Source organism: Bacillus rossius, chromosome 13 (assembly GCF_032445375.1).
Source record: "Bacillus rossius redtenbacheri isolate Brsri chromosome 13, Brsri_v3, whole genome shotgun sequence".
Taxonomy (NCBI): domain Eukaryota; kingdom Metazoa; phylum Arthropoda; class Insecta; order Phasmatodea; family Bacillidae; genus Bacillus; species Bacillus rossius.
The window spans coordinates 20,987,314-21,093,776 of record NC_086340.1 but is presented as its reverse complement, the minus strand read 5'-3'; the positions used below and the strand labels follow the sequence as shown (position 1 = coordinate 21,093,776).

The 106,463-nt window shown below is 36.8% G+C and overlaps 5 protein-coding genes across 5 annotated transcripts; 3 read left to right on the top strand and 2 right to left on the bottom strand.

Annotated features, from left to right (window-relative positions):
- Positions 1–20,775: 20,775 nt before the first annotated feature.
- On the top strand, positions 20,776–27,279 carry LOC134538034 (sodium channel protein Nach-like). The gene is made up of 5 exons (XM_063379008.1): positions 20,776–20,851; positions 24,920–24,973; positions 25,077–25,179; positions 25,539–25,639; positions 26,902–27,279. The coding sequence occupies exons 1-5, from the start codon at positions 20,782–20,784 to the stop codon at positions 27,027–27,029; spliced, it is 456 nt and encodes a 151-aa protein (XP_063235078.1). The 5' UTR covers positions 20,776–20,781; the 3' UTR covers positions 27,030–27,279.
- A 4,805-nt stretch (positions 27,280–32,084) lies between these two features.
- LOC134538339 (uncharacterized) lies at positions 32,085–35,280 on the bottom strand. The gene is made up of 2 exons (XM_063379575.1): positions 34,870–35,280; positions 32,085–34,677 (listed from the first exon to the last, which is right to left on the bottom strand). The coding sequence occupies exons 1-2, from the start codon at positions 35,104–35,106 to the stop codon at positions 34,207–34,209; spliced, it is 708 nt and encodes a 235-aa protein (XP_063235645.1). The 5' UTR covers positions 35,107–35,280; the 3' UTR covers positions 32,085–34,206.
- A 104-nt stretch (positions 35,281–35,384) lies between these two features.
- LOC134538338 (tubulin--tyrosine ligase-like protein 12) lies at positions 35,385–37,691 on the bottom strand. The gene has a single exon (XM_063379574.1). It carries the CDS (start codon positions 37,579–37,581, stop codon positions 35,725–35,727), a length of 1,857 nt encoding a protein of 618 aa, XP_063235644.1. The 5' UTR covers positions 37,582–37,691; the 3' UTR covers positions 35,385–35,724.
- Positions 37,692–38,728: 1,037 nt separating this feature from the next.
- On the top strand, positions 38,729–61,382 carry LOC134538337 (zinc finger protein ZPR1). The gene is made up of 7 exons (XM_063379573.1): positions 38,729–39,000; positions 43,616–43,868; positions 44,867–45,024; positions 46,668–46,929; positions 54,355–54,515; positions 56,174–56,437; positions 61,183–61,382. The coding sequence occupies exons 1-7, from the start codon at positions 38,896–38,898 to the stop codon at positions 61,300–61,302; spliced, it is 1,323 nt and encodes a 440-aa protein (XP_063235643.1). The 5' UTR covers positions 38,729–38,895; the 3' UTR covers positions 61,303–61,382.
- A 6,246-nt stretch (positions 61,383–67,628) lies between these two features.
- LOC134538336 (PWWP domain-containing protein 2A-like) lies at positions 67,629–93,990 on the top strand. The gene is made up of 4 exons (XM_063379572.1): positions 67,629–67,814; positions 72,788–74,117; positions 77,320–77,454; positions 88,956–93,990. The coding sequence occupies exons 1-4, from the start codon at positions 67,663–67,665 to the stop codon at positions 89,055–89,057; spliced, it is 1,719 nt and encodes a 572-aa protein (XP_063235642.1). The 5' UTR covers positions 67,629–67,662; the 3' UTR covers positions 89,058–93,990.
- Positions 93,991–106,463: the final 12,473 nt, after the last annotated feature.

Sequence of the window (106,463 nt, the reverse complement as noted above, 5' to 3'; positions counted from 1 at the left end):
GTTGGCTGTTGACTGGAAGAAGGAAGATGAAGATGGCGCAATGTCAGGCTGCCTTTCGCTCCGAGAGCCAGCATTTCGAGCCGGTTTACTGGCTCGACTGCCCACTTCTGTTTTAACTGTGGCTGCCTGGGCAGCTGTGTAATGGCTGACGAGTGAAGTCGCCCGCCCCTGGGGGCGCATGCGCCCCTGGTTAATAATAACCCAGGAGCTCCCAACTTTAAATGCGGGCCGCAAGGCCCAAGCACCCAACTCCAGCATGGTTGATTTTTCAGCCCCTCCAACTCTTCTTACCTGTACCCTTCTTCCCTCTGGTTGCTTGCTTAATGCATGATATTTGATCCCCGCATGAACCGGCCCAGGGTTTTCCCTGTGTCTATGCAGGTTTTACCTGGGTCGCATTAGCTAGTTTTTAAGCTAGGCGACCAATGGGGCGTCAGTCATGGCGCCAATCGCAGCCATGGCTGGCCAGTAAACCCCAATAAGCACACGATGCACGCGCCCTTCTCCCGCATGGTTCAAAACCCGCATGGTAGAGTGTATAGGCTTCGGCCTGAGACACACTTAGGTCCTCCCCTAACATGGACCCTCCCCTACACACTTAGAATTAACTTAGGCTAGGAAAAAAAAAATATCGGAACGGGGCCTGAACCACCGGCGATGTTTCCAGAGGCGGCCATGAAGACGGTGAAGACGGTGAAGAACAAGCAGCGCCGGCCGGCGGCCGTCGCCCCGGCTGAGCTCGAGCCGCCCGCCGCGTGCGAGCCGCAGCACTCGGCCTCGGCGGCGCGCGGCGGGCCGTGGCTGGGCTACGTCATCGCCGTGTTCAAGAGCATCACGGTGCAGGGCGTGGTGCACTTCACCTACTCCCGGAGACACGTCGCGGAGCAGTGAGCGTCCCTCCGCCCTGACCCCCGACCCCTCTCCGGCGGAGGGGCGGCTTTCCTCCGACACATAACCTCAAACATGTTTGAATTCACGTCGCAACACCAACGTTTATTTTGACGCGACAACGTCTAATAAATCGATGAACGCCGGCTGCACGCACGAAAAAAGTGTCCCGTTACGCTCATTGTACGCTTGCGCCGCATCTTATCTCTCTTCCACTCGATTGGAACAACCGTCGATTTGACATTTTTTGCGAGGCACATTAAACTTGAAACACTCCCATTCGTTTCCACTACTTTTCCTATCATCGTCCTATATCCCCAACAGAATAACAGCAGATTGGAAGAAGTTAAATAGCAAACATGTATAAAAGTTATAGTTAAAATAATCTCTTCGTTGAAGTAATAAACATATGTGAATTAATGAGTGCAAATGAAAGTAAATTTATCAATTAAATTGTAGATTTCATTTCACTCCTTCTTTGAATGCATACGAAATAGTGATAGTTCAATAAAAATGATTCAATTTTATTCATAAATGTATGCAATCATTTCATCAATGTTTTGTTATGACGTTGTCACGTTAAACTATCGTCCGTAAACCGACTTTACAGACAACCAATTTTTTTTGGTCCTAGTTATTTCAAATGTTCTAATTTTAATCTAATTTTATAATTAAATAATGTATCACAGTGCTGGATTGATTTTTTTTAACTTGCGATGCTATTTTTTGCATCAAAATATTTTTAAAAATTTATGAATATAACTCTCAATAATATTCGTTACATAATAATATGTTCTATGATTGTTTTTAAAGTTATGGTAACATAATTTATTTGTTACACGTACGACATTCATATTAACATTAGTTTAGTTACGAGGTGTGTTAAAAAAAAAGTAACGGGAATTCTGTAATTTTCAGGGGTTGTATTATACCGATTCACGTGATTTTTTTCCACTCTTGTATTGGTAAACATTTCTGAGGTGTATATGTACATCTCTTTTTTGGTTTAGCCATATTGTAAGTTTAGGTTGTTGTCGGGTGTCAAAAAAGTTACAAATGTTTTGCTACCATCAGCGATTTGTTATTTTATTTTATTTTTATTTGTGAAAGTGGATGCGAGAACGTGCATTGAAATGTTGTTATAAAGCTGGAATAGAAATGTAGCAATGTTTTAGAAACCCTCAGGTTCAGACGAAGGCTTAGGCAAGTCCGAGACGCAAACGCAGGTAGCTGGACGCCTGATTGGCGACTTCCCGCTGTACACCGGCGTTGTGCGGGTAACCCGCACTTGCTGGCGCGTCACCTGCGTTGGCTTCTCGGACTGGCTGAGCCCTCGTCTGAAGCCGAGTGTTCGTATTTGGAGGGCGGGGGGGGGGGGGGGGGGGGGAGGAAATCTTAGGGTAGGTGGTATGAGATACGACACCGCAGTGATTCCCGTGAAACACCTCATGCGCGGCTCAATGAGATGCACGGCAGAGAGGTACACAGGTAAGTCGAGGGTGGCTGGCCATGATCGGGATCCCTCGGTCTTCTCTCTTCTCTTTTCAACCACTTCCCGCTGTTTCTGATGCATAATGGTACGTCTAGGAGGCGCCATAGCTGAAGTAATCCGGTTAAATCCACCATAACCATTGATGGGGGACTTATCATTAATTATATCTATATATTTGACTTCCTTAAGAGGACCACGAATTCGAAATAACGCAACCACTTCCGTCTTAATCTGTACACGTGCTGACGAGTTGCGAGCAAACGAAAGCCTTGTAAGCGTCAATTTCCAGCCCAAACTGCGACGTGTGCCACGCGGCACTGGCGCCATCTAGCTGCATTGAGTCACAGGCCGTGAGTAGTGGCTACTTCGCTCTACTCAACGATATATTAAATGAATAGCTCTTGGCACGTAGTCACAGAGCTGCAGTCATCACCGAGGCGACATGTTTTCGTTGCATGCGGTTTTAGCAAGTGCCCCTATCCCCTAATACTTTTCACGTCAAAAACAATATTGAACGTCAGACAGGTGCTACGGCGCGAGGGTGACTGGCCCAAGACAGTCACAGGGGTCGAGCGGCCGCCCTCCGAAGCGCAGTCGGGTTCACGCCAGCATCTGGTGCGAGGGGCTCTGGGTTCGAGTCCACGGTGATGCATGGCTGGAGATTCGCATCGTCTAAATTTAAAGTTAAAAAAAATTAAAAAAAATAAACCAATGAACTGTCGTGAACAGACTGTCAAACCATAATTGGTGAAGAAAATTACCTACGTGCTAATTATTTTGTAAATAATTTAAAATAAAAAAAAATTAATAAAAGGATTGCATGCTTCCCGCCAAGACGATATGAGCTCGATTCCCAGAGCGCGGTAGTAAGTATGGTTTTTTTTTTCCCACTGTCGGGAAACTTGGCGGACGTTGCTGTGACCTGTGTGTTTTCTCGGCGTACTCCTGTTTAACCCCAACTCATTCCTACAGTGGTTCAACCTTATATCAGCATCATTAATCATTAATTAAAGATGTTCTTGATGATCCATTTCGGCGCCATCGTAGAACCAGAGATTATAAAACGAATCAGATTGAAAATCAACTGCAATATGGCGATTCCTGAGCGTAATTAGTGGAGGGTGAACCTGAAAACTTTATTTGGCAACAGTATGGAGCCACTCCCCAATGAGATCTCTTTGTACGAGAGTGGTTGACCGTCGAAGTCCCTGACCGTTGGATTGGTCGTAATGGTCGAGACGACATAGCTCTTTCTTCGCTGGCCTCCACGTTCACCTGACATAACGCCATGCGATATTTTTTTTCCTTCGGGGCTTTATAAAAGATCGTGTCTACGTTCCGCCGCTACCTAATGATTTGCCATAGTTGAGACACAGAATTGAAGAGGCTATTGCTTCCATTGCTCTAAACGTGTTAACCAAAGTGTGGGCAGAATTGGACTTCAGGTTGGATGTATGCCGTATAATAATTAAAGGTGCACATATTGAATGAAAATTTGTAAGAAAAACTAGGTCTGTGTAATGAAGCGCCCCCGTTAAAAGCGAAATTACTGGGGGGGGGGGGGGGGGGGGGGGGGGAAATACACGAATACGAAACTCTGACACGAAATTTAACGTAGCCTATAATTCTTTAAAACAGTGCCGATCGTGATAAATATATAAATTAAGCAAGTTTTGTTTTCAACTACATTTATTGACGCGAATCACACGTTATTTCCGTACCCGCAGTTAGAATTCATTGCCGGAGCCGTTATGTCGACTATCGAACCATTCGTTTTGCATATATAAATTTTAAACTGCGTAATGAAACGTATCTAATAAAAGCGAAAACGACTTTTAAATATACTAAACTCCGGCTTTGGGCCTGATTTTCGAATGGGAACTGTATTAAAATACTGCCCAAGTTGTTTAAGTTACAAGTTTCCATCTGGCTTCGTGAGTTTCTGGTTCGCGCCACCGCTCACAGATGGCTCCGGTGGTCTGTCCGCAGCTTCATGTGGCTGGCGACGCTGCTGCTGTGCCTGTTCTGCACCGTGTCGCTGTGCAACGAGACCTGGCGCCGCTTCAAGGACAACCCCACCGTCATCTCGCTGGAGCGGGACGCCATGTCCTGGAACGTGTCCTACCCGGCCGTCTACTTCTGCCCCGCCAGCAAGCACGGCGACGAGGAGCTCGACAAGCTCGTCGCCAAGTGAGCTGCTTCGGATTGAAAAAACGGAACGCGCCCCGTTTACAGTTCATCGTTGACAGGGGCGCAACAACAGGGAGGGGGGCAAGGGTATTTTCCCCCCCCCCCTCTGTAACCTTGAAGTGGGGGCAAACGGGGGCAAAAAAAGTGATGTGTAATCAATTTTCAGATAATAAAACCGCTTAAATAGCACCATTTTCCACCTTGAAATACAAATTTTCCCGGGGGAGGACCCCTGCTTTAATAGGGGGGATCAATGATTCTTTATAAAAAGATATATTGCCCCCCCTCCCTTTGGAAATTTAGTTCTTGCGCCCCTGATCGTTGAAGTGAAACCTCTTTGGTCGCCACGAGAGTACAAAGTTCAAAGACCCGAATTTTAATGCAATGTTCCCGCGAAACATTGTTTGTGAAAACTTATTTGGGCGCCACGAGAGTACAAGTTCAAAGACCCGAATTTTAATTCAACATTCCCGTGAAACAGTGTTTGTGAAACTTCTTTGGGCGCCATGAGAGTACAAGTTCAAAGACCCGAATTTTAATGTAACGTTCCAGTGAAATATTGTTTGTGAAACTTCTTTGGGCGCCATGAGAGTACAAGTTCAAAACCCTAATTTTAATGCAACATTCCCGTTAAACATTGTTTGTGAAAATTTTTTGGGCGTCATGAAAGTACAAGTTCAAAGGCCCGAATTTTAATGCAACGTTTCCGTGAAACATTGTTTGTGAAACTTCTTTGGGCGCCATGAGAGTACAAGTTCAAAGACCCGAATTTTAATGCAACGTTCCCGTGAAACATTGTTGTGTAACGTTTCTGACGTGAAAATGTACTTTGCCAAAGAGATATAAAGAGAGCATTATGGTATATACGTTTTCGTTTTTTTTTTGTTATGATTCGTCCCACACACAAAGAAAAAAAATAGAACCGAGAGAAATAGATGAACGAAAATATGTCAGAATATATGCGCATGCGCTTGTTTCAGAAAATAGATATAGGTATCCTATAGAGTCAGCTATGAATGCCTTGAATTCTATATTTGCTACCAGCGCGCTCGCGTTACTCCTTGTTCAACCAGCAGCGTAGAGAGCACTGTTGAGACAATCCCTGCTTTTTCCCTCATAGATAGAGCTACCTGATTTGAATTTAATATTTCGTTCAGAGATTCGGTGTTTTACAAAAGGCAAAATTGTTTGAAGAAACAGTAACACCCACTGTTTTTATTTATGGAGTTTGTGTTTAAACTGTGAGTAATATTTATTGTGAATTAGCCATTATTGATTGATCAGTAATTGTTGATATAATGAGCAGTTATTTTGAAGTAGGTAATAAATTTGTTGATTTAGGTTTATTTATTTTTATTTTAATCAAATTTATAATAAAGAAAGGTAAGGATTGTTAAATACTTGAAAAAGAATTGAAAGCCAAAAAACCCTGAGTTTTTTTTTTTTTTTAGAAAATTGTCTTTTTACTCTGTGTGTGTGTTTATTTGTGTGTGTGTTATTTGTTTGTGTGTTTCTGTGTGTGTTTGTTTGTGTGCGTGTGTTTGTGTGTGTTTGTGAGTATCTGTGTGTGTGTGTGTTTGTGCTTGCGCATTTGTGTGCGTGTTTTTTGAAGCTCTGCGCGCCCCGTGTGTGTGTCCAGGTAAGCCTATTGTTATTATAATCGATGAAGTGCTTTTATATGAGAAAGGGGCATTGACGGATTATATGAATGCTGGAAACGGGAGTAAACCGAAAAAATTTCCCCGGTTCAAGGCAACTTCAGCCAAATTTTCCCACATGCAAAAATACTTGGCTCAAATCCAATTTAATTTGAATTCAGAAAAAAATTGTATTAGAATATGCTTAACAAGAAATAACTCCTTTTTAACGCAAAGCAAAAATTTATCAACCCAAATACTATGGATGTGTATCCTTTAGCTCTCGGTATACGGCGTTTGGTAGGAAATAATTGGCACGGAAGTCACATGGAACGGAAATGTGTAACCACGGTGCTGTCATCTGTGGCGGATGGCGCGAACCAAAGTTCACAAAGCCAAAGGGAAACTTTATAGTATTAACTGATCGATGAATTACAAAAAAAAAAAAAAAAAAGATGGGTAGTATTTTAATAAAATTTATAGTCAAAAATTAGGCCCAAAGCCGGAGTTCAGTATATTTAAAGTCGTTTTTCGCATTTATTAGAGACGTTTCATTACATAGTTTAAAATCTCTATCTGCAAAACGAATGATTCGATAGTCGACGTAGCAGCTCCGGCAATAAATTCTATAACTGCGGGTGCGGAAATAACGTGTGATTCGTGTCAATAAATGTATAAAACACAAATTGCGTATGTATATATATTTATCACGATCAGTACTGTTTTTTAAAGAATTCTACGATAAATTTCGTTTCAGAGTTTCGTATTGTAAGTGTATTTGCAACATGATACCGCATGAATTTGCTTGTTAACGAGGTTAGTTGTTACATCACTGGCGAGTACTGAAAGATTATCTCAGGTGTTTTTTTTTTTGACGTGACAACGTGTAATAAATCGATTAACGCCGGCTGCACGACGAAAAAGTGTCCCGTTACGCTCATTGTACGCTTGCGCCGCATATCTCTCTTCCACTCGATTGGAACAACCATCGATTTGACTTTTTTCGAGGCACATTAAACTTGAAACACTCCCATTCGTTATCCTACTTTTCCTATCATCGTCCTATATCCTTAACAGAATAACACAGATTGGCAGAAGTTAAATAGCAAACATGTATAAAAGTTATAGTTAAAATAATCTGTTCGTTAAAGAAATAAACATATTTGAATTAATGAGCGCAAATAAAAGTAAATTTATCAATTAAATTGTAGATTTAATTTCACTCCTTCTTTGTATCCATACAAAAAAAATTCAATAAAAATGATTCAATTTTATTCATAAAAGTATGCAATCATTTCATCAATGTTTTGTTATGACGTTGTCGCGCTAAACTAGCGTCCGTAAACCGACTTTACAGACAACCAATTTTTTTAAGGATCTTCCTAGCCAAGCTTTCGGAAGCAATGTTGTCCGTGTGTTCCAGCTTGAGCGCGCAGACACGGGTGGCGCCCGACACTCTGAGGTCGTACTTGAAAGCTCTGGCAAACTTGACGTACGACAACATGCACGCGATGAAAGAATTCGAGAACATCCCTGGGCTGCCGCAGAAAGGATTGTTGGCTATAGTGGAACAGGTGAGACGAAACTACAATATATATATATATATATATATATATATATATATATATCACACACATATACACCTAATACATAGAGACCTGCAAAATTCGCGGATTCAATGACCTCCAGGATAGACTCTACTACACTCCACACACTCGGGCAAATGTAAACCTGTTCATTGGCTGCTGACTCGTGAGTCGTCTCGACCGAGTGTCTGTGATTCGACACTTCTATGAGTGAGGGTCTCTAATTGGCCCTCATTACTCCAGATTAACAGTGAACCAGTGGCAGAAGCAGCGGTAAGGTATAATTATTTGAATTGTAGCATATATCACGAAATGAATCAGCGAATTTTGCAGGTCTCTGCTAATACACAATTCTGAACCTCAGATGCACAAGACAAAAAAAAAGTAGATTGTCCACGAGATCAGTTAATTGTTTTCTCCCTAGCCTCTCTCTTGATTACTCGGCTGTTTGCTATGACAGAATAAGTATTTAGGGCTCACAATTGGTTTTAGTTTGAGCATAATAATTTTCATTTAGAGTTTTTTTTTTTAAATTTCTGTGGGAGACAATTTTAAGGATATGATATTAAAAGCCTTTACTTCATAAATTAACATGATATTGGAATTTTGGCTTAGTGTTGTAAACCTCAATAGTGTGTAACATAGGGTTCAATTCGTATTAAAGTGCCTTTTAACAACAAAAAATATACAGTGTCTTATGTCTTCCAGGTACAGAAATGCACACCTGTATTTTTTTTTTATTATTTAGAATAATTTTGTTTATTATTGTACAGTAAATTAAGTCCTTGGTCTGAATTGTGAAAAACGCATGTGTACCCGGCAATTCAAATGTGTATTTTATGTTACCAAATCGTAACAGGAAATTAATGTCTATGGGAAGTGTCTTCTCAATACAAGCAGCTACATAACACCATAATCAAGAATGTCTTGTCTATTGGATCTTAATGACCAATAATATTAAAAAGTAATTATGTTATAATTAATTAACACCAATATATCTGAAGAACTATTACGAGTTTAATAGATTTTAATGATTTTTTGGGTGGAGGGGGAAAGTTAAATAAGTTTAGGTTTATTACATTTGACTCGGAAATCTGGTAATAATACACTCTATAAATCCAACAAGCATCAGCCTTCAAAATCTTTCATTATATTGCATTGCGGGGATAAATAATATTCAGATCAATAAAAAAAAGCTTTAGTTGCACTTATTGCGCAGCCACGAGGGAAAGTTACGTGTCTCCAATTTCACATTTTTTGAAAGAAGTGCCCCAGTGGTGATGCCCGTTTCCCCAACATTCGCTTGCAAAGCACCACATGAAGTTTATTCACGAACCCACAACCACATGAAGTAGTTTACAAACACCTTGATAGAACGATAGTGGTAGGCGTATACGTAAATATATTAGTACTGAAAATTGTTTCTGTCAAATCTGAGACAAGTCACGTGACAGGGACTATTGGAGCAGTTTATTTGATTTTTTTAGAGGGGCCTCCCCCCCCCCCCCCCCACACACACACAGGAAAATATGAAACATATACTTTTCCCAAACACTTTTAACCCAACCTGAAACTTAATTCTCGACGATGGTTTTGCTCATTTATGTTAGGATATTTTGATATTATTTCCTGGTAAATTATCCTCGTGTGAGTTTTTTAAATGTATAAGATTAAATTTCCGGCATAATCTCATCATTATACGCGGCAATAATAATTTTTAAAGTTTTTCTAATACGAAATCATGAATTCAAATAGGTAGTGACCGGCACATTAAGTTACAACGTAAAAAAGTATATATATTTCCCATTATTGTCTATATTTGTAACAGAACACTAGACAATCTAAAATAAACATAAATTAAAAGGCGTGGCGTGGGGCCCCGATAGTCGTGGGCGACTGCCCCTGTACGCCCTACCTTGAAGCCGCCTCTGATTGGTGGTCCAGCGAGGAGAACGAGCGCCTGCAGGCTAGGCCGCCTGCCAATTCCATCTTCACGACTCGTTGCCTAGCTTCAAGGCGCACATCGTTAAAGTGTAGGACGTTGGTATCTCTACTATATATATATATATATATATATATATATATATATATATATATATATATATATATATATATATATAAAATCGAATTCATGTTTCGTATCCTTGAAATGCAATCTCACTGGTTGTTATTTTATTTTATTTATTTTTTTTTCGTTTTCCGTGCACTGTGCAAGCAGCAGAGGCTATAGTGAAATGTTCCGTGAGATCCGTCTCCGTTTACGTAATACGTATCCGTTTCCGTGCCATTGTAGAACGGTCCTTACGCGCGGGGGCCCCCTAGCGAATTCTACAGATTTGCGTTCCTGGCTGCTACCATGTAGGAAAACAACCGTTGCTGATATTCTAATTGGCGTAAGTAACGCCACCACAACCTGAAACAGGTTTTAATGATCATAACAGATGCATACGAAGAAATGTTTTTAATTTTTAAATGAAACATCTTTAAAGCCGGTAGGATTAGTACAGAAGATGACGTCATCAGCGCTTAAAGAAAATAACGTGACGCTCAGAGGGCAGTTATAATGACAAAACACGAGTTTGCGTATCGTGTTTTAGACTGCCGAGATGACGTCATTGCTCGCCGTAATGTTTGCGTACTTACATAATTGTATGTTTACACACTTGTGCTCTTGCTCCCTCGTGCACTTGTGTACTTGCGCATCCGCCTACTTGTTCACTCGCATACTTACGTGCTCAATCGCATACTTCCGCACTCGACTCGGATACTAGCTCACACTCTTATAGGCCTACACAAAAATCTGTACACCTACCTGTACGGCTGTATACTCCCACACTAGTTAAAAAAACTTTTAAAAAATATTTATGCGTCCTACAAATGTTCCTTATTTAATGAAACAGACTTTACAGACAACCAATTTTTTTTTAACGATTATGATTTTTCAAGCAATATCTACCCTAATTTAAAATATTTAGACAGTATATCATTATGCATGTAACGAAAATCACCACGATACAGCAATCAATAAAAAATAATTTTTAATAGTTAAAACCAAATATCAATACAAACTAAATTAATTTCTTTCGTAGACCTCAAAACTAAAGAATAGTGATTTTTATTTAATACCACCATGTGCTCTTGGTCAATTAACTATAGAATGCTGTAGTTGCCTTTAAAATACATAAAATCATTTACAAATAAATGAATAATTAAGACTTTTTTAAAAACTTGAAGGTTAAAAAAATTCGAAAAAGTGATTTGTAATATTTTCTGTTATTTCATATAAAATTTATTACTCTTCTAACAGTTCAGATGGAATATGTTTTTACAATGACACTGGTTGTAATTAATGTTTTTATTGTCATAAAAATTTCTAGAAAAATGAGTTTAAATAGTCAGATTGTTTAAAATACATTTTTAATATTAAAAAATAAAATTATTTTTACTAATTTTCTTTTTTTTTCTTCCCTCAGATTCAGTACAAATTTGAACATGGGGACATCTTTGAGAATAAAAATAAATTCCATAAACGTTTGTTTCAAATCATGACGGAGAATGGAATCTGTTACGCACACAATTCCCTGCTGACGCCAATCGTCGCCTTAGGGTAAGTGTTATAACGTTAAGCTTTCAGATTCAGTTGAAACATATTTTTTTTAAACATTTTGTATAAAAGATAATTAATTCAAATACTTCTTGGCTCAGTGGTGGTCCAATTTGGGGGTGGGGGAATGGGGATGAGAAACCCCCCCCCCCCCCTTTTTAAGCCATTAAAACAAACAAATAAAGATGGAGAAAAAATTGATCTACTCCATTCCGCACCTTTCCACTAATGTTAGTTCAATTTGTTTTTCTAAAAATGTATGATTTTACATTTTTAATGCTAATGTACTGTTTATATAATATTTTAACAATAATTGTTTTAAAAATAAGCTCAAAATATTAGCATTTATAGTGACTTTACAAGACGTCGAAAATGAATAAAAACGACGTTTTAGGCCTGCTCTACGTAAACGGAGACGGATCTCACGGAACAGAGATTCAACAATAGCACGCAGACGGAAACGGACCCGGACGGATCAGCTGAGCTCTTCCTTTACGTTGCTCCGAGTGACCAATAGAAGCCGACTACTTGGCTGCGGTGGTAGCCATGTTTGTTTGTGTTCCAAATACGTTAAAATATTGTTTCAAGCAAAATAATATATATTGTTATGTTATTACTTTGTCGTTTATTTTAATTTTAAATGTAAATTCTCTCCGTGATGTGATCTCAAGCATAATATTTTAATTAAATCAATATTTCCTTACCTTGAAAAATACAATCTCGTCGGTTGCAATTTTTTTTTTTTACGTTTACCCTGCATTGTAGAAGCGGCAGACGTGATAGTAAAATGTTCCGGGAAATCCGTCTCCGTTTGCGTGCCATTGTAGAACGGGTCTTCAGAGGATTATTATTTTTCTTAACGTCGGACTCCCTATTTAACTTTGCAGTATTCTATGCCATCCAAAAAAAGCCCCCCCCCCCCCCCGCCCCCCAACAATGTTCGGAGCTAGGTCCGCCAATGCACGCCATGTAATTCCAACGGACGTGGCTTCAAATGAAAACAAACAAATGACTTCGTACGGGCCTTCCCACGCTGCTTGAAGTTTAAAAGGCACCTTCCTTTCCTTCGTTGCGGGTTGTACAGCCACACCAAATCGCCCTCCTGAAATCCCGTTGAGTTAGCATCCAGGTCGTACCTCGTTTTTCATTCGATTCGTCACTAGTCGAAGATTTTTGCTGGCTTCTTCATGTGTAAGTGGCATTCGCTTCTCTAGACGATTCACATAATCAGTGGGGGCTGGTCGGCTTCTTGCGAGGACGACCGAACTTGACGTCACAGGGCATTCGCGACACCTGTCCAAACCAGTGGCGTAGCCAGAATTTGTGTATGGGGAGGGGGGGGGTTAAGAAGCATCCCCCCCCCCCTAATAAAGCGGGGGGTCCGGGGGTCCACCCCCGGAAATTTTGTATTTTAAGGTGTAAAATAGTGCTATTTTAGCAGTTGTCGGTACTTAACTTTAAATATTGTAATGGTAAATATATTATTAATTTTTTAATAAAAAAATTGTTTGAGTGATGAAGTAAGAAAATAATTAAAGATATTTTTATCAATCCAAGTACCTTGTTTACGTCCACTCAAAATCATAAATCATGCTTGAAGCTCGACAGTACAAAAAAAAAAAAGGAATAAAAAGAGTTGGGTTTCGGCAGAACTGATCTATGTATTCCTGGAAACAATTAGCTTTAGCTTGAAGAGTTACATGACACCATGTCGTCTCAAATCTATACACACACAGCGATCCTTACACTTTTGGAAGCCCAGTCAACACCTGCTTATAATTACCGCGCTGGTTAAATACAATAGGTGTAAGATATTTGAAAGCTTGGGACCCGTCACGGCGTCACAGCCTTATAGCTTCTGCTCGCGACAGGGGTAGGGGAAGGGAAGGAGAATCGGTAGAGCTCGCTTACTCTTCCCCTCCAGTGCAGTGGCCGGTGATAGCAGTAAGACACCCAGGCTTTTAGTTAACCTGATTTCAGTTAAGAAAAAATAAATGTGGCTAGGAGGGGGGGCGGGGTTAGAAACACTACCCCCCCCCCCCTGGCTACGCCCTTGATCCAAACACAATACTCGCAGGGGTCTGCCCAGTGGAGTCATGGATGGCAGACCTATATGCCATCAGGAACAACTGGATGTGTTGATCCCAATCCCTTTGATGCTCGGCCACAACCATGACAAGGTGTTCCTCAACTTTGGTCTGAGTGGAGCTCCATTGGAACCACAAATCTGCAAATGAAGTTGTTCACTATTTCATCCGCAATGGTATAGGGGCTTCTTGGTTAGAATGTACTGGAATATACCGGTTACCATTTTTTAGTCTTGGAATATGGTCCAGCGATGTCGATGGCTATCCTCTTAAGAGGCCGTGTCAGTAAATGTTTATTTCCAATATTCTGCTCTGGAAGTTCTCTCTTAACAGTGAGATTAAGTGGCTTATTCAACCGAAGTAACTGTAGCCGCAGCGCGTGATAAAGCTACTATACCCTTATCACAGGATCAGTGGGAAGGTTGACAGCTCCAGCTTCCTCGACGAAAAATGTATCTGGTTCCTCGACAATCTGAGAGGATGACAATCTGACCGGCGGCTCACTAGGAAATTGCGGATGCAGGGATTCAGAATCAAGAAACCTCACATTTACAACTGTAGTATGAGTCGTATCTAAAAATTTTAATATTTTAAACGTATCGGAATACAATTAATCTTCAAACATGTGGTATTTATTCTTTATCTGGATGTAATATTCCGTGAAAAATAAAGTTAGTTGACATTAAAAAGTTTACGAAATTCATAATGTAACGTTTTAAAAGGATAATAACAAATTCATATGCTTAGATATTGCATATGCATTACACACAATCTAAATACAATCTCAATTAAGTCAGACTACCTAATTTTTTACAATACACCATCATACAGTTGAACAGAGGTAGGAGAACCTCTTATCGATGTTGTTTCAAAGAATTTAAATTTACAAATATTACTATTTATCTTATTACGATATGCATCTTTATGAATACGAATTTACAAAAAAAAAATATTGAATTGATTGCATTACACTTTAACATTACACAAGACTAAAACACTAACAAAACTTAATTTTATATATTGCTGTAGCATATTAGAAGACGAAATAACTCACAAGACTAACATTAAGAGGGCTGCGTTACAAATTTACTTTACAGAGGAGAAAATATCCTTTAAAGATATTTCATTACCTCATTGATTACATAATACTGCCGTTGATGTGATCGTAGATATAAAGTATTGTTTATGTAAATATTTAGAAAACGTTATTGCTTATAGATGCTCATTATTTAAATAATAAAGAATCTTTTACTTTTATGTACTGAACAAACAAAATACTTGTGAGTTAATAAGAATAAGCTTAGTTGAGTAACATCTTCAATTTGTATTGAATTCAATGTACATATCGAAAATCATGTACAATGAATGCAACTGATTGAATTAAATAAATATTTGATCTTTTTAAACGGCCATAATGGTGATGTAGATAATTATAGATGCTCACATGCATTTTGAGAGCCCGTATAAAGCCTATTACAATTCTTTAAGTATACATTAAAATGCTTTTAAAATAGACATGTGTAATATAATTAAAACTTGTTCAAGTAAGATCACAAAAAAAATGAAAATCCTTCAACAGTAAGTTATGTTTTATAAGATTTTAACAAAACACACATACCATAAGAGAATATTAATCATGCCACATAATTCAACACGAAATACTCATTCCAGTAGGCGCTACGTAAAAATAACTTCTATTTTTATGCTGATAAATTTGCATTGTTTTATATATATCATTATTTCTAACTTTTAATATTCTCTACACATTAACTGAAATTAATTATTTACAGAGTCTTAGCAAATGTTGGTCTGTACCACATACAGTTCGTACGATATCTCTACGTGAAACACATACAGTTTATTATTAGTAATTTCAATTATATTTCCATGAACATAATTAAATTCGTATAGGGCCTAGGTTGCTCACTGTTAATTGAGTACTTATGAAGTATATTCATTGTGAGTTAACATACATACCAAATGCCATTCTTCCAGTAAAGTTACAAAGAAGACAACAAGATAATATAAGTATGTATGTAGTACAATATTTTAAACCCCTATTAAATGAATAATAACTCAATATATTTTCTGGACTATTAAGTAATAATTTTTATTACTGTTATTTGTAACTTAAATAAAATGACAACTAACAAATTAGTAAAATATATAATTACGTGCGATATAGTGTGACATTTTTACTTGGACGGCAAACGAATATAATAAAATGTCTATGACAATGTTAACTTTACTCATTATTATGGAAAGAAACAAAATGGGCAGATAAGCATATTCTAGGCTGACATTTAAAAATGCTCAATTCAAAATGAACATTAAATGTTTTTCCCGAAATTTTCTTCCCGATGACAAACAAAAAAGTTATATGGTCGCGAATAATACATTCATATGGCGTCACATCAGCGGAATATTCCCTTGGCATAAATGTGTGAAGTCTGTGGCACTTGTGGAGAAGCGAACCTTAGCTCGAACACAAAAACAAATGAACAGCTTTTTTTTTGATGGGATGTGCAATCGGAGACCCCTGGGGTTGTTGAAGAGTGTCAGGTCGGTCGCCAAACCAGATAGTAAAAGCTCAGGGGCTGAGAATAGAAAAGGCCTATCTCCAAATTATTAAGTATAAATGTTGTCATGTAATAGTTAAAGACTTGATTACACCCAGGTTTTTAAACCCATCTTGATCATGAAGACACTGATTGGAAGGTAATGTGCAATACATTTCAATGGCCTTTTCAGTTTTTGCTAAATAATTATAAATATAAGCAAAATTTCACTGTATCTGGACAAATCAAAATATTGATAATATTATTTTTATCACAGAAATAATATATTGACGACAGTCGTCGTACCCTCCCAGATACAGAGGCCGTACCTGGCCACCGACGCGGGCCTGAGGGGGCCTGTTTTCCCCCCCAGTGAACCCCAGTGTGTGCGACGGCCAGGGACGCACCCGCGTGCGCCCTAGCATGCCAACGAGTGTTTTTTCTATGTGACTTTATCTTTTATTTCAGTGTGTATATATTTGTAAACGATTAAGGGATTTGAATGTGTGTAATTAACTTATTTTATTTATTATTCATTGTGCAAGTTCGCTGTGTAATTAATGTCTCGTGTATGTCTTTGTAAATAATTCAATAACTTTTTCTGAAGTGTTTCGCCGTAGTATGTAATTGCAGCCTGGCGCGCCGCGGGACGGAGCTCTCTCCCACGCCGGCCGATTTTCCCCTCCCTCCCCGCCACCCGCGGGCGCCGGCCCGCGGGCGAGCGGGGAGAGGCAGTCGCGTCCTGGTCTCGAGCGGAGACAGACGTGTTCGTTGCTCCGCGAGCCGCGCACGTTGCGCTCGGGATTGAACGTTCGCTCAGTCCGCAGCCGGTCACGGCAGCTGAGCTGCCACCGCGAATCAGCTTAGCATTGTTAACTTACGAGTCATCGGGAGACGTGTCTAGCGGGCAGTTTCTACAACGCGAACGTGGTGCTACGAGTCTCTGAACTTTTCGCCGTCCACGGAACATTACGTAACGGGCCGCGTATGTACAGCGTTCCGTCTTCGGGCCCTTTCTCACTGGGTCAGCCTAGCATTAATAAACTTTACGATTCGCGCCGAAACGTATTTGAGAACCGCCCCGTCATCAGGGAGTCCGTGTCGCCGTGGTAGGGCACTTGTTCCGCGACGGTTCCGCCAGGCTGCGGCAGGACTTTATAAGCGTTAATAAAAGACGGCTCGTGAAATTCGTTAATGCCGTGTTCTGCTTGCGACAACCTACCAACATTCCTCGCAATCACTTCACTCTCCCTCCAGGTCCCGCCTTTCCCGGTCCCGGCCACGTTGGCCTGGACCCACACCTCTCCGACGAGGGCAGTACGGGCATAACAGGACATTTATTTCAACGGGAAAACGGGGACCTGAAGCCGAGGGACGTCAATATGATATAACTAAATTTGAAAAAAGCTGTTATGTTAAATGTATTGTATACTTCCAGTAGGCAAAATTTCCGGCCCCTACCTCTTATAGACTTTGAGAAAAACTGCCTTTTAAAATAACATTGATATAGATAGGAGCACAAATTTGTGACACGGCCTCTTAAAGGGGGCATATACATCGTAGGTCCTCATTTTCCCGTGAATTTTTTGTAGGACGAAGGGCTGAAAAGTTATGTTGTAAATAAGGCAAAATATGCCACACACCCCCCCCCCCCCCCCTTCAAAATTAAGAACTTTAAAGTGAATAGAACAAATGTCGTTGAACATTTTGCCAGCTTTAATTTAGTATAGAATGGTCTTTTCTCTATGACACATAGCTTTAGAGATAAAAGAAAAAAACTTAAGAAAAAAAAGGGACCTTCTACAAGTCCATCTGCCCCCCGCTCAACTCCGAGGCGTGAGGACTTTTAGTATGTTTACCTCCTTACAAGACCAAACAAAGTCCCAAAGTCAAAAATTGTGTACCTTACATTTACCTCTACACCCCCTTTTTGAGCATTCATTTACTGGACTATATATATATATATATATATATATATATATGCTCAAAAAGGGGGTGTAGTGGTAAATGTAAGGTACACAATTTTTGACTTTGGGACTTTGTTTGGTCTTGTAAGGAGGTAAACATACTAAAAGTCCTCACGCCTCGGAGTTGAGCGGGGGGCAGATGGACTTGTAGAAGGTCCCTTTTTTTTCTTAAGTTTTTTTCTTTTATCTCTAAAGCTATGTGTCATAGAGAAAAGACCATTCTATACTAAATTAAAGCTGGCAAAATATATATATATATATATATATGCGGGTTCGTAAAGGGATATCCCAATTAAAGATTTTTATCACACACAGTTTTATTTATTACCATTATTTACATTACTAGCAATCAATCTAAAAATGCCAATTAATCAATATTGTACTTAAAAATGTTGCTTCCGCAGTCACTCGTTTTCACACACCGCACACCTCGCTGGGCCGCACCTCTGGCGCAACTCTCGCCGCAGCACCCCTCGTGGGTCTCCGCCGCGGGACTCCGTCGCCGCACTTCGCCGCCGCCGCCGCCGTCGCACTTCCCTTCGCCGAGATCCCACTCGACGCCTCGCTCGGAACTTCGCTCGGGACTCCGCCGCGCCCGCGACACTATCACCCGGAACTGAACTCTTCGCCCTGGAACCTTCGTCCAGGGACTTCGCCGCTCTATCGCCCGGAAACTCCGCCGCGGGAAAGCTCCCGACTTCACTCTGAACTCACTCACTCCCTTCCCTGGAACCTTCATCCAAGGACTTCGCCGCTCTGCAGCACCCGCGGCACTATCGCCCCGGAAGCTCCGCTGCGGGAAGGCTCCCGCCTGAACTCTCTCTCTCTCTGAACTGACTGCTGAGGCCGACGTCCTCTTTTTATATATCAGCCGCCATTTCTGGAACTCACGAGCGCGGCCGGGGCCAGTCGCGTCATTCCGAGCCGACACGATGGCAGAAATCGCTCGAAACACGTGTCGGCGGCTCGCGTAACTCCGCAGCTGTCAGGTTTCAGTTACGTGTCAAAGGCAGGGCGCCGCGCGGGGATTGATGCGAATGAGGGGGGAAAGCGACAATCCTTGTTATCTTCCAGGTGCGCGCGGCGCATATCAGATTGCGGCAGCCGCCAGCCAGCTCTGCACCTGCACGTGTCCCGGCCTTGCTCACGTTCGTAACAATATATATATATATATATATATATATATATGTGTGTGTGTGTGTGTGTGTGTGTGTGTGTGTGTGTGTTAAGAACTAAAACTGTTCCAGGAAAGTTGACGAGAATATGACTTTCAGCCCACTGACTTACACAGCATCGAAAAGAATGACCGCCATACAAGTTCCGAAAATTAAAACTGATTATGAGGTATGTAACATCTTATTCATAATTACTGAAGTTTAACATCTTATTAAGTGAAAGCCACAATAAGCTAAAAAATAAAAGTAACAATTTTTGCCTACGTTGTGTTGATCTAATTATGTGTATTTTGACAGTTACAAAAGGCAATTAAATAAAACACCTAAAAATAACCTTTATATATAATAAACATAAAGTAAAAATAATTAAAATCAATACAACATTTAAAAAAAAAACAATTTAAATTTAAAATATATAGAACAATAATAAAATAACATTTTTTTTATAATCACAGACTAATGCATAGCAAAAGTAGTGGAAATTGCTCGATTCGGGAGCAAAGAAATCTAAAATAAATAGTCTGTGTCCTGTAACTTGGCTAAAATTTAACAGTTTCTTCTGTCGACAGTAATGTATCGTCAGTATTCGCAAACCAAACATTGCGTGTTGCTTCACGAGTGACACTTTGGCTCACGGGCAGTCAATGGCGGCTTCTGGATGACTTTTCGGGAGGGGCTATCGCACAAAGAAAGGTCGTAATTGCCAAAAAAAAATGAAAGTGGTCAGATATTGGCCTTGGAATATTATTTAAAAATTACAGGTTTCTAATACAGAACCTTAGTAGCTCCAATGCAACTTTTGATGAGATAAAAGTTTAACACATGAAATTAGATATTTAAGTAAACATAAATATACGCTGATCAATAAAATTGGTCTCGGGAGGGGCTATCGCCCCAGCAGCCCTCCCCTTCTGGAGCCGCGCTTGCGGGCAGTACGTACCATGGGCGTCGCAAGGATATATTTTTTGGAGGGGACTGCAATTGATTTAGTTGTTGAGGAATATCCATCCCCTGGAAAAAAAAAGCGGGGGGGTCCCCTGGAAATTTGGGGTATGAAGGTGCAAAAAGGTGGTGTTTAGGCATTTTTTCTTTCCTAAATATTCTAATTATAATTGGTTGCAATATATAATTTATTTTTTTATAAAAAATATTTTCAGAGAACAAATTTTGTAAAAACACAGTGTTCACATTACCACGATTGGACTAAATGCACCATGCGCAACATATATGGGTTATATCACAGAAATCATATTAATAATATAACTACGAAACTAAACATATTACTGGAGGGGACGAAATTGAAGATTTTTATTATTGGGGGGGGGGGGGGGACGTCCCCCCCCCCCCCCCGGTTGCGAGGAGCGCCGGGCAACCCGGACGTGCGCAGGTGTTCGTGGAGTCCTCGACGGAGCTGCCCGACTGGCTGAGCGTGGGCCGGCGCTACAAGTACGGCTTCGTGGTGTCGCTGGCCATCATCGTGCGCACCATGTACTCGACGACCTCCGTGCGGGAGCTGGACGTGCACCACCGCAGGTGCCGCTTCTTCGACGAGTCCGAGCTCGCCGCCTCGCCCAAGTACTACTCCTACAACCTGTGCATGATGGAGTGCCGCAGGAGCGCGCTGCAGGACTGGTGTCGCTGCTCGCCCTACTTCTACGGGAGACTGGGTGCGTTCCCGACTGCTTCCTTGCTTCACCTTAAGGGGCCCGCCTCGTCAGGTGTGTGTGTGTGTGTGTTAGTGAGGCGGGATGATAAGCGCGACGCTCGATGGTATTTCCAGCGCCGTATCGCCTCTTAAGCGCAAGGCTCTGAACTGACGCGCAGTCTTCTCGTCGTCACAGGATAGCTGTGAAATTCAAGCGGTGACCGTAACATATTGCGGAGAAAGAAAGATAAAGGTGTAATGCAAGTTCCTTAAGTGCTTTTGAAGAATCTGTACCGGTTGTTTTACGCCTGAAAATTACTCTGAAAACATGCGTTTTAGCCATTTTAACTCTTATAAAAATACAGTTTAAAAACTTAATCCGAAATCAAAAGTACTTTTCGGCCCTCAGTGAACTCTTAAATGCTTTTCGTTAACATACCCCACTCGGATATCTTGAGTAGTTTTGAAATCGCGTTGTTGTTTTCCTGAAGCTCTGCGCACCGTGTGTGTGCCCGGGTGGGCGGGGGCCTTAAACACCCACACACACACACTGTCTGTTCGGACATATCAGTTGGGACTGAACAGTTGGAACCGTCGCGTGTGAGCAAGGACGGTAGAGACGGAACTGATGGCCTCCCGTCGAATCGGACCGTGGGCACGAGAGCCCTCAGTCAGAACTGCCGTGTGTGGTACCAGCGTCTCGCCAATCCGAACTAGTTCATCAGCTGGACGTAGTGGCAGACATCTTTGTTTATACTCTTCGGTTGCTTTGCTAATTTTTTTTTGTTTTTCTTTTTTCTAACCGAAAGTGTAACTGCAATTGCAACATCCGAAGTTTCTTCCATGTTCTACGATGGAACGATTCATCCAACAGCCACAACAACCACAAGACTGATCGTGCATGGGGGAGGCTTCAGTTCTGTCCAAACTGTAATTTCGTTCTGTTCGTTACGAGCTGAGCACCTGGACGGATCGTGTGTGCAGAGGGTACCAATTCAATCCAAACTGTCAGTTCGGACTGAGTAGTCTGCTGGACTGATCGTGTTTGGGGGCCTTAAGGCCATGTTACATGCCCGCAAGTCTGGTGTGTGTGTGTCTATATATATAAACATGTTGAAATACTTTTCAGTTTAAATTGAACATCCTCTTAGAGCAAACAGTAATGATTCCTTACAAATTCTGCACATATTTGTAAGCAATTTAAATGATAAGTACCTAAATATCAAAGATCCTAACAGGAAATAAGTGTCGTGTTACTTTTGCTGAGACACTTATAAAAACTTTTTCTGCAAGTTCAGCAACAATTTTTTAATTAATGTAAATGTTTACTTACCTCCAGACCCAAAATCCCAAAATGAGACATAATTATATTGTACATGTTATAACATATATTGTACATGTTATAACATATATTGTACATGTTATAACAAGAAGCAATTGTACAAATTAAGTTGAAGAGATAATACGTACATATATTCGCTATTGAAAACACTTTCTGTAGAAAACATAATTGATTCATTAAATATGTATATGTGAAAGTGAAAACACACAAAAATAGTGTTAATTGAAATCAACTATTTGCCAAAATATGTGAGTGGAATGTTCATGACAGCAGATGAAAAAAGACACACTATCCTTGCAATAGATAACACTTGTAACAAAAACTTTTTTTTGCTCTAATTACATATTTGTAAATAAAATCTCATCATTTTTAAGACAAGCAGTTATTTGTAATTTTTTTTACTATTGTAAAGTACTAGGCCCAAAATAGCATATATTTTTAGCAGCAGGGCCTAATAGGTAATCATTTTTTTTAATTTTATAATATTTAAAACAATTTGAACCGATTTGATGATGTGCCTACTAAGAGAGATATGAATTTTTTTTTTGTCCTCCTATTCCTGTTTTTTCCACCCCTTGCCGTTATGGTGGTCGTATAAAAAATTTATTTGGACAAAAGTTCAAACGTTCAAACAGATGAAATATTTTTCAAATCATAAGAGTTACAATGATTTTTCTGTTTTTTCAAAAAACCTCCATTTCTACTTATTTGGTGGCATTACACCTATATTACTTTTTTATAAATATCTGTTTGGAAGTGATTTTTTTCAAAATCACGGCAGTTATCGTGTCTATAAAAATGTGATATGCATACACACACACACTGTCCCTTGAACCTTAAAAAATATTTTTTGTGACTAATCTTCAAGGTCAGGCACCAGCCTGCTGCCTGAGGGAGAAACACGAGAGGGGTGTTTGGGGGAAGGGGGGTGTTTACATATAGCCCCTCCTACCCCCACCCCCTGAATTTCTAAGCAATCCTAAAAAAAAATCTACCATGCTCACCAACAAAAGGAAAGAATTTGAAAGCAAACAGCAGACAAAGATGTTCTACATCCCCTTCACCCCCCCCACCCCCACCTAAGAATGGAAATTCTGAATATGCTCCTGACAGTAAGCAGTGATCAAGCATCCCTTTTATCTTAATTTAGGCTATATTCGTATTTTGAAGTAACGCTTTTAACACATAACAATGCACTTTTACAGGGTATTTACAAACTATCATATCAATTTTTTTTTGCAGAAATGCAGTGCCAAATCTGTAGAGTTGATAGTTCAGCCCAGGGGCGCAACAACTAAATTTAGAAAGGGGGGGCAATATGCCTTTTTATAAAGAATCATCGATACCCCCTATTGAAGCGGGGGTCCTCCCCCGGGAAAATTTGTATTTCAAGGTGAAAAATGGTGCTATTTAAGCAGTTTTATTATCTAAAAATTGATTACACAGCATTTTCTTTGCCCCCACTACAAGGTTTCAGAGGGGGGGGGGAAATACTCTGCCCCCCCCCCCCCCCCCCCAGTTGTTGCGCCCCTGGTTCAGCCCATTTATAAATACCTCGGGCATTACCCCTCTTATATTTACTTGATAGAGCTAGAGGCAGCGGGAGCGTCAAAATAATAGTGGGCTTCGAACCACTTGGATACAGACTCGGTGCTCCCAAATTTGAATCATGCCAGAGTGCTGGGAACGAACCAATGGCCTTCGCCAAATAAACATGACGCGTCATAGAGATCACAACCACCGTGGACTTTTAAAACCCCTTTCGACACCCATCATGGGAGGGGCGGTAGTCAGTCCAAGAACCTTCCAGTAAATAACAGTACCACCATTAATGACTGCATCATCGGCTTATCAGGGCAAAGTCATCTTACCGACACCACGAATAACATAAGTAGTGGGAACTCTTCGATTTGGGAATACAAAAAAAAAATAGAAGTACAGAAGTAAAGGAGTCATCTCGATTCTTCTTGATGAGCAGAAATTTATGCTTGTGTGACCTTGGTGATTGTCACAGTCAAAATATTTTCTTTCATATTTGTCCTCTCAACAGTACTCACAACCCGGTCTGTCATTTAACAGCGTGAATGTGTTAATCAATCACTTTTTAACTATAAATTTGGTTATATAAAACCTTGGAGGTACTTATTTCTTCCATTTATAATATACATTGTTCTGTTGCAGGGAGAAAATGTGACGACTGATTGAAACATAGATTTTGAATCTTAACTTTATGATTATAGTATTTATTTAGGTTATTAATATATGTATGATTTTATAGATTGGAAATATCAATATGGTTTCCATAATACCAAGTAGAACTTAAAACCGTTTTAAAACGTTTATAATGTTCTGTTTTTGCTGAATACATTTTTGGAATATTTGTTTGTTATATTAAAAATAAATCGAAGGGTTGCTTTTAGTCTCATTTGATGTACTTGAAATTAAAAATCTTACTCTGAAGATAAAGTTCTAGTTAAAGTTGACCTTTAATGTCAAAAGTAAAGTCACCTGTCATTGCTGCCACCTTTGACCATTGCATCCTAGTATCTAGTATCCTGTTGACTATTCTTCCCTGCATTGTCTGCAGTTCCATACATAAACTACCATTTTATTTTTAATAAGCTCGAATTATCATTTGGAGATTAGTGAAGTAAAGGTTTTAAAATTTTGATTCTGTTATTGTGCAAGAAAAACCAAGGAAAACTCTATATTGATGCTTATTACAGTAAATCTCACTTTTTTTTTTAGGTAATATTACTGAATGTGGAGTGAAAGGAATGTTATGCATCGCTAAGCACATTGGTAAGTGAAAAAGTGTTATTATTTGTTAAGTGCTCAATATTGATCATAAATCCTATTTGCAAGATTTCTAATCACCCTGTTCATTTTATATTCATTGTTTAAGATCAGCTGAAAGCAATTGCAGATACAACGTGTAAATGCTACCAGACATGTGATGTAGACAGCTATGGAATTCTAGAAGAAATATCTACAGAAGTTTCTGATGAGTAGGTACAAACTACAAAATTTTACGTAGGTGTAACCTGCTTTGCTTTCACGTAACTCGCTTGTTCATTTAATTATTTTCTTTTACTCTAAGAATAATTTTAAGTCTATCAGAGTGTTCATTAATTTTATTACAGTTTTTGTAACAAAAACCAAAAAAAGTAAAGATTAACAGTAATGTCAGTTTTATGTCAAATAAAATTTACAGAAATACATTTTCCTGTAAAAATATTATTAAGTTTTTAATTCTTGCCGAAGTCACAAGGACATTTGTGTTGCTGGAGAAGTTATATTGGGTGGAAATATATTTCTTGAGAAATATTATTATTTTTGTTTGATATAATTTATTCGTTCACGGCAGGTTTGATTTTTTTGGTGGGACCCGATTCGAATGGACACTGCCCACCTTCCCGAACATCAGGTTGAAAAAAGACGTTTTGTTCTCCTCCACGAATCTTCTGGGTAAGTACACAATTGAATGTGGTATGCATTATTAGTTTCTACTCATTCAAATATTGAAGCTTATTTTACTATGACTGTTTTATAAATATGCTCAAAGAATTAGCAGATGCAACAAAAAAAAAAATTACACATCATTTAGCATACCTACTCATATTTTCGGCTTAATAATACAACTTCATTCCTTTTCTGCTCGTTTATGTAATAAAATGAACTCGTTTCTAAATTTTCTACAATACTATTCGGAGTCAGAACAAATTCTGATGTTATTAATTTTTGATCAAATAATTGTGCCAGCAACCAGTTGTAATATTCTTCAATGATGAAATTAAGTTATTCACAATCTTCTTTATCCAAACAGATACTATCACTATAGTCTACTAAATGACTTCACAAAGCAAAAATTCCTTATGGATGCCCAGATCATTCTCTAAAAATTCTTAATGTTGATGCAGCACTTATGACTCATTCCACAGCGGCTCCCCCTTTAAAAAAAAAAAAAAAAAACGCACACACACACAAAGTGTGGGCCAAAGTATTGCCAGCCGTCAGTGTGGTAAAGACTAGTGCGAGATGTGATCAGAATCAGTGGAAAAAGGAAATAGAGGACAGGATTATGTACCAAGGGGGTGCGGCCAAAGAAGCTGAAAAATATCCTTAGGCACAGGCACAAATTTGTGAGTGCTCTACCCGTTCAAAATATGTTTGACCACGTAGTGCTTAAGCGAGTAATACGCAGATACAAGCATCAGCATCATTACGATGATTGGTGCTTTCGATACAGTTAGTGTATAACCGAAGCCATGCTGAGTCGACTCTGGTTACACCTACTTTTAGGCTCTACAGGTCCGTTTTCAAATACGCATTCCCGTCGAACTATGAAGCCCGGCTTGCAAGACCTTTGGTCCATACTATACACAATATTGAATACTTGAACAGCTACTGACACGAGAAGGGAAAATGAGCAGGATTGGTATCGTGTTAAAAATGAAATTGAACGAAAACCAATTTCTGGGAACACAAAAAACCAAACTCTATTATAAAAAAACCCAAAGTACAAACATACAATTTTGTGTGTGTGTGTGTGTGTGTGTGTGTGTGTGTGTAATCACTTGCTGTAAAATAATAACACTCAACCTTTCTTCTGTTAATTTCCCAATTACTTATTTTAACTAAATTTCAATTTTTTTATTTTTTTGAGTGAGCTTAAATGCAACATAATATTCTTAATTACTTACATTATGTATACTTTATTTTTGTTTCAGAGGCATTTGGAGGCACAGTGAACCTATTCCTTGGAGCTAGCATTCTGAGTGGAATTGAAATCATTTACTATTGCACAATTCATCTCTTCTTTTTTATATTTAAAAAAAAGAACCCTATACATTTCTAGAAACAAGTGTTGTAGACGACATACATATATATGTAAAGAGTTATCGTTTGTTTGTTTTGGAGGTTTTTTTGTTTTTTATACAAATTTACAATTTTACTTTGATCTGGATAAAATTTTCCACACTTGACCTTCAAAAGAAGAGAGGTCACTGTCTACGTGAGCTTTTAAAAAAACCCCGGTCCCTCATTGCATTGTTAATGATTTCTTAATTTCCTGGAAAAAGTTATTTCATTGTTACTGTTATATTTACTTTTGGATCTTAATATTATACTATATATTATATATATAACATACTAAAAGAGGCCTCTTCACAATGTGTAAAATCTGGGTAATGCTGGGTACTACCAATATTATAATATTATATTATATTACCATAATAATTATTATAATATAAATGCGAAAGTGTGTTTGTCTGGCCTTCTTTCACGCAGCAATGAAGCAGCAGAGCAACATGATTTTTTTTCATATAGATAGTTTATGGGCCGGAGAGTGACCTAGACTACATATCATTTTATTATGAAATTCCATCCCTAAGGGAGCGAAAAAGGAGTGAATTCTGTTTTATAATAGAAAATCATGGGAGGTCATAGACACACAGTGAGTTTGAGTCATTTCTCTATGTCCGCCACCAGGTCTGGCCACTTCATATACTTCTCCTTGGCGAAACCCATCCGCTTAGTGAAGCTGCAGCTACTAGCAAACTAATGGCGCTAATAACTGTTTAGTTTAGAACTTTGTAAATAGATAAGAGTTGCCTTGAATTTGTAAACCAATATCTTTTGGTGCGTCCGTCACGTCTTGCCTAGGGGTTACCTGCCTTCCCACAAAATGAAGCTGAAGATTGACTTCCCAGTTTTGTTGATGCATAGTTTTGATGCACCGAGATTGTGCAATCAGTGGGACTTTAAAATCAAAATTCCTGGTTTTTTAAGTTTTTGTCTCACAGACTTGAAACTCTGTGGTGATAATCCTTATGTGTGTGTGTGTGTGTGTGTGTGTGTGTATGTGTGTATGTGTGTATGTATGTATGTATGTATATATATATATATATATATATATATATATATATACACACACACACACACACATGCACACACATGCATACATACTACATACATATATACTTTCCATGGTACAACAAACGTAAACTTACTAGTCTTCATTCATTTTTAACAAATTTACTTTTCAAATATGTAAATATTTACAGTACAGAAGATGAATCACATTTCTGGTGAAATAATAATGGTATTTATTTGGTAGAATTGTTTTTGCAGCAATACGCAAGACCACAATGAGTGATTTTATGTGAGAATATATCTCAAACAAATTGTTATGGTGAAGTTTTTATTTCGATGACTATCACTACTGCTTGCAAATGCACAAGCAACAGTTGACTGTCTCTCTGTAACACCAAGAAGTAACAATTTTTAGAGCAAGATAAAATATGAATTTCTGTCATTAAAAAAAATTTGATTAACCTTTGTGATATGGCTTAGAAATTAAATGCCATCTAAATCATGATAGTGTTTTTTGTGCATTTTAATAGACAGTTAAAAATATATATTCCACAAAAACAATTTTTAAAAATAATACCAGTTGTATCGCAGCTGTTAAAACAAATTAAACATGCACAGAGAAATATGTTAGATTTTTTTAAATTTATTGTTCATGTTTAATATAATATGGTTGATTCAATTAATAGGGACAATATTATATGGTGAATTGCAATAAAACCAAAATAACACAGAAAATATGTCTATACACCATATAACACGACATTCATTAATACACCACAAAACACCGAAATGCTATTAAAATCATTAAACTCATCAGCAATTTCAATCAAAACTTTACTCTAATGACTAATACATAATTTTTTAAATATTAATTTCAATGAAAGTAAATTCATTTAGCAATACATTTGTTCCACAATTTAATTTTAAAAATGGGAAAAGTTTACTTTTCTACCACACTTTTATTAGCTAAATCTGTATGTATGAATGAATGGACTATGTAATAAAATCCATCCATTCAATTTTTACCCACTTTTTGACGTCCAAATTTTTTGAAATTTTGCATACATATAAAGAACCTTTGACAATACGATATTTTGTTAACTTAAGACCTTAAGTGTTAATGGGGAGTTGGGAGGAGGGAATCCAGAGGGTCAAAAAAAACCACTAATTTAGAGCTATGGGTAATAACCAGGCTTTTTCTGTATACATGAGATCGGCGCACGGTGGGAAGTTGCCCCAGGGTCGACTGTTATTATGGGGGAAGGGGAGGGGGAGAGGGGAGGGGGGGTCAAAGACCCAAAATTTCAAAAAATTTTAAAACTCAATGCTTTTTTGATTTAGAGTGTTTCCGATCCAAAAGGTCAGGTTATAGTAGAAAAAAAAACCTAAATTTAAATTTTATTTTTTAATATTTAGTTCATTCAACAATATAAGTGTTTTTTTTTTTTTAGTTTTTTTTTTTTCAACTATAAGTTTATTAATCTTGCAACTGAAACACGTCTGGATGTGATTCTTCATCAATGTTTCGGCATGTATTGCAATCACCATCTTCAGGGTGCCGGCAACTACAGCATGTGCCAAAACATCGCTGAAGAATGAAAGGCATGACTCAAGCTCAGAAGAAAATAGCAGTGAAAGCCTGCAAAACCAAACTAATGTGCATGTGCTCTACTTAGTTTTGTTTTACATGTAAAAAAATTAATTTGGAACTACACTAGCTTTGGACACTCCTTTTACAGAACTTGTAGCATCCACCACACAATATTATTTTCATCTTACAGAGTTTTTATTTACTTATGTTATGATGCTGCATTCTAAACAAAATTGTGGATGACTTGTGCTCGTTCCAGCAAAGGTTCAAACCAGGCTTTTGACAATGTCATGATATAAATCACATCATCACCATCACTTTCCCTCAGCGAATGTTGCAACCACGTATTCTGACAGAAGGGTTTGAGCAGGTTCTTCTGTCATTACATTTAAATCTATTCTGTTCCTCCCCCCTTCAATTACCACAAAACACCTCATTCTTTTCCCGGTGGTGACGAATAATAAAATAGTGACAATTCAGCACTGGTGGAATGAACGGGTGGGGGCAATGGTAGTACCCCGAGATAAAACACTGGCTCAAAGCAACATCTGCCATATTTATCACTGTTAAAAAATCCTTGTTTGAACTCAAAAAGGTAATTGAGCCTTAATCATCTTGTTGGAAGGCAAGCAATGTTCTCTCAAAACACTGTGGTCCCGCAATCTGTAATTTGCTAATTAATCAACAGCTCTTTGACATGACGAAGTTCACAATGACTCTTGAAACAGATGCCACCAAAAGTTATAAAGCAAACTTCTATAATACATAACTCTTCTGGTCAAAGGTTGCTGCAGTTTGGGCGGTAAAAATATATGGAAATATTGCTTGTTGTGAAATTCACCAATTCAATTTATCAGCATTTTCTGTGGCTATATTATTAAGTCAAGTTAATGTATTTAAAAACACATTTTAAAGTAAAATTTAATGCACTAGAACCAGATAATTTTTTAAACAATTTTTTTTATAAATATAAATTATAAACTCTTAACCCTTATCCGGAGACGTGGGGTCTCCGTGACCCCAGCAAAACTTTAACTTTTTGCCATCTATGTGCAGTTCAAGGCACTTGCTTGTGGTACCATCTACCTTTCGCTTGGATATCACATAGTCTCCTCCTGCAGTGTCAGATTTGTTTACGCTTTTTTTTTTTTTTTTTTTTTTTGTCTCAGGCGGGGGCGCCAAACAACCAAGGTTGGAACCTTAATGGGAGAGAAACAGGGGAGTAGCGAAAACAGACCGAAGGAAGAAACAAGATAACCAGGGGTCACAGAATCATAAAATTACGTGATTATGGGAAAGAAAAGCAGAGATCGCCCGAAAAATTTCAGGTGACGAAACTAATAGAGCTTCCGGGAATTTGAGCGGGAACGGAACGCGTAGGACACCCAAATCATGAAAAAAGAAAGAACGGTCCAGAAGAAGGGGACACTCCAGCAATATATGATTTAAATCGGCCGTAGGGGCACCGCACGAACAGGTTGCTGAGGGCAGTATACGAAGCTTAAAGAGGTGGGAGGGAATAGCAGCATGGTGGGTGCGTAGGCGGAAGGAGGTGACATAAACGTTCCTGCCAAACCGACCGAACCTACGCAAGATGTCATCATCTAAATTAGGGTGTAAAGAAGTATAGAGTGAGTCATGGGAAAGTACATAAGAGTGCCAGACATCTTCCCACTCACGATAAATAAGGCGGCGCAACATAGGGAGAAGCGTGACCGGGGAAGTCTGAGTAACCGCCGTACCCTCTTCAGACGCCAATTTCGCCAACTTGTCAGCCATTTCATTCCCAGGTATACCCACGTGACCCGGGATCCATATGAAGGAAACTGGTGAGCCATTTTTGTTTACGCTGTCTGGCGCTAGATATCAGGTCGCAAAGATAACTTGGGGTCGTAGTGGCACCACGTCACCAGTTATGTTTCTATCTCAGAAGTGATAAAAAGGCTTCTAAACGAACTTGTGTACGTGTGGGTGATCCAGATTATGACGAAACTATTTCTAAGTGATTGAAAGATATTTTTAGTGACTTAAGTGATCAAAGTGTGTGTGGAAAAGAAATGTGTGATGTTTGCAGAGCAAACAAATACTCTACTACAGAGTGACTTTTCGTAAAAAATTAATTTTTCCAAACAATGTTCGGCTAATATAATATATTATGTAAAAATGCCATTTTCAAAATATATAAGTATGCATGTGCTTTCTAGTTAGCTAGATTATATATTTTGCTGCATTGGTTATGCAAGGAAAATATTTGGAGAGGAAAAAAGTAATTTCTTTTTTTTTTGAAAATTATCTGTTGTAGATTTTATGAAAAGTTCTTATTATTCATAGAAGTTTTCTAGATTTTGTTTTGTCACTATATCTATATTGAATAGCAAATAAAACTTTTAGGCTACCATCTGCTTATTTTTTTTAAAAAAGCAATTATAACAAATAGGCATTTTTAGATTTATTTGAGCAAGCAACAATGGAAAAAATTGTATTTTATAATTGGTGAATAATTATTTGCTAATTTATTTTTTAATTTAATAAATAAGTATAAAAAAGGCATTAAATAATTTTACATGTAACAAAAATAATTTCTAATCAGTTAACTTCTACAAAACATTTTGGGGTCTGAGGGGCACCACGTCACCAGATATGTCAAATATTTTCACGTCTCCGGCTAAGGGTTAAAAAACAATTTCACATCAAATTTCATAACAAAACTGATGGAAAGACCTAGCTGTACTATTCAAAAAAATAATGAAGACAATTTAAAATTAATGGTCAAATAAATATAAATATATATAATTTATTTTCTCTATGTGTCTGTATGTGTATAGTTTATATATAAATTTTTTGGGTATAAATAATTTTATTTGATTAGTATTCTGCAAAGGTGCAGTTATCAGTTCAGATTTTTATTTCCCATTTTCTATTTACTATCTGCAGTCTTCTGCCAAACATTGGGCAAACAGAGCACAGAAGGCATAACTGTTTACCTGAATTAAGCTATTTTATCACTTTATTAAAATTATTAGCTATGTAACATAAAAAAAAACACACAACAGGGGCCCGTTTCACAAAGCTACAAGTTTGTTTGTAACAAGTAAATCCTGACAAACTTGTAAAAAAAAATGTAAACATGGTGTTTCACAAAACTACAAGTGGACACTTGTGATTACAAGTGAATTTGGACAAGTTACAAGAAAAATACTTGTTGCGGACAAGTGCAGTGCTTGTTACCAACAAGATAATGGCTCAAACTTGTAGGTTACAATTGTTGTGAACAAGTCTTTTTTTACAAGTCTCAGTAGGTAGGTAGACTGCTCTACAAGTGAGTTTAAAACATTAATTTGAAGGGAAAATGTGGTCTAGTTCTTCTGAAGATGAAGAGAATCCACCAAAAAGGAGAAGAATTTTCAGAGAAAGAATAAATGGCAATTTTCAGTCAGTGCATGAATTTAATGAACGGTTTCGGATGAATGCAGTGAAAATGGAACAGTTGCATGAGGACATTGGGCACATATTATTTCACCCCACAAACCGGTCTCAAGCATTACCTTCAAAATTACAGTTATGCATTGGTTTGCATTGGCTAGGCAATGGGGGACAATACCATGTCATTGCAGATGCACATGGAGTGAGCAAGGCAAGTGTGTGTAGATGTGTGAAGAGTGTTGTGAATGCAGTAAATGAAGTAAAATTTTCCATTGTCATAAAGTGGCCTGAGAATGTTCTCAACGTCTCTGCAAAATTCTTTGCTGTGGCGCATTTCCCACAAGTACATAATAGGATGTGTTGATGGCACACTAATTAAAATAGATGCTCCACCTGCCTATGTGTTTGCTTTTGTAGATAGAAATGGTAATCACTCCATAAATTGCATGATAGTTTGTGGTCCAAATATGGAAATCTACTTTGTGAGTGCCAAATGGCCTGGCAGCGTCCATCATGCGAGAGTATTAAGGAACAGTAGCCTGTTCCGAACAATGGAAGGGGGCTGGCGTCCAATCCCAAATGCCATCATCCTTGGTGACTCTGGTTACCCTTTGCTGCAATGGCTTATCACGCCAACCGTAAACTGTGTGCTTGCTGGAAGCTTGGCATTTAACAGAGCACATAAAAAAACAAGACGCATTGTTGAGAATGTGTTTGGAAATCTCAAAGAGAAGTTCCCTTGTCTCAATTATCTTCGACTGTCACCACTTTATGCTGCTAATGTATTTAAGTGTTGTGCAACACTTTGCAACATTTCACGTGAGGGGGAGTACATTGACCTATCAGCAGTCAATCATGAAGAACCTATGGAAAATGAAATTGTTGAAGAGGTTAACCATGCGCCTCCAAATGCAAGACAAAGATTGCAGGAACTACTGAATTACTTCAACCACTAACATTTTGCATGAACATTAATAGAGCTACTGTGGCAGAAAATGAAAAACATTGACACAATGAAGCATGTATTTTAAAAAATTTGTTCTACAGACATTGTTTAAATATCATCAATATCATATAGCCTAAATTAAATGTACTTAGTGCTCTTAAGTAATTTCAGTTTGTACATGCGATGGTTTGTATCATCTACTCAGTCTACCAAATAAGAAACAGACGTTAATGATTCTGTAAACTTAGAGGGAGCAAGATCTAGTTCCTTTTCTAACTTCAAAATTTGCAATGTCTTAAGGTAGTTTTCCTTCTCCAGAAATTCCACCTGCAACATCAGCTTCTTCTTCTTCAGCTGATGCAGTGGCTCTTGTGACAATGGGTCTTGAGAATCATTTCTTTTCTTCTTTGTCCCTTCATTATTTCCTGTAGGTGTACTAACTAATTCACTAACATTCCCTGCATTTTCAACAACTTCAAATGTATATGCTTCAGGCATGACTGTTTCAATGATGTCTTCAACACCTACAGCTTCCCACGTCTCAGTAACACCAAGACTTTGAATGACAGGGCTATCCTTTCCAATAATATCTAAAACTAAGATATCCACTTCAGCGTATTTGCAGTCAGGACCACCTGCTGCTCCAGTCTTCTTTCGGTTATCAACCTTTTTCTGTAAAATAAACAAAATATATAAACATATACTATACATTTTAAAACTAACTCCAAGCAAATTAATGTAAATGATATGCTTTGGTGTTGAGTGCCTTAGAATTAGTAATTATATTTATTATAGCCCATTTGTGTACTATTCGAGAGGTAACTGTAATTTTATGTAAATACACAAATAAATATACACACATACCATTGTTGATTTCTTTAGGTTCTGCCACAATACATCACGAGTGTAAGTCCATTCTTTATCAGCCGCCACCAACCCCAAACTGCCACATTGAGTATGAATTTCTTTCCAGCATGATGTTTTCATTTCCTTTGTTAAGGTACAAGAAAATGGTCCAAACAGTGTCTCCTTCTTATCTCTGATTTCTTGTAGGATAAGAATCTTATTAGCGACTGCAAAATGTTTAGACATTTTTATCATGTGAATGTACTTCTGAATATAGGTTATGTTTATACTTGTTACCGACAACACTTGTTGCGGACAAGTCTAGTTGGTAACAAGAATTGTTACGGACAAGTCTTGTCACCAACAAGTTTTCCAAAGATACAAGAAACACTTGTTGCTGACAACTTGTAGTAATAAGTACTTGTTACACACAATTGTGGCGACAAGACTTGTACATTCGTGAAACGGACAGATGTGACTTAGCGCTCACTCCGCTTTTGCTTTAGTGTAATGTTTAAGAAACGTTATCAACATTTGGAATTTTTAGAATTTTATTTCAATTTTCTGAGAAAAACTCTTACCTGGTACAATTTCCACTTTGATGACATATTTTCTAATGGACCCTGTAAACCAAAATCAATGGTTTTAAAATTTAAAGCCTATTATTTAAATTTAAAAAGTCTCATTCGTAAAAATGCAACAAAGACGATACAGAACATATACTGAGTTACCAAAAGTTATCACGCTTGAAATAAAATTAAATACGTGATAGCAATTACAAATATGATAAATAAAATTTCCACACGAAAAAAAAAAAATCATATGAAACATTAGCACCATAAGGAATATTCTCATCGCAAGTTTAAAAAGCGTTCACAGCTGCAGGAACACGTCGTCTCTGACTTCGTCCAGGAAGAGCAGGGCGAACACGTCGTCGTAGAACCGAGGGTAGTACTGGCACGCCCTCTGGCAGTCAGGCGCCCAGTTCATCTCCAGCAGCTTGGGCTGCACAGCGCGGCGCCCGTCGCCGTCCGCCCGCCACGCCAGCATGACGTCGGCCGCGTACAGGGCGCGGGACAGAGGGCACCGGCCGATGCCGCGCGGGGGCCGCTCGCTTGCCGCCATGTCCAAGACCGCACGCAGCATGGACACTATGTCCCGCTCCACGTCCGACCAAACCAAACCGTGCTGGGCCTCGAACTCGGGCACAAACTCGTCGCATCGCTTGTGGTAGAGCTCTGCCCCTCTCTCGTAGTTCATGACCGTAAAGTGCTTGTCATACACGTCCAGGCCGTCCAAATCGAACGCCGCGTTGGCGAAGCGGAGGTAAAACTTCCTGTGCACGTAGGCGACCACGGGGCACATGCTTTTCAGCAGCACTACGTACCTCACGTCGAACTTAACACCGCCGCATCCCGGGCGGTAGTACAGCACCGGGTCTTCCACGTATTTCTGAGCAATTTTGGGACCGGTAAAGGGTAACCTCACGATGCAGTTTATGTCGTTGGTGATGTGTGTGTCCAGTCCTCGGGCCAAGTTCCAAGGCTTGCAAATCCAATGATTGTCCAGACCTTTAGCTTCCCTGTGTTGGAAATAACTGACGAATTTGGGAAGCTCTGTCTTCAAATTGTACGTAGTCGGAAGCCACAATGGATATGTTTCCAGTGACAGAGAATCACAGCCGGTCCCATTATTAACACGACGACAAACAATGGCCAGTAAGTCTTTAATAGTTATAACATGTTCATACGGAAACTGGTTAACAAACTTAACAATTTTTGACTCGCTTAACTTTTCATAATCACGGAAATGTGTCGTATACCACAAGATATTTGCAGTTTCTTCGTCATCCGTAATTTCAAATCTAGGATCTGAAAGATATTCATTCACCAAAGAGTATTCAGAATAAACTTTTAATTTTTCTGCGCTAGCTGAAGACCTTATGTCTGCACCATCATTCCAACTACTACAAATAGTCTCCTGAATGTGTCCTTCAAGAAAATACTCATCATCTGGTTCTGACTGTGTGAAATCTTCATTAAGAAATAAAGAAGTGATCCATGGAAGCAAACAGGCAGTTCTTACCAATGGATCTCTTTCAGGACCTTCAACAAAATCAATAGTAACTTCACCACCAATTTCGACATTCTTAACTGGAAACAGTATAGAATAAGGAATTTGATCAGGCAGATAAAAAAAAGGAATACATCTAAAGGTCGGTTCATCTGAATGCTGTATCGCTGAACCAAATTCATCCATTATATACCACACCGGGAGCCTTGCACTTTCATCTGTTGGTGACCTAATGGTGTAAGTACGATTGAACCGCCACATTTCTCTCATGACCAACTTAACTGATTCTTCCTCCGTGACACAAGGGCTGATCCCCATGAGGTTCAGCATCCTGTCGAGCAGGCCCGGTATCCGCTCGAGGTGAAGCCGCGCTTCACCACCCCTGTAGGTCCATGCATGGTCAATGAGATATATGTGTGTGGGGTCTTCAACTTGAACTCCACCTGCCGCATTTACGATTACCTTACACGAAGGTCTGCTACCATCGTCTGGTTCTATCTTCATTATATTGAAGGTGTTGCCAGCATCGAAAACTTCATCTGCAACTTTATTACACAATGTTTGCCAAAAATGCTCAGGGACACAAGACGCCTCGAGCTGACTCCTATGCAATGCCAAAAATGTTCCATATACAGACATCCCGTCAATTATCAACATCTTTACTTTCAAAAGAATAAAAATTATCAATAAAAGTTGAAAATCTAGTAGATCGATAACATAACCTACAAAGTATACTTACCCCTTAACTTCAACCATGAACTAGAGTTGAAATTTGAGTAGACTATCTCATTACTTTTGCACAAAAATCATCGTAGAAAAACGATATATCAAAATATTTGGCAAAATAAGCTGCTGCTGTGAGTAAATATAATATTTAATATTTTAATAAATAATATACAAACGGAAATGTACCATCATTAAAATTATAAAATTTGAAAAAGTTTAATTCTTTTATTACTAAAGTCCAACATTTTATAGTACTATGAGTCTTCATTTATATATAAAAAAATAAAAATTGCACAACAGTAACACTTTTACACATATTTATGAAATCACAATTGTTAGTTGATCTTTAAAAATTGTATTGATTAGCATCAAAATAAAAATACAATATAATTAATCATCCAACTGTAAAAAAAATTAATTCATACAGATTTATGCTGGCCCAAGACTAAAATCCTTATTCGTAGCTATCTTATTTTTATAATTCATGTTTTTTTTGTTTTTATCAAATTTAGACACATGCCTTTTACCAAAGGTTCAAACCTGGTGCTCAAACTCAGAACCCCTCGCACCGTAAGCCAGAACTTCTTTTCTATGGCCAGCATGCATAAAAATTTTGGCAAACACTCACCAATGACATAGATTTTATGCTAGAAAATTGTATATACTTAAAAAAAAAAAGTTTATAACTTTATATCAAAATGTACCCCATGTATTCAACATATTATGTACTTTTTGACACATTCGTATAAATTTAGAATAAATTCCTATACGATTTGATAATACTTAAAAAGAAAGTATGTCATTGAAGTAACATAAAATTACATAGTTTAAAAATTTCTTATTTTATCAAAAGTAGTTTACAACGTTTTCTAAGACACAACCTCTTGAGTAAAAATATTTTATACAAGAATGATTTTTTATTTTACTTTTGAAAAATATAGGGATAAAATAATGAAGTGTATAATCAAGTTAATTTATTTTAAAACAATATTATCGAGTGAGCTAGCGAGTATATTTTTTTTCACTAATTCAGTAGTTTATATTTTCCTTGAAAGATAGCAGCACAGACACCTTTTTGCAAAGACGTAGTTACATTCCACGCCACCACATTCACCGAAATGACTGATCTTGCGTAGTTTTTTTACTAGTTTTCCATACTGTCCCTATTCAAATATTGGCTTCTATGCATTAGCGAATGATCACACGGAGACAGGTATGAACTGCTGATATAAAAAGTTTTGAAAAATGGAGACTCGTGGATCCACTGAACCACTATTTACTGACATTAAAGCTGTTGAGGATTGCGAGCCAACTGAAATTGAAAGTCTTTGTGTTAATTGTGGTGATAATGTAAGTATAATTACACCATTTAACTATTTTTGAAGGAAATATATAGTCTTGTGTATATTTGTTCTAATGCAGTAGGTTAGTATTTTTTTTTATGTTAATTTGGTAACTCCCGATTGGGCTGTAACAAAATGGCAAGGAAATATTATATTCCTGTAAATGTATTTGCTTAGATCAAATTAACCATTGATCCGCTCCAAATTTAATCTACTTTTAGTATTTTCAACTTAAAGATTTGTGCATGCACTCTAGTAATCCTGTATAAAAATCCTTGTTATGTCATAAGACTGAGACATTAACGAATGGTAGGTAGCATTTTGTAATTTGCCGGAACTGCCTGGCACTGCCCGATTGTATACCAATTCTGATGAAGTCGCCAAGATGGCGTCACTTATGTCATTACTACCTTTATATGATAAGCGTGGGAATATGTGGGTTTTGGACAGGGAACATTAAACACTATTTTTCACATACTTCCTAATTTTTTGAATATTATGCTTTTCAGTACCTATCACAAACTAGACTGTATTAAACCCCCCCCCCCCCCCCCCCACCTCTCTTGTCTACTTTGTGATATTGATATTTCATTATCAAATAAGTGATTTCTGTAGACATTATTACTTCGTTTAGGGTAAAATTTCAATCCGGATTGAACCTGGAGTGGAGTGAACTCTGAGTGAATGTGTAACGAACATAGACTGACAAAATGTGTTTATGGTAAATATCACAATCCAGATTGAAATGTAAACAAGATCGAAGTTGGAGTCAACATGGACTGAAAATGATGTGGTGCGATCTAACCTTTTTTCTGTCCAGCATTCTTAAAATATGTTTTTCAATCTTTACGTCCAACAATAACTCTACTTCCATCTCTGTCCGCACATTCCTCTGCTCTTTTTTTTTTTTGCCATTTTCACAAATTATGCCTGAAATGCAACGAGACCAATAACAAACAATGCAATATGACGGCGGCTTGCTCGTGCTTGTTTTCTTTTCACTCCAGTCCGTGTTTAAAGTAAAATCTCAATCCGGATTCTTCAGTCCAGTCCACCTCAACAAGTAGAGTGGATTATCTCACTTCACTCCAACTTCAGTCCACAACAAAGTGTTTAAAGTAAAATTTCAATCTAGATTCCTCACTCCACTCCAGGTTCAATCCAGAATGAAATTTTACCCTAAACGAGGTATATAACTTACGGCTGTATCTTAATTCACTTTTCATTTATTACAAAACTTCATGATACTGAAAAATAAAAGTTGCTGGAAAAGTAGTAAATTGTGAGGAATAAAACACTGATATTGCATAATAGAGCAGACTGGGTGGGACTGTATCTTACTTCATGATATCAAAAAAAATCTTCAATTTCAACAAATTAAATAATGGTATCACAAAATAGACCGGACTATGTGGAACTGTAGTCTACTTCATGATACCATGAAAAATTGATTGTGAAAAATCTCAATAAAAAAAATGAAATGTCAGTGTCAAAAACCAAACTAGACTATGTTGAATTTTCTTCTTCATTACAATGGCTAAAATGAAATCCGTTATAAATACTGCGTCTGCATTACTCTGGCCAATACTCACATTTTCCCGTTAATTTCATAAGAATTTAGCTTATTAACATTGTAACCGACCTCTATCACACGATACACTGTTCCTCCAGAATATATTAAAATATTTATTTGTTGCTGACCGAACCTAATCAACCTTTCAAATCTTTTTTCATTACGGAATGAATGCTAACCTAACGTATTAAATTTCTCATTTCACATAACCCTTAGATCAACGTCTTCAACATTCAACATAAACTCTTAATTCTTCCATACACATCCGACTTACCTGTTCTTGGAAGTAATTTTGCCTCCACTTTTTTTATCTTCAAACCAATTCCAATGTAGTTTAATAACAAGTTACATGTATTCGTTGCGATGTTGCCTGTATTTTCCGTAACTTTTCATTTATCAAACAATGAACATTACAATTACATATTACCTACGATCTGTAACTTCCATTAGTACCACTAACTTGTTCCCAAACAAACAACCACACATCCAACATCGTCAACTCCATTGCTACCAAAACATGAAACCCTACTCAATTCCAACCTCATTGGCGTACTCCAATGACGTCATACGTTATTATGAGATGTAATAAGCTTCTGCTCTTGCCGGAAATGTTACATGTTAATGTTACACACTGGGTATAGCTGGCGACGAGCACAACAAATTGCAATACATTTGTCTAGGTCGCATTTAACATTAGGTAATGTGTTCTTCCCCACTCGGCTACTTGGTACTATTATTATGCTAGATAGGTTTGACTGTTGGTTACTATTACTTTCTGTCGATATTTGTAATATATTTGTAATAGTGTATAAGGGCAGGTCAAACAACACAGATATTATTCAGGTTCTGGTAATTATGTGTAACACACAGTAACTGCCATCTAAAGGTATTAGACGGAACTTCCCTAGTCCATTGACTATGGTATGCCCGCTTTTTAATTTGACTGAATTTATACTTTACCAACTGTATTTATAGTATCACTTCAGTTCTTTTATTATTTATGAGATGTGATTTATGTGAGTATTTAGAACTTTTTTTTGCATGATCAAAAATAATAAAAATTCACTGTTTGAGCAGGGAAGATTTGATTATGTTGCAATGGAAACAGTGTGTGGACCTGTTGTGATCAACATGTAATAGCTTGACAGTGTTTTGTTTTTGTGTGAGAACTAAAAAAAATTAAAACAATCTGCCTGAAAGTTGTACCAAACAATTTCCTCAATAAAGACTGCCCAACTAAATACATACTTAATACTCAAATTTAAAACATCTACAAACATTTTTGATGAACCTTTTCAGAATTAATTTTTTGAAGTGTTTTTTGCGAATATTCCAGTCAGGTTGTCTTTTAGCTGAGCGAATCTGAGTTGTAACATCATACAGTTTTTCGTTTGAATTTTTTATGAATTAGTCTTACTTTATGTATCTATTGGAAACAAATACTCAAAAAAATTACATAATTTGAAATTTTGAATTGAAAATCAAATTATTCACTAATTTCAAATATTTTTTGAATACTTGCAGATCCCTACATTCTTTAATTATTTGGTTTAACAAATTTTTATTATGAATATTTTAAGAACTTTTACATTTATATTTTCTTGTGTTAAATGAATTCTATCCTATACTTCCCTACTGTCAAGTTTCTAGAATCCATTCAATATTGAAACATGAATGTAATTAAGCAATTGAAATAATACTTACAAGTAACATTTTTGAATATTTTTTAGAGCATCTAAACTTCATATGTATCAGTAATTTCAAAGAACCATAGGTTCTTTAATTTCATTCATTTATTTATTTTTACACCATCGATACCTGAGGTTGCTCACTGCACAACTTAAAAATTGTGCGGTAAATCAAATAATTTTGTTTGGTGGCATTCTATTCACATCTATAATTTGGTTTTGCCAATTTGAATACATACCTAGCGAGTTAGCCACGTTAAGGTGTCTGTTCTTGCAGGTAGTTAAGACTAAAACGCATAGTTTTTTATTTTATTTGATATTGGAAAACCAGAAAAACATGATTCGTGATAAATGTAAAAAATGACCTCTAATTGAATGAAATGAGATAATATTGTAATATTTTGTCAGACAAGATATATTTCCTGCATGTTTAAAAAAATAAGTGTGCGTGGAGTCAATGCATGACAGAAGTGTGAAACTTCTTGCTTGTCAAATGTAGATAGAGATTAATTATTAGTGATTTTTGATTCAACAAGAGAGAATAATTGAAGATAGTAAAGATGCAGATATGATCGCAAATTAGAAAAAAAATGCCTTTTCCCCCATCCTGTACTCTCGCATCCGTTCACTGGCACCTTTTGGCACCTCTTTTGGAGTTTTATTCCCACGTTGCATTTGATAATACCTCTTATCTGCTTCTGCCTTTTTTATTATTTTTAGGCAGGATATTAAATCACTATCTCCGGCTGAATAAAATGAAAGACATAAATTAAACTTATAAAATATATCTCACAAGTTTATAAGTCCTTATTTCAAATCACAATGTTCACATATTAAAAAAAAATTACACTTATAAAGCCGACCTCTTAAGTATGTACGTCTTTGTGACATTTTCAATCACACTTTTTCCACATGAACATATAAATTGTAGGTCCTTTAGATAAAATAAAATAAATATGGTAGCATCAATCATTAGCAATAAAAATTGAGTGAGTAAACTGAGGAGTAGACAAACACAAGCTGGTTAAGAGAATTCTGTAACACTACTGCTGCATCATTTGTACCTACTTCTCCCCTGCCATCTTCTCTTCCAGCCATTACAACTAGCATATAGCATATAGCATATTCCGCTATGTACCTATCCCGCCTCCTTTTTGCCGGCTTCCCATTCGACCGCTTGTGCATGCATCGGGAGTGGTGTCGCCGCTGACGCACTCTCCTCTACTGGTTTCCCTACCACGCACCTATTTCCCTCATACGATCGGGATTTTTGTAACACTCTAAAATTGTAGCCCTCTCAGCAAAGAAGTTTCACTTCAAAAATCCATAGTAATTATGTCTTGTTTTCTTTTAAATTTCAGGGTATTACAAGGATACTGCTTACGAAAATACCCTTCTACAAAGAAGTTGTCATAATGTCTTTCAGCTGTGAGAAATGTGGGTTCAAAAACAACGAGATGCAAAGCGGTGGGAAGGTGGAAGAGAAAGGCGGTCACATTGTGCTGCGTGTCGCCAGCCCGAGCGACTTGAACAGGCAGGTTGTCAAGTCGGACTTCACTTCGGTCCAGATCCCGGAGCTGGAGTTTGAGATCCCGGCACAGTCTCAGAAAGGAGGTACCTTAGCGATTGAAAACATTTTTCCTGGATTAAGTTCATTGCATATTGTTAATAGGATTCATACCAATTTTTTAAAATTTTATAAGTGTTTTCAAACATATCAACACATTAGCAAGCCAGCTCAGTAGCTCCTGTATGTATTAAGATGACTGGCAGAAGAAGTCAATGTAGATACACTGAAAACTGTTGACTATGTCCACTTCCACTGGTTTAACATTTGAATTTGGGGTGATGTAGTTGGAATTGAAAAAATGTTTAAAATTACTAAAACGAGCTATTAAAACAATAAAAAAAAATGAGAAAACAATCATCTCCCTGTAAACCAAAATTTAAAAATCTTAAAATTTTGACTGTCTTAAATTAATACATACTAAGAACACTTAATCATTTATAAGAGATAAAAATTAAAAAAGAAACACAGATATTCACATGCACCACAACAGAAATGGTAGAAATTTGAGGACAGCAGAACATAACTCCAAGCGATTTGGATATGGTCCTAAATACATGGGCATAAAACTTTACTTCTTATTATCACAGAAATAACAAACACAAATGGTTTACCAGAATAAAAAAAAATAGTAACAATAGTTGTTACATAACATTCTTCCTACTCTTCTTTCATTTTATAGAAAATAGATAAAAAGAACTGTTGATTATTTGACCTGATATTTTATTGAGACTGTTTCATATTTTACATAATGTGCTAAAATTTTCTTCATGAAAACTGTTACCTAAATTATATTTTGCTATTATTATGTATATACTGTATAGTAATTTTAAGAAGTATATTATAATTTTTTTGTTACATAAAAATATAAATTATATAAAATGTATTTAATTCTGAAATAATGTTTGATGTGTAATAAATATTATGTGGAAGTATATCATAAACTTTACATTCTCTGAATTTCTACAATCCTATCACTGTTTTTCTGTGTTACGTGCGGTTCAAAAGTAATTCCAGGGTGACATGAAAATTCCTTGTTTAACAGAAGTTACGACGGTGGAAGGTATAATTGACCGCAGTATTCAGGGACTAGAGCAAGATCAGGTTGTTCGCCGAATACAGAATCCTGAAGTAGCGTGCCAAATCGATACCTTCGTGGAAAAACTTAAAAAATTGAAAGAGCTTCAAACACCTTTTACTCTGGTAAGGATAAATATGTGTTTTAATGCAGTTTCCTGTTAGTAATTCCACTTTTAGTATGCCGACCATCTAGCATAATATATCTGTAAAATAATTGAAAATGACATATTTTATGACCGGTTTTAAGAAATTGCAGTTTTCTTCACAGACACAAAAAAGTTCAGATCTAATTTTATTTCTTGCTTATTATGTACTTTTTGTGATAATCATTTAATGTTGATTAAAGTAGGAAAACAAATTTTTCATAAAATTTTATTGAGTCAGTTTATTCTTTTGCTGGTTCTTGCAAAGTCATTTTTTTTTCTGACCCTCTATAAACCTGCTGTAAAGGTCAGATTCTCAGAAAGAATAATAAATATGCAGTCTACAGCAATATTTATAAACTATAATAGTTATCAAAGTAAAATAAAAATAAGCTTATATATACACAAAGTTTTATCTATGCTTTAATGTTTAACAAATTTGTTAAAAATATTTTCTGATAATGTTGATGTTTGCTACTGTTAATTTAATTTACAGATTCATAATACATTTTGGTTTTGAATTTTTATTGAATAACATCTGTTGCCCCTGTACTTGTGTAAACTGTTGTGTTAAAAGAAACCCTTTTTTTACATGCAAGGAAAGCTTCATTATAATAAAACTATTTGGAAGCATAGTCTTTATAACGATAATTAGAAATATAAATCTTTGTATTACCTTTATTTAACTAAATCTTGAAATAATATATGCGAGCCATTTATTATTAAACATTATGTTCGATCGTAATTTGTACCAAAGTAAAAGCAAGAGAAGAATAACGTAAAGTTTATGTTCTATCGTTTGTCTTGAGTATCAGTTTGTAAAACAATCTGGTTAAAACAGTTCAGCTGTAGAGGACGAGTTTTGAACAGACACAATGTATTTTTTCCTGTAATTGTGAAATAATAAATTTAACCTGCTGGAAAACAGGAAACACTTCACTGAAATGAAAACTGACAGTTAGGCCAGTGCAAAGCTTCGACTAAGCGAACAAATTGAATTAGATTCGACTTCGCCAGGAAATTTTGCTATTTTTTTTTTATTTTTTTATTCGAAGCTTCGGTTGCGATCCCAAGCTTCGCGTCCGATGTGAAGCTTCGTGTTTGTTGCAAAGATTTGAAACTTTTAAAGGCCTAAAGATTCACTGCTGATTGCCGCCGTCTTCCTGATCTGATCTTTAGAACTTTATAAAACCAAACGTGGATGTATACTGTTTCCAAATGAATAAACCTAATTTCTGTAAGTCACGTTTTTTTTTGTTAATAGCCCTTGAAAACCGACACACACCTTGTGCCACACCCTGTACGCAGGGGCGTAGCCAGGGGGGGGGGGGCGTTAGGGGTTCAACCCCCCCCGCCCCCTTAGCACCAAATCTTTAATTAATTTCTTATTCATCACTCAAACAAATTTCATATTAAAATTAATAAAAATTTTACCATTACAATATTTAAATTTAAGCACCGAAAACTGCTAAAATAGCACTATTTTACACCTTAAAATCCAAAATTTTCCCGGGGGGTGGGGGGGGGGGGCATGCTTCTTAACACCCCCCCCTCCCCCCCCCCCCCCTCCATACACAAATCCTGGCTACGCCACTGCCTGTACGTATCTCCCGCGGCCACCAGGTGCTGGATGACGCGAGCGGGAACACCTTCGTGGAGAACCGCGAGGCGCCGCGCCAGGACCCCGCCGTGCAGGTCCGGTCGTTCGCCCGCACCAAGGAGCAGGACCACGCCCTGGGCATCTACAGCGCGGAGGAGCGGGGGCTGCTCGAGCCCTCCGACCCCGGCAGGTTCCCCCTGGAGAGCCTGGAGAGCGAGGTGCTGCAGTTCCGCACCGACTGCCCCGGCTGCGGGGCCCCCTGCGAGACCAACATGAAGTTGACCAGTATCCTTTCTCAGGGTTCCCGGGTTGCACGCCGGCAAGACGTCCCCAACGTTCTCTAGCTGCAATCTTATATCTCGGCAGACGGTGATAATGCAGCCGTGGTCGTGTATTAAATTTTTTTATGTCATTTTGGTTAACCTTTTGTTCACAGTAAGAGAGCAGGTTCCGATACTCTCTGGCGAGTGGTTTCAGTAACATCAGCTATTGTTAGAGACCGGAAAAATTCGCGGGTTCAATGACCTTCAGGATAGACTCCAATATCCACTACACACTCGGGCAAATGCCAACTGTTCATTGGCTGCTGACTTGTGGGTCGTCTCGACTGGGTGGCCTGTGATTCGACACGTCTATGAGTGAGGGTCTCTAATTAGCCCTCAGGACTCCATATTAACAGTGAACCAATGGCAGAAGCAGCTCTAAGGTATAATTATTTGAATTTTAGCATAACACGAAATGAATCGGCGAATTTTTCAGGTCTCTAGCTATTGTTCCTATAATGCTGATAAGGGCAAAAGACTGACCGCTGACGGAAGCTGAGGAAGTTGTGTAACGTCTTCGTTTCTCTGTTTCAAAAGTTTTGATAGGTTCGGATAGTTTTGAAACATTAATTTTTTTACTTTGGTGGAGTAGAATTGTATTAGACATAGTTTATCTCACATATTTAGCATATATTAACATAAACATTACTTTCAAAACTAAACTGAATTTAAATATACCTCGTTATTTTTAATTTAAATACAAACAAAATCAATTATGTGTTTCAAGATTCAAAGTTATATGTAGTATAAATAACTCGCAGAGCATGCCAAAATGACTGGTAGAATAGACAGTAGTTTTCTTCTTATTGTCCTATTATTGCAGAAGATTGATAATGATCCGTCTGTAATCTCAGTGCTCGTCAGCAATTACGTTACGTGTTTAGGGCAAGGATATTGGGAAAGGAATTAGTTATGGCGTATAGTAATGCTGGGATCACAATAGTGCGGTGGCAGCAGCGACACAATGATTTGTAACCGATCATGTTCTATACATCTATGTCGACCAGACACGACAGCCTTTCCAGTTATAAATACTTTCTATTTCCATCACGTTGCTGGTGCAGTGTTACTGAAGTGGGTGTCAGAAATTTTATTTTGAAAGATGGTTAAACTGTTGCATTGGTTAAAGTTTTTTTCACTGAATGTATCTGTGACACCTCTGAAATGTGTTTATGCATGGTGATTTTTTACAATTAAATTTTAAATTTAAATTGAACATAATTCTCTCAAACATATTGATAAAAAAAACCTGCTAGCATTGATGGCTGTCCTATGTTCGGTGTGTATGCAACGGCAAGAAACATTTTTATGCAGTTGTTTGATTTTTGGTTGTTGCGAAGTGAAAACTCTGTGTTAACAATAACTAGACATTTTGCTGTTCGCATCACCATCTTTGCTGTGGGCTGTTGAGATTCCAGCATTTGCCAGGCATGAGCTCGAGAAAACCATGGCAAGCCCAAGTCAGAATGGCTGGATTCGAATTAAAACCCAAGTTCTTCAGATTGAAAGTAGTCCAGTGTCTTAGCACTGTGCCACTTTGCTTCATGTCGTGTTCGTAAGCTGACCTACGGTATTGGTGTAGTTTATATTTTTTACTAGTTAATGCCCGGCATACGTTGCCATGCCTCTTTCAGTTATTTTGTAATTTGTGTGAGGTAGGTACACATATACAAGTCATCTCTCTATCTGTCTCTATAAATCTCACTATATTTCTATTTATATAAAATATCTCTCTATATATCCATGTACACTATATCTATACCTCTCTATGTATCAATGTTTATATCTATTTTAATATACCGTCCTATCTGTATATTATATATCCCACCCTCTGTATATCTTTATACAGTAGAACCCTGTTATAATGTTCCTGCATATAATGTTTTCCTGCTTATAATGTCATATTTTTAAAGTCCCAATATTTCCCCCATAAGGACAATGTATTTATTTCCTGCATATAACGTTCATAAATAGTGTAATTTCCTGCTTATAATGTTTGCTTTCTAACATTCAATAAATGGGGAAAAATGTTTTAAAACCTAATTATTCCAACACTTACAATAAAAAGTTTCCTTTATGTATGTTTATGTTTATGTTTACAATCACTGCCATACAATACATGAAGTTTGTTAAAATACAATTTTATGCAATATACTGAAGGTATACAATGTTCATAGTTACATGTCAGTTGGCACCCTTATTCAACTCTTCTGTTCCTTGCCATTCCAGTGGGTATTCAGATGCATGTACATAGTCCTACGATATTTAAGTTGCCAACCATTGAGCGAGGGCATAACTAAAAGTGTTTTCTATTGCTTACAAATATTTTTTTTCATTCATATGTAGGAATCCCAAAATTAAACATTTTCAGGTGGCGAAGGAGTAGACGTTCTCACTCTTAATGTTGTCATCATGAATCGTGAGACAATTTTACAAAAAATGTGGCAGTGTATCTTTAAAGACAAACAAAATTTAACCAGGGAACAAGACGAAGTTGAAAAATTGTTGGTTTGTTTCAGAAAATTCATGTATCAAGTATACTATCTTTGTTTTTAACATTAAAGTTGTTTACATAGCTTGGTGAGTCCATTGGTACAAACCTCAAACATTGTTAAGTGTTAAATTGAGATTTCCTGCTTATAACGTTTTCCTGCTTATAATGTTTTTTTCTTTTAGTCCCTTGAAAAACATTATAACAGGGTTCTACTGTATATATATTTCTTGTGTGCGTGTGTATGTCACTGAACTCCTCCTAGATGGCTGGACAGATTTTGATGAAATTTTTTGTGTGAGTTCACGGGGATTAGAGGATGGTTTAGAGTCACAATCAGATATTTTATCTCGATTCTGAGTTAAGAAAAAACTAAAAAAACACGCTTTAAAAGCAAAAAAACTAAGCATTGTTGATAATTAGCCTCCATGGCAACGGGCTTTTGCATTGTTGTTGTCTTCTGCGTAACCATGGGAAAGGTTTTTGGTAACGGCAGTGGCATGCCCAAGAGGAGGGGTATGTATAATGAGAAGATACAAAATGTCCATCGTAGAAATACTTACCGCCATATCCATATCTCACAAAAAGTACATTTGGGCAGGACAATGTCTGTCGGGTCCGCTAGAAAGATATATAGAGAGATAGAGATATAAATAGAAAGATAGAGAGAGTTATAGAGATATACATAGAGGGATAGAGAATTAGAGAGATAAAGAGAGATGCTTAGTATACGTTTAAAAAATTACAAAAAAAAAATGATTGAGGCATTGCAATGCATGCCGGGCATTATCTAGTCTCTCTATATATCTATGTATATCTTCCTATCTCAATATTTATCTTTACAAAACAGCAGACACACACATTCATTTATATTTATATACACACACACCTATCTATATTTTTATCCATCTTTTTACCTGTCACAGGTGTGACCTAGGTATATAAAAACACACACGTATTCAAATGCAACATTTTCCAAAATTTCAAAGCAATCAGTGAAGAACTTATGAAGATTTAAGGTTTTTAACGAATGAACATTTACATTTTTATTTATATAGATTTCACTGTGTTAGGTCTTTCAGTCAAAATTATAAAACCTGAATGCACCAAAAACGAAACATTTTTTTCCCTTGCATGCTTGGATCAAAGTATTCGGCCGTGATAAATTTTGTCTTTAATTTTCTGCCCAAACTTTAGTTCTATTATTTTATGGTGACACTCTTTTCGATTTTATTTGTGAGCATTGGGAGAAAAACCTTAGTGAGATTTATAAGCCTGTGCGAATATCAGTTTTTTAGTTCGAATTCGAATACGAATACCAAATTATTCTCGAATACAAATATTGAATTCGAATAATTGGAATGAGAATTGAAATCCCATAAAACATGTTATATCACATCACATTACAATATGATAACAGGTACATATTTACTGATACAACGTATGTAGAATCAAAAAACTGACAGTACTTAAAATTTTAAGGTTCTCCAATTTTATAATTAGTTCGTATTAAAAAGAGTCTTGTCACATCACTACATATTAGCTAATTTAAATTTTTGTGGAGAAACACAAGCTGCTCTACATTTTCGGGGAGTAGACTCTCTCTTCTACACGTCACAATGTTGCCAGCTGTTGAGAAAAGTCTCTCACTGCACACTTGTGTGGCAGGTATAGGCAAGTACTTTCTTGCTACCACAGCTATGTTTCGGAAACAAGTGCGCCCCTTCTCTGACCAGAAACTGAAAGGATTTTTATTCTTTGGGATTAAGGGTGCTGCCAGATATTTGTTTACTTCTCCTTGGATAGTTTCTTCGTAGCTTGCAAGCGTAGACTGAGCTCCTGTTGAAGGTTTCACGTAGGCCCACAGAGATGACTTCTTAATAGGCATTTCACTTGTAGCCTCACTTGTCTCAGTTATAGTTTCAGCTACTGTGTTCAGCTTACACAGCTTACATACCTCCCTGCACAAATTTTCAACCCATATTTTTTTTTTTTTAATTTTCATCCTCAATTAGTGAATCTTTGAACCGTGGATCTACCATCATAGAAAACACATTTACTTCACAATCTTGGTACACCATGTAACGTGATCGTAAGCTAAGTAAGTTCTTGGCAAGAGTTTTTTTTGATGCGCGGGACAGGATAATTGCCTGAGCTGTCTCTACGCGAGGAATTTGGGAAGGGTGGGAAGGGTAGTTATGAAGTGGGGGGGGGGGGGGGGTTTGCCACCTGCGTATTATCCTATTGAAAAATATTTACGTAGCATGTTAGGCTTTTGGAGTCTTTCCTGCGAGTATGCGGCCAGATGTTTTCCACATGGTCTGTACAATTTTCTTTCTCTTCGCCGTCACGTTCGGAACGAAATTACAGTGCCGACAAACCATGTTTCACCCTCTAATCTGAAAACTGTCACCTATAACACCCCGGTTGTGTGGATTTTACAGACACACATTTATCTTTATCAGTATGCTGACAGTTCAAATCTATTTTAAACGACCTGACGACATTCTTCTACATAAAATATGTTAGTTATCGCTCCGAATTACTGTGTTCAAACGGGCTTTACGTGGTCAGATGTAGTGGAATAACTCCACATACATAACTCTAAAACATTACGAAAATCCCGCGAAACTTTTGCCCCCGCCCAACGAGAGAAACCTCCGTGATCCCGAAATGTTTCCCGGTTTCAGTGATCCCGCTCAGCCTTTTTCGTAAATGACTGAATATTCGTTTTTTCGAAGTGTTAGTATTCAAAATTGAATTGAATACGAATAATAAACTATTCGTTTTGATATTCGAAAATTCTAATACAGTAAGTCCTCTATTTACGTCGTACCGATTTACGTCGTTTCGGATTAATGTCGCTAATGTTTGAGTACTCATGTTTCAATTTAAGTTGTCGCCGATTCACAATAACGTTGTTTACAAAGACCGTAAATCTTTATTTTAACCAAAACACCGTATATAATTTGTTTATAATTCTTTGTTTCCTTCGGTAGTTAATTTATGCTATGTAGCGTAAGCTACACGTTCACCGCCTTATCATATCATACATCATGAGGGACGCTTCCTGCTCTCCGCGCGGTGATGCAATACTACCAGCCCACCTGCTCGGCCACCCACGTATCTCGCACGTAGAAGTGTTATCTACTTCCCGCAACGACACAGCATTTTCTCCTACCCCTTTTCGTCCAACTCCTTGGCACTTCAGTCGCTATGATATCATTGAGTTGGCCGGAGTTTTAAACGTGCCGTTGTTAACTTTATCGTGATTAAATGCGTTTGTAGTAGGCCTACAGTATCAGCTCACTGCAATTTATGATTTTTTCTTCATAAGATGTCTTCCAAACGACTAAATTTATCTTCAAACGTAATTTCAAAAAATAAGAACAGAACACATGTTTCATTAGCCGCGAAAATGGAAGTTTTGAGACGTTTCGATTCGGGCGAGAGGGCTGTTGAGATTAGTAAAGTGTTAAGTCTGCCACCTACCACAATTCGTACAATTCGATCAAACGCGGACAAAATTAAGAGTAGTTTACTGAACATGTCATCTGTCAGTGCTACAAAGACGAGTTATACACGTAATAGCGCTATGGAGAAAATGGAGAAGATGCTTGCCGTATGGATTGAAACACAGAACCAGCACAATTGCTCCGTAAATTTCCATAAATTATTCCCGTACGTAAATTGTAAGAATTGCGCCGCGCTATTGTATAACCTCTTTTAGGTGTTTATTACTTCATGTGATTATTTTTAATCAAGGGCTCTCAATGTTTGTCATACTTATAGTACTTTTATTGTATGTATGCATTTCTTTTGACTTTGTTCTTACCAGCCTCCAAAAGAAAACAGTTGTTTTCTCCCGCGAATGACTTAAAGTAAAATCTGTGTAGCGCTAAACCACTTTGTATCCTTACACTTTGAATGCATTATGCGTTTATATTACGTACAGTATGTACTATATATCTGTTTTTATATTTCAATCAATAAAGGTAATAAAGCAGCTGGTTAAATAACCATTCTATAAAGCTGAGAAGTACTAGTCGGACTTGTTTCCCACGCTGTCGGTTGTCATTTGCTGATAAAATTGCCCGTTGTCACGTCTGTATGCCAGCGCTTCCGGCCGACCTTGGGCCGTGGCCGGCCGGTGGCATGAAACATGGCTCATTTTGCGTCGTTTCTATTTACGTCGCGGTTTTCAGGAACGTAACCCCGACGTAAACCGAGGACTTACTGTATTCACACAGGCCTAGAGATTTAAGATTAATGTGATTAAGTTTAGCTTAAAATTTCTTTGTTGACTAAAAAAAGCAGCTAGGTAACTAAGTTAAAGTAAAAAAAAAAGTATAGGTTCTCAAGTAATTATGAACTGGCACTTTAAGAAAGATACACACAGAGAAAAATAAACACTTTTTTTGCATGAATGTGTATTAAATTTTTATCACAAAGAAAATTCTATTAAGTCATATATACAATATACATGCTTGATAATTAACTGGTTTGCTGCGTAGCAGAGTTAGGCTGGCTTGCGCATAATTACTCCAGTCCATACATGCTTGTAACAAAATTTTGTTTGTGAAATAGTCACTGATAGACATTTGCAGTAGGTTTCAGTTGTATATAAATATTAATCCAAAATAACTTTTTGTAATATATATTTAGATCAGGTTTAACATAAAAAATTTTTATATTAGAATAGTTACATGTTTGAATATCTATAAACTAATAGTGTACTGTGTTTGGTCTTAGGCATTTTTTTATTTTTAACCATTCTTTTGAACATGTAAGACTTCTTGCTATAAAAGGTGTCATATTTACAAATGAAGTTATACACAATTATTTGTAAAACTAGACATATAGTAACAAATCACGATCATTCCTGAACTTTTCCAGATATTCCTTATTTTAAGGAAGTAGTGATAATGGCTACCAATTGTGATCTTTGTGGCAACCGTAGTAATGAAGTCAAATCGGGTGGCGGTATTGAGCCGAAAGGTTTGCACATTGAAGTGAAAGTTTCTGGCGTCGAGGATTTCAGCAGAGATGTACTGAAGGTTGGTTGAGATTGCTTTTATCCTCGAAGAGATTTGTATGGCCATTTTTTTTTTGTGCAATGTTTCCATAGCACAAATCTAATATAAAAACCAAAATTTAAAAAAAAAATTATAATTCATGTGTTTTGTTTTATGCTGTAAAGTTGCTTACTTAAGTGTTATGATATATAAACTACTGTGAATTTTTGAAAATTTGTTTCTAAAATATGTGAACAACCTTTGATGAGTGGTTCTTGATTATAAGATGAACCAACCACGGCACACTAAGTGCAGGGGAATATTAAAAGGAATTCTATGCTTACTATGCTACAGAAGTCGTGGTGTATCACCACAACTAAGTACAATCCACAATGGCTCCAAAAAATTATTTTAAGTCCAATTTTCACCTTTAGGTTGTTGCCCCTCCCCCCTCCCCCTAATCGTAGGGCAGCTTTCACAGAGCTCTAATACAATCTAGCCCATGGACGCTTTCAAATGAGGTGTCCTCTTGTCCTGCCACCACCACCACCACCACAACCACCCACCACAACCACCCACCACCACCCACCACAACCACCCACCACCCACCACCACCCACCACCACCCACCACCCACCACCCACCACCCACCACCACCCACCACCACCCACCACCCACCACCCACCACCACCCACCACCACCATCACTACCCACCACCCCCCACCACCACCATCACTCACCACCACCACCCACCCACAACCACCATCCATCTCCACCACCACTCACCACCATCCATCTCCACCACCACTCACCACCATCCATCTCCACCACCACTCACCACCACCCACCACCACCACCCACCACCACCACCACCCACCACCATGGATGGACGGACGGACGGGTGTGTGTGTGTTTGTTTGTGTGTGTGTGTTTGAGTGTTTGTGTGTGTGTTTGTTTGTGTGTGTGTGTTAGTTTGTGTGTGTGTTAGTTTGTGTGTGTGTTTGTTTGTGTGTGTGCGTTTGTTTGTGTGTGTGTTTGTTTGTGTGTGTGTTTTTGTGTGTGTGTTGGTTGGTTGTTGTTGTTGTGTGTGTTAGTTGGTTGGTTGTTGTGGTTGGTTGTTGTGTGTGTGTGTGTGTTGATTGCTTGTTGTGGTTGGTTGTTGTTGTGTGTGTGTGTTGGTTGGTTGTTGTGGTTGGTTGTTGTTGTGTGTGTGTTGGTTGGTTGTTGTGGTTGGTTGTTGTTGTGTGAGTGTTTTTGTGTGTGTGTGTCTTTGTGTGTGTGGTTGGTTGTTGTTGTTGTGTGTGTGTTGGTTGGTTGTTGTTGTTGTGTGTGTGTTGGTTGTTGTTGTTGTGTGTGTGTTGGTTGTTGTTGTGTGTGTGTTGGTTGGTTGTTGTGTGTGTTGGTTGGTTGTTGTGGTTGGTTGTTGTTGTGTGTGTGTGTGTGTTGGTTGGTTGTTGTGGTTGGTTGTTGTTGTTGTGTGTGTGTGTTGGTTTGTTGTTGTGGTTGGTTGTTGTGTGTGTTGGTTTGTTGTTGTGGTTGGTTGTTGTTGTGTGTGTGTTGTTGTTGTGTGTGTGTTGTTGTTGTGTGTGTGTTGTTGTTGTGTGTGTGTGGTGTGTGTGTGGGGGGGGGGATGGATGGATGGAGTCCTGTTGCAAACCGCTGGGCTAGGTGCGTGGCGTTGGCGAGTGCGACTGGTTGCAGTCGGAGACGTGCTCGCTGGGGATCCCGGAGCTGAGCCTGGAGGTGGGCCCGGCCGCCCTGGGGGGTCGCTTCACCACCGTGGAGGGCGTGCTCACGGCCATGAGGGACCAGCTCACTCAGGGAGGGATCATGTTCGGGGACAGCGCCGACCCCGACGCCAGGCAGAAGCTGGACCGCTTCTTGGACCAGTTCGACCGAGCCCTGCGGGGAGACATGCCCGTCACTTTGGTCCTGGACGATCCCGCGGGGAACAGCTACGTCCAGGTCAGTTAGGGGTCGTCCATAAATACGTGATTTTTTTTAGCAAATTTTTAACCCCCCTCCCCCCCAATAAATCACGTGTATTTTTTTGGTACAAAATATTTTTAAAAATTTCAGAATATTATCTTTAAATATAGGTATAATCTAATTTAATTCTGGAAAATTAAGCACAGTGATAAAAATGTCCAGACACACATTAAGGTTGCAGGTTTATTCTCAATAGCATAAAAATAATAAAGGAAAGGCTTATATGTGATTTACGCATGTATTCGGCGCAAAATCACAGTCTTACTGGCGACTGGCAAGCCGAGCCGGGTGGTTCATGTTGCGGCGGGCGGGGATATTGTTGCCTGGCTACAACGAGTCAAGGTCATGCGTCGCTTTTCGGTTTAGTAGAAATCGCGCGAAAAAATAAATACACGTGATATCTCTCTACACCTCCCCTCCCCCCTTGTGATATTTCGTGATTTTTCCCGACCCCCCCCCCCCCCCCTCCTTTTCGAGCCTCACGTGGTTAATGGACGATCCCTTACGTGTCTGAACGCTTCTCAATGAATCTATTCTTCAGCAAGATTTGATTTTTATTTTTTATGCTTGTTGCGTGTCAAAGAAGTGTATTTTTATTATACTACTGAGAAATTTAGTACTCTTATCATTTTAATACTGAGAAGTATAGCCAGGATTTAGGTTAATAAGGGGATAAGCGCACTGATCGCTTCCCCCTTCTAGTTTGGGTACAGTTAAGTCCCCTGTTTCAGAAGATAAACGATGCTGCTGTTTAATGGTGCTACTTGTGTTGTTATGGAAGCGGAGTTGATACCTTGGCAAAAAAAAGAATGGGAGATAAATATTACTGGGAAGTAATTAATTAGGGATGGGACGAATCCACATTTTGGTCGAATCCGAATCCTTGTTCGAATCCTCAGTGTTTGTCATCGAATCTCGAATCCCAGTCCCACACTAAACTTCACCACATGTTATTAAAAAAAATCACTTATTTATTAAAAAAAATCACTTCTTTATTTTAAAAAAATTACATAGGACTATGTATTAAACAAAATCACATGTGTAGTTATAAAATTGTAAAATAAGTGCATAGTGTATACACCTGATATAAAATAGAGACAAATAACCTCAAAAACCACACACATAAGTTTGCATCTGTCTAATTCTCTGTTAAATTAATCCTTCCTATGTTTTCAATAAAATACGTTTGTATAACAGACACCATTTAAAAAAATTACATTTTTTCTGCAATGTTATATTATTGAAGGTTGGAAATGATCGAGTAGTTATGCTAATTGACAAAATGCAGCGTAGTTTATCTTATGTTTGTGCTATTTCCGTTACCTTTATAATACAGTTTAGGTATACAATTCTCTAGAGCTGGGCGAACCTCAGTTCTCTGGTTTCGAACCGAACCGAACTGAATTGAACCATAGCAAAAAAATTTTGAACCAAGCCGAACCGAACCTCATACAGAAATAATTGTTTTGAATTAAAATGAACCGACCACCAGCATTTTGGTCTTTAACTGAATGGTGAGATAGAAAGGTTCTCCAGCCATATGTAAAATTAAAACATTATATAGCTTAGCTTTATTAAAACATTGCAAAACATTTTATAAGTAAAGTTTATGCAATAAATAATGAAGGAAAGAAAACAGTTTAGAGAAAATCATTTTTCATTTAATTTCTTTACATATATATACTTTTAATTCATGAAGAAGTTCCATCTAAATTTCAAAAAGATTATCTTCCTTTTTCAGTGTACACTAACATTCATTAAAAAAAAAAAATAAGATTATAAAGATGACGAACATTCAGCATAAGGCCACATAACATATTTTTGTGGTAGACATAACCTAACATTTTTAAAAAGTAAAACTTTTTAATAGGACATTAAAAAAAAGTCGAATGTGAATTAAGTTACCTATCCACATTACAAAACCCGCTGACTGCAATTGCTGTTTTCTTGGAAGAATGCTGCTCGTCAGAAGAAACTTTAGACATTTTTTGGGGTGGTTCTGGGTCATCATTATCTTTTCTCCATTTGGAAAACTTAAACGACGTAAGTCCTGCTAGTCGCAAATCACCTCAAGAACAATAATATTGTAAACGTAGCGTAAGTCAGTGTGGTTATAAAAATTTGCGTCGGAAAAAAGAAAACATGAGAAATAATTGATGGCTGCCGCAACTACGCTAGTCAACTTAGTACCGTACTGTAAAATTTACTGGACCAGTACTTTTAATACACAAGATTAAATTATTATTTTCAGTACCTGACTGTTATAACCAAAAAGTCCAAAGAAAATAAATACATTTCAGTAATTTAAAATACATAATTTACGTAATCATTTCCTACCGCATTTGTCTTGTGTTAACTTGATCACGTTAGTTTTGCCGAAATACGAGAATTCTCGTACACGCACTATAGTTAAAGGTATAATATACAATACCTTTGGCATTTGTACGATAGTTTATATTACGTAGTACGAGAAATGCATACAAAATTCTCTAAAATAAACAAAAAACAAAGCGCGCCTATATGAAAAAATGCTATGAGAGTTATGCGACGATTAATAATTTTTTTTTTATTATTTTGTCTGCGCTTGAAACTGTTGAGGCGACGATTATGGGATAAAAGTCGGAATATTACAAGTAATGGAATTTTGTTGTGCTGTTTTGTGAATGGTCTCAAATGGGGGTTGGAAAATTATAAAAACGTAATTTTTTTTTAAACGAACGTTGGGTTTTTCGAATATATTTTAAGAGGTTTCGAACCGAACGTAAGGATTCGGTTCGGTTCGAAATTTTCAAACTTCGCCCAGCACTACAATTTTAAATTACTTAAACAATTTTAAACTCTTAAAAACCCACCTCGAATCCCACCTCGGATCCTACGAATCCTCGAATCCATAGGATTCGGTATATTCGACGAATCCAAGATTCGAAAATCCCATCCCTATAATTAATACAAGTATGTAATCATTAATACATACTTGTAATTCATGTGTTAATGTAAAATTATTGATTGTGTCATGTTAAAACTATTGCTGGCTGATAAAATAGTACTGTTATTTTTAAATTTTCTACCTAATAGTATTTGAACCTCCTTGTGATATATGTTTTGTTTGGGTATTTGGTGGCCCTGATTGCAAACGCACAATGCTATTGTGGCAAAGTTTATGTATTCTGTCTCATCCCCCGCATGACTCAAATTCATGTGCACGGAGTAGTCACCAAGTTGTTTGATGCACAAAATAATCTTGGAGGTCTCTTTGCATTAACAGGATGACCACATTCTGTAAAGTCAGGGAAGTGGAAATTGGTCAGGAGAATCAGGGAATTCACTTCAAAACCTGGAAAAGCCATAGAAATTCAACAGTGATAGTAATTTTAGGGGGGGATGTCATTCTTCAGTATGCCATCACTCAGACTTTGCATACTTTTTTTTCCTGGTGGTGTTACAGTGCATAAACATTAACTCTGTAAAATGGTGTTTGACTCGTACAGGTGGAGGCTGGATTGTCTATTTCTTTCAGAAAATTGCTAAAGATGGTAAAGAGGTAAATTATTTTAAAAACTTTGTCAAGGAAAGTTGATTTTGGTAATGAAAAGTCAACGAAAAGTCAAGTAAATTTTTCTACAGATTTGTGTGGACACCCTGATTAAGCAACAAAATCGGATGTAAAATCGTACCTTTAGCTTTTGTGTGTGTTTTTGATAACTAATTAGTTAGCCAAACCTATGGACATGCACTTTGTGTAAACAAAAAAAGGCGTTAAGTGCAAATTTCACACTTCCCCCCATTTCTATATGAGAGATAATATTCTGAAATCATGAAATTTAATACAAATAGAGAATTTGATCAATGTCTGTTCTAAAAAATTACAAATACAGCACAAGCTTTTATACCAGCACCATGTTTTTGGCTGCATAAGGATATTGCGGAAAATTAAAATGTTATGGACTAAAATAATGTGTGTGTTTTTTTTTTTTTTTTTTTCGGGCTCCCTACATTTTGATGGCACTATGGCCTATCTATTATCTCTGTTGGAACAGTTACTGTTTATGGCGTTCACGTTATAGAGTTACTTATTTTGGTTTACCGAACAGTTGAAAAGTCTAAGTGACCTGTTCTAATTGTGAAAATGGACATAGGTGTACAAGTTAATTTTAAATTTCACTTTGCGTGGTGTAAAACAAGTTGATGTTTTCAGCAAACCATCACTTGAAATTTTTTATTTGATAACATTTATTTCATTTTAACATTTTAACACCACTTTGCAGTTTACTCACGGCCTGCTTCCACACATTTTTTAGTGTTAAAATTGATGGATTTTATTTACTTATCACTGATGTTCCTAGCTATACCAATGTTCTGAATCAAATTGTTTTATTAGCATTGTAGACTCAAATGCTAGAGGTACATTTTGCTAAGATAAAATAAATCATTAAGTTTTCAAATAATAATTGCATACAAATTTTGGTTTTTGAAAAAATGTAAAAAAATTTGAAATCACTTGATTAAATTGTTTAATTTTTTTTTTCATTTTTGTTTGTTACAATTTCACTGAAATATCATTTTTCCAAGAATTTCAATCCTCTTAGCTTTATGAAAAGTTTTTATTGTGATTTTTGTGATGTATATATATATATATATATATATATATATATATATATATATATATATATATATATATATATGTATATATATATATATATATATGTGTATTTTTTCCCCAGAGTTTGACTCCTCCGGAACCAGATAACAAGCTTTCGATAAATAAATACGAGCGCACCTACGAAGACAATGAAGAGCTAGGACTGAATGACATGAAGGTTGAAGGTTATGAAGAATCATAATATGTTACGTAAATTATGAAATGTTTATTTTTGTTATACATTTATTGTAAATAAAGTTTTCACACAGATTCCATGTAAAACTTAAATTTTTTTAAATTGAACTAATTCTCTGATATATTACTAGGTGTATTTGAAAAAGGATATTCAGTTTCCTCTGCTACATCAAAAGTTCATTTTGTCCGTTCTTTAATTGTTTCATTTGAAGCATTTTGGAACTTGTTCAATTCAAATCTGGAGTGGGACATAATTTAGTATTTGTCAAGAATTTAAATAAGGAAAAATGTTTTCCGTCGATAACTACGACAGTTAACCAAAACTAGCCATAATTCCTCATAATAAAAAAAAATGTGGTTTATAATAAACACATTCATACTGTAACTTTGATTCTTATAAGTCTGGATGGTGTCTTGAGTACACTTGGAAAACAGTACTTTGCATTGGGGTTAAAAAAAAAAGGCCCAGGAATGGAATGTGCATGTGTTGAAACAGACGCATGGAAACAAAACTAAGCTGACACCAATGCTTAGTTGACGGATCAGCCATGGAAGAAGTCAGTAAGCAGACGTGAAAAATATCCAACTTCTTTTCGTTTGACTCCTGTCTGCTTTCAGCCATACCCACCAAAGGGCAGCTTTTGGTTTGCAATAATTGTGTAGTAGAGCAGTATGAAAATGTCTTATAAATTGGGCAATAAAGTAAACAAACGCCTGCCATTCCACATAGTGCAAAGGTTTAAAAAAAAATTTTTTATCATTGTTTACAACTCTGTTCTTTGTGTACCATGAATGCTAGTCATCATTTTGTTCTGTGTGTTTTTGCACCCGTTCAAACAGTTTACTTTTCGTGGTGTGGGATCATTTTGTATTCCGCTTGCTTTAACTCTACACTCATCTACTTATGAATATTTTAGTCCTCTTCTTTTTCTGCTGTGGCATTGCCCAAAAAAAAAAAAAGTAAATTAATTTATAAAATAAGTTTATAGTGGATTTAGTTGTATAATGTAAGCTTTAAAATGATTATGTTGAGTGCTTATTACTATTAGACAAAATGTATTCAACTTATCGTGACCAACTTCCTATGGCTAGTTAATCAGCCTTACGAAATCGAACATTATAACTTGTGCAGCAATTTTGTTTCCTGTTTACATACCTGAATATAATTTGAAATGATTGAGTACCTGCAGGTAAGTAAGTTACAATGTGTACCCCCTGTAACGCCACTCCTTTACGGACTGGTTTCCTTACTTGCCTTGGTGCATGTTGTCAATCACTTTTGTATTGACATAATACTGACCTGGGCAGTAGTAAAGCCTGGGACCCAGTCCTGTGCTGTGCACCAGGCAGTCAGACCGTGAATGCCGGTGACTCCGCTAGAGTCAGGTGCTAAAGTGGTATTGAGTTTGTGTGTTAAATGTTTTCAGGTTAATTTGGAAAGGAAGACGGACGGCGTGTGCAGGCATCCTCCAAACAAACTGGCAGAGATTTTTTTTTTTAATTCAGGGGTGGGTGTGTGATGTCACTTCCTGTCTTGCGCATGGAGTTGGCATCCCAGGATCAATGACCTAAATCGAGATTGGACCTCTGTCGGGACAGACACACTCCCGTGGAACTCCGGCATTTCTTTTTACAATCACAGATTGTTTAGTGTCAGTAGTTAATTATCGCTTTAGAACCATTTTATTTGAGTTCCACGACATTTTTGAGCATGTGACCTAATCTTGTACTAAAACCTCGTGCCACTTGGCACATTGTCAGGCTGTTCACATGCTCGCCAGACAGTTTGGGCTGACGTGTTGTGACAAGTAGAGGATAACAAATTTTCAGTGTAATTTATTTCCTGGTAATTTTTGGGGAAGATTGGCACAGTGTGCTGTAAACGTAGGGGCTTGCAGCTCGTAGTATTTTCAGTTTCCTGCCACCACTGTTTTCAGCGTGATGGCATTCTCCAGTGGGCAGCGCGGGCAGATTGCGTGTGCGCACACCCCCACCAAGAAGACTGCTCTCTCGCAGGGCTGGCACCGGGCAAGTTGACAAACAACCTCCTTCCATCTTGAAACGTGTGCCATGTCTCTGTTAAGGGCGTATGTCCCGTTCCAGGTCATGATTTTAGATTTATATTAATCACTGATCAACTTTTAGACATTTTCAATCTCTTAACTTTCACGAAATGAAAAATATATATAGTTGCATACTTTTTGCATAATTAGCTGCCAAAGTTACATTTTTAACCTTTTTGGGTTGTACAAATAAGGAAAATTTAATTTATTGCAGAACTGAAACTTTTTAGGATTAACTGCAATGCCACTGGCTACTTCAAGAAATGGTTTGCATTTCTATCACAAAAACTCATTTCATGTTTCTTGGCTGGCAAGATCATAAAAATTTTGAGAATTTTGAAATGTCAGGTAAAATTAATTAATATTTTCTGAAAGAAATGCAAACCATTTCTTGAAGTAGCCAGTGGCATAGCAGTTAATCCTAAAAAGTTTCAGTTCTGCAATAAATTAAATTATCCTTATTTGTACAACCCAAAAAGGTTAAAAATGTAACTTTGGCAGCTAATTATGCAAAAAGTATGCAACTATATATATTTTTCATTTCGTGAAAGTTAAGAGATTGAAAATGTCTAAAAGTTGATCAGTGATTAATATAAATCTAAAATCATGACCTGGAACGGGACATACGCCCTTAAGAGCCAGAGACGTGGCCTCAGGTGGGCGATAGACATTGCACTCTCACATCACAGGACTTGGGGTTCCAGACTCATCTGTACATCCTTATTTGGTTCTCTGTGATCATCCGAAATCACTTCAACCAAATGATGGTGTTGTCCCATTGTGTTTGCAATGGCTGAATAATTCATAACTCTCCATGAACTGAAATGTGCATCTAATTACTTCGTGCTAAGAATGAGACATTACTCCAAAATAGAATAATTAAAATATTGGTTTTTGATACAAAGCTTTATAATGTAACCAATGTTTTAATTAATCCTGTATATATTTTATTGATTAAAATTTAAGCTTTATATAAATTTCGTAATATATGCCAGATCTATCTGGCACCATCTGAACAATGTGTTCCTGCATAAAAACCTGGTTGTGTGCTGCAGGACTGGTGCAGCCCATAGAGAGTATCTGAAGTCAGCTCCCGTAAGTTTTTTTATTGATGTCGTGCCTCCGCTTATGTACTCTCCAAAGCCAACAGTCACTGCTTCTCTGGCAGCCGCACACCGTGCTCACGTGGTAGGGCGAGATTCTGCCTGAACACATTTCGCCTAGCGGGCTCCTGTTGCTACAGACAGAAGAGAGTTGCAGGATTATAAAGATCTCATTTGGTGTGATCATAATCAAGATGCAATTCTCGGCTTCCGATTTATTCTCTCTGTTGGGTTTGCTCTTGAATTATAGCTAGTGTCATCACCTGCTTTCATTACTCCAGTCTTGCACAGTCTCTTCTAGGTACACCCCTTTACATGGGAGCCATCATCTGTTAACAGTGAGCTTGGAAATCCCATTGGGGATGGTTCCATCTCGAGGACATCCAATCATCGAAGCTCTGGTGTTGCTCACTGGTAACACCTACACCCACCCATCTAGTGAACTACTCCATGACTACTAGCAGAAACCACTTTCCCATCATGTCCGAGGATACTTCCTAAAGTACTTATTTGGGATGAGGTGGTTGTTGCTTCTATAATCGTCAGGCCAGTGGTATAGTATCTTGATGGCTCACAAGTATGTGTAGCTCCTGGGTGCCTGAATGACATGCTCACATATTTAGGTTGGGACGAAAGTCTTCCCTGTTGCATCCTCCTGGGTGGGAGGTTTTGTAGTAACCTCGTCGACCACCCTAAATGTGCTCAACTCAAGTTGTTCTCCCCACACTTTTCACAGGTGACTTATGTTTTTCTGTTCAAAATTATCTGCTCCTTAATTATTCTATTGTGTAGCTGGTGAACAGCCTCTTCTTTTCATTGGGTGCAGCCCTGCATCATAAGCAACAAGTAGTGTTTCCCCCTTTCAGTCATGTGTTATCACCATATTGGGCTGTGGATGGAAAGCAATTGTTCCAATTTGTGTCGTCCTTCGCGATTTCTTTCTTGTTCTGTTGACCTCAACAGCGAGTCAACTAGATGATTGTTTTTACTGAAAATATGCCTATAGTCTTGGGATTGAGGGGCTGCAGAAACAATGTCCTCTGTTCCATTGCGGCAAAGTCACAATAATGATTTAGTCTGTTTGTTCATTCCTCGGTTGTCGCCATCTATGGGCGCTTGCTGCACTAACGTCCCATAGAGGTGCCAGGTAGGAGATATGTATAATGTCTTTCAGACGGGGGTCTGTTGCTAAAAGGGGCGGGTTTACTGGCCGAGGTCAAAATAAGGGATAAGACACCTCATTCCCCCTACCCCCTTTTCTTATTGTTCAGCCGACACCTGGGACACGTAAACATCATGCCACGAAACGAGTCTCGTTCTAACGATGAATTAAGTGCGAGAAAACCATAATCACAATTTGGGGCCCCAGAAATCATCCACCAACAATAACATCAATCAGCAGAATGAGGCAGGTCGTCAATTCTGTATTAGTGAGCACCTGTGTCAGAGCTTCTCAGTATTCCATTGACATGTTTTATAATCCATTTAACTGGGATCTATTTCCAAGCACTATTCGCATGGGGCTGCACCGCACATATGCTTTCTGCTAAGCACGTAAGGTGCACTAATGGCTCTCTAAAGTTAACCAATAGAAAGGCTGCGCAATATTATATTTCATAAAATAAACTTGAAACAGTTTTCTAATAACATATATGGAGAACATTCAGAAAAAAAAAAGAAATGACAACATAATCCCAGTTTTACAATCTAGCATATATTGTTGTGCCTCACCTGTTGTTTTGTGAATGGTTGTGTCCCAGGTTTGAACCTCGGTCACTGGCTAGATAGTTTGTTGATTTGAGGGATTGCTGTGGGTCACATGGTCCGGAACAAGGGAGGGGGGGGGGGGGCGTGATGATACGGTTGCTTGTGGAATGACTACTAACTCAGTTCGTAAGACATCTGTTTTATTGCACAAAGGCAACTCTGTACATGGTGTTTGGTGTTGTCAACAGAGATGGCCCTGCTCGTATGGTCCCGGCACACTGTCTGACAATGTTAGTTACGAGTCGCGCGTTGAAGGTGGTATAAGTGATGGTGGCTAGCTCAGTTACGAGAATTTGAGATACAGAACGACATAAATGAAACTGAGAAAATAGGCCCTTGACAAACACACGAATATTACACTTGACAATTACTACATGTGCAATGAAGCAGTTCACACTAGATACAAAAATTACATACTGTCCTGTGGCAGTGACTACACTGTTAAACGAAAGGAGAGATTATTTATATTAAGCTTGAGCGGAGGGGCCCTGTAGGCATGCGTCCCGCACGGACACTAAATGACCCGTCCTAATGTTCACAAATGGAAATTATTGTTAATTAAGCAAGGCACAAATTTAGCCCGTGCGAGTTTCCCTGCGCAGGCGATGCCCAAAAGTCCGGTAATTAATACCTACTGATTGAAGAGGTGTCCACTTGGCGTGACTCTTCGACTACAGTCCTAACTACGAAAATGTTAATGCAACGATGAAACTATTATGTTAAGCAGCTGAGATTTACTTCTAGCCGAATGAAGGTCGGCCACGGAGCGAAATAATAGGTTTAAAAATGAACTTACTATGGCAGCTGAAACGGTGATATCAAAGAGTTCACAGCTCTGTGGTGCGCGAGGGCATCCGATATCTATGCCGGGTGAACAACGACTGAGCTGGCCTCGCGTGTGATTGCTTTTGCGCGTGGAGTGTGCAGAAAACATAAGACATTTCAGGCCATTTCCATGAACGAAAGCACATCATGAATAAAAGTTTTAGAATTGTTGAAATAAGCTGAGATCATAAAAATGTTATAAATAGACTAAATAATTAATTCAGTTACAAGTGATGTACTAATACATAAAATTCGTGTAGAGATGCACACAGACACATCGTGAAACAGCCACACGGGCCACATCGGCCAAGTGGCCGTTCTACTCGTTACACTGAAAGCGTTTGTTGCACTCACTCTGCACTCGCGGGAAAACGATCACATGGGTGGTAATGGACAACAGCGGCCTAAGCGGACGGTGGGAATTTCCTAAAATTTCCGAACACATTGTAAAGAATTGTTATAAATACAATTTTAAATTGTTTTCGTAATTATATTATGTTTGAGATGCCAAGCTTGATATATTACAACAGGTGTCAACGTTATGTCATGTAGGTCTATTTTTACCCTTTGAGTTGGTTACAACTTTACTTTGTGGTTTTGACATCTAATATGGCGGACGAAGTTACAGCCCTAGTAACAAAAATTTTAAAAAATTCAAAAATATCTGTTAATGTTGAGGATGTCCTTCCTGACATTATTGTTGTGTCATACGCCTTTGAAAATAAATTATTTGAAGGAGTTTTGTTGGATTCTACAAAAAAGTAAGTTTTGTTTTTCTAGTACAACGCCCGTTTTCAACAGCAAGGCTGAATAATTCTAATTTTTGCAGTTAATGCGTTATGTTTGTTCTTTAGTGAGTTCTGAACACGTAGTAGAACTTTTTTTTTTCGTTTCAATGTTGTAGTTGCTAAGTTAAATTTATTTATTGATATAACGAGGATATTTTGTTGACGTAATTGTTGGCTACATTAATGCTAAATCTACGCTGGTAGTTAGCTTTACTTCTATAAAGGATCCCACAGAAATTAACATCTTCCAGGGTTGCTTTCATATACTTCAGTTCCGAAATACTATTCGTCAAGCTGCTCATGCCTATCCCTTTACGTCATTAGCAATGCGTCACGTGTCTCAGCCTTGATTTTCTTAAATGTTTGTTTCTTACCGTTGTAAAGAATTTTAGATAATTGTGTATTGTACTCAAGACAATATTTTTTCAATAAATACAAAATATAAAGAATCGCATGCAAGCCTTGAACCAGTGTATAGTTTTTGAGGAAAGGGAGATCTGTTGCGAAATTTCTTGTGGTAAATAAATTGTAGCAAGAGTTGTGGCGAATAGCATTTTAGTTTTGAAGGATTAGAATCAAGGCTCTGCTACGATGAACTGGGCTGGAAATGGGACAGTGCTAACTGCTGCTGCTGTAATGCTGCTGGTGCTGTATTGGTCTCAACATGTTTGCGTTCTACAATTAATGCTGTGTTGACGCTTGGATGTAAAGCATCTGTGGTGATAAATTAAATAAACAGTTCAGCAATTGTGGAAGTTTGAAAGGGAAGTTCAAAGTTCCTTGAGGATTGGAGGGTTGTGAGGGGTGATGACATATTGAACTCTGGGGACGAAGCCCCGAACAATGTAAAACTACACAAACTCATTTGTTGTAAATATTTTTTTATTCATTACATTTTAATGTGCAATTTTAACCTCAATAATTGGGCAGGAAGTTTTACATTGCACTTTCGTACAAGCAGTACAAATCTCATTAGCACACGTTAGAGCCTGTTGCTGCCTCTGCTAGCCCCAAGATGAAAGTTGGCCATCTCGATTGTAGCTGTGCGTCAGGCCGGAGTGAGATGACTAGTCAAATTCTAGAATATAGACAGTGCGTTGAAGCTCAACTAATTTTAATCTTTCTGGTCAACCTATGCTTGCTGTCACCACATAAATAAAAAGTGTAATTTGCTAGAAAGCCAGCACTAAAAAAGGTTTGTAGGTATTTCAAAAGGGTTACTCAATGTTCTTATAATAAATTCTTCTGCCATCTGAAACCCCTTCCTGTGAATGACCACCTGTCCGTTGCTCTGCGATTGGAAAACTAAACGGCACGGACCTTCCTCATGGTAATTCTTTACATGTTGCCACAAAGTGAAAATAATAACTAATATTACTCTTTTGGGATTTGTTTAAACTTTTTTTTTAACTAGCATATTCTTTGTTGGACTTATTTACATGCTTGTGGGTTCATAATTGTAATACGGTGTGTGATTTAGTTAATCAAATAATAATTTGTGGCAAATAATTACCCTGTCAAACTGAAGTGTGAAAAGCATTATATCAGCAAAAAATATTTAGTTACACAGCTAAAACAATACTTATAACACTGTGTAATAATACTGATTTACATAATTAATTAAAATGTGTTCTTGAAAGAACATAATCTTTCTTGCGAATATGGCTCGTGGAACGGTGCACAACAATAATCTTAAACCCCGTTGTGTTGCCCTCTACCCAAATACTGCCTTTCTATATGTCAGCAAGTCGGACTGGCGACAGGCACAGGCGGGTCCCTACCGCCGCCACCCGCCTATCCCTGCAGCATGGCGGGGTTCAACCTGAGCCGCACGCCGCCACGTGGAGCCCGCTCAAGGGAACAAGTTCTCTGCGCCTTCCACTGCCTTTTAGCGTCAGAAACGTTTCACATCAGCGTTTCAGGAAGACGTTGCATTAACATTCGGCCTTGAAATTTTACTCCCATCGCACCCGAAGAAGTTAGGTACACTTAAAAAAAAAATTATAAATGTATTTTTTAAACTTGCAAACTAAACGGGAAAAGTTCTGAAAATTGCTGTCTTTCAAAGCTATGTACATATTATTTTCTTGTAAAAGTATATTTCATTGTATCAATGTATCTCTTTAGTTTGTGTGTTTTGGATACATAAACTGTAAATATTGAAATGATCGTTATGGTATCAACCAAAATCAAGGCTCATCAGAATGTATAAGTAAATAAATAAATAAACAAAAAAATAATCTTGAATTTGGAAGAAATTTGACTAGCAGATTGTGCCATAATTCATTTTTTCATTGTTTTATTAAAAAAAAATTTTTTTTAAAGAGCTGCCATATAATAGAACTTATTTGTTTGCTATGATATTAGCATTCCAGTTAGTTTTTGGATACGTTTGTTCTACAGACAGTATTAAAGTGATTTTTAGTGAATAGTAAAAAAAAATAGAATAGACAAGTTGGTAGATACTTATGACTCAAAATTCATAATGTGCATATTACTTTATTTGAAAGGTTTTCTATGAAGCATTTAAAGCTGGAGACATGATTTTATAGTGCTCAACCAGCAAAATTACTGGTGAGAATTTTAATTGTTTATTTCAATAATTATTATTTTAATGTTTAAACTTTTTTCATCCTTGGCAACTGTTGAAGTAATCTTAGTTTTGCCTTTATAGTTTGATGTAGGTAATATTTATACCAATGCTATCGTTTCTGTTAATTTTGCTGTTGATTGCTACTGTCATAGTTTAAAAAGCATACAATATATACTAAATCATGTTCAGGAAATGCACTATCACAGACGTAATATAGTCTTACAGGAGTACTTTATATTTTAAATAATATTAAATGGTTGGTATTTAATAGTAAACGATTAATTTGGTTTCAGCTCTGATGCAACCAACATCGTTAGCTAAGTTATATGTTTTTTTTTTAATTTACTAACATTTAATGAAGTTTCTTAAAAAACCTTAAAAAATCCTGGAAAAAACCTGAAGTTTGATTTTGCTAATAGAGTTGCCACCCTGATAGCATTGGTTTATCTGTGTAACTGTAATTACTAGCCCTTGAGGTTTTTTAATGTATGTTAACCAAAATAGCACAGAATAAGTGGCCACTGCTAAATAATGACGTGTATTTTATCTTTCCATAAAAATATTAATGTACCACCTATATCAAAAAAGTTGTAAGTTTCTGTCAATTAACTAACATATAGGTGTGTGTTTTAAAAAAAATGCTTATTTTTTGGTATTTGTATGTTGGCTAATGTTTCTAAGCACACGCTAGGAAATAAAATCTCAATATTTCCCTTTCGCTCAAATGCAAAACAAGTTTTTACATGACAAATATAGGTAAATTGTGCATAAACAATGAATGGATGGGTGGATGTATGGATGAATTATGTTTATCATCTCATAGACATCAAGGGCTAGAGACAGTGCGGGGTGATGAGATGAAAATGGAGCAATGAAGGAATGAATTGGTGGGGGAAAGGTGAGTACCACGAGACAACCCACCGGCCTATGGCAATGTTTGACATGTTTCCCACTTGCGATAAATCTGGATTTGACCTCGCCAGAAATGTAACTCAGATCCTCATTCTGAGAGGCAAGTGATCTTTGCTATTCAGCCACTGTTGTCTCATGTTGTACATCTTCCATTTTGCACCATGAACGAACCTTTAGTGTTGTTCGTGAGATTTTAGAAACACAAAATTGTGGCATGTAATGTTAACACCACAGTTAGAAAAGTAACAATAGTGACAATTTTACATTATGACCACCTACAAAATTGTAAGGCAATAGTGTGTTGAGTGAAAAAGTTAAGGTTAATATATTGTTAAAAAATCATATCTCAAATAAAATAATATAAATCCTAGAGGTGTTTTAAAATTGTAATACTGCAAATAGTTTTATTTTTCAACGAATTAAAAATGTTGTATGACATCACATGACTTGGGTAGGTTTACATAATTACTCATAGTAAAGTTTCTTCATGAAAAAACTTTAATATGAAAAATCTTTTATTTTTTATTTGTAATGGAAAGAATGTAATAAATATTCTTTAAATAGCATCTAATTTGTGTGCAGCCATAGCAAAACTTCTGGTAACGTGAAATAAAAAAAAAGTAGTAATCTGCAGTGATTTGTCAATTACCAAACACCCGAGAAATGCATAATAAATAAAATGTTTCTGCTTTATAATTAAGTCATTACTTAAACTAGAACCACATAAAAATTTTAATAATGCCCAAAATAATTACTTTTTCAAAGATAAAAATATTTTCAACAATCAAAAATTACTCATTGTTGACGTCGCTTCCTTCTACATCACCATTTCTCATTAGTATCTGCATTCATAGTGTTTATGGGACAGTAATTTTGATTCATGTGGCCATGTTAGTTTTCAGGAATAAGACTGTCATATTTTAATTTGCATCAATTAAAAAAACACATTTTACAATTTATTTAGTAATCGTCAGTACACTTAAAAAGCTAGTACACTTTTCCTGTGAATTGATGCACTAATTCATTTCAGGGAAATAAAGTGTTATCAAATGAGTGCTTATAAAATAAGGCGGCCATCGGATTCATTAACCAAGTTTCCTTTCTGAACAAACATTGAATTAACCTCCAAATTTATTTTTATCTGTCCGCGATGGTTCTCAAACAATAAATTAACTAAATGTTTATTTTAAGCCTGTTGGTTTCATTCAAAACCATGAGCTTCGCAGCGCCTCGGGGGCAGAAGCTGATGGTTCCGCCTCCTTCCTCCCACCAAGGTGTTGCCAGTGTGGATAAAGCTGAGTCTATGGTGTGCATGTTGTACCATGATGCTAAATGGGGCAGGTGGTATTCAAGGATAGTTACTAGCCAGAATCGTCATACAGCATTAGGTCTCAAAAGTAATGAAACTGGACTGGTACCAAACGTTATTGCTATTTTGCAGGCATCTCCCGTGTGGCATCTACCCACCAAAACAGGGTGAAGATGAGAAGTTCTTCAGCTTGAGCCAGAGGTACACGTATCACCAGGAGAAGTCCGGCGCTCCGACGGCGCCTTTCCACATACGAAGGAACATCCGCCAGAAGGCGCGCCACAAAAACTCGCGACCGACGGTTCGCCTCCGTCCGCGACAAGTGCTGTGCTCCAAGTGCCGCAGCATCTGCAACGAGAACTCTGAGAATGTGGACCACTCGAAGCAGGGGGCACAGGCAACGACCGAGGACGGGCCCAAGAGGAAGCTGAGGTCCCCAGCTCAGAGCCCTCGGTCTCTTTTCTCGGAGAACCACAGCGACAACCAGAACCAACCGGTGCTCAAGTTACCAAGACTGCAACCCGCCGAGATATCGAATGCTCTGAGTGGGAACACGAATAAAATGAAGTTCATGGGTAATTATTGGGTCAGGCGTTCTCCGAGTAAAGAAGCCAAGAGTTTAGAAACTGTAGAAAGTCACGAGTTGTTTTCAGTGTCGGTGGACTCGGGGTCTGAATCGGACTCGCAAGAAGCCAAAAAGTGGCCCGCGGGGGGTAGCTTAAAAAATAGAATGGTTTTGCGAAAGAAGCGTAGTGTTGGTTCGATGGAAGACTTGTGGGACGAACGGGTGTTTGAAGAAAAAAAGAAAAAGGCGTGCAACGGTCGGACTCCGGTAATCAAAATATCGTTCGGTTCTGCGGGGGAGGGAACGGTTCTGAAGATCCCGTCGAAAGCTCACGATTACATTCCGAGCGACAGCGAGGTGGAGGAGACGGCGGAACACAGGCAGAAAACGAAGAACGCGAGTGCGAAAGCGGCGAAAAGAGCGTTGAAGAAAGCCAAGAAGGAGGCCAGGAAGAAGATGCTGGGTGCCTCACCGGTGCGGTCTCTCAGCGGAACGTCGCCGAACTACGAGGTGCTGTACCACCGCAAGCACAAGCACAAGAAGAAGCACAAAGAGGTGCGCAGGCACAGCAAGTGCTGCAGTGCGGGCGAGCGCTACAGTGCCATCAAGGAGCGCTGCCTGAAGCAGAAGCTGTCCATCAACCTGAAGCGCCTGAACGCCAACGCCTACTGCCTGGGCCCGAACGGCTCCAAGAGCCCCGGCAGCTGCTGCAGCAACTCTGACACCTCGGACGACCACGGGGAGGCGGTGCCCGACTTCCCGCCCCCCTCCCGCCCCCTCATGATGCGCGTGTCCGCGCAGGCGGTCGGCTCCTGCCTGACGGGCGACGGCCGCCGCATCGCCGTGGGTGACGTCGTGTGGGGGAAGATACACGGCTTCCCCTGGTGGCCTGGCAAGGTGAGTGCTCGCCCGTCACGTCATCACGACAACGCCTACAAGGGAATCACATCATGTTGCTACGACGATAGGAAACACGTGCTACTGACCTTGCCCTGCTCCACAAGCAGGTTTGCAAATAGTTAGAGATTTACATGGGAAAATTTTCCAACGGAAATATAACCACAAATTATTCGGGAATATTTTCCACTGGAAATATATAACAAATTTTTTTTATTTCATTGCCAAAATAATATACATAATTTAAGATATGTTGATATACTATATGTATTACAATAATTAATTTTTTTTGCAGATTGGTGTGTACTGTTTGAACAACAAGTTTTTGTTCCAACATATTTTTTACATGATTTAAGATAGGTTGACATACTTTATACAATAATTAATTTCTGCAGATTGGTGGGTACTGTTTATATAAAAATTTTTTTTTGCCCTGATCAGTTGATAGAAGACAGTATGGGTTCTACTAACCTCTCAAATGTTATGTGAGCCAGTACATGGTAAAAAGAGAGAAAAAGTATTTTTTATTTGGCCCTATTTATATAAAAAAAAATTTATAAATTTTTTTCTGTGTTTCTGTGAAATTATAAATTGAGAAATGTTATGGTTTTTGCAGAATATTTTCCAACAAATTACTGATACATTTCCTCGTAAATACTTTGCCAGTAGACCATCATCTCTACCAACAGTCATGATTTCAGACATGTTATTTACACTTTTTACATGCCCAAAACGTAAGAGTGGTTAGTAAGGCGAGCAAGCTTTTTAGATAAGCTTGCTTCTATTTTAATAAAATAGATTGTGGGCATTATCAAGGGAGTGCATACCTGCCAACCCTCCCGCTTTAGGCGGGAGACTCCCGATTTTATACTCTTTCTCCCGCCCTCCCGATTTGTCATTAAAATCTCCCGTTTTTTGGTTCTGTTTCTCTTGAAGTTTTTAATGCAATAAATTTATAGATTTAATATGTTTGTACCATTATTCCGTACAATTGTATAGTAACTACGGTTCGTACCATAACGTGTAGTTATTTTAATAGCTTAAATGCCCACAATTGTCTGCTAAAACTCTTGGTTAAGCGTACATCTAAGAAAGAAACGTAGTTATTGACGATAATTATGGGAGCTGTTTTGGTACACGTTCGTCATTGGTGTTTGTTAGCCAACCAGAAAAAGGTTTGTTTTCCAAAATGGCGTGTTTTGTCAACATTGTAAATTGTGTTTTCGGTGGTGTTTTGAAATAAAGACGGACTGGATTAATAATGAGTTTATGATACCACTGTTTACATTCGTGCCTAAATTCGCTTCGGTTTGTTGGTAGGCTATGTGTGAATTGTTTTTTCGTCCCCGAACAAATTCGCCTTTGTTCGCGTCTGTGCTCACAGAATAAGTGTAGAGGTAGCATTATAGTAGTCTTCGAATTTATTCAACGGTGTATTCATAAAAATATAATTTTGTGGAAGCAGTTGCGTGATGAGTATTTTGTACGCGTTTTGTTGTAGGCCTACTCCGCAATAGGGGTTTAATAGAAATGGCCTACAGTGAAGTATCTTGCTGTGTACAAAAAGACATTTAGTGACGAATTTACGTGCATTTTGCAATCGAGGAAAGGTGAACATGCTGCATTTTGTTCTTTGTGTAGTGATTTTTCCGTCAAAATAAACAAAATTTCACCACTACACACTTCCCCCCCCCCCCCCCCCCCTTATTAGTGGCAACAAGCATTGTTTACACTCCACTAAAAAACCTCCCGCTTTTTGACTGGCCAAAGTTGGCAGGTATGGGAGTGTATTGCCACTCTTATCTTACTGTCAAATGAAGACATAAATCCGCTAGGTACTGCAAATCTATTTCATTGCAATCAAGAGTTCTCATCTTAAGTGACTAAAACAAAGACGAGCCAAAGAGTACCATTAAACAGTGTCTGTTAAATTGATTTTTACGTGGATACTTCTTCATTAATTACTCCTTATTGGGTGCTCTTAGTTGCAAGTGCGGAATACAGAATTTTTGCAACCTTAAATGAAATAAATTTACCAATTTTAAGTAGCCTTAATGTATTCAGTTATGGTCTTAATATTTTTCATCATCACAAGTATTGATATGATACAAAAAAAAAATTTCAGTTGTAATTTCACTATCCCGTAAACTTTGAATGAACTTTTTTTTTTTGGTAGTTTTAAAATCTTGACTTTGAGTGTAATTACTCTTTATTGGGTGCTCTTAGTTGCAAGTGCGGAATACAGAATTTTTACAACCTTAAATGAAATAAATTTACCGATTTTAAGTAGGCTTAATGTATGCAGTTATGGTCTTAATATTTTTCATCATCACAAGTATTGATATGATGCAAAAAAAAAATTTCAATTGTAATTTCAAAAACCCGTAGACTTTGAATAAACTTTTTTTCTGGTAGTTTTTAAAATCTTGACCTTGAGTGTAATTACTCTTTATTGGGTGCTCTTAGTTGCAAGTGCGGAATACAGAATTTTTGCAACCTTAAATTAAAATAAATTTACCGATTTTAAGTAGCCTTAATGTATTCAGTTATGGTCTTAATATTTTTCATCATCACAAGTATTGATATGATGCAAAAAAATATATGTTCAGTAGTATCCCGTAAACTTTGAATGAACTTTTTTTCTTCTGGTAGTTTTAAAATCTTGACCTTGAGTGTAATTACTCTTAATTGAGTGCTCTTAGTTGCAAGTGCGGAATACAGAATTTTTACAACCTTAAATTAAAATAAATTTACCGATTTTAAGTAGCCTTAATGCATACAGTTGTGGTCTTAATATTTTTTTATCATCACAAGTATTGATATGATGCAAAAAAAAAAAATTTCAGTTGTAATTTCGCTATCCCGTAAACTTTGAATAAACTTTTTTTGTTTTTGTTGTTTTAAAATCTGGACCTCGAGTGTAATTACTCTTTATTGGGTGCTCTTAGTTGCAAGTGCGGAATACAGAATTTTTGCAACCTTAAATAAAATAAATTTACCTATTTTAAGTAGCCTTAATGCATACAGTTGTGGTCTTAATATTTTTTTATCATCACAAGTATTGATATGATGCAAAAAAAATAAAATTTTCAATTGTAATTTCACTACTATCCCATAAACTTAGAATAAACTTTTTTCTGGTGGTTTTGAAATATTGGCATTGAATGTAGTGTGTTTAGTTGACTGGGATGATGTTGTGCAGGTGTTGAGCGTGAGCGTCTCGCACGCGGACGACGGCTCCCCGCTCGAGCCCCAGGCTCACGTCGCCTGGTACGGTTCGTCCACCTCCTCGCTCATGCCGTGCGACCAGCTCAGTCCGTTCCTGGAGACCTTCAAGGTGAGCCGTGTACTGGCGGTCGACTGTCGGGGCGTCCACACGTCGCGGCAAGTCACGGGGGGACTGAGGGACTGGGTCATACGAGCAGGGGCGTGCCTAGGGGGGGGGGGGGGACGAGCGGGGCCCGGACCCCCCCCCCCCCCCCAGGGCTAAAAATATTTTAATATTAAATTCATAAAATGAAAAAAAATAAATATTTAGTATGATATTAAAATTAATTCAATGACACAAGCATAAATGTTTAATTAAACAGTATTTTTAGATAGCCTAAATCAGGAATATTGAACACGTATTTTTCAAAATTTTCCCGGGGGCCCTAGCCTTCTGCATACCTGCCAACTCACGATTTTGGCGTGAGGCTCACGATTTTAAGGTCCATCTCACGCCCTCACGCCAAAATAGTGTTTCCTCACGATTTTTCGGGGCCCCGAGATTTTTTTAACGACATAATTATATTGCATCAGCAAGGGGGAATATTAGTGGCAACGCAACTGTGAATAAGATGTTAAGGTTGCATTTATTTTGAGGTTCAGCTATGTAAATACTATGATTTATTTGTGTTAACTGTAACAGTATTGTTATATTTGAACCTGTTGCTGATATTTTACACGGCTACGTTTCGCCTCCGGCCGGGCCGTGCCGAGCTCATGCTCTTTGGCTGAGCCGGGCCGTTCTGTTTGCCGCAGCCGAGCCACATACCATGCTCTCGCCGTGTTCGATAGTCGATAGTAAGTGAGTAGTTGGTGTCGAAGTCGAATGTTTATTTTCGTCTTGCGTTGCTCCCTTTGTTGTTTGCAAATGGCGGCGGTGTTTGTGTCTAGAGCAACGTGAACATGTCTGATAGAACTGTTTGTAAAAGTTACAAAACAAGTTTTACGAAAACTTACAGTAACGAGTTTCCATCAATACTCGAATCACGTAAAGGAAGCAATTTCGCATTTTGTAGCGTGTGCCGTGCTGATTTTTCTATATCGCATAGTGGAAGAGGAGACATTGTGAAACATGTCGCTACAAAAAAACACAACGAACACGTGAAGTGTATTGCTTCCAATAAAAAACTAAATTTTGCTGTGAACAGTGATAATAGTGTTACACGAGCAGAATGTTATTTTACATCTTTTTTGGTTGAACATAATTTAGCGCTGTCCTGTAGTGACCATGCAGGGCCGCTTTTTAGAAAGATGTTTCCCGATAGTGACATTGCCAAAAAATACGGCTGTGCGAGGACCAAATCTGCAGCAATATTGGGACAAATGGATCAAAGCTCGCATGAGAAACTTGTATCTGTGTTACGTAATACACCATTTTCCATCGCAACCGATGGTAGTAATGAAAGTGATTGCAAACTTTACCCCATTGTGGTTACTTTCCACAGTAAAGACAAGCTCGAAATTCAAAATAGGCTCTTGGCAGTACCAGTTCTCAAAGGCAACTCAACAGGAGTAAATATTGGTAATCTTTTACTTGATACCTTAAAAGAAAACAACATTCCGTTTTCAAACTGTTTGGCGCTAAGCGCTGACAATGCGCCAGTGATGATGGGACATAAAAGTGGTGTGGCTGCTGTTATGAAAAGTAAAATCGAAAATTTGATTGCCGTTGGTTGTCCATGCCATTTGATAAACTTATGTGCTGAAAAAGCTGCTGCTTGTCTTCCATCTAAAGTGGATGACATTTTGATTGATATATTTTATTACTTGGAAAAGAGTGTAAATAGGAAAGAAAAGCTAAAAGAATTTCAGATGTTGCATGACGTAGACACTAGGAAAGTCCTCAAACATGTCTGTACACGATGGCTTTCGTTAGGAAAATGCTTGACAAGGTTGGTAGAACAATGGCAGCCATTAACTAGTTTTTTTTTGGTAGAATGTCGGCCTGAATTTGCAAATGAAAGCAGGAGCACACTTCAGAGCTACAAAATCCCCAAACTAGTTTCAGAAATAGGTGAATGTTCAATTCCATCTCAACAAGGTAGTCAAAGTAACCTCACAGTTTTATCCAGTGCCACAAACACAGAAAGTAGTAGTAGTACAAACAGTAGCCATGCAGTGTCTTCAAATGATAAAAAAAACATTTCCAAGTTCACTTTTCCCAGTAAAATAGCTTCTAAATGTGACAGTTCAAAGAAGCGCAGTTCTAAAATGGATGTGACCAGCTCAAAGAAAATCAAGTTAACACACAGACCTAAAATGAAAACATCAGTTCCTCAGGTACCAGCAGAAAAATGTAGACCTATGTCATCCCAACTTACTAGAGAAGAGAGGCTATTCATGTTTTTATCAAGTGATTTAAACAAGGCATTTTGCATGTTTCTCTTAAATGTAATCCCTATGTACGACAAGACCAATGTACTACTACAGTCGCAAGAACCTCAGATTCAGAAGCTGAAATCCACACTTTACGACCTGTTGCGAAACTTGATGTCAAAATTTGTGTGTGCTGATGTAGTAAAATCATCTACTTCTCTTTTGGAGATTGATTATCACACTCATGATAATCAAAAAAAGGATGAAGATTTGGTTATTGGTAGTGCGGCATTCAAAATTGTGGGTGGCTTGAGTGTTGAACAGGGCAAATTGTTTTACAGTTCAATTAGACAGTATTATGTGGCTGCATGTGACTACATAGTACACAAATTTCCATTAAAAAGTACATTTCTAGCTCATGCAGAAGTAGCATGCATTGAAAACATAAGCCATGCATCATTTTCTAGTGCAAGATATTTTGTTGATAAATTTCCAAATATTATAATTATGGAAGGACAAGATATAGATGCTGCAATTGATGTTTTGGAGTCACAATTTTCTTCATTTCAAATAGAAGATATTCCTGAGGAAATATTGAAGCAGGAAAGAATTGACTCTAAGTGGTCATTGATTGGACAGATGAAGACTACAGATGGGAGTTTGAAGTATGACAAGTTAGCTCAACTTATGCTAGGTATTTTATCCATTCCTCATAGTAACGCCGAGTGTGAGAGGATCTTCAGCCAGGTAAAGAAGACAAAAACCCAATTCAGATCGTCATTGTCGGAAAAATCGCTTGAAAGTTTGCTAAAAGTGAAATCTGCACAAGAGGGCGTGTGTTACGAACAACTCTTCGACGAAAAATTTTTGAAGGCTGCAAAATCTGCAACCTATAATTTGTTGAAATAAATTTTGAAGCAGAGACCATGTAACATATGTACAGGTATGTCACTTAAATTTAAAGATTCTCATTTGTTGTTTTTTATATCTAACATGTATTTGTGGGCCTGAAAATTTTTATCGAGGACCTCATGATTTTTTTGATTTGAATGTTGGCAGGTATGCTTCTGCCTAAACCCTCCCCCCCCCCCCCCCCCCCCCCCCCTCTCCGCCCAGAGCAAAATCCTGGGCACGCCACTGCACACGAGTAACTGAAAAGTGCAGAAATAAACAGCAACGGTGCTGGAAATCGAGGAACGCGAATTTCAGCACTCTTTTGCCGACTCACGGTTTTTTTATTTACGGCATCACTTCTGTTTGTAGTCATTCCTGACCGGGCTGCAGGCTGGAAGCAGTTGATCATCACAACGATGATGACTTCTGTGTATAGTTGTATGTTAAATATAAATATTTACCAATTATCTACTTAAATTACGTGAAATTATCTCTGTAAAGGTTTTATTTAGATTTCTGAGCTAAAAGTCAGTAAGTTTCTGAGGATAGTATAAAACTTCCGTATTACATTCGCTCAGGTATGTGTGTGCCCTTTGAAAAAATAATTACAGAAAACTTTTATTGAAAGGTCCTGAAAAATTTCCTGAAGTTGGTTCATCAAATATTTGTGGACATCCTGATAATATCCAGGAAAAAAATTAATCTTCAGCTGTGTGTGAGAGAGACGTTGTGTGGGCTACGATACAACAGGCTCCTAAGGTAGATGTACTCAGTCCTGAGAGTGAACAGTCGTTTATTGTATGCTCTCAGCTATCACTTTTTTTTTTTCCCGGCAGTTTAGAGTACTTGCAGCAATTAGTAAAATGCCTAATGGAAAGAATCTCCCATGTATTCACATAGTGATATTATGCATTTGATATAGATTATAAAATCAGGCCTGTTTTGGGTGACTGCAGACCAATCATTATAAAAACTGTGAAAATAAAATTGATCAAAAATATAACATACTATCAAAATCTTCTTTTAGTTGGGTGTGCAAGGCTTTACAAACTTCCATCAATAGCCAATGGAATTTTAAATTTTAAATTTGGAATATGAAATAAATAATAAAGACTGCTGACAAATCTCCTGTGAAATATTAACTTATTCATTGTTTATAACATTGCAATTGAAAAACTGACTGCATACTTAAAAAAAATTTATAAAAAATTTCTTCCGTACATGTCTGATTACATTAATGACTTTAAAGTTTACATATTTGAAGCTAAAAACTGTAAGACAACCATAATCAGATCCTTGACGTTAATGGCACGTCTCAACACTTGTCTCTTGTTTAACAATCATTGGTCCAAGTTTTTGAATTAAATACTTCTTCTGACATTCTTATAAAGTTGAGGTACTTGTGGGCATCTTCAGTAAGAAGTTATTTAATAAAAATTTTACCTGCCCTCTACTTTTTTCTTTTATTTATATACTCCGGAATCCAACAAGATTGCAATCTGCATTTCTTTTGTTTACATTACTTGTTAAATGGAAGAAGAATTGCGGTTGCCACACTTGGCGACATGGTTGCGATGCGTAGTGCATGGACACTCGAAGTGCACAACTCTCTGAGATCTGGAGAGAAAGAGTGGAACAGCTCTCAGGTGGACATGATCTTGCTAGTCGACATTCAGGAGATATGGCTACGATCAGTGTGTCTACTCTCTCATGGACAGACCTAGTTTTGGCAGATGGTTGTCATCAACTTGCAATTTTAGATGCCTGAAACTGTTTTGAGTATCATCTGGAAAGAAAGCTAAGGTATATTTAACCATGAAAGGTAAGTGTAAAAACTTGTGAAACTGAAAGAAAAAAAGACACTCCTGTACAGTCAGGAATGATTATTTAATGCAATGGTGCAATGCATTATATCTGTATTGTTTTTTAATTATAGATTAATACAAAGTATTTGGGAAGAATTAGAAGAAAAAAACTGACAAAATTATTGGTATAGATTAATATATAACTCTATAAGTATAGCAAATGCACTTTAACTTTTAATAACCTCTATATAACTGTTTGTACGCAGTTTTAGTTGCAGTTCTGTTGCAAGATTTTGTCTAAGCCTGTTTGAAAGCATCTACTGCGATAATTACCAAACTATACACTGTCAGTTATTCACATTTATGCTGCCCTGCGCTTAGAAACTGAGAAATCAGATGTCCAAAAACTACTGTTTCCTCAGCTAATAATTTTTCTTTAAATACAAGTTTGACATGGTTAAGAAATGATGTTAGTAAACAATTGGATCATAAAATATTTATTTATTTATTTATTTATTTATTTATAAATTGTGACATGCACACCAACACTCTGAAGAGAGATTACAGGGGTGTGCACGATACAAAAAAACACACACAATACACAAGAGACACCACAGACAAAGGACACAAAACAAAACAAACAAAAAATAATAATAGTAAACAAAAAATATTAATAAATTCAAAAATACAGAAAATTAGTGGATTAAGAATATACAGTTGATTGAATTGGCTGCAAGTGCTACTAAAATAATTTACTAATTGGCTATGCTTGTTACTATTGGGTCTAAACTATTATAATTGCATATTAATCTAAAAATAATATCATTATTTCTCTTGATTGTACACAAAGTAGATGTAAGTCGACTATGATACTGGGGGACTCTTAAACCAGTATTATCTAAGATGTATTTGCAATTGATTTTAGAAGAATAACAATTGGAAATAAAAAGATGGTCAAGGAGGGCATGCCGATCAAAAAGTGATGTTAATTTAGGAGGGGGAAATGATTTTTGAGTAATAAGTTTAATACATTTGTTTTGAATATTTTCAATTTTATCAATATCAGATGAATTAATGTTGTTCCATATTACTGAACAATATTCTAGTTTTGACCTAATAAGTGCTAAGGAAAGAGAAATAATGGAATCTGAATTAGAGGCATAGTAAGTAATATATTTAATTAGGGCAAGTGTTCTTCGAGAACTAGAAATTAAAAAATCTACATGTTGATGAAAAAATAATTTAGAATCAAGAATAATTCCAAGATCTTTTAAAGCAGTCGTTTTTGGAATTAAATTCTCTAATTTGTACTCATAGTTTATAGGAAAATATTTCCTGGTAAAGGAAATTATTTTTGTTTTATCATGATTAAGACGGACAAGATTTGATTTGCACCAAAGATTAACTGCCTTGATGTCGGATTGCAATAAAATGCAATCATTGACTGAGATGATTTTTCTACAGATTTTAAGATCATCTGCAAACAGAACACCAGTAGAGTGGGACAAGACATGTATGATATCATCAATATATAGATTAAAAAGTAAAGGAGATAAAGTACCGCCCTGAGGAACACCAGAACAGGCATTGTGAAGAGTTGAATTACAGTTGTTAATAGAGACAAAGAAACTTCTGTTACTGAGGTAACTCGAAAACCAATTAACGAAGTTTTCAGATAAACCAAAATTTGATAGTTTAACAAGAAGAAGTGGATGACTAACAGAATCGAAAGCTTTGGCTAGATCAAAGTACCTAACAGGCATCAACCTGGCCCCTGTTAGTGACTTCATAGTAGGTAGGGTTGAGGAAGGTAATTAAATTTGTAGCAGTAGAAATTCCAATTCTAAAGCCATGTTGATTTACAGAGAGTCTATTTTTTAAGGGAAAGTTGATAATTTTGAATATAATTTTTTCAAAGATTTTAGAAAAGCCATTTAATAGAGATATAGGTCGTTAGTTTGATACCTTTAATTTAGAACCACTTTTGTGAATCGGGATAACTTTGGCAATTTTCCATACATCAGGAAATACTTGAGTTTTTAAACTCATGTTAAATAAGTGAGTTAAAAGAGGAACTAAAAGATGAGAACAGCCTTTCAATATGAAATTTGGTATCCCGTCGGGACCCATTGACATAGATGTTTTTAAAGTCTTGATGCCCCAAAGTACTAGACTTTCCGATATTATAGGAGCAGAAATTGTGTCATGTGATACAGATGAACAGGAAACATTGTGTGAGAAGGTGGTACATAAACACTAGAAAAATAATCCTGAAACGTATTAGAAAGTATTTTAGGATCATTGGAAACACTACCGTTAACTTCAAGAGATAGATGATCATAATATCCATGTTTCATTATTTTTACAAAGCGCCAGAATTTCTTTGGGTTATTCTTGATATTATTATTAATTGCTCTTAACCAATTGATTTTATCACGTTTGATTAAGTGCTTGGCCTGTTTACGAAAAAATGAAAATTTAGAGAAATACAATGAATTACAGTTTCTTTTATAAAGTTTGTGAAAATGCTTCTTGGAATTCAGAGCTTGAATTAGATCTTTTGAAAACCAGGTTGGGTAGGAGGAAACCTTTCTTGTAAAAGTAGGAATGAAGGTGTTCATATTTGTGCATATACAAGAATTAAGTTCATCAACAAGATTATTAACATCAGATGATTTAAAGAAATTAGACCAATCATGACTTCTAATACCATTATAAAGACCAGCATAATCACCATTTTTGAACGATTTAAAATTGACAGAAGAATTGGTCACATAAGAGAGACTATCAAATGTTAATTTGATATTTAAGGCTGGGTGATATAGGTCTTCCTTAACAAGTGCTTCATCGACCTTAGTTATTAAACACTGAGAAACATTGCTGAAACAAAGGTCTAAAAGATTTTTGGATGATTGAGTTTTATTGTATTGTGTTAAACCAAGACTAGAAATAAAGTTAATCAGGTATTGTGCCTTGTTTTTAATATGCGTGTGTAAAATCTGGGTAGCTTGTTTGTTGGTCCAGTCAACTCCAGGTACATTAGTCACCCAAAATCAAAGTATCGTCTTGATAGACGGTGAGTTTATCTTCTAAGAACTCGAGATAAGAAAGGTAAGTAATAGGGGATGTTTGAGGGGGAAAGTAAATGTTGCCTAGAATAAAAAATTTTGTTGGGGTTAAATAAATTTTTAGCCAAAGAGCTTCAATTCCAGGATAGTTGAAATTATGTAAAGATTGAACAGATGAAAAGTTGGATTTGTTCACTGCTATAAGTACACCATCACCACGTTCTTTCAATGTCAGTAATTTGTTTCTATCACTTCTATAAATGTGATATTGGTCAGTAAAATAGTGAGAGTTAATACTAAATTTGTTGAACCAAGTTTCTGTAAGACAGATAATATCTTTTTGACAACTGATACAATTATCAAAAAATTCAATAGATTTAGTTCTAAGACCTCTAACGTTTTGATAAAGAACTTCACGGTCAATGGAAATACATGACATGGATGACACTTATGATGCTCCTCCCGGCACCTGGAAAGAGGTCGAAGCAGTCACAGGTTTGGGACTGGCCCTACCTGCAACACCGGAATTTTCAGACGTAGACTCATTGCCAGCAATTTGTTCAGGATGTAATTTCCCGTAGAATGGGCTGATTAGGCAACCACTCGGCCAAAACACTATGTTGTTAATTCGAGTGAAATCGTCTTCCAGAACCGAAATGTGAAAGGAGGCATATGTGTTAAATTTTGGTTTTTAGTTTAGCTACTTTAACATGTGACAGATTGAGTTCACTGGAGATATAGTCCACTATTTCATGCTCCTGAACGGTCGGATCAAAACGGGTAACAAACAAGGCTTTTGTTATTTTTAAAACAGGTTTACCAACTGTTTTGAGGGTACTAATGTTTCTTATGCCGATTTGCATAGTCGTTCTTTTGCGATCCTGTTCCCTGTATGGCGTTATAGAATGTAAATTACCATTATAGCCTAATGCGTTCATTTAAACACATTTTGGCATGCATGGTTTTTATAGTCTTACTGTTAAGAGTTTAGTATGTAGTTTGTATGTTACAGAAAACCCTTTAAAAATTTATTTCCTGTCCAAAGCAGGATGATGATACCGTAGATAGTTCAGAATGATGGATAATCTACTAAGCTATTTCAAATGCAGTAAGAGTCGTAAATATTCCTTCTGCTGTGAATTTGCCCTATGTTAAGGATTTTTTTTATACTGAAATTCTGTTTTGATGAGTTTGGTCAACTTTTTTTTTTTTAGGTGAAAACTTCTTTAGCTGCATTGAGCGATTTTTGGTAGGGGCAAAACTTATGGGTTCGCGTCACCGACATGCTAGTGACGTGTCGCACCAGACTGGCGACATGCAGCGGCCTGTGTACATGTATACGAATATATACACTAATACATTGTATGTACTCAACTGTATCATGTGTATTTTGGACTTTTTTTGGATGGGTAAAATCTTGCGAGTTCGCGTCACCGACTTGCTGTAGTAGCAGTAAGTGAAGTTAAATTGATCGCGTGAAAAGTTTAATTTGTGTATATTGTGCATTGCCCAGTGAACACATGACCTAGTTGTGACATCACTGGTAATGAATTATTACATAATTTTGACATACCACTGATATCTGTTAGGACTAAAAAATGATGTAAGGATAAATTATATCATGCTACATCACACTAATATAATACTAAAATCATTTTCTTACGTACATTTGACGTAAAAATGATGTCATATTACACATTTAAAAACAAAGTTTTAAGTTTTCACTTCTGTCGACAGTCCCCATAACTGCCTTTTTAAAAATTTTTTAACAACATAGAATGGCAATGAGCGGGATGTTAACCTTCCTCGGTCTCTTGCTTCCTGCTGTTGCTATTTAAGCTGTGTGACCTTGGGCCTGGCGTGCTATCTACACGTCACTCAACGCCTCGTTGCCAGAAACGGAAACACAGATAGTTTATTTCTAATCTTTGGACAGTGGCAATCCCTCTCAACGTTTGTGCATTCTTCAGCCAACATATACAGAAGGATTACTTAGTACTTACACATGTCCATGCAGGAGTGTTGGTTTTTTGTAGGGATGTGCGAATCCTTGATTTTCAGTTTGGTTCGAATCCCTGGCAATATTTGAGATATGAATCCGATTCCGAATATTAATCACAGAATAATTAAAAATAACTGATTAATTTAAAAATAATGTGTGTTCTCTTTTTTCTAACTATAACTACTGGCAATTATTTACTACACTGAGATTAAAATGTTTATAATTATGTAAACTTAATTAATAATAAATACTTTAAAATATGAAAATGAAAACATATTCGATTCTCCAACTCAATCGTAATAAACTGCACGCCACAGGGAAATCTCAGTTTTATAAACGTTTCAGCAAACAAAACCATTTTTTCTCCAATAAATAGGCAAGACTTTTTTTTCTTGTAGGTATGTAATTGTTTTTAGTTTATAGTTTGCTATACGACGAAATTTGTAATTATGTATAGTTTAAGCTCTCAAAATCTCGAAATTCTTTAAATGTCACTGTGTTAATTATTTAATTTACATATCTTTCTTTGATACATCATATTATAAATACTTATGTAATAGTAGCCAAATTTTATTTTTCACTGCTAGTATTTTTGAGCCGTATTAAATTAATTTATAACTTTTATGAATATTCGTAATACTGTTCAAATCCATGTACGTACAACGATTCCGGGTTTGGGTAATTGTGGATTCGAACCGTACCCGAAAATATCGGGTACTCACACATCCCTATTTTTTTGTACTAAGGGTTGGATATTGTTCTTAAATGCATTAGGCCAAAGTTACTTTTTTTAAATGGAAAAGAGCTTTGTAATCGTAAACTAAATTGTCTCTTTTACCAATTTGATCAGTGAAATTTACTTTGAGCACTTTCTCGAGAAGTAGTTGAAAACACAATTTTTCTGTAAGAGATTTTTTTCAAGTTGCCAATTTTTGTTTCAGTGAATTCTTGAAAATGAAAAAACCTCACTGTTGACTGGTTCATCATTCTTAATGTCTCTCCTGGAATTTTATTCACCAAAATGCTATGAATGTTTGAAACTTGGTTAATGGCTCGTGGAAGCAAAGTTTTCTTTTAATTATTTTGGCTTTACTACAAATTTTATCACAGATTTTAATTTCATTCAGTATTTAAGTGAAGGACAATAGCTGAAGGTACCACTTTAAACTGTATGTATTTAAAAATTTTGTGACATTTAAAAAGAGTTTTTGCTTTTTCTATGGCTGGTCACTTGGAGTGGTAAGTAAAGCTGCCTAATGTGTGTGTTTAATCACATTATGGTGATGGTGCCAACATGATCTTTTCACTGGGTTGTCAGCCCACCGCTAACATGTGTAGAATGCAGCGGAAATTATATTCTTGAAACAAATCCTTGTTTGAATACTATGATGTGTTGGTTTGCAAGGACCAATCGGTATCGTACGTGAATAATTGGCAGTTTACTCTATGGCTATGGTGCAAGGAATGTAATAAATGTGTTTTGCAGACAAGGTACAATAAGAAGAAGCGCGGTCCGTACAAAGAAGCCATCAGGCAAGCGACGAGCGAGGCGGGCATTCCTCTCCAGGAAGTCAACGTGCTGTCCTAGCTCCCCACCGTGCAACTGCCAAGCTGTGTTCGCGTACTCGGTTCCTTCCCCGTGATGTGGTTGGCAGCGACGTGTGTCTCCTTACTGCTCGGAAGCATGTCCAGGAGACACGTCTCGTTCTCTTCTACTTCTTGGCCTTCGAATAAGCTCATCACATGAACATCACTCACCGCACCAACAGCACCAAACTACCGCACAGAGAATATTTTATTTATTTTGTAATAGTGAATCTCAAAATTGTTGCTTTCAGTGTGTCTTGGGAAGAAGAAAGATAATTCCTCTTGCATTCTTAGTGCACTTGATAAGCAGCTGTTGTAGCATTAAGTGTGCTAAAATGTGTGGATATTGAAAGGGTGAATTCAGACTGCAGTGACACTATTCTGTGGTTCATTTTTCCACCAGTGTTCGGTCGGGTGTGTAGGTATCTTCATTTTTCCAAATAATGTGCATTTTGTGAAAGATATTCTTCATATTATTTTTACTTTTTTATATTGGTTTTGAGTGCTGTTCAGTGTCGATATAATGTGAAAATTTAAGCATTAGGAGGCATGTAGCAAATGGGAACAGTTTTCTTCCTTAGCGGCAAGGGAGCGTAATCAGTACTAGTCAGCAGCTGTGTTAGTGTAATTTTAAGCATTGCAGTAATAATATTTTGAATGAGAGCAAATGGTTTCTGTTAAAGACCTACTGAGTTTCTAATGTTACTACTGAAATTCACTTGTTCGGTGCCTTGATATGAAAATTGTTCAGCAGTTTGATTCCACAAACTGTGCATTAACAGTCTGAATATATTGTACGGTTCAATAAAATCAAATTGTGCAAAAGCTTAGTGAAATACGACTTCAAAAAAGTATTTTTTTTTTTTTTTGCGATTTTATTTACTTGGTTATTTAGCAGATTGAGATTGATGTAAAAGTTTGCTAAAATAGATTTAACATAATTATATTTTTAACATAATTTTTAATGTGAATGCTGTTGGCTAATGTTTACTTTTGGTTACAAATAACCTTCTTTTTCATGAAATGTTATCAGTGTACTTAAGTAAAATTTAATTATTTATTTACTTTTGCTTATTATAAAGCCAACTCTAAGAGTTTGTAAACTGTTTGTTTCTTTTTTTTCCCCAGTAGTGTTTATCTGTGAAAGCAAATTGTTTTATGCAGTTAAATTGTGTAGTTCTGTGTTAATATTTTGGTGTCATTTTACTACAACAATATTATTGGAAACTTGTTCACTTACATGGGCTTCCATATTATCAGTAAAATATTGTTTTTCTTAAGTGGGCTTATATCATATGAACCTTGGAAGATAATTGGCAACATTTTATGGCAAAATATGTATTGCTGTACGTATAAATTTTCCTTAGCAGTAGTGTTTCATTCACATAATTCCTGGGATCCATTACTGGTCATTTTTGTTATTGTAATTATTAAATGTTTTCAGTAAAACCTATTGTTATATCTTAATGGAGTTAGAAGCACAAATGTTGTAGTAGGAACGAAGGCTGTAAAGACACTAAAAAAAAGTGAGCAAATCTTTCATTTCTCGTCAGTGATGTGTAAACTTCTAACCTCAGTAACAAGCAAATTTGTGTTTTCTCATGTTGTTCATGTCGCAAATAAACTTAAAATACAAAACTCGGACACAAATATTAACGTAGAATTTTTTAAAATAATGCGGACCGTGATAGATAATTAATATTTGATTTTCAAGTATAATTTCTGGATGCGAAACACACACACACACACACACACTCACTCTTTCTGTGCCTGCCACTAGAATTTGCTTGTCACCATCAAACACAGATAGCATTTGGCAGCACGAAACAACCAGACATGTTGAACTATTAGAAATGGCTCTGATAAAAACCCCGTTTAAACCTGATTTTAGATGAGGAATTTTATTAAAATACATACTTGCCATCATGTTAAAATTCCCTAAATAGTTAATACTATAAAGTTTCTGCACACATTATTAGTTATATTTCTACGGTGTTCTTAACATTTTAACCTGAAACATTTTAAAACACATATTATAACACTTAAGTATATGTTTATATGTATATATTTTTTAGCTTAAAATGACTGAAATGTCTGTAAATACTACCTACAAACAAACCTTAACCTTATTGAGCTGATTCAGCATTATTATTATACAATATTGTATTAAAATGTTATTAAAATAAAAGATTTGAACCATGTCACTTGAAGTTAACAATAGTGCACTCTATCACTGTGCTACTAAGCTTGTTGGGAAATTAGTAGGAATATATGTTATTACATTGTAATGCCAGTTTTTTTAAGTTTGCTAAAAATTGGGATTACTTTATATTATGACTATTTTAGTTTACCAAATATATTCCAGGGTAGTTTCACTATCATAAAGTTTCATTTGGCACACCAATACGTTTAGTATGTACCTTAATGTTTACAAAGGTGACTATATACGGGTTTATGTTGCTACACGTGGGTCCCAGCTTTGCGTCACATTTCTGTTCATCAACTTATGTTCCATTTTCATGAAATTAATCCTACCAAATGCTGTATACCGAGAGCTATGATATTTACACATTGATAAAAAGCTCACGTGCGTTTCAGATGTTCGGATCATTTTGTAATCAACTCCTTGCAGTAATTTGTGTCAACAAATGCACAAAATTAAACTTACTTTAGCCGGTCTCTTTTTTTTTTTCCTTTCAAACTGATAAATACTTTAAAAAACAGTCTTGACTTTGATACAATGTTTTGAAACACGTTGTTCAAAAGTGTTCAGGATAGTTGGAATGCCAATTGAGTTCTATACTTGGCCGAGCATTCTGAATGTTGGTGGTGTCGGAGGTCTCCTAGATGGAGGTGTGTGTGTGTGTATGTGATTGGCTGGTGTGGTTCGTGACTTGGTAGTGACGTTCTCGTGCGACAAAAGTGAACCTCTTCAGCTCGTGAAACAAAGTTAAACAAACATCTACACTTTTCAATGGCAAAACTGCCATAGAATTAAAAAAAAAAAAGTGCTTTATTCTTTGCGTAACTAGCGACATAGTGAAGATTTTGGGACATTATAAAAATAAGCAGAATTATAATGGACTGCAGAAATGAAATTTTTCATGTTAAAATATACTGCTACTGGCAACCTCATGGCATGTTTGACCAATATCACAGGTCTGCACTGCTGTGTGTTACCGTCTTTTAGTTACCTCTGTTGACGAGATCTGAACTCTTTTTAAACAAAATAAATAAGTTAACCAAATAAGCTTGAAAGAGAGAAGCAAAAGCTATTTTATTCTTGATAGTTTTTTGCTTATTAAATTTGTTACGATTACTTATGTCCTGGATTTCTTATTGCTATTGCTTGTCAGGGAGTTGTATTCTACAGCATTTTCCTGTTTGTGGACTATATCCTAACTTTTGACTGGTTGCCAGTAAACAAGCTAAACAACGCAACTCGCGCGCCAAGTCCTCATTGGACCTTGCTGGTGAGGTTATGACCACGCCCACAGTCACCGAGCCCCTTCCCTCAAGCGCACGTACGCCCATCTGTCTGGGTGTGGATCACATCTGCAGATGTCAGTTTACTGGAGAGCACATAAATGTTTCATGTCTACAGACTTTAATTTTCCTTAAACCATATTGGTTTGGTTAAAATTATGTTTGAAGACTAAAAAGAGTTTGAAGTTAGTTTTTCTTCTTAACGTTTGCTAATTATAATAAAGTAAAAGAGTATTTAACGCATGTCTTCTGGAGTCTAGAGGATTTACTATAGCAATGCAGTTCACTTTAAAAAAAAAAAGTGGTAAAACTTAAAATATGTCTGTGCCATAAAACATGCTGGAATGATGTTCCAGTGTATTCCAGTTTGTTCCATCATACACAGATGGCATGATTATGAAATAGGTGAATCTTTAGAGCATATAGAGTTTCATTAAATTTTTTTAAGGTACATTTAAAACATGATACTCGAGGGACATTCTTTGAACTTCATGTTAAGCTGTAGACGTGATTCTTTTACCAACAGTTTAGAAATTCAATTCATAATGTGTTTTAAAACATATATACATATACTTTTTAATAATAATAATAATAATAATTTTTGGAATTTTTTACTCTCTACCAATAATTATCTACAATGTAAATTTATATGTAATTACAAAAGTTATTTTGTAATTTTTTTTGTGTATATGCCTTAGCAACAATTTCTAAAACAATCTGCAGTATTTTCATATCTTCAGCAATATATTAGTAGAGTCCTGTGGTAAGTTTCTGGTTCTAATATTTTACTGTTAAATTAATATTTTTGCAAATTATGAAATACTATTTAAAAAGTTGTTCATTGTTTAATGTGTTTTGTTCAGTTCAAGACTTCAGAAATGTTGTAACTAGGTTTTTCTGTATTGAAACTGGCTCCATTAAACTTCAATATTCAATTTGCTGATGTATAATACTATGCATCATTGACTAATACACTTATATATGTTTCACTTAATATTAATGTGAAATGTTATGCAACCACCAAAATGTATACATTCCAGTTTCAGCTGAATTTACGAAGACCAAAGTCATTCCACGAATGTTTATGCAAAGCACAAGTTCATTGAGCACAGTGTAACTTTCATGTTTTATAGAATGGTATAAAACTTGATGTTAGTATGTTGTGAATCTGTTAACGTTTTTCATTTTCTATTTGTATGCCGTGGTGATTGCTGTGTTGAGATAATGTTTCAAGTGCCTGACAAAGCAGCGTGGAAGTCAAGTTGGGGAGTGGACTTGTGTAATTACTGTCAAATGTTCTCACCAATCCTCAAATATTGTTTACAATAAAACTATAATAATTTAAGTTACGACCACAAGCCAGCTGGAGCAGTGTAATGTTCAGGAAGGAATGCGTTGCAAACTCGTATTTTATTGAACAAAAAATAAAAATTTATTTTCCAGTTCTTTACCATTGTTTTTTGTCATTGGTGGGTATAGGTTGGTGCCATATATTCCTAATTAATAATTATGTATATGTCTCTCACCTGCATTCATGGACACACTATGTACGTATGTTTTTAAATGTCAATGTACTGCTTGTAATATTTTGAAGAAGAAAAAAGTGAGCGGGTCGTTTAGTACTCTTCAACGATGTGTAAACATGTAACCTCGGTAACGAGCAAATTACGTAATGTGTTCTCATGATGTTCCATGTTGCGAATAAATTTGTAATATGAAACGTAGAATTCTTTAAAATAATGCTGAGCGTGATGAATATATGTACTGATCAATAATATATTTGGTTTTCAAGTAAATTTTGAAATTTCTAGATGCATATCACACACTTGCGTTTTGCGGTTTTGCTAGAATCCGTGGCCGAAATCGTAAATATTGCTTGCCACTATCACCCTTAGATGGCAGCACGAAACAAAGTGAAATTTTAAACTATTAGAAACTGCTCAGAATAAAGCAAAAAAAAAACCTTTGATAAAATCCTAAACATTTGGCTTTGGACTTGATTTTCGACAAGGAATTTTGCTAAAATACTGTCTATGAAGTTAAAATTAATCAAACTGTCAGTGCTTATAAACATTTTAAAAAGCACATTATAACACTAAGTATATGTTTGTATATTGGATTTTGCTTAAAAGATTGAAATCTGTGTGTAAATAATTACAAACAAACCTATCTTATTGAACTGATTCATTATTTTTATATTTTAATGTTATTAAAAAAATAAAAATTGAGTGACAAGATTTGAACCATATTCCTTGAGATTACCAATCGCGCTGTACCACTGCTATCGAGCCTGTTGACATATTGCAAGAAGAATATATATTATAATAATTGTAATGTCACTTTTCTCAGGTATTTTATAACTTGAGATTACTTTTTTACTATGACTTTTTTAGTTTACCAAATATATTGCAGGGTAGTTTCACATTCATTAAGTTTTATTTGACACACCAATAATATGTTTGGTATGTCTCCTAATATCTACGAAAGTGACTATATACAGGTTTATGTTGCTACAATCATCTTTGCGTCACATTTCCGTTCGACTTCCGTTCCATTATCACACAATTACTCCTACCTAATGCCATTTACCAAGAGCTAAGATGTTTATGCATAAAAACTATAAATACATTTATTTTAGAAAAGCATCAGTTGTTTTGTAACTCATTCTATGGAGTCCGCAAACCTGCAGTTATCAGAAAGTGCAGTGAGGGTGACATCCGCTTGTGTATGAAGTGCCCAGCCACATTTATGCTTGACGTAGTGGACGGGTGTGCAATTTTTGTCATGCTGCATGCATTTGAGTTATTTTAATGAGCCCCCCCTTCTTTAATTTTAATGTTGGAAAGTGTTCCAACACATTTGGAGCTACATGCTGGGAACAGTTTCGTAGCAATTCGGTTGGAATGTTTAAATATACAGCAGTACAAAAGTGCCAGTCTTAGCCTTATTGAAGGGCTCTGGATAAATATTTACCCATTAAATGTCTTGAAAGGAGGTAACTTTCATAGCCAAAAGAAATTTTTTTTCATGTAAATTTTTTTAAATTTTTTTAAAGGCACCTTTAAGATCAGTGCATAGTAACTACAATTTCCCCCCCCCCCCCCCCCCCCCAACCCTAATTCCATTTTGTGAACCAATTTCAGGTTTTGTTCAGGACATTTTAAGAAAATTTTATTTAAAGTATCAAGAGTCAATTAAAAAAAAAATACAATATAAATTTATTATTTGAAGGAATGCACCAATGTAAAAACTTTTAAGCTATAAAATACATATGTCATAAGTGTACAGTCTCCAATTATTTAATGTGTGACTTTGAACTCCAAAGAGGCATCAGAAAACAAAATGCAAGTGGGCAAAAAGACTGCTGGAAATTAAGAGTTTGGTGACTACGTCGTCTCTATGAAGTCCACTAGTGAAAATAATGACTGGACCAGCGGTAAATTACAATACCTTGTGTTAACTCTGTATACCAGATGTGAAGATTGTCGTGATCACTTGGATGTTTGTAGCTACAGTTATTAGTATTCTACTTTACTGTTATGATACAGGAAGTTTATTTTCTGCAGTTTTTCATTGTCCGAGTAAAATTCCTTTGTACCGTTTAATTTGTTTGTAGAAGGGAGCATTCCATGCCCTCAATGTGAAATGTCTGTGAAACATTGCTTACTGGCCTGTAGTCATTGTACACACATGTTGAAAAAGAGAATCACTTTGTTTTATTAACAATCAAAAAATTAAAACCAGTTCAATTTTTCAAATTTTATTTATTTGCTCACTTTGTGTACACCACCAGAAATTTCCAATGTACCGAAGGTACTGAAAAAGTCTTGAAATTGGTTCATCAGGTATTTGTAGCCACCTTGTAAACTGCCATATTCAGAAGAGTACTGCATAGTACATGAGCAACAATGTCCGTAGAGTGCACTTTTGTGGATCACAATCTGATGTTGAGAAAGATTGTCAGAGTTTACGGGCTACTCTAGCAAGTTCAATGATGATACACACTTAGTCGTTTGTTGACAACTTATCTTGTACTCTCCATGATAAAGTATTAAAACATTCCTAAGGAATTTCCCCCCACATATTTAGACAACTCATCCCATACAGGAGAGAGCTTGGTTTTTCAGTAGTTTTTTGCTTCAACAATTTGAGGTTGATAATGTGAGCATTATGACTTTCAAATATCGAGATAAGACTGACTGAAACAGTGTTTCTGCTTAATATAATTTTATTGTTCTATAGTTTATGTTTATGGGATCTTAGGTGATTTTATGATTGTGGCAGGTGATTTTTATAATAATTTGCTGGCCTGAAAATATTTTATAGTTTGTTGTAAGTTTGTAAATTTTTATACCGACCAAATATTGAAATGGTAACATTACACTGTGATAGTAAAATTACAGTAGCTCTGAAATTTAATTTTAACATAGGTAGTTATAAGTTGAGCACAGTTAAACATACTTGCTGTAATCTTGACAAGTTGAAGGTTTGACTTTGCTCTAAGGGTCCCGCCTAGTCAGGACTTATTCTTTGTTAGTGAGGCGGAATGATGTGGCGCTCGCAGGTGCTTCTAGCGCGGTATTGCTTCTGAACTGTCCTGCAGTCTTCTCGTTATGAATAGGGCAGCTATGAAATTTGAGGTTGAGTAGTAACTAACATTATACGGGCTAGTCAGAATTACACCAACAAAACTAAGTATGTTAAAAGTAAAAGTTAAATAATTTTGCGACAGTGACGAAATTTGTGGTGGTTGTAAATCTTCATTCCATTAAACATAATCCAGACATTCAGTGTCCAGTCATTAAATACAGTGTCTATAAAATAATCTCCAGTTAAAATTTTAATAGTATCAACTGTAAGCATTGTAGAGTTTTGCTTCAATGTCATAAAGAGTAGCTCAAACAGTTAAGATAAGCGCATGTGCGAGTACTGCTTTGTTGTTTTCTCGCAGTGCCGTGTACTCAAAATGGTGACTGATCATAAAGCATATTGTGTTCTGCAATTTTCTAAGAGTGAATCTATAATTTCAGCCTTCCCCATTAGAATCTCTTTGTACGAGAGTGGTTGAACGTCGAAGTCCCTGATCGTTGTTGGGTTGGTCGTGATGGTCGAGACGACAGAGATCTTTTTCGCTGGTCTCCATGTTCACCTGACATAACGCAATGCAATTTTTCTCTTTGGGGCTTTATAAAAAATTGTGTCTACGTTCCGCCTCTACCTAATGATTTTCCAGAGCTGAGAGACAGAATTGAAGAGGCTATTGCTTCCACTTCTCCGGACGTGTTAAAAGTGTGGTAAGAATTGACTTTGGTTAATACAGCACACATCCAACCTAAAGGTGCACATATTGGACATTTGTAAGAAAAACTAGGTTAGTTTACCTTCAATTTGATGTATGATTTGTTGTAAATGGTCTTGTACCATTTAAACTTGGACATTCTTTTATGGACACACTGTTCTTTCTCTATTATTTACAATACAAATTTTGTTAGCCCCAACTTCAAAGATACCAGCTTTGGGAAGCACTTGAGACCATAAGTCGTAATATGTTTTTAACTTTTTTTGTCGTGATACCTGCAACAGAAGTTTTGTCGGTCGAATTCACAAACACACACACACTCACACTGTATAGAGGAGAAATGAGAAAAAGTCTCTTATGTGCTTTCAAGAATCTCTACCGGAAGTTTTTGCCTATAACTTATTCTGAGAACATCCATTTTAGCCATTTTCACTCTTCTAAACATACAATTTTAAAAAAGAAATACGGAAATAGAACTACTTGTCTGCCTACAGCGTATTCTTCACACTGTGTCAAGATCGACGGGGCCCTTAAGATCTTTAGCGGCAAGGTGTTTTTTGTACAGTGGTACAAAAAATGCATATACTTTGTCTACTTAAATTTGTATTGACTTAATTCATTAATTATATTGTGCGTTATTGTTTAACCTGGCTGATGTCATTTGTCTATGGGCTTCTGTCGTAAGAAGTCATTGTAGTCTTGACTTGTATGAATGTGGTAAAAAGCAAGCCGGTGCTAGATGTTTTCGAAAAACTTTAACCAGCCACCACATCTGATTTTTTTTCATAATATACATTTTTTATTAACTGTATGGACTTAAACTTAAGTTTTGTGAGTGGGTAAGAAAAGTGAAAGTTAACATTTAAGCATGAAGAAATATTTTTCTAACACTCACACTTTTCTCACAGTTGTACAGTTCCAGATAGTCAAATGGCTCTTCATTCAATAACCGATTTTCCTTTAAGGTTTGATCTAATTGGTATTAGACTCCAAATTAAAAAAAAAATTTATTCTAGGTAATTTAACCTTTTTTTGCACACCTCTCCTACTAGAATTTTGTGGGTATATTGCCTCTACATGGTAGAGAGTAAAAACCAAAAATTAAAATGGTTACCTAGCTGCTGAAACATACTGTAGTTACAATTGTGTCATACTTCACTTTTGTTGTGGTCAAAGTGTTGTGATAAGTTTCAAGTGACTTACCTGAGTGCATTGTGTAAGCTTGTCAGTTCTCTTGCATTTTGTTTTTTGTCACAGTGTTCAAGTATTTTCTTATAGCAGTAGTTTATGATTTCTTGTGTGATGTTTTACAGCTTATAACTGTGTAGTACATATCTGGTTTTATTTATTTTTATTTAAAGTTTAATGATTTTAGCTAGAGGATTTGCAACCAAACAGCAGACACAAACGAGTCATAGCTGCAAATTTACAAGATTAGCCCATAAACCCAAGAAATGCCATAAAAGTGAAATAATGTGTATGAGACAGAGCTCTAAGGGAAGTCAGCCAAATTAGGTAACAACAAAAATTATAATAATCCAGCTGTCCTGCTAAATAGTTTTACGTATATTTTTTTTTAAGTAGATAAAGTATAATCTATAAGCTAAAGTTATTTATTTATTTGTAATTTGAGACTTCACCCAGGCTTTCTGAATCAGTGCAAGCTGCTAGCTATGCCATGGAGACAAACTTTGTAAGAACTAATATTATTGGACATTGTTTTAAAACGTCCAAAATGTTGGCTAGTCTTCGAAATATTTTTTTATTACTTCATTGAGTCCTAGGAGCCTTTAATTAATAGACCTTGCAAATCCTTAACTTATGTCTACTATTTGTTTTATAACATCCTGTCAGTGTGGGGTTTAAAATTTTTTTATATAACTTTGTAAGCAGGTAGTTGTAGTAATTTTATACCATTGTACTTAAACTATAAAATTTTTAAGCTAGCACATTTGTACAATGAATTAAAATGTTTGGCAAATTTTTTTTTTGTTCACAGTACATTAATTAATAATTTTTTTCTAGACTTTGTCTCTTGATTACTTACTACTAGGAATGTGCATTTGTGATTTAAACTGTACAATTTAGTTGTTTTGTTGATAATAGCTTAAAATGGTTTATTCTGTAGATATTTTTCGTTTGCATGTTAGACCATACACATGCTTTTTAACAATATTTTTCTGCAATCCTTGCTGATGTGGGGGCATTGAACGTTAATCAGGTTGCAGATTGCCAAGTACATGTCTGTCTGCAATACTGTACATGCATGGTTTAGTTGGGATTAGAGTACAGAACCTCATGATCTCAATCATAAAGATTGTTTCTAGCTGTCAACCAGTTATATTACATTTCACATGCTAATCTCATATGCTGCTTGTGTTGATTTTTTTTTTAAAATTAGCTATGCAAGAAGTTGTCATGCAAGTCTAGGGAGTAATTTTACAAGAATGCTGCATGCTTGGCTGACCTATGTGGTCCCAAATTCTTCATGCTCAAGTTCAGTTCATGCAGTTATATAAAACATTGCAATATTGTTAAACCCCAGCCCTAAATTTAACATTGCAATGTTGTTAGACCCATTGTATTTGAAATGTCCAAGAAAAACATTTGACGGCTTCATTGGCTGAAAGTGTATCGTGTTAAAATTGTCTGGCTTCCCAGACATAATAGAACTCCTATCCCGCGTGCCTTTGTGAGATTTTTTTTTGAAGGTTTTCCGCTGAGATTTGAGTTTTTTTAAGTGAACTAGGTAATTAAGGGTGTATGTGACAGTTTATAGATTTTGTACAATGCAGGTAATTTGTTTGGTGCAGCCCTGTATTAAGTTTCTAGTATTTTTTTTAAATATTTATTTGAGTACCAGTACTGTATCGCAAAAGGGTCACCCCTGCACCTATAATTTTGGGCATAAAAAACTGACTTTACAGACAACCAATTTTTTTTTACCTATCTCTTTGCCACAGAGAGAGAAGAGGCGGCCAGCTACTCTTTCGTCAGTTCCCTCTATAAAACCTAGCACGCACATACTGGCAAAATCTTACGGGGCTTGGAGGAATATAAAAGGTGCAATCATAAACACCAATGATGGCTGCAGTTGTGTCTGGAATGTTCAGTTGAAAGTGTGGGGAAATTTCACGCAAAAAAAAAAAAAAACAATGATGTTGGGGCACAGTTGTGTCAGACACCTGTTGAGATAGGCATGTTAATGTGTGCGAGCCAGTTCACGCGGCATGAGAGAGAGAGAGAGCGAGAGAGAGAAAACCGTCAATACGGCCACACAAACTCTCTCTCTCCCTCGCTCTCTCCGTCTCTGTTTTGTTTCTACATTTTCCTTGCCTCGCTGGCGGCAGATGTACAATAATTGCGCTGTTCACGGAGCTTCAAACTACTGCTGGTTTATTTCAATTTACTTAATTATACTTGCTTGTGGATTTATATTTATTGAAAGTCAAGAAAGGCTAGTTATTTATGCTCATATTATACCACACAGTGCAAGATTATTTTTTTTTAAAACCCAAAGTGAAAAACTTATATAAAAACAGTCTACATTTTTAACTAAAAATCTGTTAAAAATGTGTGATCTATATGCGGGTAAATATTATAATATTTGAATTATGTGCTAAAATAATTTGAGGTGACTAGTGCCTATTATATAGGAAGTTATAGAATGGGACTTCCGTGGCTTCAGTGAACTGCGAACTACTTGTGTTACTGACTGGTGTTTCTTGGTCATGATTCATGCAAGGATCTTGGAACCCTTGACGTGATGTGATTGCATCGATCTGGTCTGGGATTCTGTATCGTAGATTCTTGCAGCTCTTACGGGCTGTTATCAGAGCCTTAATGCCAAATAATGTTGCCAGTTGTACTTCTGCACGTAATGGTGGAGGTTGGTTTTTATGTGAGTTTTGCTGGACAATGTGCACAGTTTGGTTTTTGTATGGTGACTCAGAGAAAAACAATACATTGTGATATGCTTAAAACAAACACTTGTATAAAGATATGTTTCAATGCCAAGGTTGTGTATATGAAGTATCCTGTACTTAGTTTTGGAAATAGGTGGTATATATATGTACTTGTAATTATGTTATTTTGTACTCGTACTGGTGTTTGTTAAAAACAAACTTCCATTTTACTGTATAAAAACTTATTGTATTATATTTAAATATTGTATTGGTTAAAATATACTGTGTTAAATTGGCAAAAAAAAAAGTAATTTGTATAAACTTTTGTAACTTATTTACCTGAAGGGATATCTTCTGCTAATTCTTAGAGAGACACACACACACACAAACAAAACAAACCAACACACCACACACCAATACCCACAAACACCAACCCCCTCCCCCCCCCACATACACATAAATAACACCCTTGCAATTGGCTTTAGAACTCAACAGAGATATATAAATTTCTATGCAAATTCTTTCTAACCAGTCAATAATATTTTTACTTCACACTTTTCTGAGAAATGAGAAATGTTTCATGTGAAATTTGTGGTTCAGCTGGTATTGGGTCTTTTTTTTTTCCTATTTAAATTCTTTTTCTCTTACTGATACCAAGACAAATGTGGTGATTTACTTAAACTTGTATACTTGTGCTGTAAGCCCCTTCAATTAGTCTGGATTCCACCTGCGATATTCTGTTTTACAGCTGTGTGCAACTAAGATGATTACTAGGGACCCCAGAAAATGGTAAATAAAACTGGCTTATTTCGGTGTAAAAAAATGACAAAAGCGGTGCAAAAAATAAGCAAGTGGTGCAAAAAATCGGTGTAAAAATAAGCAATCGGTAGAGACCCCAAAAAATTGAGAAAAAGTTATGCCATTGGCGGTGTAAAAAAAACCTCATAGCGGATAGGCACTACAAAGTAGCAGACTCTACAGCGTGCCTTACTGCTTCCATATTTGCCTGGCCAATTTTTGGGACATAAGTTTCTCCAAGAGTGTTGGCTGATGGCAAATCCCCTGCACCTAAAATGTATACATACTTAACTTACAATATACTTATAAATAGGTAGCATTATTTATAAGGTTATCGCTGAAAATATTAATGGGCTAATTTACTCAAAACAATTCTTAGCCAAACCTAACCTAACCTTTTCAAGATTACTGCTGGATTACTGAGTCAAACAATCAATCAATCAATCAATCAGTTTTACTGCTTGTAAACTGAGTAATAAAAATACGTGGATTTCAGTAACGTGTCAAAACGAAGATAATATCACGGCAATAGTATTTCAGTCTATGTTTATTTCACGCCTATGTTTATGATGGCGTAAATAACTAGAACTTGCGACGTAAGAACATTATTTTGTGCGAAAAAGCGTGATTTTTGCGTGAAAATTCGTGAATTTCGCGACTATGTCGAAATCAAAGGAAAGTCGCAAAATTCGTTTAAAGTATCAAATTTTCGCGTTATTTCGTGAAGTTCGCGCTTCACCATTTTTCGGGGTCTCTAATGATTACAGTACACCTTCCCCTTGAAGTAACGCCATTTGATCTGCATGTTTTTGAAGTAATGACGCCAATAAATTACAGCATGATTTGGAGCAGCATGATCAGCGTTTCTCTTAAGTGAATTTTTATTTCCGTGCACGCACAATGGCAACATCACTAATGTAGCATTAAATAAAATGCAACATTTTAATGTGACGAACCAACAAACCATATATATTTGCTTCCTTCATTGTGTATTAATCTCTGATGAAGGCCCTAGCGTTCAGCCAATGTTTATCTTACGCCATCCTGTATGTCAGGCTAGTTTACCTCACGCCCACTAGAATATGCTGGTGGAAAATCATAGCACCTTTAATAAACAGATGTTGGGAATTGCGTTAACAGGTTAAGTAATCTTCCCAATAATAAAATACATTTAGTTTATTATTATAAAAATATTGTTAGAATTTAAATATATATTGATTTTAAAAGGAGTAGTGTTCTTGATTAAAATGTCAGCAAGCATATGTCTCTGACTGGAAAATGAATTAAATATTCTGATTAACATACTCTTACAAAAAAAAAAAACAATTTGAATAGCGCTCTGTTTTCCTGGAACGAATTAGGCCATTACTTTGAGGTACTATCAATTAATTATCATGGCAATCCTACTCCTGAGACAATAATAAAATTTTATTTTTAACAAGTTCCTATGGCATTGTGTGACATAAATAGCATTTGTGTCCAAGGAATCCATGTAAGTACAGCGAAACCCCTTATTTACGTTACCGTTATTTACGTTTTCCCGTTATTTGCACTATATTCTTCAGGTCCCGTTTGGTTCCCATATAGTCCAATACAATACTTTCCCGCGAATTACGTCACAAAAATCGAATCAATCCCGCTATTTACGTCACGTAACAACCATAAACAACCAGAAAATACCGTGGAGCTAGTAGGCAATGAACATTTTAAATAGCAAAATATACATATTTTATAACATGAAAAGTTGCTTTTATTTCTAAACATGTAATAATTTAAGCCTAGGCGTGTAAAAGTACGAGTAATTATAGCAGGAGACAATCTAAAATGCACGAGGGAAAAACGTAAACTCATGAATGTACAAACATGGCTGCTTGTAAGTTCTGATACTGTATTTATGTCACAACTTAGCCGAAATACTGGTACGAGACATAAACTTCACAAGATAAAATGAGCGGTGTCTTGGTAACTGTTTTATACGTCTTTTATAATTTGGGAAGTATTGTACAGTTGACGCCATATTTTTTAAACTAACCATTTATTTCTGGGGATCGTAAATAATTAATTATTGGTATCAAGACATCATGATAAACGTAAACTTGAACATGTCACGGCAGCGAGAAAACTGGTGCGTATACCAATAAATTGGTATTAGAACTGGATAAAATTGGTACACGGGAGGTGGAGCTTATATTTTTTTCCGCTAAGCTCGCATCTATTGGTTGGCGGCTGATGGCGTCATGAGTCTGGGCGGAGCATAGAGTGCGCATGCGCCGCCGCGTCGTTACAGCAGCTGACCAAGTACAATGACCTTTCTCCGCGTTTGGCGCGCTATTGACGGTAAATATTCATCAATTTGCGGCCTTTTCTTAAAAATTTTTTTACTGTGAGCAATGTGTATGTAGCCCGTATTTGTTATAAACCCTGCCGGTTGCAACTGTATTTATAATTTGGAGAGGCAAATAATCTCCTTGAACAGCTAAAAAAGCAAGCAGAAGAAAATTTCAAATTTATTTTTTAGGAAGTAATCAGAAAAACATTTTGGCTTTCATTCTTTTTTTATTTTTGTCAAATGTGGTAAATTAATAATTGATTAAATACTAAAGTAAAATTTGCTGTTAGTGTGTTTGTACCTGCATTGTAGTATGTGCTATTAAACAAAAGGAAAAAAATTCTAAATAAGGTAAACTGTACTCCTTTTTATACTTTTCCCTTTATTTACACTTTCCCGCTTTTTACACTTTTTTACTTTGTCCCCATGAAAAGTGCAAATAAGGGGTTTTGCTGTACTGCCGGGCTTCGGGCCTTAGTTGTATCTTTGAATATATATACTGTATAGAAGTCGCCAGCCCAGGTTAAAATTTCTAATACGGTTTTGAGGTAGTTGGTTAATTCACCGCCGCAATCGCCACCATCTTTAGGGCATCGACTTGTGGTGGTCCCTAGCGGACAAGTGTCCAACTCTTCAAACACCCCTTCCCCCTCCCGTTTAACGACCTCGAGCTGCAGTGAATGATGGGTGAGGGGTGCGGGGAATGACAGCGGGCGACAGTTCTGCGCTCTAACGTGTAAATAACAACTAAGACGATACAGGGCGTTACGGCAGCGCACTGCAGCGGTGAAGTTCCCAAGCTGCTCATCATACGCTTCTGAAAAGCGTAGAGTAAATCCTATCCACTCGCGACTTCTATACAGTATATATATTCAAAGGTTGTATACACATACCTGTAAAAAACTTTACGAACTGCAGTTTTTACGGAAGTTGCTTACTATATTGTCTCTATGTACTTTTATGTAAATTGTGGCATAACATGCTATATATTAGTTAGCCATTAGAACATGGTCACAGTGTTCACTTTCCTAATTTCAGTTACCAAACAGATGCAAATATCCAAATATAAAAAGCCGGGTATAAACGAGTACGGAAAAAATTAAGCCCTAAATATTTTGATAAACTTAATGCTCACAAAGAAATACAAAATGACTACTTTCCACTTTTAATTCATCATTTATAAAGATGTTTGCTAAAACTCGCCTCTGCTTGATTAGTTGAGTTTGAACCATCTCTCGCTCTGACATACACAGAAAGCTGTTTAAATAAATCCCTTCCAAATACCTACTCAATATATGTTCCCTATGATCATTATAAACAAGTATGTACAAAAATACACTTGTAACGTACAACCAAAAAGTATAGACTGTAGACATAAACTGCTCTGCTTCATGAAGTTATTAGCTATCGAAGTAACATACTTGCCAACCACACTACATTCTTAAATGTGTTTTTAATTAATTTATCATAGTTAAATGCTACTAGATGGGACTAATTTTTGGAATTTGTTGAAAAGTTTATTTACTTAGCATACACTTAAGTTTCTGCAAGTTGTTTTTTTTATAAATACATATGAACCTCCACATAAAC

Bases quoted from the DNA above. Each gene is read 5' to 3' on its own strand.
- LOC134538034 (XM_063379008.1), top strand. From the start codon at position 20,782: ATGATGGAGTGCCGCAGGAGCGCGCTGCAGGACTGGTGTCGCTGCTCG. The intron at 25,180-25,538 runs GTAGGTACAAAC...CGTTCACGGCAG, and splicing joins TCTACAGAAGTTTCTGATGA to GTTTGATTTTTTTGGTGGGA. The intron at 25,640-26,901 runs GTAAGTACACAA...TTTTTGTTTCAG, and splicing joins CTCCTCCACGAATCTTCTGG to AGGCATTTGGAGGCACAGTG.
- LOC134538338 (XM_063379574.1), bottom strand. From the start codon at position 37,581: ATGTTGATAATTGACGGGATGTCTGTATATGGAACATTTTTGGCATTG.
- LOC134538337 (XM_063379573.1), top strand. From the start codon at position 38,896: ATGGAGACTCGTGGATCCACTGAACCACTATTTACTGACATTAAAGCT. The intron at 43,869-44,866 runs GTACCTTAGCGA...CTTGTTTAACAG, and splicing joins GGCACAGTCTCAGAAAGGAG to AAGTTACGACGGTGGAAGGT. The intron at 46,930-54,354 runs GTATCCTTTCTC...GAACTTTTCCAG, and splicing joins GACCAACATGAAGTTGACCA to ATATTCCTTATTTTAAGGAA.
- LOC134538336 (XM_063379572.1), top strand. From the start codon at position 67,663: ATGGCGGACGAAGTTACAGCCCTAGTAACAAAAATTTTAAAAAATTCA. The intron at 74,118-77,319 runs GTGAGTGCTCGC...GATGTTGTGCAG, and splicing joins TCCCCTGGTGGCCTGGCAAG to GTGTTGAGCGTGAGCGTCTC. The intron at 77,455-88,955 runs GTGAGCCGTGTA...TGTGTTTTGCAG, and splicing joins CGTTCCTGGAGACCTTCAAG to ACAAGGTACAATAAGAAGAA.
- LOC134538339 (XM_063379575.1), bottom strand. From the start codon at position 35,106: ATGATAAAAATGTCTAAACATTTTGCAGTCGCTAATAAGATTCTTATC. The intron at 34,678-34,869 runs GTATGTGTGTAT...TTTATTTTACAG, and splicing joins ACCTAAAGAAATCAACAATG to AAAAAGGTTGATAACCGAAA.